At 38.6% G+C, this 132,237-nt stretch overlaps 12 protein-coding genes and 1 pseudogene across 16 annotated transcripts; 11 read left to right on the forward strand and 2 right to left on the reverse strand.

The window, feature by feature from the left end:
* Window positions 1–2,656: 2,656 nt before the first annotated feature.
* Window positions 2,657–3,187, reverse strand: LOC148918618 (uncharacterized). Its single transcript, XM_089049171.1, has one exon. The coding sequence runs from the start codon at window positions 3,185–3,187 to the stop codon at window positions 2,855–2,857; it is 333 nt and encodes a 110-aa protein (XP_088905297.1). The 3' UTR covers window positions 2,657–2,854.
* Window positions 3,188–4,855: 1,668 nt separating this feature from the next.
* LOC148918619 (uncharacterized) lies at window positions 4,856–9,939 on the forward strand (annotated as a pseudogene).
* Window positions 9,940–30,314: 20,375 nt separating this feature from the next.
* LOC103343260 (uncharacterized) lies at window positions 30,315–31,655 on the forward strand. Its single transcript, XM_008246926.2, has one exon. The coding sequence runs from the start codon at window positions 30,511–30,513 to the stop codon at window positions 31,471–31,473; it is 963 nt and encodes a 320-aa protein (XP_008245148.1). The 5' UTR covers window positions 30,315–30,510; the 3' UTR covers window positions 31,474–31,655.
* Window positions 31,656–45,492: 13,837 nt separating this feature from the next.
* On the forward strand, window positions 45,493–46,240 carry LOC148918620 (uncharacterized). The gene has a single exon (XM_089049256.1). The coding sequence runs from the start codon at window positions 45,728–45,730 to the stop codon at window positions 46,058–46,060; it is 333 nt and encodes a 110-aa protein (XP_088905382.1). The 5' UTR covers window positions 45,493–45,727; the 3' UTR covers window positions 46,061–46,240.
* An 8,170-nt stretch (window positions 46,241–54,410) lies between these two features.
* On the forward strand, window positions 54,411–55,019 carry LOC148918621 (uncharacterized). The gene has a single exon (XM_089049253.1). It carries the CDS (start codon window positions 54,507–54,509, stop codon window positions 54,837–54,839), a length of 333 nt encoding a protein of 110 aa, XP_088905379.1. The 5' UTR covers window positions 54,411–54,506; the 3' UTR covers window positions 54,840–55,019.
* Window positions 55,020–58,071: 3,052 nt separating this feature from the next.
* LOC148918622 (uncharacterized) lies at window positions 58,072–58,839 on the forward strand. The gene has a single exon (XM_089049257.1). The coding sequence runs from the start codon at window positions 58,306–58,308 to the stop codon at window positions 58,636–58,638; it is 333 nt and encodes a 110-aa protein (XP_088905383.1). The 5' UTR covers window positions 58,072–58,305; the 3' UTR covers window positions 58,639–58,839.
* Window positions 58,840–61,269: 2,430 nt separating this feature from the next.
* On the forward strand, window positions 61,270–61,905 carry LOC148918623 (uncharacterized). The gene has a single exon (XM_089049255.1). It carries the CDS (start codon window positions 61,375–61,377, stop codon window positions 61,705–61,707), a length of 333 nt encoding a protein of 110 aa, XP_088905381.1. The 5' UTR covers window positions 61,270–61,374; the 3' UTR covers window positions 61,708–61,905.
* Window positions 61,906–68,165: 6,260 nt separating this feature from the next.
* LOC148918624 (uncharacterized) lies at window positions 68,166–68,792 on the forward strand. The gene has a single exon (XM_089047778.1). It carries the CDS (start codon window positions 68,262–68,264, stop codon window positions 68,592–68,594), a length of 333 nt encoding a protein of 110 aa, XP_088903904.1. The 5' UTR covers window positions 68,166–68,261; the 3' UTR covers window positions 68,595–68,792.
* A 12,571-nt stretch (window positions 68,793–81,363) lies between these two features.
* LOC148918625 (uncharacterized) lies at window positions 81,364–81,990 on the forward strand. The gene has a single exon (XM_089047741.1). The coding sequence runs from the start codon at window positions 81,461–81,463 to the stop codon at window positions 81,791–81,793; it is 333 nt and encodes a 110-aa protein (XP_088903867.1). The 5' UTR covers window positions 81,364–81,460; the 3' UTR covers window positions 81,794–81,990.
* Window positions 81,991–88,577: 6,587 nt separating this feature from the next.
* On the forward strand, window positions 88,578–89,195 carry LOC148918626 (uncharacterized). The gene has a single exon (XM_089047730.1). It carries the CDS (start codon window positions 88,663–88,665, stop codon window positions 88,993–88,995), a length of 333 nt encoding a protein of 110 aa, XP_088903856.1. The 5' UTR covers window positions 88,578–88,662; the 3' UTR covers window positions 88,996–89,195.
* Window positions 89,196–101,010: 11,815 nt separating this feature from the next.
* Window positions 101,011–103,791, reverse strand: LOC103325473 (peroxisomal 2,4-dienoyl-CoA reductase [(3E)-enoyl-CoA-producing]-like). Its single transcript, XM_008227638.3, has 5 exons — window positions 103,534–103,791; window positions 102,694–102,853; window positions 102,363–102,532; window positions 101,927–102,149; window positions 101,011–101,401 (listed from the first exon to the last, which is right to left on the reverse strand). The coding sequence occupies exons 1-5, from the start codon at window positions 103,717–103,719 to the stop codon at window positions 101,247–101,249; spliced, it is 894 nt and encodes a 297-aa protein (XP_008225860.2). The 5' UTR covers window positions 103,720–103,791; the 3' UTR covers window positions 101,011–101,246.
* A 9,353-nt stretch (window positions 103,792–113,144) lies between these two features.
* LOC103325474 (potassium transporter 11-like) lies at window positions 113,145–119,535 on the forward strand. Of its 3 annotated transcripts, none has more exons than XM_016793157.2 (9): window positions 113,145–113,668; window positions 113,827–114,121; window positions 114,529–114,754; window positions 115,469–115,714; window positions 116,189–116,239; window positions 116,365–116,625; window positions 116,732–116,905; window positions 117,507–117,761; window positions 118,279–119,535. In XM_016793157.2, exons 2-9 carry the CDS (start codon window positions 113,993–113,995, stop codon window positions 119,319–119,321), a joined length of 2,385 nt encoding a protein of 794 aa, XP_016648643.1. In that variant the 5' UTR covers window positions 113,145–113,668; window positions 113,827–113,992; the 3' UTR covers window positions 119,322–119,535. The 3 variants fall into 3 exon arrangements, with proteins under 3 accessions (XP_016648643.1, XP_008225861.1, XP_008225862.1); XM_008227639.3 differs by having other exon boundaries at window positions 113,145–113,475; XM_008227640.3 differs by having other exon boundaries at window positions 113,145–113,475; window positions 114,532–114,754.
* Window positions 119,536–119,865: 330 nt separating this feature from the next.
* On the forward strand, window positions 119,866–124,698 carry LOC103325475 (uncharacterized). 3 transcript variants are annotated; one of them, XM_089048043.1, is made up of 7 exons: window positions 119,866–120,026; window positions 120,101–120,253; window positions 121,011–121,154; window positions 121,370–121,500; window positions 123,484–123,706; window positions 123,921–124,015; window positions 124,490–124,698. In XM_089048043.1, the coding sequence occupies exons 2-5, from the start codon at window positions 120,116–120,118 to the stop codon at window positions 123,506–123,508; spliced, it is 438 nt and encodes a 145-aa protein (XP_088904169.1). In that variant the 5' UTR covers window positions 119,866–120,026; window positions 120,101–120,115; the 3' UTR covers window positions 123,509–123,706; window positions 123,921–124,015; window positions 124,490–124,698. The 3 variants fall into 3 exon arrangements, with proteins under 3 accessions (XP_088904169.1, XP_088904168.1, XP_088904170.1); XM_089048042.1 differs by having other exon boundaries at window positions 123,484–124,015; XM_089048044.1 differs by having other exon boundaries at window positions 120,132–120,253; window positions 123,484–124,015.
* Window positions 124,699–132,237: the final 7,539 nt, after the last annotated feature.

Genomic DNA, 132,237 nt, shown 5'->3' on the forward strand with positions numbered 1-132,237 from the left:
AAGTATAAATAGAGAAGAAGAATGTGAAGGCGGTCTAAAATTCGTAAAATCTTTTAGCGCGGCTTAGGAGAGATTAGCGGTCGTAAGCTGAGAACATGGGAGTCTCAGTGAATCCCTCATCACTTTGTTAATTTGCTGTATCGTTTGGAGACTTTTGGCCCCATTGTCAAACAAAAACTCCACACTTGTAACACTAGCCGTCGTTTTTTATTTGACAATCGATATAAGCCACGCTTCAAGGCACTCGTCGAGGCATAGCAGTGGCAAATCTCCTCAGGTGTTTCGCAGTTATCACGCTTTGCGCATGCTATGGTTTGTAAGATGCTTATTCCTCACGAAGAAGAAGACCTGGCAGATTTGACGAAGCCCATCAAATGCACACACGCAAAATCATACCTTTCTATTTTTCCGAAAACTGGCCCAAATATGCGATGGGTTGATAATAACAAAATTACCTCTCAACTTAAGATACAATTAAAGAAGGAATTCATCCAAATTCCTCCCATCCATAAGTTGAAAATTCATCATGTGATTTACGTATCTTACAAGCATTGCACCAAATTGGAGCTTATATGACTTGTTATTTACGACATGCTTTCTATTCGTGTTGTTAATAATTCATGTTTATGGCATATGACAAAGCACGCCTTAAAAGAGAGTAATGTGTGTCGTTCATAACTGATATTTACGGTATATGAAAACACGCCTTAAAAAGGTAATTTGTGTCTTCTAACGCCGTGATTGTATATACACCGTGATATATATATATATATATATTACGGACTGAGTATGTCGTAATATATAAATTAATTTTTTTCTTCCCGAAACCCTCCAAAATATTTGCAATCTGCTAAAAATATAAGATTTTTTTTAATTTCCTATAATATCCCAGATCGCCAACAGAGATGGGGTGATGTGTCTTATATATACATGCCCACCTCTGTCTAGCACGATGCCTTTTGGAAGCTCAGGCTTCAGAGTCATAGGAACTCAAGTTAAGCGAGTTGAGGCTAGAGCTATCCCAGGACGGGTGACCCACTGGGAAGTTGGTTGTGAGTTCCTAGAAACAAAACCATGAGGGCAGAGAGGGGAGCCCAAAGCGGATAATATTGTGCTACGACAGACCCGATCCCGGGGTGTGACATTTCCTCTTTTGTTTTTCATTCAGACCTGAACGTTCTCATCACTTCTCTCTCTCCATCTCTTTCTCTCACAATTTCTGGATTCTCTCTCACAGTTAATCAAGAACTTCAACTCCTCGTTCGCTAGAAGACTACTATTGCTTGAGCCGTATTGCTTTGAAGCTGAATTCTCTATGACATTACAAAGGTGCGATTCTCTAATGCCCTAACTCCTAACGCTTGATTATGAATTTTCTTATAGTTTAGAATCATGTTCCCTACTGCATTCATGTGGTTAGGAGGCCTCGTTGTCTTTAATTCTTGATTTATACCACTTCGCACATTATTTTCATTTTTCGATTTATTTAAATATTCATCGTTTCAACCTCGATCTATGTACGTCTTCAATTCAGTGTTCAAAAAACGTGCGAAGTGGCACTCGACTATAGCTGCTCCACTCCGCCCACGCTAACATGCGACCGATAACTTTTTCTCCACTAACCGTCAAAGTTATTAATCAAGATGCCTAAAGATCTTGAGGACCAAATAACCATGAGGACAACCAAGAGACATACAAGCCACGGGGGCTAGAGAACGCGAGAAGCCATGGAGCCGAGAGTGAAATGAGATCAAAGCGAGACTTGACACAGAGTGTGATGCTAGCTTGGTCTAGGCATCGTGTCATACTCCTTGCTACCAACATGAGAACTGTACTTGGACCAGTAGGAGTGAGGCATGAGCCTAAATGACACGATGACCTACCGGTTGGGTGAGTGTCTTGGCTAATAACCTCAACACAATAAAGTGATCAGATAGTTGCTAAAGGCGAGACTCATAAGGAGTAGTCTCTACTAGAGAAAAGTGGAAGCGTTCAATGCGTATAACAAGTAAACTTGAGCGATTGCATGTTGTCCAATGTGTCATTATACATAATAAAAGCACTTTTGATAAAAATTTACCAAACACTTTGACTACTCAAACAACTTTTTCAAATACCATTTACCAAAACCTTAGCAGCTTTATTTTACAGCTGATTATTCTCACAGCACATCAGAAGCAGCTGTTTTTTTTTAAGCACATCAATGCCAAACTAGCCCTTAAAACTTAGAAGCCATATTTTCTTTGCATTGTCATGGCCCAAATGTTAATAAAAAAAAGTATGGCCTCTTTGCAGCAAGAACCACAGTTGGATATGTCAACTCCACACATTTTTTTGCGGCAGCAATCTGTCCTAGGTGATAGAGGAATATTATTGCATGTGATTTTTCTATGAATAATAATATTGCATGGCCTAAATTCATTCCAAGGGGTACAAAACGTTAACTCAGCAGCAAACAAAGTTGGGTTTCCGAAGAATATATATATATATATATATATATATATTAATTATACTCGAATTAGGTGAATATGAACAAGAGACATGCATAAAACAATTTAGAGAGAATGATTATTTTTGATGAAGAAACATGCAGGTTAGGCAAGCTGCTTATTTGCTTGGGCTCATGCATAATATGCTGCTAATTAACACAAAGTCATGACTCTGGAATTCGTGTTGCTCTCATTAGTGAAAATAAATATAAAATTACAGATCACAATCCCATATTCTTATTTCAAGGGTCCTTATAAATTATTTTCATGTATAAAAGTATAGCTGCGCAATTAATATTGCAATATCCTTATTCCTTCTCGATCCAGTAGCAGTGATCTATCTGGTGCGTCATGATAATTAGTGTTCATGCATAGCTGCACATTCCATACGCACATGAAGTGCCTTTCTTGCACGCGTTGTTGCAGCTGCCGCAGTTTTCATTGTCCGAGTTCGGATTCACACACTTACCTTCGCAGCAAATCTCTGAGTAATTGCATTTCGTCCCACACTTGCCGTAGGCAAGGAAGCGGCTTCTTAGAGAAGTGCCTTTTCCGAACTGGTTTTTGGTTTCGTCCTTTGCATCAGCATTGTTTTCCTCGTTGAAGAATGATTCTTTTTCGTCTGGTATTGCAGAGAGAGTAGTGATGGCTGAAGCTACTAGCATGGCAAGCATTAGAAAAACCATGAAGCTTTTCATGATGTTTGTTTGGAGTGTATAAAAACAGAGAGAGAGAGTGAGACCGAGAGAGATTTCTAAAGGTGCTTAGAAGATTTTGGGATGGAGAAGCATGTAGGCTTGGAAAAGTATAAATAGAGAAGAAGAATGTGAAGGCGGTCTAAAATTCGTAAAATCTTTTAGCACGGCTTAGGAGAGATTAGAGGTCGTAAGCTAAGAACATGGGAGTCTCAGTGAATCATGTAGACAATGAAATTTTGGTGTAATAAATTTCATTGGACAAGAAAATAATTAGGGTTTGGTGGATTAAATTGTGGGCCCCATAATTCGCCCATGTGGCGTGTAACTCATCAAAATTGGATTAGGTGTCAAAAAGTGACACGTGGCTACATCCGACGGAGTGCATCAAGCGGTTCAAGATGAAGACAAAATTAAGGGAAAGAATCTTCTGTGATTGACTTTGATTTAAATCAAATATTAATTAGGTCAATCAATTGAAGATAATTTGGTTAAATTGCTAGATTATGGGAATTGATTTAAATCAAATCAAAATCCCACAAAACAAGGTTTTAAATGGGGAAAGTTATCTAGGTTAAGCATCCTACAAGGGCCTATAAATAGGAGGCCTCAAGATGAAAGAAGAGTCCAGAAAAAACCTAGCATTGAGAAGAAGCAGAAAACTCCCTGCATTCTTCACCTACACTTTGGAAGAGCCACCAAGCACAACAAATACGTGCCGGTTCCTCCAACCTAGAAAATCCCAAACACCAAACAAGTCTTGTGCTACCCATTTGATCAAGATCAAGTCTCTACGACCCTTGCATGAAACACAAATTTTCTTTATACAGAGGATTCAATACAGAGATTGTAATCCTAAATTTCATAAACACAAATATTGTTTTGTACACGCGTTCTTGTCTCATTTGTCGCAGGAAATTCGTGTTTACAAATTTGGCACGCCCAGTGGGACCATCTCTACCTCTCATCTCTTTTTCCAGTTCCAAAATCAACCAACACGCCAAACACGATGGCCTCTAAGAAGATTCAAACCGTTCCTGTGGCGAAAGTGAAAAGCGTGAGCGCCTCCTTCTCAAGCGGAGATTCTGCTGGGGTCGTCACCCGGAGCAAGGCCAAGGCGATATTCGCAACTCTACAGTCACTTCCATACTGACTCAAGCCAAGGCGAAAGACGTGAACCAAATGCATGAATCGGTTATCAATCTGGCCTCCTTGGGAGCAAAGAAGAATACCTCCCAGGCGGATGAGACAAACTCTCGGAATCAAGAAAGGAGTTTTTAGGGCTCGAAGAATTCAAGAGAACGTTCCCTCTCACCTGCTTCAGACGACTCGAGCACAGCTCATACCATGGATCCCCGCTGACGACCAACGAAGAAGATTGCCTCGACGTCCATAGGTGAGTCTTATTCCGTGGCCATACAGGTTATGGTGACGGGAGCAATGTCAACGAAGAATAGCTGGCCCATATGAGCGAAGCGGTCCAGCGAAGATGGTCGAAGAGAAGGATGCGCAGATTGCTTCTCACATCAACAAGTGGGAAGCACATTTGGATAAGGAGCTTGGTCAAGACGCAAACAAGAAAGGACCACATCATGAGGCTGAATCTAGCGAGAAAGGATTGAGTATGAAACAGAGTCGGGTGAGAAGTCGCACGGAAAAATTGACGCCGCCTCGGTGGGTTCTTTATCGGTCCAACAACTTCAGGACATGATCGCGAACACCATCAGAGTTCAATACGGAGCACCTTCCCGAGACACGCTTATGTATTCTAAGCTATACACCAGGAGGATAGACAACTTGCGGATGCCGACGGGATATCAACCTCCCAAGTTCCAACAATTCGATGGAAAGGGCAATCCAAAACAACACATTTCACACTTTGTCGAAACATGCAACAATGCTGGAACGGAGGGCGACCACCTGGTGAAACAATTTGTTCGGTCTCTGAAGGGAAATGCATTTGATTGGTATGTAGACTTGGAGTCCGAGTCCCTTGACAGTTGGGACCAAATGGAGCGAGAATTCTTGAACAGATTCTATAGCATTCGTCGCACCGTGAGTATGATGGAACTCACGAATACCAAGCAATGGAAAGATGAACCTGTCGTTGATTACATCAATCGATGGCGTTCATTAAGCTTGGATTGCAAAGATAGGCTTTTGGAGATATCGGCAGTCGAGATGTGCATTCAAGGGATGTTGGGGGTTACTCTATATTCTACAAGGGATTAAACCCCGCACGTTTAAGGAGCTAGCCACTCGTGCCCATGATATAGAGTTAAGCATCGCCAGCCACGGAGGAAAGCATGAGCCCGTCATCGAGCATAAAAAGGAGAGTCTTTGGACAAAAGACAGATAAGCCGGTCAAGAAGCCTACCAAGGAAGCAATGACAATCAACACTGTCCCGGTCAAAATCTCCACCCGAGATAAGAAGAGGGAAGTCAAAAGGATGGAGTCATTCCTAGAGGTAGATAGACGTCGGCGCACCTTGAAGGAATTGGAGGAGAAAACATACCCTTTTCCTGAGTCCGATGTCGCAGGTATGCTTGAGGATTTGCTGGAAAAGAAGGTGATCGAATTGCCGGAATGTAAGCGGCCTGAGGAGATGAACCGGGTCAACGACCCTAAATTTTGCAAATACCACAGAATTGTCAGCCATCCAGTAGAAAAGTGCTTCGTGTTGAATGAGCTAATTATGAACTTAGCTAGGCAAGGAAGGATCGAGTTGGGTGTTGACGAAATTGCAGAGGCGAACGTTGCCACAATTGTGTTCGGATCCTTTGATCCGGTGCCGTTGCCCGTATTGTCAAAAAGATTGGAGTTTCAATCTACAAGGGGCATACTCTGGAAGACTAGTCTATGTACAAAAGAAGTGATAGGCGAACCAAACAATCAATGTGGTGATGGCTTTGTTGGCGACTCGTCTTTTGATGACAATGAAGGATGGACGCTCGTTACTCGGCAGAAGTCTCGTACGAAGCGCATTCCTCAACGACAAAATGCTCAATCAAAGAAGGAGCGGCAAAAGAGAGGCTCGCACCAACATTCTAAGAACAAAACCAGACAGATGGTGAGGAGAGACTCCAAACAAGAAGATTGACCATTAATCCAAGGGCCACGAACTCCAGTTATGCTAGGAGAATACTTTCCCAAAGTGTTCTTCGTAAAAGGGTCAACGGAGATAGTCCATATGACAACTTGCTATCAGGTAGATGATGAAGATGCCTCGGAAGGAAGATATGAAACTCATGAAGAGCGAAAGGTTTTCAACACAGGCAGAAAATCCACCAGCGCATTCAAATATTGAAGAAGCGGTGGAACTCCCTGAAGTCATACGTATAGCATTGGTAAAGGCATTAATGGATCTCGATATCCAACCAAATAAGATAAGAAAGACCGGAGAATTAGAGCCTAAGTCTCAAGACCATGCTATTTGCTGCGCAACGTGCGCTTCCATCACATTCACCGATGAAGACCTCTTATTAGGATCTAAACCACATAATCGTTCGCTTTTCGTGTCGTATGTGCGAGAACAAAACTTAGTCGCATGCTTGTGGACAGAGGTTCAGCAGTGAACATCATGCCTAAATCCACGATGATGAAGTTAGGCATCAACATGGACGAACTGTCTCGCAGTTGTCTCATGATTCAAAGCTTCAATCAATGAGGACAAAGAGCTATGGGCATGATCAGAATTGAGCTCGTGATAGGCGATTTAAAGTCAAACACCCTATTTCACGTGATTGATGCTAAGACCTCCTATAATCTCCTATTAGGAAGGCCATAGGTGCATGAAAATGGGATAGTGTCTTCAACCTTACATCAATGTTTCAAATTTTACAGAGGAGGAGTAAAGAAAATCTTGGGTGACGTCAAACCATTTACTAAAGCCGAGTCTTACTTCGCGGACGCTAAATTTTACATGGTTGAAGACGTGGTATCTGAAGTTATTCCCGTTGAGGTTCACTTGACAGGAAAAGCCATGCCAAGAAGAGAAGAGCATTCAAAGTGCCCTCCCGCAACAGAGAATGTTTCGAACAAGTCAAAAAGCAACTTGTTCGGACAAATGGGATCATCACTGACAGATTCACGGAAGGTGTCTACTCCCGTCCTCCGCTATATCTCATCATCCCGACGGAAGGAAGGACAATCCCTATTTGGAGAAGAAGTAAAGCCAAGGAAATGGGGAGAAAGCGACATGAAGTTCTTGAAGGAGTCGACAATCATACCTTTACTCAAGTTGAATAATTCAGACGTTTCGAAATCTTCGGTACCAGGGTTCGTCAGACCATCAAAAGAGGCAACAAGACACGAATCTCTTCCGGTCACAAGAACAAAAGAAGGTTTTGACCCTAATGCTTATAAGCTCTTGTCAAAGGCAGGTTATGACTTCGACTTATCTTCTTCGATGGGAGAGCTTAATCCAGATGTCACAGGAGAAAGGAAGCATGGCCTTAGCGAAATCAAAAGAAGTTGAAGAAGCAAGGTTGCACAATTGACTCAGCTAAAGCAGGCCTAGGTTTTACTCCTGTCACAAGATCTCTGCTAGAAGAAAAGAAAAGAAAGCAAAAGCTCAATATATTAGTGTCGAAGCGGTTAAGGAGGAAGAAGAACCAAAGGTTGTTAAGAGAGCCTCAGTGTTCGACCGTTTAGCCAAGCCTATTCAACGGACCTCGTTTTCAGCCGCATCAAAGAATCAACATCACAACCTTCTGTGTTCAAAAGAATAACTCGGCATGATAACCAAATGGGAATTCAATCAGCCCCATGCAGATCGGCGCTAGAAAGACTTGGAGTTCCAAGCAAGTCGTATGCAGAGAAAAATCAGCAAGAATTGAAAACTAGAGTTCATGTCGATTCAGCGGAAGACAATGAAATTCAAAGCTTAATCCTGTCACGTATGAAACGTCACTCTACATTAGACGTAACTTCAGGTGACCAACTTAAAGTGAAACGACAAACAATCATACAAACTCGGGAAACTTTGAGTCAGCAAAACCAAAGTGACGATGAAGAAACGGAGGTTCTAGCTGTTTATCACGTTACGATCAAAGAGCTCGACGAAGAGGAACCTTTTGAAAATGAGGTTCATGATGCTCCTGCCGCATTAGAAGATGGAGGCCAAGCGACTGTTGATGAACTAAAAGAACTCAATCTTGGCACAAATGAAGACCCAAGACCTATCTTCATTAGTGCACTTTTGAATCTTAGTGAAGAGGAGTTCCTATCATCAACTGCTACTTGAGTATAAAGATGTGTTTGCTTTACAGTCAAACCTGGAACACACCCAATCAAACAAACTCAACGTCGCTTCCGTCCGAGCTCCTAAATCAAATCGAAGCCGAAGTTGACAAGTTGATCACCGCCGGATTTATTAGGGAGGTGAAATACCCGACGTGGATAGCGAACATTGTTCCGGTGAAGAAGAAAGTCACTGGACAAATTCGTATTTGTGTTGACTTCTGAGACTTAAATGAGCCTTGCCCGAAGGATGACTTTCCATTGCCCATAATTGAGCTCATGGTTGATGCAACCACAGGTCATGAAACCTTATCTTTCATGGATGGTTCATCTGGATACAATCAAATAAGAATGTCGCCAGAGGACGAAGAACTCACAGCCTTCCGCACTCCAAAAGGAATTTACTGTTACAGGGTGATGCCATTTGGCCTCAAGAATGCAGGTGCGACCTATCAACGTGTAATGCAAAATATCTTTGGTGACATGCTTCACAAGAATGTCGAGTGCTACGTTGATGACCTGGTGATCAAATCAAAAAGAAGAGAAGATCACTTGAAAGACTTGAGAATGGTGTTTAACAGATTGTACCAACTCAAGATGAACCCATTGAAGTGTGCTTTCGACATCACTTCAGGTAAATTTCTTGGTTTCATCGTTAAACATTGAGGCATCGAAGTAGACCAGACTAAGATTAAAGCCATCCGAGGTATGCCCGAGCCAAGAAATTTACGTGAGTTGAAAAGTTTATAAGGGCGTCTCGCGTTCATTCGGCGATTCATCCCAAACTTAGCAGGAAGGTGCCAGCCGTTCACTCACCTTATGAAAAAAGATGTTCCATTTGTTTAGGATGAAGCTTGTCACAATGCATTTGAAAGCATAAAGAAGTACCTATCGAGTTCACCACTGTTAGGAGCTCCTATTCCAGGCAAACCACTCATATTGTACATTGCGGCTCAAGAAAGGTCAATTGGAGCCCTGTTTGCGCAAAAGAATGAGTCACATAAGGAGCAAGCACTCTATTATCTAAGCCGAACTCTTACCGGTCCCGAACTGAACTACACACCTATAGAAAAGACGTGTCTTGCACTTGTCTTTGTTATTCAAAAGTTAAGGCACTACATGCAAGTGTTCACGGTTCATCTAATTGCATGAGCTGACTCGGTGAGGTACGTTATGTCAAAACCAGTCTTGGCGGGGCGTTTAGCCAAGTGGGCGTTACATTCTCAATCAATATGAAATCATCTACACTCCAGCAAGGGCGGTAAAGGGGCAAGTTGTTGCAGATTTCCTAGCCGATCATCCAATTCCAGCAGATTGGGAAATTTCAGATGACTTACCGGACGAACGAGTCTTCTTCACTGACGTTTCTCCTACTTGGATGATGTTTTTTGATGGATCAGCTCGTAAAGATGGGGCGGGGGCTGGCGTAGTCTTCGTGTCACCCGAGAGACACATATTGCCCTATTCATTCTCTTTAAGTGAACTTTGCTCGAACAACGTTGCAGAATACTAGGCTTTGATCATGGGCTTACAAATGACCTTAGAGATGAAGATATCGAGCTTAGAAGTATATGGTGACTCCATGTTAGTGATCAACCAATTGTTGACCCACTACGAAGTTAGGAAGGATGATCTAATTCCATATCACCAAATGGCCACGCAATTACAGGAAAGGTTTGACTTTGTGACGCTGGAGCATGTGCCAAGAAATGACAACCAAATGGCAGATGCCTTAGCCAATCTTGCCGCTATGTTGGCGTTGACAAAAGATGAAGCGGTGAATCTTCCAGTTTGCCAACGTTGGGTCGTTCCATTAACACTTGGGGCATCGCAAGAAGGAGCCAATGTTATCTCGGTATTATCCATTAACATTGAAGATTAGAGGCAACCTTTAATTGATTATCTTGAGCATGGGAAACTGCCAGATGATTCGAGACATCGATCAGAGGTACGGCGTCGGGCACCTCGATTCGTTTATTATAAAGAGATTCTATACCGTCGTTTATTCGAAGGCCTGTTTCTAAGATGCTTGGGGGAAGAAGATGCATCCAAAGCAATATAGGAGGCTCACTCAGGTATTTGCGGAGCTCATTAATTAGGGCCAAAGCTACATTTCCAAATAAAGAGGATGGGCTACTATTGGCCGACTATGGTCAAGGATTGCATGGATTATGTGAAGAAATGCCAAGCATGTCAATTCCATGCCAACTTTATACATCAGCCGCCGGAGCCGCTACATCCTACAATTGCTTCATGGCCATTTAATGCGTGGGGCCTTGATGTGGTGGGACCAATAGCACCCAAATCTTCTGATGGTCATTCTTACATTCTTGCAGCCACAGACTACTTTTCAAAATAGGCAGAAGCTGTACCTTTAAAGGAAGTGAAGAAAGAAAATGTAGTGAACTTTATCAAAGTGAATATCATTTATCGGTATGGTGTGCTGCGGTACATCATCACAGATAATGGAAAGCCATTCTCGAACCGGTTGATGGATAAATTGTGTGAAGACTTCGGTTTCAAACAACGCAACTCTTCAATGTACAATGCCCCAGCCAACGGTCTTGCGGAGGCGTTCAACAAAATCTTTGCAACCTGTTGAAGAAAGTTGTTGGAAGAACCAAGAAAGATTAGCATGAAAGGATAAATGAAGCATTGTGGGCTTATCGGACGACATACCGGATGCCTACTCAAGCTACACCATACTCACTCGTGTATGGCGTGGAAGCAGTCTTGCCTCTAGAAAGTCAAATTCCATCATTGAGGATGGCCGTACAAGAGGGATTGACTGATGAAGAGAATGCAAAGCTACGTCTCTAAGAGTTAGAAGCACTAGACGAAAAGAGACTCGAAGCACAACACGCTTAGAGTGTTATCAAGCTCGGCTTTCGAATGCTTTTAACAAGAAGGTTTGCCCCAGGTCTTTTCAAGTAGGAGATCTTGTCCTCGCATTACGTAGATGATAAGTGTATTATTTCCTATATTTTTATACCTTTTATATGTAGGTTTTGTAGGAAAAGTTAATTAAAAAGAGTATTATTACTTTACTTTCCTTATTTTCAGCTATTCTACGCTCTTGGAAGGATTTCAACAGAAAATTGACTTTTCGAATGCATTTTAGTGCAAGGCCAATTGTAGAAGAAAGCTAAGACATTGAAGATCATTGTATCAAAGTTTCATAATTTTCTACCAAGCCAAATGCTCCAGACCTGCAAGTCAAGACAGCCTAAGTTGAAATCCCGTCAGAACTGCATTGCTGTAGAAGATTGAAGATTTGAATATCTTTCCAATTTTTCCTAGTGGCGTGTAATATATGCTTGGAAAGCTTAGAGATAAAGCTATGTTTCTCATATTTTTTCAGAATTGTCTAGGAAGTGGAACGACCCCAAAACGTGCGTGCAAGTTGGCTGACGTGTTTCAAAGTCAAAGAAGGATTCTTTCCTAGTTTGTTTCCTTAATTGTTTGAGATTTTGTTTTGCTTTAGGAAAGTTTTTCTAGACCTTTTTGAAGTAGGGTTTAGTTGTTTTATACTATATAAGGTCACCCTAGGATCTCTTCATACGATCATCTTTTTCCACCATCAGCTTCCCATATACAACTTTCATACAGCCACAAATATATCAGAAAGAGAGCCAAGAATTTGTTTTGTTGCTGTGGAGAATCCAGAGATCAAATCCATTGGCCAAATCGGTTTTATGACAACAATTCTCTTATTTATCTTTTCTTTTGTCATGAACTAATTTTCCTTGCTAGGGCTACGATGTAGCCTAACCATGAATACTTAATTTTTATAGTTATATTAATTTTTGATTACTATTCCATGTTGAGTATTTGTTATTGTTCTTAATGCTTTGAATATCTGGCCAATATTTAATTGTTTAATTGAATAACTGCATGTTTGGTGTTTGCTTCTTATAACAGATATCATGTCTTGAATGAGTGTCCGAGAGGGACTAACATGACACATGCAGTTTTCTTGTAGGTTCTCATAGAACTTAATGGGTTCTGGATTTTCTAAATCCGTTGCTCGAGAGAGAATGGGTTGTTAATTAAGAATACTTTTGGTTGAGCCCGAGAGGGGTATCGAATGAATTAGGAGAAACCAACTGTCAACATGGGTAGTAATTAGGGTTAATTGGCTATAAGAATTAAGTGGAATTGGTTATGGTGAAATCGGATGCTCTAGTGTCTCATCATCTTGATTTTCTATCATTAATTAAATTGCTATTTTTCATAATTGTTTTAGTTTACTTAAATCAATTAATCTTCTTAATCATCTATTCAAATAAACTTCTGAATTAATCATAATTGGTAGTTAATAGGAAATTACAGTCTTCGTGGGAACGACATTCTACTTATTTCTATATTACTTGTACGGATTGTGCGCTTGCAATAATTTCACAACAGTAGACCTATCATCACAACACACAAAATCAGAAGCAAGTTTACTTCGAAATGGGATGGGCCCTACGTAGTTCAAGAAGTGTACACAAGTGGAGCTTACAAGATCGTAGCCGAGGACGGTTTAAGAGTCGGTCCTATCAACGGAAAGTTCTTGAAACGATACTACGCATGAAATGATACCAAGCTCCTAGCCCGCATGAGCCTACGGCATCCAAAAAGAAAAGGCTCGTTGGATTGAAAACCCGAAAGGGCGGTCCAAGCAAAAGTTAGAGCACAAGAAAGTCCGTTGAACTGAAAACCGAAAGGGCGGTTCAAGCAAAAGTTAGGACACAAAAAAAAAGTCCCTTGAACTACATGATGACTTGATCCCTTTAGACCAAGGGTACATAGGCAGCTTGGATAAATAATTCCAAGTTCAGTCACATCAAAATAAAAACAAAGGGTTTCCTCATCAATCCGAACCATTCAAAAAAAAAATAATGAAACAAGAAAGTGCTTTTATTTCATTATGAAAGTTAACTAGTAAACATCAACACTTTGACAAGTTCAAAGAGAAATATAAATAAAGCAAAGAAAGTTTACAACAACAAAAGTTTGCGATTTCCAAGACAAGTCCTTGAAGCCGTTACGCAATCTCTCCAAAGAAACTCGTAACGGATCTAAAGTCTCAGCATCGGCAGTGGATAATACAGGAGCTTCTTCAACTGCAATCTTATCCTTTCTCAAATGGGCAATCTCACCATAATGATAAGAAAGTTGTGCATCACTCTTTGAAAGCGATTCGTTTAATTGACGCAATCTTGACTCCAATTGCTCTTGTTCTCTCTTCAACTCCTCCATACGCATGTTGGCAGATTTAATAGACTTAAGTATCGAAAATTGATGAACCTCTTCAGCTTATTGCAGAGCCAAGGCAACAGAAAGTGAAGAGTCGACAGAAGCTGAACGATCACTTTGAACCTCGAGAGACAGCTTTTGGGAGTAAGCGAGTGTGCAGAACAAAAGTCGATTGCGGTCACCATAAGTGCATTAATCATAGCTCGTAGGGATAAGACGTCTGCCCCTACATTGTCAAGGGTAGTCAACAACTTGCCAATCTCATCTTTGAATGAAGGAAGCCTTTCCAATGAAGCCTTCAAGATTATGCTTTGTATTTGGTTGCCCAGAACGGAAACTACTTTGCGAACGGTTTTGTCTGCAACACCTAATTTCGGTTCCCCACATGACATTTCGGAGGTTGATGCATGAGTAGCCGGTTTAACAAATGTTGATGTACAAGCGAACCTACATTGATGAGTAATGGTTAAGCAAGTAGAATCAAAGATTTCTAAACACGGAGCATGATAAAGATTGGAATCATACCTCTTAGGCTAACACTTGAACCACTTATCGGGCGCAAAGCATCATTTTCCTCTTCAATAGGAAAATGATTAAATGGTACAAGCTCGGACACAGTAGGGACATGATGCACTACTTCTCCCTAATATATATATATATATATATATATAATATATATATATATATATGTATAAAAAATGGAGGCTCAAGGTGAAATAAAATACATACCTCGTTCATTAGAACCGGTTGTGAAACAACGGGCACATCACAAAAGAATGTGTCATCAAGTGGGTATGCCGTGTCCAAATCACAATAAAGAGGTCCAACGTTTGTTTTCTTATGCCTAAAGTTGACTTCATTGTCTTCATTGCTGCTTATATGCCCTCGCTTCAAATTGCGAATTCGTTGACCAAGGGGAATGAAATCTTCCTGGGAATCTGCCACACTTTCTGTTTCTCCTTTATCATTAGGGACTTGAGTTGAAGGAACATCCACCGGAGATGGGTGTTGAACTCGAGGAACAGGAGTCGTAGAACTACCTTCAACTTCTGGATGAACTTGGAGCGCTCTACTGCGGGTGAGTTTATCATGAACTGAAACTTCGTGGCCTTGAAATTTAAGAGATTTTGGTTGAGAAAGCGATGACGACTTATCTGCAGTTGAGATTGTCTTTAATTTCGTAGATTCAAAGCGATGCACATTCGACCACCAAATAACATAGTCGGATATGACCTCAAACTCCCGGATATTGTCCTTAGTGGGTAGGGTTATTGTAGATGCACTGCCACTCTTCAAGCATGATTTCCAATGTGAGTACACTGATAGCACAGTACCATTTCGGACGTCATCTTTAAGTTCTCCTGGCACATGTTGTACATAACAAAATTGTCTACTAAACCAGTGCGGGCTATAAGGTTGGATGACTCGGTAGTTTTCCTGTCGTAGAGAAACGAATCCCGAATGAAGGCATATCAAATACTCAAATTCTTCTTTAGAAATATGATCTCCATCAGTCAGTTGTTTGCATTCCGAAAATACTCTTGCCAGACGACTTATTTTCACTTTACCACAAGTCCGGAACAAAGCTCGAGCTGTCGAATCTTCAAAAAATTTCGATGAAAGTCTTCCTGAGAACCTTGCCATGATAGGAATGGACTTCTCGGAAGATGATGTAAAATGTGTGTCGAAGTATTCGCCCAACCATCCATACACATAATGGAAAGGTAGAACAGTTGTGCAATTTTCTGGATCATCTGCACTAGAAATATCGTTCAGCCCATTGTAAATGCTGGCCAATATCTGGAACTGCTAGGCCAAATGATACATCGTGCGGCATTCGTGGCAACTTTAAAACCCCTGGTCGATCAAAGTTACGTCGTCTTTGGGAAATACAAATTTGGACAACCAGCAAGCAAGGAATGCAGCCAAGTAGGATTTTTCCATGTCTTCATCAGCTATACCCAAATCTTCAAAAACCCCTTCCTCTTCCTTAGTGCGCTTCAGTGCTGTCGGAATGATACCAGATGGATCAGAGTCCTCATTTGGCTTTTGTGACTTGTTCCGTATGGTTTTCCTTGAAGGCTTTTCATACTTGAATGGCCCTCAATACCAGTACTTTATCCAAGCAGTCATTCTCACTCCAGATTTTCCTTTAGAATCCTGTAAAATCTTGTGATACTCTAAGAATATGTAGCGACAAATGTGTGGGATATAAGACACGCCTTTATGATCCTTCCTATTGAGACTCTCAATGGTTGGAATAACTTCATCATAAAATCGACCTGTAATAGGGAGACCACTAATTTCATGAAGATCCCAAAGGAAAATAGACATCTCTCCTTGCGACGTATAAAGAGTATTTGTTGCAGGACACCAGATACTCGCAAAAGGTTCGAATGATCTGGAGCATGTCGATCATAGCTAAATAATGAGGCAAATACTGCATTATATAGACCAGTGCTCTTAAGAACCTGAGTACTTCTACTTACCACATCTTCAAGCCACTCCCAGTAATACTCAGTAAATGTAGATTCACCAGCTGTCGGGAGAGTAAAACTTCAATTCACTGCCCCATTATGGATTTGATCGCTAAGAAGCTCGAACGCCTTTGGTGAACCGGTATTCAGTATGATGGGAGGACTTTAACTGTCAAAACAGTGAAGTGAAGGTCCTTATCTGCAGACTTGGATTTTTGAAGCTGCTGAGTTGACAAAACACCTCTTAAGACCAAGACAGAATATGAAGAGAATTGTCCACCTCAGATACTTCCGAAGCTAGGAGAGGCGCACCTATAAGCAATGTGGTACCTTCGTCCCGGTTATCACTTTCATCCTCAAGAATAGTAACGGTGCCTTTCTTAAAACACTTGAAGAAGGCCATCTGTATAAGATGAGCGACATGAAACAATATTTAGTATCAGGCTGGTGATTTCATACTTCTTAAAAAAAAACAAAAAGAAAAGAAAAGAAAAAAAAAAGGAGCTTACTCGTACAAGTTTGAAAAGCTGGATAAAGGTGGAATGTCTCAAGAAACAATTGTCATTCGTCTTCCCCTACGTAAAGCCTAAGCGCTTGAGCGGGTTTTCACCAAGTCAGAGAGATGGATCAAACCCAAGGGGTATAGGACGTCTACGTTCTTTACTTATCCTCTACTTACATAAAGCCTAAGCGCTTGAGTGGGTTATTACCAAGTCGGAGAGATGGATCAAACCCAAGCGGTATAGGACGTCTATGTTCTTCACTTGTCCTCCACTTACGTAAAACCTAAGCGCTTGAGCGGGTTATCACCAAGTCAGAGAGATGGTTCAAACTCAAGCGGTATAGGACGTCTACGTTCTTCACTTGTCCTCCACTTACGTAAAGTCTAAGCGCATGAGCGGGTTATCACCAAGTCGAGAGATGGTTCAAACCCAAGCAGTATAGGACGTCTACATTCTTCACTCGTCCTCCACTTACGTAAAGCCTAAGCGCTTGAGCGGGTTATCACCAAGTCGGAGAGATGGATCAAACCCAAGCGGTATAGGACGTCTACGTTTTTTTTACTTTCTTTCAAAGTACCTATCGTAAAAAATATATACATATGTATATGTATAAATATCATCATATAAAATAAAATAAAAATGATTGAAAGAGTAATAGATGTGCAGCAGCGAAAAAAAAAAAGAGGGGGTTATTTCGTGTTTGGACTGCCCAAGTGAATGGGGCAGCCGGTTTGCCCACTTCTCCCACCAAAGATGAAGGTCCGCAGATGCTCTGCGCAGCCCACACAACCAAGGCCCATCGTTGCCTGCCCAAGCTCCAGCAGATAGCCCATTTTGCGCCAGGCCCACCACGTCTCAATCTACGCAGCCCACTTTTCCTCTGCAGTAGCCCACCTCGCGCACCAAGCCCGACGCCTCCTTGCTTCCACTTCGAGCCCAGCACCTTCTTGCCTCAACTTCAAGCTCAACACACACAAGCCTGAGCCTGCCTACCCTTCCACCTTCCAATCTTCCTTCCACAACAGCAACCAAAAAAAGAATGGGTTCAAGCTTACCAACAAGTTGCTTGATAGACCAACAGATGAGTTCTTGCGGCTGTAGAAAAATATCAACGTCAGTTTTTTTTTCAATCAACTGGCGGCTGTATGCATATATATATATATATATATATATGAGAATCAAACACGAAAAAAAAAAGGCCCATTCTCACCACTTTGACGGCTGAAAATTCAAGGATGCAAACTTCAAAGTTGTAGACCTTCTTGCCGACAAGAAGAGTTTTTTTGCTGTTCTATTTGGTTGATCTCAATATTCATGAACATAGTGCAATTTAAAGAAGCCAAAGACCATCAAAGCTCCTAGTGGTGCTAGGGTTTCTTGTTCCAAGTTTACCAAACACTTTGACTACTCAAACAACTTTTTCAAATACCATTTACCAAAACCTTAGCAGCTTTATTTTACAACTGATTATTCTCACAGCACAGCAGAAGCAGCTGTTTTTTTTAAGCACATCAATGCCAAACTAGCCCTTAGAACTTAGAAGCCATATTTTCTTTGCATTGTCATGGCCCAAACGTTAATAAAAAAAAAGTATGGCCTCTTTGCATTGCCAATGCCATTGTGATTAAAAGTCCAGTTAATAATGTATACGTGGACTCTCTCTCTCTCAATTATACAATAGTACTGTACTAAATATAGATGGGTTGGGAAAAGAAAAAAAAAAGAATTTTTAAATTAAAGATTAAAGGCCTTTTCAAAAAGCAAATAAATGCTTCTTATATCTAAAAGTTCAAATATTATAGTTTAGACGATCACTTATATTAAAAACAACATACAATTAAATACTTAAATGACTAAAATAATAAATATAGATGGATCAATATGTATATATATTTATATGCACATGCATACATATGTCATTTGATCGTTATTGAGAATAAGTAGATCTAGGGGTTCATGAGATATATATTAATATATATATATATATAATATTTCTATGCATAGTCGCACATTCCATTGTCACAAGAAGCGCCTTTCTTGCAGTGGTTGGAGCACTTGCCACAGTTTTGATTGTGAGACATTGGATTCATACAATGAGTGTTGCAGGATATATATCTCTGAGCTGATGCATATCTTCCCACAAGAACCACAGTTGGATATGTCAACTCCACACATTTTTTTGCTGCAGCAATCTGTCCTAGGTGACAGAGGAATATTATTGCATGTGTTTTTTCTATGAATAATAATATTGCCTGGCCTAAATTCATTCCAAGGGGCACAAAACGTTAACTCAGCAGCAAACAAAGTTGGGTTTCCGAAGATATATATATATATATATATATATATATTAATTATACAAATAATACCCAATGACTAGGATCCAACTAAGTAAGTTATCTAATATAACTTAAAATCTGATTTATTGTATTTTTCGGATTTCAAAACTACTCTTGTTTATAAGTTAATGTGTTATGGGGGGTGTAACTAATGACACCTGTTGAATTTAGAAAGATCTTCAAATAGTTGTAATGGATGTAGGAACTAATTTAGAAACTTATTTGAAATTAAATATTAAATTCCACATTAAAGTATCAGTAATCTATTTTACAACTAGTAATCTATTTTTGAATTAATGGTGTTTTCCTTCTATGAATTACAACTAGTAATTTATTTAAAGTATTAGTAATTTAAATTCAATATTAAATTTAGGAATTAATGTTGTTGTCTTTTATGAATTATACGACCAGTATTATTTTTTATTATATTTTTATGAACAATAGTGTACATTCTAATTATGTTGAAAAATAATTTGATAATCTATTTATTGTTTTGTTTTTAAAACATTTTTTTTAATGAACCTATTTTTTCTCCAGATATTGTACCTATTTTTTTCTTTATTACTTGTTTTATGAAAAATAATTTGATCATCTTTTTATTGTTTGTTTTATTAAAACAATTTTTTTTTTAAATGAGCCTATTTTTTCTCTCAAAGTAATGTACCTATTTTTTTTTCCTCTAATGTACCTAGTATAATGAACCTATTTTTTTCTTCTCTAATAATGTACCTATTTTTTTCTCTAATAATGTATACCTAGTAAAACAATTTACCTATTATAATGAACTTATTTTTTTTCTTCTAAATAATGTACCTATTTTTAATTTATATAAAAAAATGTGCATAAATTTCAATTATACAACGTACCTATTTTCTATAAATTATTGTGTACCTATTTTTAATTTATGAAAAATGTACGAAAATTTCAATTACAAAGTAATTGACCTATTTTTTTTGGGGGGGTAAATAATATACCTATATTTTTATACGTATATATTTATATTTATATTTTCCATATGTACATTATTGGATATGTAATTTACATATTATTTTTAATTTTAAGGGGCCATATGTTAGAGGGAATGGCAACCAAAAGAAATGGGGTGATTGATATGCTATTAATAGAGAGTTTTAATTACAATTATGGCAGTTAATGAAATGCTTGGAATAAATTATAAATAAAATATGAAGTTTGATGGCAAAGATGTAAAAATATAGGAATACTACAACCTCTTATATCCTACTAGTCATTTAAGTTTGAAATTGGGTTTTACATATAGATTTATAGAATGATGGGTATATGTCTAAGAAATAGAAATTGTAGAGACCTATATTGGACAAGCCCTACTCTAAATACCATCCCTCCAATTTATAGGATTTTTCTAATTATTATACTCCATGGTTTTTCACCAAATAAACTTATTCCTTGCACATGTTTTGTATGGTTTAGCGTGGAGGAGCTTATTCAAAGGTACCAGGTTGCTAGAGGGACTAGAATATCACAACGCAATGACACGGAATAAGTTTACAATCTCAGTCCATCTGGTGGTGAAAACAACTAAGCAGTGTTCTTAAGCTTGCCACTCTGGCCTCATCCTCTTGGTTCAACCCCTACTCTCTCCAGCTTCCTCATCAACCCAGCCTTCTGGATTTCAATCTCAGCGGCCGCTCTATATGGTACATACATATATAGCAATTCGATTATTCGAGCCTCCTCAATTACAATCTCAGCCGCCCCGATTACAATTCAGCCGCCTCCTAATACGTCCACAAACACAAAACATCGAAACCTTTGTTTTTTGGTCAAATTCAGCCCCACACTGGTCCTAACCCCGCGAGTATGTTGTCGTATAGGAGATGCACACACAAGAACCTATACACAACAAGAGCTGCTATAACACCATTAATTAACACAAATGTTAGTCATACCACCTTGCGTACCACTTTTCTAATAGAGGTGGACTCCATTATATTGGTGGGCACCCACCTCTATTAGAGAGGTGGTACGTACACTAGTGGTATGCAAATATGGTATGACTAGCATATCCTATAATTTTAGTTTGTGCCATTATCATCCTACTTACCAATTTGAGCTTTCGTTGGTACCTCAAAATCATGCTCTTACATTTCTCAGCATAGTGACCACAAATCCTCTCTTTGCAGCAATGTTTGAATGTACAAAAAATTGCAACTTTGTATTGTCAATTACCTGTCATATTGTAACTTATGTTTTTAATTTTATGCCGTGATTGAAACTTATGTAACACAACACTTTGTACTCATAATGATAATGTCTAACGTAGCCACTGCTCAGCTAGTGTATGAATTCGGATCTATTTCACATTCAAATGTCAAAATAATACTGCCCATTGAAGCCAAAAAATTTGAGTACAAGCGCTAGTTTATATTATATGAGAGGGGATTTTTCACACACATGCACACAACTAACATGCCACGAGGGTTTCAAACTCGGGACCTCTGATATGCAAGTCAAGTCTCTTTCCCATTCGACTAGACCGCGTTGACCATTGAAGCACAGTTATGATGTGTGAATGTGAGAGAGGGAGAGACAGAGATGAGGGTACGTGGCTGTTGGGCTTTTAAAAACATGTTTTTAAAAGAATTTGACTAATCTACCCCTACATGGTTTTCTTCTCTTAATTAAATTTCTTTTTTGGCTTTTTATCACAAAACGTCCCTGACGTTTGCAAAACTATCATATTACATCCTTAAAGTTTTTTTTTGTATAACTCATGGTCCCTAACGTTAATATAGGTGCTCTTAAATAGTCATTCTGTCAAAAAAGCTGTATGAGTTCCTTAAGGTACAGAAGTGTCATGGGATTCCCTAACCTTTGACAGTTCCACAGCTGTGCTAGTTCCTTCGATGGACTCACCACCACTTCACACCAAATGGCATTTGAATATTCAGTTGAAGAAAACTCAAGTCCCTTAACTTCAATTGTGCTCCTACCTCCTCATCGCTAAGTAGGCCTAGTCAATGGGCCAAGCCGAGTTAGCCCGATCTAAACTTAAGGCCTTAGGATGTGCTAGGCCGGGCTTCAAGGAAAAGAGAGAAAACAATGGGATTGGCCTGAAAATGCACATCGGGCCGGTCGAGGATGAAATAAGCCTACTTCATTTTTTTAGTTCTTACAATGATAGTAAATAAAGATTTTTTCCATCTTTCACTTAACTTGGGTTTTTTTATATATATTTATTTATATGTATATGGGCGGGTCAAGTCGAGTTTTTTTGCTCTCAAAAGGGCCGAGCCAGGCTTTCTTGCATGCAACGCTCTAGTGGTCTACACACACACACACACACACACACACATATATATATATATATGACACTATTGTTTTTGCTCTCATAGTGTTGTAATAGGATTTCCTAGTTGTCTCTCTCCCTCTCCCTTCCCCTTCTTCCTCCTCCTCAAAAATCAAATCATGATGGCATGTAACTACAATATCGTAAGAGGCGGCCCACAAGATGTCTTGGTGTGCGACGCACAGGCCCCCTAAATTTTAGGGGCCTCCAAATGTTTTTAAAAGCCCATCAAGATATTATATATATTTTTTATTCCAAAAATATTATTATGATTTCCTAACCTTTGGGGGCCTCCAAATGTTTTTAAAAGCCCAGCCCAGCAATATATTATATATTTTTTTATTCCAAAAATATTATTATTATTTCCTAACGGGCAGATATTTGTTCCTTCTTGATTCTTCAATCTTCCATCCAAAACACGCAATCTTCTGTACTCTTTGGCAAGTTAGAAGGCGTGCTGTGTGCATCTCTGCTCTCTCCAGTCTCCACCACACTCTCTCTCTCTCTCTCTCTCTCTCTCTCTCTCTCTCTCTCTCATATTAGAATTTAGAAATTATATTGCATTTGGAATTAGCCATCATATCATTGCAAGAAGAAACCTAAAAAATCAGGTGAATCTCTATCCCTAATTTTTCAATGCTTTTCATATATTGTTTTTGTAATTATTTTAACAGACTTTTTGTTTTGTGAACATCATCTGAAGTGAAACAGTCAAAATCGATGAAAGCTGCAAAAATCAGGTTCTATTGTCTTCTTTTTCTGCTATGATGTGTGTCATTTTGCTATATTAGAAAAATGTTTAAAAGAAAACACTCATCTGGATATAGAAAGCGCCAAGAAAAGAGAAGAGTTGAAGAATTAACTCAATCTCAGAGAGGTGCTCTTGATAAATTCATTATTAAAGAACCACAAGGTTTAGTTGAAAATCTTGAAACTGTAGGTCATGATGAACAGGCTAATGAAAATGTGGAAAACTTAGGTCATGCTCATGTTGAAAATGATAATGTAATCAATGAGGAGGAACAACCAAGTCAATCTATTCCTTTAGATATTTATAATCCTAGGACTTGGGATGGTCTAGATTCAAAATCAAGAGATGAATTATTGGCAAATGGTCCAAGAAGAGATCTATCAATTGAGAAGGGACCTAGTGATAAATTTTCTAGACATTTCTCCTCAACGTTTTACACTCATTATTTATCAAATGGAGATAAGTATGATAAGGAATGGCTGGTGTATTCCAAGCATTTGGATAAGGTGTTTTGCTTTTGTTGCAAGTTTTTTAATAAGAGCCCAAAAATAAACTCATTAGCTAATGAGGGGTTTAATGATTGGGTACACCTTAGTGTGAGACTTAAAGAACATGAAACAAGTGGTGAGCACATGATTAACATGAACACTTGGATTGATTTGCAAATGAGAATGCAAAAAAATGTTACAATTGATAAACATGTTCATCAGCTTATTAATAAAGAGAAAGAACATTGGAAGGGTGTATTAATAAGAATAATAGCTGCTGTAACATATATTGGCAAGTATAACTTGGCATTTCGTGGAAAGAATGAGAGGATTCATGAAGATAGCAATGGAAATTTTTTGGGTTTAATTGAAATGATAGCGAAATGGGATCCAATCATGAAAGAACACTTGAGACAGATTGATGATAAAGAAATTTATCATCATTATCTTAGTCCAAGGATCCAAAATGAGCTGATTGCAAGGTTAGCACATGAAATCAAAAGTGCAATCATTCAAAAAATTAAAAAAGCAAAGTATTTTTCTGTTATTCTTAACTGTACACCTGATATAAGTCATCAAGAACAAATGACCTTGATATTTAGATGTGTGGATGTTACTACACATCCAATAAAAGTAGAAGAATTCTTTTTGGAATTCTTACAAGTTCATGATACATCAGGAGAAGGACTCTTTGAAGAATTACAAAATGTGTTCAAAGATCTTAAACTTAATATTGATCATGTGAGAGGACAAGGATATGATAACGGATCCAATATGAAAGGGAAAAACCAAGGTGTACAAAGAAGACTATTAGATATAAATCCTAGAGCTTTGTACACACCATGTGCTTGTCATTGTCTTAACTTGACACTTTGTGATATTGCGGACTCTTGTAGGAAAGCACATGATTTTTTTGGTGTGATACAATGTATTTATAACTTGTTTTCTCATTCCACAAAGCGCTGGAAAATTTTAAAAGATAATGTAAAGGGTTTAACTCTTAAACCATTGTCAACCACACGGTGGGAGAGTCGAATTGAAAGTGTTAAAGCTATACGATTTCAAGTTGTAGAAATAAGAGATGCTTTACTCCAATTAGGTGAACAAGATAATGATTCTAAAATTAGGACTCAAGCAAATCATTTAGCAAAACTTGGACTTGGAAACTTTGAGTTGTGATTATTTGGTATGATATTTTGCATGCTGTCAATTTGGTTAGTAAAAAATTGCAAGAAAAAGACATGCTTATTGATGTTGCTATAGATCAAATAAAAGGATTGATTGTTTTTTTTGAAAAGTATAGAGAATATTTGGATTTTCTCAAGCCATGTTTGTTGCTAAAAAAATTGCTACTAACATGGAGATTGATCCAAAGTTTGTGGAAAAACGTCAAATTCATAGAAAGAGGCATTTTGATGAGAATCTTAATGATGAGTCTACACAATCAAATCATGAATTAGCTGAAGACAGTTTTAGAATTGATTACTTCTTATATATTGTAGATGAATCAATTGGTTCTTTGAAAAGAAGGTTTGAACAATACCAAACATTTGAGGATATATTTGGCTTCTTATTTACTTTAAATAAATTAAACTCATTCGATGCGAATAATTTAGAATCATGTTGTGATCATTTGGAAAAAAATTTAAAACATGGCATGTCTTCTGATCTTGATGGGAAAGATTTGTTTGAAGAGTTAAAAATCATACGAGAGATTCTACCAAAAGAGGCAAAACCAGCCACTGAAATTTTGAGTTCTTTAACAAGACTTGTTTTCCAAATGCAATTACTGCTTATAGAATATTATTAACTTGCCTGTTACAGTTGCATCTGCTGAGAGAAGTTTTTCAAAATTGAAGTTATTGAAATCTTACTTGCGGTCAACCATGTCACAAGAAAGATTAAATGGTTTAACTTTGATATCTGTTGAAAGTGATTTCTTGGAAGAACTTTATTGTACTCGTTTTATTAATGATTTTGCAGCTCAAAATGCAAGGAGGACAATTTTTAGATGATTCTGTAGCTGGTTTGGTTGCTGGTTGATGATTGTACTTGCTTGGGTTCTTGAGTGTTGCTGGTTTTGTAGTATTTTGCTTCATTTTGCTGGGTGTAGTTTTTTTGTATGTAAAAGAAAATTGAATAGATGTAAGTATGTGAAAATAGACGAAGGATGATCTTGATTTTTGTAACACCCCGACCCCAAATTTATCCCATGTTTAATTAATTTAAGTGGAATTGTGAAATTACCCGTGGGATAGGGGTATTTTAGTCACTTTCTTACCCGGGAGGAATTTGGGAATTAGTTGTACCGTTGCGTAGAGCACGGTGAGATGAGTTCGTAGACACGTAGTGGGCTCGAATCGGAGTTGTAACGAGAGAGATATGGTCAAATGAAGCTCAGTGGCATAATTGTAAATATTTGGAAAATGGATTTTTGGTTAAAAGACGGAATTGCCCCCGTCTCTCTCTCTCTCGCAAGGCCCTCTCTCCCTCCTCCGGTTCGCGACAAGAACGGTGGCCGCCACGTTTTGGCGGCCGTGCTCTCGTCCGCCACCAAAGTTGACGGGCGGTACCAAAATGACCGGCCGCCATCCTCTTCCTACCCCAATGGGTCTCGCCTCCACGGGATTTCACCGAAAATCAAGAAAACCGCCGGCTTTGCCAAACTTCGCCGGCGTTCTCCGTCGTCCGCCGCCATTTTTGGCAATCAAGGTATGGAAATTCATCCCTTCTGCATGCTCTAGCTGATGGTTGGGTAGGATTTCATAAATTTTGAGGCTAAGTAGCTCGATCTACGGATTGAAATTCGGCCGGTTTTGCGATCGCGATTCCGGCCACTTGCGGTCAGTTTTTGGGGTATGTCCAAGAACAAAAGTGACTCCAAATTAGGTGTATTACCTAGGGTAGGAGTCTTGGCTCACGATTTGGAAGTTTTCCGGCGATGCGATATCGCTTTAGACACCCACGCGCTGCGGTGGCGGCGCGTGGGCACTGTAGCTGAGGGGCATTTTTATCCCACTGTGATCCTCTCGATGTCACGAGCCGTAGGTATGCTCGGATCTTATTTTGGATACCGTTAGAGTTCCGAACGGATATCGCATATCGCGTATTTTCCGGGTTCGCTAGGTTTGGACCGTTGGATGGTCCTGAAATTATAATATGTTGATCTGGGTATCTCCAGGATCATGTAGGATTTGACGGATCGTAAAACGGAGTCCCGGATACTCCGGAAATGCCAACCCTAGGGTGAGGGTTTTAGCGACCGTTCGATCGTGCGATCGTGAGCGATCCGACCGTCCGATCTGGACCAAACTTGCAGGACGTGTGTCCTAGACCTTGTAGAACCTATAGGAACTGTCGGATCATGATTTGGAGGTCGTGGGCCCCGCGGGCCTGTTTGACCAAGTTGGGTAGTGTGACCCCGGGTTGACCTCTAGACTTTCGTTGTGTAGTTCTATCATCCCAGGAGGGTTAGAATGATCTTAGTGACAGGTCTTGGGCGTTGTTGAGTTAAATGGTTTATGCGTGATTTTAGGATATTACTATATAATTTAAATTGCAGAATTATCAGATGCTTTGCCAGGGTTGAGGCTTGTATAGAAGTAGAATTTATATTTTAGATATTTAATTGTGTGGTTGTATAAAAGTAATTAAAGCGATCGAATGTAAGCTTACAGTGCTATACGACCGCCCCACTTCCATATTGTGATCATGTTGAGGGTGGTGAGAATGTAGCCGGCCCGGTGAGGTCGCACGCCTTTGGATTAGCCGGCGTGTTGATGCGGACCTCATACGTGGCGGTGCGCCCCGACGATGAGGAGATGTGATTGTGTGAGGGTGGTGAGAATGTAGCGAGCCCAGTGAGGTCGCACGCGCCTTTGGATTAGCCGGCGTGTTGCACCCCATACGTGGCCGGGTGCGTCCCGACGTATGAGGAGATATGATTGTGTGATGGTGGTGAGAATGTAGCTGTGCCGAGGTGGTGAGAATGTAGCCAGCCGCAGGAGGTCGCACGCGTCTTTGGATTAGCCGGCGTGTTGCACTCCCACGTGGCGGGTGCGGCCCCGACGATGAGGGGAGATATGATTGTGTGATGGTGGTGAGAATTTAGCGGCTGGTGAGAATGTAGCGTGCCCGGTGAGGTCGCACGCGCGTCTTTGGATTAGCCAACGTGTTGATGCACTCCCATACGTGGCCGGCAAGTGCCCCGGCGTATGAGGGAGATATGATTGTGTGATGGCTGGTGAGAATGTAGCCGTGCGGTGAGAATGTAGCGAGCCCGGTGAGGTCGCACGCGCCTTTGGATTAGCCGCTTGTTGAGCCCCATACGAGGCCGGTGCGTCCCGTCGTATGAGGGGTATACTGTGATTGTGTTTGATGGGTTGTGATGGATAAATATTAGAATGTATGTAATTGTGTGGTGGTAATGGTTTATTTGATATTAGGAGCCAGGATAGATACGAAAGAGCTACGTGTGGCTTGATCCCTTAGTAGGGTACGTAGGCACCTGAAGTTACTAGGTGCAGCCACAGATTAGACCCCACTTAGGTGGTCTTATTGAGATTGGTTTGGACCTCGTTGATGGTCCCGAAACTTGGTTGAATTGAGACTCGTCCTGTGGACTGAGCAAGTGAAGGTGTGCATAATTAGATTTTGAATTTGTTATATGCATGTTTGATGCTTTAAGTTAGTTTAAAAGCATTATGGGCAGTGTGGCTAGAATCATTTGAAGGCCGGAGGCCATTTATGTAAATTGCATGAGATTATATTGTGCGTGCTGCCGGTTGGGTTATAAAATGCGTTCTATGCAGGTGGAAATTTTGGGAAATGTTCAATTTATGGGGAGACTACAAATTTGTGAGAAAGTCTCGTGCTCTTAATCCTCTCTGGTAAAAGAGGACATAGATTTAAGGAGTGAACTCGGCGTGGGTGTGATGCCGGGGTCTCCGCAGGTTTCTCGGGTTCCGGAAATTGGACGGGTCCTGTCAATTTTATTTGTGGGTTCTAATGTAATTGATTCCACATAATGATTTCAGTTTAATTTATGATTTATGAATTTTAAAATTTGAAAAATTATTATTTTACTTATACATATAGGGCCTCATCAGCTTTTTTCGCACAGGACCTCCATATCCAATAGACCGGCTCTGATCGTGGTTGTAGCAATGGGCCTGCTTTGCCTGTTTGTGTGCATGATCACGATATGGGCGTGTGAAGTATGCAAAGATTGTGGTTGCAGAATGGCTGTTCTAGTTGGAGCTAATATTTAACTCTTGTGTGGTAGGATTCTTCATTGGGCTCGTATGCTATTATGGCATGAAGACGCAACAAGCCAATCAAAAAAACCAGAGTGGGATTTTTTCAACGTATGAGTTCCTTAAGGAACATAACTGTCATGGGATTCCCCAACCCTTGACAGTTCCACACTAGTTGTATCATGACTTTCGTGTGGCTGTTTCAGGCCAACCACCACCGCCCATTTCATCACTGAGTTTTTCATTGCCAGCACTCGCAAACCTTTTTTCCACCTCAGCTAGTACCTTTGACAGACTCCCCACCACATTACACCAATTGGCATTTGAATATTCATTCAAAGAGAACTCAAGTCCCTTAGCTTCAACTTTGCTCCTACCTCCTCATCGTCGAGTAAGCCTTATCAATGGGCCAAGTCTGGCTAGCCTAGCCTAAACATGATAGGCTTAGGTCGGGCCGAGCCGGGCTTCAAGAAAGAAAGAGAAAATAATGGGCTGGGCTAGCCGGGCTTTTCAGAAAATTCAAAGCCCATGTCGGCCAATGGCTAGGCCTTAGAAAATCCATCGAGCCTGGTCGAGCCGAAATGAGCCTTTTTGTCTTCTTTTATTTATTTATATGGATTGTTTTTGTCAATTCTTTTTTTTTTCTTCTATGTTTTTATGTTTCCCTTTTTTTCAGAGTTTTTTTTTAAACATTTGTCTATATATTTATGTCTTCCATAAATATAAAGATATAGTTATACAACCACCATAGTAACAAAAAAGAGAACTATAAAGTTATGAGCACAGAAAAAAAATGGAGACATAAATAAATAGTTATGAGTGTTTGAACGGGTCCTAACGTTTTCGGAAAATGTTTTCTAAGAATATTTTATGCGAATGAAAATGAGAAAATGAATTTGCATTTTCAAGATTCGAAAATACGTTTGGTAGATTAATTGGAAAACATATTCAAAAAAATAAAAATAGTGAAAACGTGTCTGGTATGACAATTTGAGATAATAATTTGTGAGTTATTTTTCAAGTATATTTTTTTGCTAATTTTTGTCCTAAATTTTTTTAAAAAAATATTCTGATATTTTAAAGACCAATATCATTACAAACAATGAAAAATGTATACTTTGAGAATAATAATGTATAATTTTTTTAAAAATCTAATTTTAGAAAAACTTAGATTATAAAATAATATTATCTTTAGTTTAAAATAAATATGAAAAAAAGGCAATTAAATCAATACATTGGGTAGAAAATGAAAACGATAATTTGGTGTTTTTAATTTTTGTACATGAGTTTAAATTTGTTTTTAAAAAACAATTCTAATGAAAATGAAAACGACAAACCGAAAGTATTTTCGGTAGAAAATGAAAACCACCAAATGGCTCTAAGGACTGAACGGGCCCTTATTTTTGTCGGTAAATAACACATGTGTTAAAGCTCTTTGCATTACAGGTAGGCATCATAATTTATAAAATAAAATAAAAATAAAAAATCAATGCTTTTTTGCCACCTTCTTCTTCGTTCATTCCTTTCTTCCCCAATCCCCTCATCCCTTCTCTCTCTCTCTCTCTCTCTCTCTCTCCATCTCCTAAAAATAAGATCTTGATACCTCCCAGCTCACCATCTCTTTCAAACTCAAACAACCCATTTACCAAATCTTCACAATTTCAATTTAATTTTTGTTATCTTTTCTTTTCCTCCAACCAGACCCATGGATCTGGCCCCAGAGGAGCTTCAATTTCTCACCATCCCAGACATCCTCAGAGAATCAACCTCCATCCCCAAACAGTCCCCTAAGACCTTCTACCTCATAACCCTAACCCTAATTTTCCCCCTCTCCTTCGCAATCCTAGCCCATTCCCTCTTCACCCACCCTCTCCTCAACCAGCTTCAAGGCCCGTCCACCGACCCGGCCCAGCTCCACCACAAATGGACTGTCCTCCTCCTCTTCCAGTTCTGCTACCTCATCTTCCTCTTCGCCTTCTCTCTCCTTTCCACAGCCGCAGTGGTCTTCACTGTCGCTTCACTCTACACCTCAAAGCCCGTCTCTTTCTCCTCAACCCTCTCCGCCATCCCCAAAGTCTTCAAGCGCCTCTTCATCACTTTCCTCTGGGTCTCTCTCCTAATGGTCTGTTACAATTTCGTCTTTGTGGCTTTTTTGATCCTTCTCATTCTCGCCATTGATACCCAGAACCCACTTTTGCTTCTTTTCTCAGGCGTTGTACTATTTCTTCTATTCTTGGTTGTACATGTTTATATAACCGTGGTCTGGCATTTGGCCAGCGTTGTTTCTGTGCTTGAGCCCGTTTACGGGTTCGCTGCGATGAAGAAGAGCTATGAGCTGCTGAAGGGGAAGATTGGGATGGCTTTTTTGCTGGTGTTCGGGTACTTGTCCATTTGTGGGGTTATCGGAGGCGTTTTTGGGACGGTGGTGGTCCATGGCGGGGAAGATTATGGGGTTTTTGTGAGGATTGTGGTGGGTGGGTTCTTGGTGGGTGTTTTGGTGATTGTGAATTTGGTTGGGTTGTTGTTGCAGAGTGTGTTTTACTATGTTTGCAAGAGTTACCATCATCAGGGGATTGACAAGAGTGCATTGCATGATCACCTTGGCGGATATCTTGGAGAATACGTGCCTCTCAAAAGCAGCGTTCAGATGGAAAACTTGGATGTCTGAGGAAGGAAGAAGATACTTGGATTTATGTGTAAGTTTCTGTGTATTGTAAAAAAGAAAGAGAAAAAAAAAGAAAATCAAAACTTTGGGAAAGGCTTGTGGAATTTGAGTTTAGTTTTTGGTTGTACCTATACATGTTCCTTGTTTCTTTCCTAATAAACATTTAAGCTAGCTGTTGCTTCTAATTGATTTACGTTGCTGGGAATTACTGTTAACTGTCAACCGAAGAAATGTACATGTGTTTATCGTAATAACTCTACAACCTTCAATGATTCAAAGCAGTATGAACATCCATTAGTAAAATCAGTTTGTTAAAGCCAAGCCTGTTACTCGTCAATTTTTTCCCTGTTTAAAATTTTCATTTTTCAAGGTTGTCTCCAATTGTGAAATTTGCTTACAAAAGGATGCATATGGCTATAATATTGACTTTCTTTTGTCGTCCCTGGGATCAACATGTTGTGATGTTATTTATCTTGTATTTGGTCTTTGCCATATTCTAGCGGTCAGGTTGGTTTGCCTTATTGAAGAACCTTCTGTTGACAAAAAAATAAATAATATAAATAGAAGAATCCAGTTGTCTTAGTAGTTTGAATTCCTATTGTATCTCTTTGTTTGTTGTATGGACATAGACGGTTGTCTTAGTAGTTTATTGTCACTAGACTATACATTAGGCCCCATAAGAGAGTGCGACCACCCTGGTCAATTGGTGTGACTTCTAAATAAATAAACACGTACATATAGTACTGGAACAAACAGATTGACTAAAAGTAAAAATGGTATGCTTCATGACAAAGGTGACTTGTAACGTATTGAATATGGTCTAAAAATGATCAGGACGGCATGTTTGGAACATGTTCTGTACAGGGTGTGTCATGGACTGTTTCACAAAGCTAATGCCCCATGCGTATGTGCTTAAGAGTTTGTGTACATTTGGTTTTTCAGAAGTTTGTTTGTGCATAAATATCCTTCTATGTTAACGCAGGATGGATTGTTCATAAAACCTTGCATGTCTGAAGGGTTCATGTAAGAGTGTCTTACAGGCTTGCATGTAGTGAACCTCCAAATCTTTTAGAGTTAGAGGTATTCATCATGCACGCTTATGATGCATCAGTCTTGTTAACTTAAGCTTCTAGATGGAAGAAACTCATTCTGTGCAAGTGATTCTGAATGGCCTATGTTTTGTGATTATTTGCCAAAAGGTAGTGGGCTTAGGGAAGTAATATTCTTCAGGTATGTGTATTCTCTTGGTATAGACAGTTAAACTGCAAACATCTCTATTGCCACTAGACTATGGATTACCCCCTATAAAAGAGTGCGACCGCATTGACTATTATCTATTACACCAATATGAAATGAAAGACATTGTATTTTTGGGGTTCTGAGTGAAGGAAGTCTAAAATAGGATTAAAATGATATGCTGCATTTTGACAAAAATGACTTGTAACAATTGGATATGGTCTCGAAATGATCAGGACCACATGTTTAAAGAATATTCTATACAGGGTGTGTTATGGACTGTTTCATAAAGCTAATGCCCCATGCACATGTGCTTACTGAGTTTGAGTACATTTGGATTTTCAGAAGATGTTTTGTGCATAAATATTATTCTAGGTGAGCTCAAGATGGATTGCTCGTTCAGTTCATAAAACCTTGCATATCTGAAGGGTTGATGTAGATTTGTCTTACAGGCTTGCATGTAGTGAACCTCCAAATCTTTCAGAATTAGAAGTACTGATCATTATGCTTGTTATGCATTGGTCTTATTGCCATAACTTAAGCTTCTAAATGGAAGAAACTCATTGTGTGCAAGTGATTCTGAATATCCTATGTTATCTGATTATTTGCCAAAAGGTAGTTGTGGGCTCAGGGGAGGAGTATTGTCTAGGTAAAAAGCACATCTCCTGGAGATAAGACATTACTGTCCAAGCTTGGCCTTAAACCAGGGTGGTTAAAAACCATAGGATCATCAGATGGATTTTGATTTCATTTGAAAATTTTATAATGGCTTTCATAGTTTGTGTTTGAGATCTGCGATTTGGTCCATTTAGCTGTGTGATTATTTGGTTTTGAACTGTTGCTGGCAGGTCAAAGTTTTGTATTTAAACTTATTTTCTTTGTAGTGGATGTTCTATATGCTTGAGAATCACATGCTGCCACTAAGAAAATCAATGTCAAATGCTTATCAAGTTTTAGTTGATAAGAATGCAAGGGAAGTGGAACCTTTTAAGCATAGAATTACAAAGTTGTGCTTAGTTTCTCTTAACTTGGTGTCTATGCAACTTGATGCAGTGCTTCCAAGCAATCCACATCAATCTGTAAAAAAATTATTGGCAACCAGATACTTTCCAATTAACCAATAATCCAGTTTGTCCAGTGGAAGTTGGACCGGTAATGTAAGCATCAACAATATGAACATGGCTTTCCTCGCTAATGAGACATCCTTCTATGAAATATGGATAAAACTAGCAATGCTTTAAGTTGGTAATTGTAAAGATAAACCTGTTCGAAATCCATTTGGGGATAGATGCTCAGATGTCTAAAGGAAATTGTCACCTACAGCTTTCACATGACGTCTTTTTTTTTTTTCTTTTTTTGGTTTTTTTTTTTTGGTTTTGTTTTGTTTATATTTTTTTTTTTGCCAAACTTAAGAAAGGGGAGGGGGAAACTCAATCATATGGGCATGCTGATCGAAGGTTGATCGAAGGTGGGAAATGATAATGTGGAAAGGAACCAGACACATATATGATGGCCGAAATTTATTTTCTTTTAGAGATTTTTATAAATATACCCAATTCTACTATCAATATTATAAAGATACCCTGATTAATTCAATCTAGAGTTCGACAAAAAAAAAAAAGGAGTTTCATTAAAACACAAAAATGGGGGCTGAAATTATAAAAAAACCCAACACCCAAAACACTTTATAAACACACCCAAAACCCATTATTACACACTCAAAACTCATTTATAAACACACCCAAAAAATATATAATTGTTGATTTTGGGGTTGATTTTGGGTGTGTTTCTATGTTTAAATAGTGTTTGGATTTTTTTATAAATACATGTCTGGAATTGGGTTTATTTATAAATTTGTAAAAAAAAAAATACAATCTAGAGAAGTGAAAAACTCAAAATCAGCCACTTGTTATGTATTTGTTAATATTTTATAGATGTAATTTCCTTTTTGTCATTGTGTCGTGAAATTTAGACAAAGAAACTCACATCTTGCCAGTTGGGTTAAATTTAGAAAAAAATGCCCACCAGCTGAGTTAGATTTAGAGAAAAAAGCCGACCAGCTGTCTTAATTGGGTTTATTTTGGGCTTCATATTGTGGGTTTTTCTTTTTCTTATGAAAAATTGGTTACAGTGTTGTAATTTATAGGTATTTGGAGTGTTTATTTGTTTTTGAAAATGGACTTTGGGTTTTTTTTAATAAAATTTTTATATGGGTTTTCTACTATTTTAACCCCTCTATTGGGCTTGAATCTCAAGCTGTCTTTATTTTTATTTTTTTCCATGTATTGGTCTTTCCCAACCGGTTTAATCATCTGCATAACTCAAACTGTCTTTATTGCCAAATTCTTTTTCTAATATAATGTATAAAGAGAAAATAATCTATTTTTTTTTTAAAAAGGAAAAAAAAAATCACATGAATTAGATAGCTGGGGTCCATTTAGACCAATTGCAATTGTTAAAATTTTAAATAAATGGGGGTTTCACTAAAACACCCAAAATAGGGGCTGAAATTATAAAAAAATCCAACACCAAAAACACTTTATAAACACACCAAAAACCCATCATTACACACACTCAAAACTCATTTATAAACACACCCAAAAAATATACAATTGTTGATTTTGGGGTTGATTTTGGGTGTGTTTCTATGTTTAAATAGTATTTGGGTTTTTTTTTATAAATACATATCTAGGATTGGGTTTATTTATAAATTTGTATTCTCTTTATTGGCTTATGTACTAGCCCGACCCATATTATGGAAGGACTTAACTCGGCTCATTGTCTAAAGGGTAGGAACTGGGCTTTAACTTTTAAGCCCACAAATAGCCTAGCCTAGTCCGATAATTAAGTTAATAAATTTAAAAAAAAATTATAAAATAAGCTAACATCCTTTTTATTTAACTAAAAGATTTAAATGAAACCTATGATTCATTTAATACTAATATTAATTATCAATTCCATTCAATATTCTTATAAAAGTGTGTTAGCTAGCTAAGTATATTGTATTCCAATATTTGTGTTAAAGTATTGGTGCCCTACTACTACTAGTGTAGCAGTAAGGAGTTTTGTCTCCACTCAGCTTGTCATGTGTTCAAGGCCTAACATTGTAAAGTGTATAAATTTGCACCCCCATCTCCCTTCTTAATTATTGGAGGGGAAAAAACCTTCTAAAAGTAAATTAATATTAATTATGGTTGCATTTAAATAATTATGACTACAATATTAGCTACTAGAGAGAGATGCAATTAACTTGCAAGCAATTCACCACAGTATTAGCTAGTCTTTATTCATGAATGACCACCCCACCCTCTCTTATATGTATGAGTGACAAATGAGATTATAATTCGAATTAAGGCTTCAGGCTAATCCTGCTTAGTGTTGCGATGGCCCAGCCTAGCCTATTTTACAGGCCTACTCCAGGCCATGGCCTAACATTCACTTTATAATATCTTGATTATAACAAAACATAAGGAAAACAAAACACTCGGTACTCTCAATCATGGATGGGGATTTACACGTTCCAAAATAGTGGTGTTGACAAAATAAGAAGTTCATTAATTTATCCTACATATTACATTATTTTGACTAAGTCTAAAATAAGGTTAGGGAGTGCATCAATTAAGTCTAAATTTTTTTTTACCTATCTATTAATCCTAACTGAATCATGTATGACATTTAGTGACCCTCCTCCTCACAAGATTCATCACTCCTCTGTAGGCAGCTTCCAACTCCTCGAGCGTATTTGATTTAGTCAGGTTTCGCAAGATACTACGACATTCAGGTTATATTTCCTCATAATCAATTCGAACATGAAGATGAGTACGAGGACTATTGTATTCAATGACATGTTGTAGTTCTTTAATAGTGGAGACTTTCTTACAACATGTAAAGGGAACATCGCTCGGTAACAGGCTGAAATCCCACATGGGTTGAGCAACATGATTATAGCGTACTTGAACAAATACACTATCATGTTTGTCTCCATCCTCTATTATTCTATGATAAATTTTTACCTATCTTTTGATCCTAACTGAATCCTATATGACATTTAGTGGCCCTCCTCCTCATTAGATTCTTCGTCACTACTCTGTAGGCAGCTTCCAACTCCTTCAAGCTCATTACTTTAGACAGGTTTCGCAAGACACTACGACGTTCAGATTATATTTCATCATAATCAATTTGAACATGAAGATGAGTACGAGGACCATTGTATTCAATGACATGTTGTAGTTCTTTAATCGTGAAGACTTTCTTACAACATGTAAAAGGAATATCACTCAGTATCAGGCTGAAATCCCACATCGGTTAGGCAACATGATTATAGCTCACTTAAACAAATACGTTATCATGTATGTCTCCCTCCACTATTATTATACGACAAATTTTTACCTATCTATTGATCATGACTAAATCATGTATGACATTTAGTGAACCTCATCCTCATAAGATTGTTCGTCACTCTTTTATAAGCAGCTTCCAACTCCTTTGAGTTCATTTACTTTAGCCAGGTTTCGCTAGACACTACAACGTACAGGTTATATTTCCTCATAATCAATTTGGACATGAGGATGAGTACGAGGACCATTGTATGCAATGACGTGTTGTAGTTCTTTAATTGTGGAAACTTTCTTACAACACGTAAAGGGAACATCACTCAGTAACTGGCTGAAATCCCACATGGGTTGGGCAACAAGATTATAGCGTACTTGAATGAACACACTATCATGTCTATCTCCCTCTTATATTATTCTAAGCAAGAGTAAGAACCATTTGTAATAACTAAGTATATCGCGTCTTTCATTAATCATATTTGAAAGATTACTCGGATCAGTTGAAGGGTGTAGATGCCGAACATGAGGCAGTCCACAATGAAGAAAGATAAATATTACAGATACCCGTCATCAATGCAACTGTAAGAGTAAGAACCATTAGTAATAACTAAGTACAGAACCATTAGTAATAACTAAGTACATCGTGTCTTTCATTAATCATATATGAGACTCGGATCAGTTGAAGGGTGCAGATGCCGAACACGAGGCGGCCCATAATGAAGAAAGGTAAAGATGACAGATACCTTATCATCAATGCAACTGCAAGAGTAAGAATCATTAGTAATAACTAAGTACATCGCGTCTTTCATTAATCATATATGAAAGATTACTCGAATTAGTTGAAGGGTGCAGATGTCGAACATGAAGCGACCTACCACGGCAAGGGGAACATCCTATGCATCCTTAAACTGTAACACACAGGACCTCAACATGTCTTCCAGAGTCTGGGTGGTCCTTTCCAATTGCCCATCGGTATGTGGGTGAAAAGCAGTACTGAACTACAACTTAGTACCTATAGCCTACTCTAAGTACCTCCAGAATCGAGAAGTAAACCTAGCGTCCCTATCCGATACAATGGACACAGGTGCTTCATGCAGTCTCACAATCTCATCCACAAAAAGTTTTGCCTCCTTCGTCAAAGAATAAGTTTCCTTGTTGGGTAGAAAATGAGCGGACTTGGTGAGTCTATCCACTATCACCCAAATTCCGTCACGACCCTTTGAAGTATGGGGAAGCTTGAAAACAAAATCCATGACAATACGTTCCCACTTCCATTCAGGAATCGGAAGTGGTTGCATAAGTCCCGATGGTTTCTGTCGCTCCACCTTCACTTGTTGACAAATCAAGCATCTATTCACATACTTGGCAATGTCTCTATTCATATGCGGCCAAGAATAATACTCCCATAGGGTCCAATACATCTTAGTATTCCTGGATGTATAGTGTAAGGGGAATAATGAACTTCCTTCATGATTTCTCTCTTCAATTCAGCATTCTTACTGGGTACACATAGACGAGTTCCTGTTACCAAAACTCCATCTCCCTTATGGCATAATCCGTCCGTGTACCATTCTCCACTTCTCCCTTTATTCTACAAAGTGTCGGATCCCCCAACTGGCCTGCAATTACCCATTCCACCATAATGGGACTCACATGCAAGCTAGCAAGGATTTCACCCCATTGAGTCATCTCCATTTCTACTCCATCCTTCCGTAGTTCCACTAACAACGGAAGATAGGCCGTCCTGATGTGAGCTAAGTTTTCAGTAGTCTTCCTACTCAGTGCATCTGCAACCACATTAGCTAGGCCTGAATAATACTCAATCGTGCAGTCATAGTCCTTGATCAATCACAGCCAACGCTGCTGTCTCATATTCAACTACCTCTGAGTGAAGAAATACTTGAGGTTCTTGTGATCAGTGAAAATTTGACACGTCTCACCGTATAAGTAATGTCACCAAATCTTCAAAGCAAACACCACCGCAGCAAGTTCCAAATCATGTACAGGATAATTCTCCTCATGCTTCTTGAGTTGCCTCGAGGCATAAGCAATCACCCGATCATGTTGCATCAGAACACATCCCAAACCTTGCAAAGATGCGTCACTGTAGATCACAAAGTTCCCCGAGTTATCGGAAGAGCCAAAACAAAGTGTGGTTAACCGCTTCTTCACTCCCGAAAACTCTGCTTGCACTCCTCCGTCCACTCATACTTAACATCTTTCTCGTCAATCTCGTGAAAGGCGCTGCTATCGAAGAGAACCCTTCCACAAATCGACGATAGTAGCCTGCTAACCCCTTGAAAACTCCGTACGTCACACTCGTGGGTTGTACCTAATTCACAATAGCCTCAACTTTCTGCAGATCCACATAAATCCCTTCAGTTGAAATTACATGTCTAAGGAATACCACTCTGTCCAGCCAAAATTGACACTTGCTGAATTTGGCATAAAGCTGCTTCCTCCTCAAAGTCCTCAATACCAACCTTAGATGCTTCTTATGCCCTTCCAAAGTTCTGGAGTAAACCAAGATATCGTCTATGAACACAATCACAAAGTGATCCAAATATGGTCGGAACACTCTGTTCATGAGATCCATAAACGTTGTTGGAGCGTTTGTCAGTCCGAACGACATCACCAGAAATTCATAATGACCATACCTCATTCTGAATGCGGTCTTGGAAACATCATTTTTCTAATCCTCAACTGATGGTATCCTGATCTTAGATCAATCTTAGAGAAATACTTAGCACCCTTTAATTGATCGAACAAATCATCAATCCATGGCAAAGAATACCGGTTACGTACTGTCACCTTATTCAACTACCGGTAATCAATACATAACCTCATGGTCCCATCCTTCTTTATCACAAACAACACCCGTGCACCCCACTGAGAAACACTAGGTCGGATAAATCCCATATCCACTAATTCCTGCAACTGAGTCTTCAACTCTTGGAGCTCAGCTGGTGCCATCCTATAGGGAGTTTGATAGATAGGGTCGGTGCCTGGAAGAAGTTCGATAGTGAACTCGATTTCCCTTTCAAGAGGTAAACCAGGGAGATCATCTAGAAAGACATCTGGGAAATCTCGAACAACGGGGATATCTTCCAGATTCAAGGTGATCTCTCGAGTATCAATAATATGTGCCAAATATCCTTCACCCCCCTTCTTGAGTAACCTCTTAGCTGTGATAGCAGAGATAAGACAAGTAGGGAGGACTCTACGCTCTCCCAGGAAGATGACCTTGGGTTGTCCGAGGCTCTGAAGTGTTCCTTCCTTTTGGAAACAATCCACTAATGCACGATACTTCTCCAGCAAATCCATCCCCAAGTAATGGCAGCCTAATTTGCATAACTTCTTTTTACTGCTTTCCACCAAGTGCATTTCCCTTCAGAGAAAAGTAGCTGCAAGCACTCTATCTCCATCTGGACACTCTAACACCTCAAGATTCTTTCCACATCTGAAATCCAGGACTCGGCTTCGCTGGGTCGGTGCTATCCATGAACTCCCTTGCTCCAAGTTCCTTGACTCTTTTAATTTCTGAACTTTCAGTACAACGCCTTCCCCGCAAAGCTGTGGTCATGGTGCGTGTGAATTGACTTAACACATGGCGCAAATCCAAGGCATTATCTCCGGCATGTAAAGATAGTGGAGGCAAAGGAACTGGTGGTGAAAGAGGTGGTGACGGAGATGGAGATGGAGATGGAGATGGAGGATTTGGCCCCTATCTCGGACTGCGACCTCTTGTTCTTTCTCTACGAGCTAACATGGTTCTACACAAAGAAACCATAGAATCATTAGTATCAACAATGCAACAAAAGTGCAAAAGTCGAAGGAAAATGAACCTAATGCTCTGATACCAAGTCGACAGACTCGCCCTGAATTCCTCGAACCCGGCGAATCCTGCCTTTGTTGCCAACATCTCCCGATGCCGGGCCCATTTAATAAAAACCAAGACTTTCTACCAAAATTTTGGTAGAGTTTCCCCTGTAAAATGCACAAACCCAACAAAAATTCAACATGCATAATTTGCATAATATAAATCTCAACCGCCAGCATGCTTTTAACATACAACAATCCAAATAAAGTGGCCTCCGGCCTCAGTAACAACCTAACATGGGCGATAACAGAGCATCTAACAGAATTAGTTTACAACAACAGTTGAGTAGAAGGAAATTACACAGAGCCTAACTATGTAGGAACGATTCAGCCAAATTTCGAACACCGCTATGAAGCTTCCAAAACGACTACTGTCTAGGGGGCGTAAAACAGAAAATATGTGAGTGGACAAAAATAAAATTTGCATTTAAAACAACATAACAACCCCACTATGTAAAAATAATGCTCAAGCATGCAGATTCACAATTCATAAACCAAATACTCAAAAACATTATTCTCAAAAACCCACTGAACCCAACTCACAAATCACAAATCCATTCCCAAAATTATGCAGCTCTTTCCAACCCATTACATACATATATATATATACATATATATATATAACATATACTTCTCTCCTTACTAATGTACCGGAGAAACAATCTAACCAGGGGATTGTTTGGTTAGTACGCAGGATTTCCATGTGCTAACCCGCGTCTAGGGATGAGGGGTCCAACCGGGGGACGAAACTCCATAACTCACACGCCGGCATTGCCAACGACACGTGTAGCTCACATATCCAATATGAAGTCCTACGCGCGCAGACGACATCATCACACACCGGCACTGCCAACGACATGTGTGATGAATCAAGCAATATACATACTCTTCCCATACGCCGGCACTGCCAACGACACGTATAAGAAGTGTTCTCACACGCGCATCGCCAATGACCCGCAGTGAGGCCCACAATCTCATGTTCTTCCCACACGCCGCACGCCAACGACACGTGTAGGAAGCCTAGTTACCAGGGGATGGTACTCACCTAGCATACTCATACATCTCTCAACCATCCCTCAAACTCAAACTTGTCACAATCTCACATCAACAACCCAAAACTCCATATCAACATACTAACGATACTCGAATATATCCATACCCAAAATATATTACAAATGCATATAAGAATATCAAAATCCATCAACCAAATATTTATTAAATCACATATACCATTTAAAACATATGCACAAATCCACTCACAGGTAATCCCAAGTTGCCCGAGCATGCGAGGGTCCCGTCACGAGTACGATCGAATCGAGCACCTATTTCGAAATACGAACCCTTGATTAATATAACGCACTTCGAAATGGAAATCACAAAAGAAAATACTAAAATCCCCAAGTTCCTGGTGCGTGTACGTCGAAAGAGATATCCTAGTCCGGTTACAGGTTTAGAAATCGCTTACAATCGAACGGTTATCGCTAACCCAGAAACTTTGAATTATTGAATCGGAGCATCCGGGGCTCTGATTCACGATCCGCGAATTCCTATAGGATTCTAAGAGTACCTAGATCAACATACTTCAATTTGGAAACGATCCGACGGTCAGAATCTATCGAACCTGGATAACACACAATATGTGAAATTCGTTCGATAGTCAAACGATGTCCGAATTGAGATCCGCGAAATCCTACGCACTCGTGACAACGTAAGGATCTCATCAAAATGTATTTCAGCTCTGCCACCCTTGCCCATGCACCGGCAGCGCGTAGGTGTGTAGGAAAATTTTCGGCGACATAAAAAATCCACACCACCACTCACCATTCCTATCCTAGATACTTCTCAAGGCAAGGATCACTTCATCCAACTACAAGAAGGTCCAATTTGTACGGGAACTTGCCGGAATTTTACTTTGAAAACCGGCCAAAACCTAGCTTTTCAAATTGGTTTCTAGACTACAAATTGATCCAAACCTATGCAACAGGTAGCTATAACTCAGAAAATGGATGAGAAACCGTACCTCACCCGTCGGAATTGGTGGCCAGAGGAGAGAGATCGAAAGGTGAGAAGTTTTGTCAAAACAGGCAGTTCTAGGGCTTATTCCGCGGTTTGCGAGGTTCCCGGTAGAGATCGGTCGGAAGTGGAAAGGAGAGTAGCCTTGTTCGCTTAGGACCGATCTGATCGTGGTGTTCGAGATGGTGGCGGTGAACAATAGCACCGGGAAGTGTGTTCTGCGTGCGGGGAGAATCGAGAGAGAGAGAGTGTAGGGTAGAAAGTGAAAATTTGATTTTTGATCGCCAAAACTTCGCATAACTCCAATTCAAGCCTACTGCATGTCTACGAATTCGTCTCAACACGACCTACCCAAAATACCCGTCACTGTCCCAAACTCTTTCCGGATAAGAAAATAACCAAATTACCCTTAACCCAAGGATAAATTCAAAATTTCTCTTAATTTAATTAAATTAAATTTGGAGTCAGGGTGTTACAATCGAAAAACGAAAATAATGTGCGAAATGGTATAAATCAAGAATTAAAGACAATGACGCCTCGTAACCACATGAATGCAGTAGGGAACATGATTCTAAATTATAAGAAAATTCATAATCAAGCATTAGGAGTTAGGGCATTAGAGAATCGCACCTTTGGAATGTCATAGAGAATTCAGCTTCAAAGCAATACGACTCAAGCAATAATAGCCTTCCAGTGAATGATGAGCTGAAGTTCTTGATTAACTGTGAGAGAGAATCCAGAAATTGTGAGAGAAAGAGATGGAGAGAGAGAAGTGATGAGAACGTTCAGGTCTGAATGAAAAATAAAAGAGGAAATGTCACACCCCATGATCGAGTCCGTCGTAGCACAATATTATTAGCTTTGGGCTCCCCTCTCTGCCCTCATGGTTTTGTTTCTGGGAACTCACGACCAACTTCCCAGTGGGTCATCCGTCCTGGGATTGCTCTAGCCTCAACTCGCTTAACTTCAGAGTTCCCATTACTCTGAAGCCAATGAGCTCCCAAAAGGCATCGTGCTAGATAGAGGTGGGCATGTACATATAAGGTCCATATAAGTCTCATGGTTTTTTTTTTTTTTTTTTATGACGCACCGGATAGATCACTGCTACTGGATCGATAAGGAATAAGGATATTGCAATATTAATTGCAAGGAATAAGGGCTAGCTAACCGTCACCATTCGATGGGCTTTGCCAATAAATTGTTTATTGTAAGGAATCATCAATATTATCATCCCGTAATTAAAAAAGTTCTTATTATTTGTTGATGTTAGTAACTTGTAAGATATAATATATCACAAGGATTCAACCTCTTCCTTTTTATTTTTTATTCTTCCAACTCGCGCACATATAGGTGGCAGGAATTTGGATGAATTTCTTTTTTAGTTGTATATTAACGACGAACTAATTTCATTAAACGGTTAAGAGATAAAGTCTCATTTAAGGGCCTTAGATAATACACTTATTGTGGAATCAGACAGTTGTAGAGAGAGGCTTGCTGGAGAAGAAGAAGAAGGGGTTAAGTTTTCCCGGAGCCGTTCCTTTAGAGTTTTTTTTTTTTTTTCTGAGCTTTAATTGGCATATATAGAGTGGAGAACTTGAAACTAAGTTGTCTTTTTTAAAGCACAATAAATAAGGGCACAAGACGGTTGTTGGGCTTGTAATACGCTAGCAAACCAGAACCAGAGCAGTGATGAATTGATTAGAATTTAGAACAATCAACCTAGTGATATTGGAAGACCTATTCTAATTTCTAAACACTTCTAGAACCAATTGTCATAGCGAAATATATATTCTTTTATCTAATTTGAAGCATATATCATCACATTGCGGTCGGTGTCTGATATTCTGTACCTGCATACGAAGCTTCCCTATATTTTAAAACAAGATAAAAACAATTACATTTATTTTATTATATATATATATATATATATATATATCACGGTGTATATACAATCACGGCGTTAGAAGACACAAATTACCTTTTTAAGGCGTGTTTTCATATGCCGTAAATATCAATTATGAACGACACACATTACTCTCTTTTAAGGCGTGCTTTGTCATATGCCATAAACATGAATTATTAACAACACGAATAGAAAGCATGTCCAAAATAACAAGTCATATAAGCTCCAATTTGGTGCAATGCTTGTATGATACGTAAATCACATGATGAATTTTCAACTTATGGATGGGAGGAATTTGGATGAATTTCTTGTTTAATTGTATCTTAAGTTGAGAGGTAATTTTGTTATTATCAACCCATCGCATATTTGGGCCAGTTTTCGGAAAAATAGAAAGGTATGATTTTGCGTGTGTGCATTTGATGGGCTTCGTCAAATCTGCCAGGTCTTCTTCTTCGTGAGGAATAAGCATCTTACAAACCATAGCATGCGCAAAGCGTGATAACTGCGAAACACCTGAGGAGATTTGCCACTGCTATGCCTCGACGAGTGCCTTGAAGCGTGGCTTATATCGATTGTCAAATAAAAAACGACGGCTAGTGTTACAAGTGTGGAGTTTTTGTTTGACAATGGGGCCAAAAGTCTCCAAACGATACAGCAAATTAACAAAGTGATGAGGGATTCACTGAGACTCCCATGTTCTCAGCTTACGACCGCTAATCTCTCCTAAGCCGCGCTAAAAGATTTTACGAATTTTAGACCGCCTTCACATTCTTCTTCTCTATTTATACTTTTCCGAGCCTACATGCTTCTCCATCCCAAAATCTTCTAAGCACCTTTAGAAATCTCTCTCGGTCTCACTCTCTCTCTCTGTTTTTATACACTCCAAACAAACATCATGAAAGGCTTCATGGTTTTTCTAATGCTTGCCATGCTAATAGCTTCAGCCATCACTACTCTCTCTGCAATACCAGACGAAGAAGAATCCTTCTTCAACGAGGAAAACAATACAGATGCAAAGGACGAAACCAAAAACCAGTTCGGAAAAAGCACTTCTCTAAGAAGCCGCTTCCTTGCCTACGGCAAGTGTGGGACGAAATGCAAGTACTCAGAGATTTGCTGCGAAGGTAAGTGTGTGAATCCGAACTCGGACAATGAAAACTGCGGCAGCTGCAACAACGCGTGCAAGAAAGGCACTTCATGTGCGTATGGACTGTGCAGCTATGCATGAACACTAATTATCATGACGCAGCAGATCGATAAGGAATAAGGATATTGCAATATTAATTGCGCAGCTATACTTTTATACATGAAAATAATTTATAAGGACCCTTGAAATAAGAATATGGGATTGTGATCTGTAATTTTATATTTATTTTCACTAATGAGAGCAACACGAATTCCAGAGTCATGACTTCATCAATAATAATCATTCTCTCTAAATTGTTTTATGCATGTCTCTTGTTCATATTCACCTAATTCGAGTATATATATATATATTCTTCGGAAACCCAACTTTGTTTGCTGCTGAGTTAACGTTTTGTGCCCCTTGGAATGAATTTAGGCCATGCAATATTATTATTCATAGAAAAAACACATGCAATAATATTCCTCTATCACCTAGGGCTTCAATATTGATTCTTCTCCCTCTCTCTATTTATTGCCCTTTCTAACCTGCATGCTTCTTCATCCAAGTTAAGCAGTCATATATACTTTGATCTCTTTTCTTCACACACACAAAGTGTACTTGCTAGCCTAGCCGTGTAAATTACATGATGATGAAATCTCTCCAAGTTTTCTTTATGATAGCCATGCTCATTATGGCGTTAGCCATTACTCTTTCTGCGACGGTACCAAACCAAAGAGAAGCATTCTTCAGGCCAGGATCGTCAACAAGCCAGTTCCTTGCCTCTCAGTCGTCTCCAGGTCGGGGTGGATGCGACCAAAACCCTCTTGCTTGTAAAGCCACTGAAGGCAGTGCGGGGACAGATTGGTGCAGCAAAAAAATGTGTGGAGTTGATATATCCAACTGTGGTTCTTGTGGGAAGAGATGCATCAGCTCAGAGATATATATCCTGCAACACTCATTGTATGAATCCAATGTCTCACAATCAAAACTGTGGCAAGTGCTCCAACCACTGCAAGAAAGGCGCTTCTTGTGACAATGGAATGTGCGACTATACATGGAAATATATATATATATATATATATCATGAACCCCCAGATCTACTTATTCTCAATAACGATCAAATAACATATATATGCATGTGCATATAAATATATATACATATTGATCCATCTATATTTATTATTTGACAAACTACAGTAACCCCCTAACCTATAGGGTCATTTATGAGTTCATACCCGATTTTCGGAACATTTGTGGGTACATACACAACGTCGCAAAAAATTACAGATCGCCCCCTTTCTTTAGCGATTCTGTCATAAAATCCGTTATGTGCCTACGTGCCTAGCTGGACAATTTTTTAAGGGCATTTTCGGCAGATCAGGTCCCTGATTTTCGCGCCAACACGTGGTTTAGTTTAATTCAAAAAAGAAAAATAGAAAACCCCCAAATCGTGTTCCATATCTAAGCCACCACTCAGACCTAGCCCCCAAAATCGATAGAAGTGGATGCCCAGGTTCCAATTCGAAGAAGACAAAGACGACGATGTCGACGAGGTCGACAATGTCTGCAAATCGAAGATGCAAAGCGGGCCAGCCCATTTGTCACTGCGGCAATCAATGTCATCTGACGACGTCATGGACTGACAACAACCCTGGGAGAAGATTTTGGGGCTACGCCGATTATGGGGTCAGAAGAGGTTGTGCATTCTTTGAATGGTATGATCCACAAGTAAAGGGCCAAGATTGTGATATCTGGACTATTGAAACGAATGCGTAAGGAAGCAGAGGAAAATTGAAAATTGAAAAAAAGGTTGGAGCTGCCTTGAAAGCACAAAGATTTCTACGAGCAAGTGTTCTGGGTTCTTGGATTTTTTTGATTGTGTTGTTGGGAATGCTAGTAGTGGAATGGAGAGACTCTGGATCTTCCAAGAATGTGAAATTAGCACTTACATTTTAGGGTCTATATCTTAGAAGAGTTGGGTGATGTATTTTGTGGCCATTTGTGGGACATTCTGGAAAATCAAAGTGCTTTGTGTATGAAAGGTCTGTTTCTTGTAATTTCCCATGTGAAGTTGTATGAAAGATGTTTATGTATGAACAATTGTGAGGCAAATTGGAAATGCAGAATGTTTATGTATGCACAATTGTTAGGGAATTTCCAATTGAACAATTGCTTGAAGGCAAATTCCATTATATTTTGAGTTCAAAACTGTTGCATACATTTCCAACATTTGCATCTCAATTTTACAAAATGAACATGAGCACCTAATCTGGAATACAATAAAACAGCTACCAAAACCAGAAGTTGGTCCCCACTTGGAGTTCAAAATACCAGAAAGTAAACTTCAAAAGGCCACATCACAAAACCAGACATAATACTAGTTCAAAATCAAATGGAATTTGCATAAACTAAGAACTAAGAACTAAGAACTAAGAGACTATTTTCTCTGTCTCTTGGATGCTCTCAATCCTATTCCAGCAGTTTCAGATGCATTTGGCTGGGAAGCATTTAGTGCAGCCTTCTTTGCAGCAGCAGCAGCCTTTGCCCTTACATATGCATTCTTTCTCCTAACTCTTGCAGCTGCTTTTGCTTCATCCTACAGACAAAATACACTCTCAGCTTCAAACAATAAAACAATGAAATTGCTTTTCCATTTTAAGGAAGAAACAACATAACATTTCATCAACACAACCTAGCAATAAAAACAGGCACTCACAGCAGCAATTGCAGGGTCTTGGTTAGATATCTTTCTTGGTCTTCCTTTACCCCTTGAAAGGGGTTTTTCCTTTTGAGGTAGATTCCGATGGTGGGTGGTTTTGTTATGGCCAGTTGAGCCACAAATACTACACCTCATTTGCATTCCTTGTCTTCCCAACCATTTTTTCCCACTCCTATCTATTCTCTCTTCAGCTCCTTTTATTCTCACCTTTCTAGGTCTTCCAGGTTGTCTAGTGTAGGCTGGGGGCTTTATTGCTGGCTGGTTGGTATTCTCCCATAGTTGTGATCCATTAATTGGCATAATGAGATTGTTATAGAGGGCCATGTAACTGTCCTTGCTGTAGTATGAATGCACATAATCCTCCACAGCTTTACCTCTTTTGTAATGTATGGCAGCAATTCCATGAGCACAAGGAATGCCTGACAAGTCCCACTTTCTGCAAGAACAAGTGTGATTATCCAAATCCACCACATATTAGTCACCTCTTCCTGCATCCACTTGATATTTAGGACTACCAGACCACTGCACAGTATAATTACATGCTTCTAGCTTTTTCTGTGCACATGGTCAAAAATGTTCTTGCATATTTGATGAGACCAACTGCTCATCTTGTCCCTCCTCCACTGGATCATTCTCATCAACAAGCACCTGATCATCTCTAGCATTGTGTAATTGGCTTGTCCCTTGCTGTCTTGATACTATTGTTGAAGCTTTCACACAAGTTATTCTGCAGCATATCACACTTAATATGTGTTCTGAAATGAGACTTACTCCATTGTGTTGGTGGTTTCTCAGCAAGCCACTCCCGTGCATTGCTATCTAAGGTCTTTATTACTTCCATTTGATAGTTAAAACAAGGCACATTGGTAGCTCTAGCACATGTCCATAACTGATCCCTCAATACTTTACCTTTATACGTTTTGTTGAAGTTATCCCAAAGGTGCCTCACACAGAATCTTGTCTCAAAGCATTAGGCACAATGTCTTTAAAGGCACCAGCAGTCTTTTTGCTTGTCAGCAGGCACCGGAGTGAGGGCATTTTTGTCCCATTGCGATCCTCTCGATGTCACGAGCGCGTAGGTGTGCTCGGATTTCATTTTGGGTACCGTTAGAGTTCCGAACGGATATCGATATCGCGTATTTTCCGGTTCGCTAGGTTTGGACCGCTGATGGTCCTCGGTTATAATATGTTGATCTCGTATTACTGGATCGTAGAATTCGACGGATCGTAAAATGGAGTCCCGGATACTCCAGAAATGTCAACCCTAGGTTAGGTTTTAGTGATCGTCCGATCGTGCGATCGTGAGCGATCCGACCGTCCGATCTGGACCAAACTTGCAGGACATGTGTCCTAGAGCCTGTAGAACCTATAGGAACTTTCGGATAGGAATTTGGAGGTCGTGGGCCCTGCGGGCCTGTGTGACCAAGTTTGGGTAGTTTGACCCTGGGTTGACCGCTAGACTTTTGTTGTAGTTCTATCATCCCAGGAGGGTTAGAATGACCTTAGTGACAGGTCTTGAGCGTTGTTGAGTTCAATGGTTATTATGCGAATTTAAAATATTATTATATGATTTAAATTGTGAAATTATCAGATGCTATACCAGGGTTGAGGTTTATTTAGTAGTAGAAATTATATGTTATATATTTAATTGTGTGGGTGTATAAAGGTAAATAAAGCGATCGAATGGTAGTTTACAGTGCTATACGACTACCCCACGCACTTCATATTATGATTGTGAGAGGGTCGGTGAGAATGTAGCTGCCCAGTGAGGTCGCACGCGCCTTTGGATTAGCCGGCAGTTGATGCACCCACACGTGGCGGGTGCGCCTCGACGATGAGGAGATATGATTGTGTGAGGGCTGGTGAGAATGTAGCCAGCCTGGGCAGGAGGTCGCACACGCCTTTGGATTAGCCGGCAGTTGATGCACTCCCATACGTGGCGCCCCGACGATGAGGAGATGTGATTGTGTGATGGTGGTGAGAATGTAGCCGTGCCGTGGCTGGTGAGAATGTAGCCTGTGCCCACAGGAGGTCGCACGCGCCTTTGGATTAGCCGGCAGTTGATTGCATACACGTGGCAAGGCGTCCCGACGATGAGGAGATGTGATTGTGTGATGGTGGTGAGAATGTAGCCAGCCTGGGCAGGAGATCGCACGCGCCTTGGATTAGCCGGCGAGTTGATGCACCTACATACGGGCCGGGTGCCCCGACGATGAGGGGAGATGTGATTGTGTGATGGCTGGTGAGAATGTAGCGGCTGGTGAGAATGTAGCCAGCCAGCAGGAGGTCGCACGCGCCTTTGGATTAGCCGGCAGTTGATTGACCCACACGCGGGCAAGCGCCCCACGATGAGGGAGATATGGCTGTGTGAGGTGGTGAGAATGTAGCCGTGCCCACAGGAGGTCGCACGCGCCTTTGGATTAGCCGGGCGTGTTGACAGGACCCCATAAGTGGCCGGGTGCGCCCCGACGATGAGGGGAGATATGGCTGTGTGAGGGCTGGTGAGAATGTAGCCAGGCCCAGGGAGGTCGCACGCGTCTTGGATTAGCCGGCGTGTTGACAGGCCCCATACGAGGCCGGGTGCGTCCCATCGTATGAAGGGTGATATTGTGATTGTGTTTGATGAGTTGTGATGGATAAATCCTAGAATATATGTATTTGTGTGGTGGTAATGGTTTATTTGATATTAGGAGCCAGGATAGATACGAAAGAGCTACGTGTGGCTTGATCCTCAAGAAGGGTGAGGCACTGAAGTTACTAGGTGCAGCCACAGATTAGACCCCACTTAGGTGGTCTTATTGGGATTGGTTTGGACCTCGTTGTTGGTCCCAAAACTTGGTTGAATTGAGGCTTGTCCTGGGGACTAAGTGAGTGAAGGTGCGCGTGAGTAGATTTTGAAATTGTTATATGCATGTTTGATGCATTAAATTATTGTAAAACTTTGTGGGCAGTTTTGCTAGAATCATTTGAAGGCCGGAGGCCATTTGTGTAAATTGCATGAGGTTATTTTGTGCGTGCTGCCGATTGGGTTATAAAATGCGTTCTATGCAGGTGGGAATTTTGGGGAAATGTTTAGTTTGTGGGAGACTCACAAATTTCTGTAGAAAGTCTCGTGCCCTTAATCCTCTATGGTAAATGAGGACGTAGAGATAAGGAGTGAACCCGACGTGGGTGTGATGTCGGGGTCTCCGCAGGTTCGCCCCAGTTCCAGGAAATTTGGGACGGGTCCTGTCATGATCGCTTTATTATGTTGAGGTTATTAGCCAAGACACTCACCCAACCATTAGGTCATCGTGTCATTTAGGCTCATGCCTCACTCTTACTGGTCCAAGTACTGTTCTCATGTTAGTAGCAAGGAGTATGACACGATGCCTAGACCAAGCTAGCATCACACTCTATGTCAAGTCTCGCTTTGATCCCATTTCGCTCTCGGCTCCATGGCTTCTCTCGTTCTCTAGCCCCCGTGGCTTGTATGTCTCTTGGTTGTCCTCATGGTTATTTGGTCCCCAAGACCTTTAGGCATCTTGATTAATAACTTTGACGGTTAATGGAGAAAAAGTTATCGGACGCACGTTAGCGTGGGCGGAGTGGAGCAGCTATAGTTGAGCGCCACTTCGCACGTTATTTGAACATTGAATCGAAGACGTACAGAGATCGAGCTTGAAACGATGAATATTTAAATAAATCGAAAACTAAAAATAATGTGCGAAGTGGTATAAATCAAGAATTAAAGACAACGAGGCCTCCTAACCACATGAATGCAGTAGGGAACATGATTCTAAACTATAAGAAAATTCATAATCAAGCATTAGGAGTTAGGGCATTCAAGAATCGCACCTTCGTAATGTCATAGAGAATTCAGCTTCAAAGCAATACGGCTCAAGCAATAGTAGTCTTCTAGCGAACGAGGAGCTAAAGTACTTAATTAACTGTGAGAGTGTAAGACCCGTGTCTTGGGGAAACAAGAACGGTGAGCAATCTCACATCGCTCGGGGAGGGAAAGGTGAAGTGCTTAAATGTGTGGACACTTCTCTTCCTAGCACGAGGCCTTTTGGGAGCTCACTGGCTTCGGATTCTTAGGAACTCCGAGTTAAGCGAGTTGGGGCTAGAGTAATCCCTGGATGGGTGACCCACTGGGAAGTTGCTCGTGAGCTCCCAGAAACAAAACCGTGAGGGCAGAGAGGGGGGCCCAAAGCGGACAATATCGTGCTAGGAGTCGGGTCGTGACAAATGGTATCAAAGCGACCGAAGTGTTCCATGAGGACGCTGGGCCCTAAGGGTGGATTGTACGACCCGTGTCTTGGGGAAACAAGAACGGTGAGCAATCCCACATCGCCGGGGAGGAAGGGTGAAGTGCTTAAATGTGTGGACACTTCTCTTCCTAGCACGAGGCCTTTTCACCGGCTTCGGATTCTTAGGAACCCAAGTTAAGCGAGTTGGGGCTAGAGTAATCCCGTGACGGTGACCCACTGGGAAGTTGCTCGTAAGCTCTCGAAACAAAACCATGATGGCAGAGAGGGGGGCCCAAAACGGACAATATCATGCTAGGGGAGTCGGGTCGTGACAGAGAGAGAATCCAGAAATTGTGAGAGAAAGAGATGGAGAGAGAGAAGTGATGAGAACGTTCAGGTCTGAATGAAAAACAAAAGAGGAAATGTCACACCCCGGGATCGGGTCCGTCGTAGCACAATATAATCCACTTTGGGCTCCTCTCGCCTCACGGTTTTGTTTCTGGAGCTCACTAGCAACTTCCCAGTGGGTCACCCATCCTGGGATTACTCTAGCCCCAACTCGCTTAACTTCGAGTTCCTAAGAAGCCTGAGCTCCCAAAAGGCATCGTGCTAGATAGAGGTGGGCATGTACATATAAGGCACATCACCCCCTCTCTGTTGGTCGATCTGGGATATTATAGGAAATTTAAAAAAATCTTACATTTTTAGAAGATTGCAAATATATATATATATATATATATATATGTACAATCACGCCGTTAGAAGACACAAATTACCTTTTTAAGGCGTGTTTTCATATACCGTAAATATCAGTTATGAACGACACACATTACTCTCTTTTAAGGCGTGCTTTGTCATATGCCATAAACATGAATTATTAACAACACGAATAGAAAGCATGCCGTAAATAACAAGTCATATAAGCTCCAATTTGGTGCAGTGCTTGTAAGATACGTAAATCACATGATGAATTTTCAACTTATGGATGGGAGGAATTTGGATGAATTTCTTCTTTAATTGTATCTTAAGTTGAGAGGTAATTTTGTTATTATCAACCCATCGCATATTTGGGCCAGTTTTCGGAAAAATAGAAAGGTATGATTTTGCGTGTGTGCATTTGATGGGCTTCGTCAAATCTGCCAGGTCTTCTTCTTCGTGAGGAATAAGCATCTTACAAACCATAGCATGCGCAAAGCGTGATAACTGCAAATCACCTGAGGAGATTTGCCACTGCTATGCCTCGACGAGTGCCTTGAAGCGTGGCTTATATCGATTGTCAAATAAAAAAAACGACGGCTAGTGTTACAAGTGTGGAGTTTTTGTTTGACAAAGGGGCCAAAAGTCTCCAAACGATACAGCAAATTAACAAAGTGATGAGGGATTCACTGAGACTCCCATGTTCTCAGCTTACGACCGCTAATCTCTCCTAAGCCGCGCTAAAAGATTTTACAATTTTAGACCGCCTTCACATTCTTCTTCTCTATTTATACTTTTCCGAGCCTACATGCTTCTCCATCCCAAAATCTTCTAAGCACCTTTAGAAATCTCTCTCGGTCTCACTCTCTCTCTCTGTTTTTATACACTCCAAACAAACATCATGAAAGGCTTCATGGTTTTTCTAATGCTTGCCATGCTAATAGCTTCAGCCATCACTACTCTCTCTGCAATACCAGAAGAAGAAGAATCATTCTTCAATGAGGAAAACAATACTGATGCAAAGGACGAAGCCAAAAACCAGTTTGGAAAAAGCACTTCTCTAAGAAGCCGCTTCCTTGCCTACGGCAAGTGTGGGACGAAATGCAAGTACTCAGAGATTTGCTGCGAAGGTAAGTGTGTGAATCCGAACTCGGACAATGAAAACTGCGGCAGCTGCAACAACGCGTGCAAGAAAGGCACTTCATGTGCGTATGGACTGTGCAGCTATGCATGAACACTAATTATCATGACGCAGCAGATCGATAAGGAATAAGGATATTGCAATATTAATTGCGCAGCTATACTTTTATACATGAAAATAATTTATAAGGACCCTTGAAATAAGAATATGGGATTGTGATCTGTAATTTTATATTTATTTTCACTAATGAGAGCAACACGAATTCCAGAGTCATGACTTTGTGTTAATTAGCAGCATATTATGCATGAGCCCAAGCAAATAAGCAGCTTGCCTAACCTGCATGTTTCTTCATCAAAATAATCATTCTCTCTAAATTGTTTTATGCATGTCTCTTGTTCATATTCACCTAATTCGAGTATAATTATATATATATATATATATATATTCTTCGGAAACCCAACTTTGTTTGCTGCTGAGTTAACGTTTTGTGCCCCTTGGAATGAATTTAGGCCATGCAATATTATTATTCATAGAAAAAACACATGCAATAATATTCCTCTATCACCTAGGACAGATTGCTGCAGCCAAAAAATGTGTGGAGTTCACATATCCAACTGTGGTTCTTGTGGGAAGAGATGCATCAGCTCAGAGATATATATCCTGCAGCACTCATTGTATGAATCCAATGTCCCACAATCAAAACTGTGGCAAGTGCTCCAACCACTGCAAGAAAGGCGCTTCTTGTGACAATGGAATGTGCGACTATGTATATATATATATATATTAATATATATCTCATGAACCCCCAGATCTACTTATTCTCAATAACGATCAAACGACATATATATGCATGTGCATATAAATATATATACATATTGATCCATCTATATTTATTATTTTAGTCATTTAAGTATTTAATTGTATGTTGTTTTTAATATAAGTGATCGTCTAAACTACAATATTTGAACTTTTAGATATAAGACGCATTTATTTGCTTCTTGAAAAGGCCTTTAATCTTTAATTTGAAAATTCTTTTTTTTTTTCTTTTCCCAATCCATCTATATTTAGTACACTACTATTGTATAATTGAGAGAGAGAGAGAGACGAAGAGAGTCCACGTACACATTATTAACTGGACTTTTAATCACAATGGCATTGGCAATGCAAAGAGGCCATACGTTTTTTTATTAACGTTTGGGCCATGACAATGCAAAGAAAATATGGCTTCTAAGTTCTAAGGGCGAGTTTGGCATTGATGTGCTTAAAAAAAACAGCCGTCATGTGAGAATAATCACTGTAAAATAAAGCTGCTAAGGTTTTGGTAAACGGTATTTGAAAAAGTTGTTTGAGTAGTCAAAGTGTTTGTAAATTTTTATCAAAAGTGCTTTTACTATGTATAATGACACATTGGACAACATGCAATCACTCATGTTTACTTGTTATACGCATTGAACGCTTCCACTTTTCTCTAGCAGAGACTACTCCTTATGAGTCTCGCCTTTAGCGACTATCTGATCGCTTTATTGTGTTGAGGTTATTAGCGAAGACACTCACCCAACCGGTAGGTCATCATGTCATTTAGGCTCATGCCTCACTCCTACTGGTCCAAGTACTGTTCTCATGCTGGTAGCAAGGAGTATGACACGATGCCTAGACCAAGCTAGCAAAGCACACTCTGTGTCAAGTCTCGCTTTGGTCCCATTTCGCTCTCGGCTCCATGGCTTCTCGCGTTCTCTAGCCCCCGTGGCTTGTATGTCTCTTGGTTGTCCTCATGGTTATTTGGTCCTCAAGACCTTTGGGCATCTTGATTAATAACTTTGACGGTTAGTGGAGAAAAAGTTATCAGTCGCACGTTAGCGTGGGCGGAGTGGAGCAGCTATAGTTGAGCACCACTTCGCACGTTATTTGAACATTGAATTGAAGACGTACAGAGATCGAGCTTGAAACGTTGAATATTTAAATAAATCGAAAAATGAAAATAATGTGCGAAGTGGTATAAATCAAGAATTAAAGACAACGAGGCCTCCTAACCACATGAATGCAGTAGGGAACATGATTCTAAACTATAAGAAAATTCATAATCAAGCATTAGGAGTTAGGGCATTAGAGAATCGCACCTTTGTAATGTCATAGAGAATTCAGCTTCAAAGCAATACGGCTCAAGCAATAGTAGTCTTCTAGTGAACGAGGAGCTGAAGTTCTTGATTAACTGTGAGAGAGAATCCAGAAATTGTTAGAGAAAGAGATGGAGAGAGAGAAGTGATGAGAACGTTCAGGTCTGAATGAAAAACAAAAGAGGAAATGTCACACCCCGGGATCGTGTCCGTCGTAGCACAATATTGTCCGCTTTGGGCTCCCCTCTCTGCCCTCATGGTTTTGTTTCTGGGAACTCACAACCAACTTCCCAGTGGGTCACCCGTCCTGGGATAGCTCTAGCCTCAACTCGCTTAATTTCAGAGTTCCCATGACTCTGAAGCCAGTGAGCTCCCAAAAGGCATCGTGCTAGATAGAGGTGGGCATGTATATATAAGGCACATCACCCCCTCTCGGTTGGTCGATCTGGGATATTATAGGAGATTTAAAAAAATCTTATATTTTTAGCAGATTGCAAATATTTTGGAGGGTTTCGGGAAGAAAAAAATGAATTTATATATTACGACATACTCAGTCCGTAATATATATACATATATATATATATATCACGGTGTATATACAATCACGGCGTTAGAAGACACAAATTACCTTTTTAAGGCATGTTTTCATATACCGTAAATATCAGTTATGAACGACACACATTACTCTCTTTTAAGGCGTGCTTTGTCATATGTCATAAACATGAATTAACAACACGAATAGAAAGCATGTCGTAAATAACAAGTCATATAAGCTCCAATTTGGTGCAATGCTTGTAAGATACGTAAATCACATGATGAATTTTCAACTTATGGATGGGAGGAATTTAGATGAATTTCTTCTTTAATTGTATCTTAAGTTGAGAGGTAACTTTGTTATTATCAACCCATCGCATATTTGGGCCAGTTTTCGGAAAAATAGAAAGGTATGATTTTGCGTGTGTGCATTTGATGGGCTTCGTCAAATCTGCCAGGTCTTCTTCTTCGTGAGGAATAAGCATCTTACAAACCATAGCATGCGCAAAGCGTGATAACTGCGAAACACCTGAGGAGATTTGCCACTGCTATGCCTCGACGAGTGCCTTGAAGCGTGGCTTATATCGATTGTCAAATAAAAAACGACGGCTAGTGTTACAAGTGTGGAGTTTTTGTTTGACAATGGGGCCAAAAGTCTACAAACGATACAGCAAATTAACAAAGTGATGAGGGATTCACTGAGACTCCCATGTTCTCAGCTTACGACCGCTAATCTCTCCTAAGCCGCGCTAAAAGATTTTACGAATTTTAGACCGCCTTCACATTCTTCTTCTCTATTTATACTTTTCCGAGCCTACATGCTTCTCCATCCCAAAATCTTCTAAGCACCTTTAGAAATCTCTCTCGGTCTCACTCTCTCTCTCTGTTTTTATACACTCCAAACAAACATCATGAAAGGCTTCATGGTTTTTCTAATGCTTGCCATGCTAATAGCTTCAGCCATCACTACTCTCTCTGCAATACCAGAAGAAGAAGAATCATTATTCAATGAGGAAAACAATACTGATGCAAAGGACGAAACCAAAAACCAGTTTGGAAAAAGCACTTCTCTAAGAAGCCGCTTCCTTGCCTACGGCAAGTGTGGGATGAAATGCAAGTACTCAGAGATTTGCTGCGAAGGTAAGTGTGTGAATCCGAACTCGGACAATGAAAACTGCGGCAGCTGCAACAACGCGTGCAAGAAAGGCACTTCATGTGCGTATGGACTGTGCAGCTATGCATGAACACTAATAATCATGACGCACCAGATAGGTCACTGCTACTGGATCGATAAGGAATAAGGATATTGCAATATTAATTGCAAGGAATAAGGGCTCGGTAACCGTCACCATTCGATGGGCTTTGCCAATAAATTGTTTATTGTAAGGAAATCATCAATATTATCATCCCTTAATTAAAAAAGTTCTTATTATTTGTTGATGTTAGTTACTTGTCAGATATAATATATCACCAGGATTCAACCTGTTCCTTTTTATTTTTTATTCTTCCAACTCGCACGCATATAGATGGCAGGAATTTGGATGAATTTCTTTTTTAGTTGTATATTAACGACGAACTAATTTGATTAAACAGTTAAGAGATATGGTCTCATTTAAGGTTCTTTGATAAGACACTTATTATGGAATCAAACAGTTGTAGAGAGAGGCTCGCTGGAGAAGAAGAAGAAGGGGTTAAGTGTTCCCGGAGCCGTTCCTTTAGTTTTTTTTTTTTTTTTAATTCTCTGAGCTTTATTTGGCATATATAGAGTGGAGAACTTGAAACTAAGTTGTCTTTTTTAAAGCACAATAAATAAGGGCACAAGACGGTTGTTGGGCATGTAATACGCTAGCAAACCAAAACCAGAGCAGTGATGAATTGATTAGAATTTAGAACAATCAACCTAGTGATATTGGAAGACCTATTCTAATTTCTAAACACTTCTAGAACCAATTATCATAGCGAAATATATATTCTTTTATCTAATTTGAAGCATATATCATCACATTAGGGTCGGTATTTGATATTCTGTACCTGCATACGAAGCTTCCCTATATTTTAAAACAAGATAAAAACAATTACATTTATTTTATTATATAATACATTTCAGTTTGGTACGTATAAGGAATTTAGTTGCAAGGCATTTTGGCATCTTAATTGTAATTTGTATGGTCAAGACTCACGTCTATATTGACTCCCGAGATAAAATCGAACAACGCGACAAGCGTAGCTAGCTATAGTTATTAGTTGTAAGGAAAACAGCATACGCCAAATATATATATATATATATATATATTCACATTAAAAGTTGGTCAAAATGATACTGAATTGATATTGATAACAACTTTTCTTTAGTCTGGAGTTTTTGTAATTGTAATTATACTGGCATGCGAGCCCAGTTAGGAAACAAGCCCAAGAATCTTCCCGTATAATTTGTGCAGGCTTTAATTTCTCTATTCTTATTCACCTAATTTCTAGAATACGTAATATATTCTTCGGAAGCATAAGTTTGTTTACTGATGAATTAACGTTTTGTACGGCCCCTTGAATTAGACCAACCATGCAAATATTCCCCACACGTTGATCACCTCTGTCAGCCCTCACGCCACTCTACATATACTTCTTCAGCCCCTGCATGCTTCTCCATCTATCCAATCTTTACACACATTCTAGCTCATTCCTTTTCTTCGATACATACACGACGTCGACCTACCAAATTAATTCAAATCAGTTGCAAAGAAATGGGAGAAGCTGAATAAAAAATAAAAAATGATTTAATTATACTTGCTAAAACAGCATATGCCAAATCTTTAAACTAAAGAAATGAGACATCCCTGCTAACAACATTCTTTAGCTAGTTAATTAATCATGGTTAGTTTGGTTTCTTGGACCCTTGAAATAAGAATATGGGATTGAAAATCAAATGATCCTGTCTGTAATTATATATTTATTTTCACTAATGAAAGCAAGGCGAATTCCAGAGTCATGACTTTGTGTAAATTAGCAGCATATTATGCATGACCCCAGGAAATAAGCAGCTTGCCTAACCTGCATGTTTCTTCATCAATAATAATCTTTCTCTCTCTAAGTTGTTTTATGCATGTTTCTTACTCATACTCACCTAATTCGAGTATAATTAATATATTGATTCTTCTCCCTCTCTCTATTTATAGCTCTTTCTAACCTGCATGCTTCCAAGTTAAGCAGCCATATATACTTAGCTGTATGTCTCTTTGGTTTGTCATATGCCATAAACATGAATTATTAACAACACGAATAAAAAGCATGCCGTAAATATCAAGTCATATAAGCTCCAATTTGGTGCAGTGCTTGTAAGTTACGTAAATCACAGGATGAATTTTCAACTTATGGATGGGAGGAATTTGGATGAATTTCTTCTTTAATTGTATCTTAAGTTGAGAGGTAATTTTGTTATTATCAACCCATCGCATATTTGGGCCAGTTTTCGGAAAAACAGAAAGGTATGATTTTGCGGGTGTGCATTTGATGGGCTTCGTCAAATCTGCCAGGTCTTCTTCTTCGTGAGGAATAAGCATCTTACAAACCATAGCATGCGCAAAGCGTGATAACTGCGAAACACCTGAGGAGATTTGCCACTGCTATGCCTCGACGAGTGCCTTGAAGCGTGGCTTATATCGATTGTCAAATAAAAAACGACGGCTAGTGTTACAAGTGTGGAGTTTTTGTTTGACAATGGGGCCAAAAGTCTCCAAACGATACAGCAAATTAACAAAGTGATGAGGGATTCACTGAGACTCCCATGTTCTCAGCTTACGACCGCTAATCTCTCCTAAGCCGCGCTAAAAGATTTTACGAATTTTAGACCGCCTTCACATTCTTCTTCTCTATTTATACTTTTCCGAGCCTACATGCTTCTCCATCCCAAAATCTTCTAAGCACCTTTAGAAATCTCTCTCGGTCTCACTCTCTCTCTCTGTTTTTATACACTCCAAACAAACATCATGAAAGGCTTCATGGTTTTTCTAATGCTTGCCATGCTAATAGCTTCAGCCATCACTACTCTCTCTGCAATACCAGAAGAAGAAGAATCATTCTTCAATGAGGAAAACAATACTGATGCAAAGGACGAAGCCAAAAACCAGTTTGGAAAAAGCACTTCTCTAAGAAGCCGCTTCCTTGCCTACGGCAAGTGTGGGAAGAAATGCAAGTACTCAGAGATTTGCTGCGAAGGTAAGTGTGTGAATCCGAACTCGGACAATGAAAACTGCGGCAGCTGCAACAACGCGTGCAAGAAAGGCACTTCATGTGCGTATGGACTGTGCAGCTATGCATGAACACTAATTATCATGACGCAGCAGATAGATCACTGCTACTGGATCGAGAAGGAATAAGGATATTGCAATATTAATTGCGCAGCTATACTTTTATACATGAAAATAATTTATAAGGACCCCTGAAATAAGAATATGGGATTGTGATCTGTAATTTTATATTTATTTTCACTAATGAGAGCAACACAAATTCCAGAGTCATGACTTTGTGTTAATTAGCAGCATATTATGCATGGGCCCAAGCAAATGTGCGGAGTTGACATATCCAACTGTGGTTCTTGTGGGAAGAGATGCATCAGCTCAGAGATATATATCCTGCAACACTCATTGTATGAATCCAATGTCTCACAATCAAAACTGTGGCAAGTGCTCCAACCACTGCAAGAAAGGCGCTTCTTGTGACAATGGAATGTGCGACTATGCATAGAAATATTATATATATATATATATATATATATTAATATATATGTCATGAACCCCCAGATCTACTTATTCTCAATAACGATCAAATGACATATATATATGCATGTGCATATAAATATATATACATATTGATCCATCTATATTATTATTTTAGTCATTTAAGTATTTAATTGTATGTTGTTTTTAATATAAGTGATCGTCTAAACTACAATATTTGAACTTTTAAATATAAGACGCATTTATTTGCTTCTTGAAAAGGCCTTTAATCTTTAATTTGAAAATTCTTTTTTTTTTTCTTTTCCCAATCCATCTATATTTAGTACAGTACTATTGTATAATTGAGAGAGAGAGAGAGAGAGAGAGAGAGAGAGAGAGAGTCCACGTATACATTATTAACTGGACTTTTAATCACAATGGCATTGGCAATGCAAAGAGGCCATACTTTTTTTTTATTAACGTTTGGGCCATGACAATGCAAAGAAAATATGGCTTCTAAGTTCTAGGGGCTAGTTTGGCATTGATGTGCTTAAAAAAGCAGTTGTTTCTGCATGAGAATAATCAGCTGTAAAATAAAGCTGCTAAGGTTTTGGTAAACGGTATTTGAAAAAGTTGTTTGAGTAGTCAAAGTGTTTGGTAAATTTTTATCAAAAGTGCTTTTATTATGTATAATGACACATTAGACAACATGCAATCACTCATGTTTACTTGTTATACGCATTGAACGCTTCCACTTTTTCTCTAGCAGAGACTACTCCTTATGAGTCTCGCCATTAGCAACTATCTGATCGCTTTATTGTAAGGGTGGCATTTTAAACCTAAAAACCGCAAAAACCAACCGACAATTTACCGCAATGAAACCGCAATCGCATTAAACCGAACCGCATTTGCGGTATTAAGAACCGAACCGTATTTGCGGTTGCGGTTGCGGTATTTGATTTTCAAAACTTGCGATTACCGCAAACCGCAAAGTATAGCTGCACGGATGATGAGGTTCTATAAGGAAATAGAACATATGACAACTTGTAAGTAATTAGTTTATTTACGCTAATGTTATTTATGCTTCTTCTTATAATAAAATGTATTAAACTATGTTGTTTTATTTGTAGATAACATTGGTGCTCAAACAAGACAACGGGATTCTTCAAATCCACTCACCACCAACACTTGAGTTTGTAACTTTAGTTTGTAACATTGGTGCATTGCATTTTCCTTTTAGTTTGTAACTTTAATTAACTTTGAATTGGATTTTTCTTTTTGGTTGTAACTTTAATTCATTTTGCTTTACATTTTCCTTTTGGTTTGTAACTTTAAAGGATTTGGAATTGGAATGCTTGAGAAGTTTAACTTTAATTGGAATGCTTGTAATTGTAACTTTAATTTTCTCAGGTTGTAAATGCTTGAGAAGTTGAGGAGATTGTGAATTTCTATATGCTTGAGAAATTGAGGTTGTATATTTATTTATTTAGGTTGTGAATTTATATTTTTGTGAATGCTTGAGAACTTGCGGTTTTAAAAATCACCAAACCGCAAATAGTCGGTCGGTTTGCCGTTTGAGTAAAAATTAGCGGTTACCGAACTGCAACCACCCCTACTTTATTGTGTTGAGGTTATTAGCCAAGACACTCACCCAACCGGTAGGTCATCGTGTCATCTAGGCTCATGCCTCACTCTTATTGGTCCAAATACTATTCTCATGTTGGTAGCAAGGAGTATGACACGATGCCTAGACCAAGCTAGCATCACACTCTGTGTCAAGCCTCGCTTTGATACCATTTCGCTCTCGACTCCATGGCTTCTTGCGTTCTCTAGCCCCCGTGGCTTGTATGTCTCTTGGTTGTCCTCATGGTTATTTGGTCCTCAAGACCTTTAGGCATCTTGATTAATAACTTTGACGGTTAGTGGAGAAAAAGTTATCGGTCACACGTTAGCGTGGGCGGAGTGGAGCAGCTATAGTTGAGCGCCACTTCGCACGCTTTTTTGAACACTGAATCGAAGACGTACAGAAACGATGAATATTTAAATAAATTGAAAAATGAAAATAATGTGCGAAGTGGCATAAATCAAGAATAAAAGACAACGAGGCCTCCTAACCACATGAATGCAGTAGGGAACATGATTCTAAACTATAAGAAAATTCATAATCAAGCATTAGGAGTTAGGGCATTAGAGAATCGCACCTTTGTAATGTCATAGAGAATTCAGCTTCAAAGCAATACGGCTCAAGCAATAGTAGTCTTCTAGCAAACAAGGAGTTGAAGTTCTTGATTAACTGTGAGAGAGAATCCAGAAATTGTTAGAGAAAGAGATGGAGAGAGAGAAGTGATGAGAACGTTCAGGTCTGAATGAAAAACAAAAGAGGAAATGTCACACCAGGATCGTGTCCGCCGTAGCACAATATTGTCCGCTTTGGGCTCCTCTCTGCCCTCATGGTTTTGTTTCGGGAACTCACAACCAACTTCTCAGTGGGTCACCCGTCCTGGGATAGCTCTAGCCTCAACTCGCTTAATTTCGTGGTTCCCATGACTCTGCGTGAGCTCCCAAAAGGCATCGTGCTAGACAGAGGTGGGCATGTATATATAAGGCACATCACCCTCTCTGTTGGTCGATCTGGGATATTATAGGAGATTAAAAAAAATCTTATATTTTTAGCAGATTGCAAATATTTTGGAGGGTTTGGAAGAAAAAATGAATTTATATATTACGACATACTCAGTCCGTAATATATATACATATATATATATATCACGTGTATATACTGTAACACTCCGATTTCAAATTTATCCTATGTTTTAATTTATTTCAATGGAATTGAGAATTTATCCGTGAGATAGGGTATTTTAGTCATTTTATTATCCGGAAGGAATTTGGGAATTTCGGTTGTACCGTTGCGTAGAGCCCGGTGAGATGAGTCCGTAGACACGTAGTGGGCTCGAATCGGAGTTGTAACGAGAGAGATATGATCAAATGCAGCTCAGTGGCATAATCGTAAAAATTTTGAAATAGATTTTTGGTTAAAAGACGGAATTGCCCCCTCTCTCTCTCTCTCTCTCCGCGCGTCTCCTTCTCTCTCCTCGGGTTCGCGATGGCGGAAACCGCCACGTTTGGCCGGCCGTGCTCTCGCCCGGCTACTAAACTTGACGGGCCGGAAAATGACCGGCGTCGCCTCTTCCTACCCCACCAGTCTCACCACCACCACGGATTTCGCCGAAAATCAAGAAACAACTCGTTTCGCGAAACTTCGCCGGCTTCGTTCTCCGTCGTCCGCCACCGATTCCGCAAGTGAGGTATGGTTTCTCACCTATTTTCCGAGCTCTAGCTGATGGTTGAGTAGGTTTGCATCGATTTTGAGTGTACATCATCCGATTTTCCATTTAGGGTTCGGCCGGTTTTGCGATCGCGATTCCGCCACCTCCGATCAATTTTTGGGGTATGCCCAAGAACAAAAGTGACTCCAAATTAGGTGTATTACCTAGGTAGGAGTCTTGGCTCACGATTTGGAAGTTTTCCAGAATGCGATATTGCTTTAGACACCCACGCTGCGCGCGGTGGCTGCGCGTGGCACCGTGGTGAGGGCATTTTGTCCCACTATGATCCTCTCGATGTCACGAGCGCGAGGTGTGCTCGGATCTCATTTTGGATATCGTTAGAGTTCCGAACGGATATCGCATATCGCGTATTTTCCGGGTTCGCTAGGTTTGGACCGTTGGATGGTCCTAAAATTATAATATGTTGATCTAGGTATTACCAGGATCGTATAGGACTCGACGGATCGTAAAATGGAGTCCCGGATTCTCCGAAAATGCCAACCCTAGGGTTAGGTTTTAGTGACCGTCCGATCGACGATCGTGAACGATCCGACCGTCGATCTGGACCAAACTTGCGTGGACGTGTGCCCTAGACTTTGTAGAACCTATAGGAACTTTCGGATTATAATTTGGAGGTCGTGGGCCCCGCGAGCCTGTTTGACCAAGTTTGGGTAGTTTGACCCTGGGTTGACCGCTAGACTTTTGTTGTAGTTCTACCATCCCAGGAGGGTTAGAATGACCTTAGTGACAGGTCTTGAGCATTGTTGAGTTAAATGGTTTATACGTGAATTTAGGATATTATTATATGATTTAAATTGCGGAATTATCAGATGCTATACCAGGGTTGAGGTTTGTATAGGAGTAGAAATTATATTTTATATATTTAATTGTGTGGATGTATAAAGGTAAATAAAGCGATCGAATGTTAGTTTACAGTGCTATACGCACTACCCCACGTACCCCTCATATCGTGATCATGTTGAGGCCTTTAAACCCGTGTGGCTGGTGAGAATGTAGCCAGGCCAACAGAGGTCGCACGCCTTTGGATTAGCCGGCGTGTTGATGCACTCCCATACGTGGCCGGGTGCGCCCCGGACGTATGAGGGGAGATATGATTGTGTGAGGGGGTGAGAATGTAGCCGGCCCGGTGAGGTCGCACGCGCAGATCTTTGGATTAGCCGGCGTGTTGATGACCATACACGTGGCCGGGTGCGTCCCGTCATATGAGGGGATTATGTGATATGTTGATGGGTTCTCACGTGTCATAGGTTTATCCGGCGTGCGGATAGGTCCCATACGAGGCCGGGTGCGTCCCGTCGTATGCGGGGTGATATTGTGATTGTGTTTGGTGAGTTGTGATGAATAGATCCTAGAATGTATGTATTTGTGTGGCGGTAATGGTTTATTTGATATTAGGAGCCATGATAGATGCGTAAGAGCTACGTGTGGCTTGATCCCTTAGTAGGGTACGTAGGCAGCCTGAAGTTACTAGGTGCAGCCACAGCTTAGACTCCACTTAGGTGGTCTTATTGAGATTGGTTCGGACCTTGTTGTTGGTCCCGAAACTTGGTTGAATTGAGGCTTGTCCTGTGGACTGAGTGAGTGAAGGTGGGCATGAATAGATTTTGAATTTGTTATATGCATGTTTGATGTATTAAGTTATTTTAAAAACATGGTGGGCAGTTCTGCTAGAATCATTTGAAGGCCGGAGGCCATTTGTGTAAATTGCATGAGATTATATTGTGCGTGCTGCCGGTTGGGTTATAAAATGTGTTTTATGCAGGTGGAAATTTTGGGGAAACGTTCAATTTACAGGGGAGACTCTGCAAATTTGGCAGAAAGTCTCGTGCCCTTAATCCTCTCTCGGTAAATGAGGACATAGATTTAAGGAGTGAACCCGGCGTGGGTGTGATGCCGGGGTCTCCGCAGGTTCGTCGCCTCGGGTTCCGGAAATTCGGGACGGGTCCTGTCATATACAATCACGGCGTTAGAAGACACAAATTACCTTTTTAAGGCGTGTTTTCATATACCGTAAATATCAGTTATGAACGACACACATTACTCTCTTTTAAGGCGTGCTTTGTCATATGCCATAAACATGAATTATTAACAACACGAATAGAAAGTATGCCATAAATAACAAGTCATATAAGCTCCAATTTGGTGCAATGCTTGTAAGATACGTAAATCACATGATGAATTTTGAACTTATGGATGGGAGGAATTTGGATGAATTTCTTCTTTAATTGTATCTTAAGTTGAGAGGTAATTTTGATATTATGAACCCATCGCATATTTGGGCCAGTTTTCGGAAAAATAGAAAGGTATGATTTTGCGTGTGTGCATTTGATGGGCTTCGTCAAATCTGCCAGGTCTTCTTCTTCGTGAGGAATAAGCATCTTACAAACCATAGCATGCGCAAAGCGTGATAACTGCGAAACACCTGAGGAGATTTGCCACTGCTATGCCTCGACGAGTGCCTTGAAGCGTGGCTTATATCGATTGTCAAATAAAAAACGACGGCTAGTGTTACAAGTGTGGAGTTTTTGTTTGACAATGGGGCCAAAAGTCTCCAAACGATACAGCAAATTAACAAAGTGATGAGGGATTCACTGAGACTCCCATGTTCTCAGCTTACGACCGCTAATCTCTCCTAAGCCGCGCTAAAAGATTTTACTAATTTTAGACCGCCTTCACATTCTTCTTCTCTATTTATACTTTTCCGAGCCTACATGCTTCTCCATCCCAAAATCTTCTAAGCACCTTTAGAAATCTCTCTCGGTCTCACTCTCTCTCTCTCTCTGTTTTTATACACTCCAAACAAACAGCATGAAAGGCTTCATGGTTTTTCTAATGCTTGCCATGCTAATAGCTTCAGCCATCACTAGTCTCTCTGCAATACCAGACGAAGAAGAATCATTCTTCAACGAGGAAAACAATACTGATGCAAAGGACGAAACCAAAAACCAGTTCGGAAAAAGCACTTCTCTAAGAAGCCGCTTCCTTGCCTACGGCAAGTGTGGGAAGAAATGCAAGTACTCAGAGATTTGCTGCGAAGGTAAGTGTGTGAATCCGAACTCGGACAATGAAAACTGCGGCAGCTGCAACAACGCGTGCAAGAAAGGCACTTCATGTGCGTACGGACTGTGCAGCTATGCATGAACACTAATTATCATGACGCACCAGATAGATCACTGCTACTGGATCGAGAAGTAATAAGGATATTGCAATATTAATTGCGCAGCTATACTTTTATACATGAAAATAATTTATAAGGACCCTTGAAATAAGAATATGGGATTGTGATCTGTAATTTTATATTTATTTTCACTAATGAGAGCAACACGAATTCCAGAGTCATGACTTTGTGTTAATTAGCAGCATATTATGCATGAGCCCAAGCAAAAGCAGCTTGCCTAACCTGCATGTTTCTTCATCAATAATAATCATTCTCTCTAAATTGTTTTATGCATGTCTCTTGTTCATATATATATATATATATATATTCTTCGGAAACCCAACTTTTGTTTGCTGCTGAGTTAACGTTTTGTGCCCCTTGGAATGAATTTAGGCCATGCAATATTATTATTCATAGAAAAAACACATGCAATAATATTCTCTATCACCTAGGACAGATTGCTGCAGCAAAAAAAATGTGTGGAGTTGACATATCCAACTGTGGTTCTTGTGGGAAGAGATGCATCAGCTCAGAGATATATATCCTGCAGCACTCATTGTATGAATCCAATGTCCCACAATCAAAACTGTGGCAAGTGCTCCAACCACTGCAAGAAAGGCGCTTCTTGTGACAATGGAATGTGCGACTATGCACAGAAATATTATATAATATATATCTCGTGAACCCCCAGATCTACTTATTCTCAATAACGATCAAATGACATATATATGCATGTGCATATAAATATATATACATATTGATCCATCTGTATTTATTATTCTAGTCATTTAAGTATTTAATTGTACGTTGTTTTTAATATAAGTGATCGTCTAAACTACAATATTTGAACTTTTAGATATAAGACACATTTATTTGCTTCTTGAAAAGGCCTTTAATCTTTAATTTGAAATTTCTTTTTCTTTTTTTTCCCAATCCATCTATATTTAGTACAGTACTATTGTACAATTGAGAGAGAGAGAGAGAGAGAGAGAGAGAGAGAGTCCACGTTTACATTATTAACTGGACTTTTAATCACAATGGCTTTGGCAATGCAAAGAGGCCATACTTTTTTTTATTAACGTTTGGGCCATGACAATGCAAAGAAAATATGGCTTCTAAGTTCTAAGGGCTAGTTTGGCATTGATGTGCTTAAAAAAAAACAGCTGCTTCTGCTATGCTGTGAGAATAATTAGCTGTAAAATAAAGCTACTAAGGTTTTGGTAAATGGTATTTGAAAAAGTTGTTTGAGTAGTCAAAGTGTTTGGTAAACTTGGAACAAGAAACCCTAGCACCACTAGGAGCTTTGATGGTCTTTGGCTTCTTTAAATTGCACTACGTTCATGAATATTGAGATCAACCAAATAGAACAGCAGAAAAACTCCTATTGTCGGCAAGAAGGTCTACAACTTTGAAGTTTGCATCCTTGAATTTTCAGCCGTCAAAGTGGTGAGAATGGGCCCCCTTTTTTTTCGTGTTTGATTTTCATATATATATGCCTACAGCCGCCAGTTGAAAAAAAAAAACTGACGTTGATATTTTTCTACAGCCGCATGAACTCGTCTGTTGGTCTATCAAGCAACTTGTTGGTAAGCTTGAACCCATTCTTTTTTTGGTTGCTGTTGTGGAAGCAAGATTGGAAGGTGGAAGGGTAGGCAGGCTCAGGCTTGCGTGTGTTGAGCTTGAATTTGAGGCAACAAGGTGCTGGGCTCGAAGTGGAAGCAAGGAGGCGTCAGGCTTGGTGCGCGAGGTGGGCTGCGCAGGAGGAGAAGCTGGGCTGCGAGATTGAGACATGAGCTGGGCCTGGTGCAACATGGGCTGTGCGCTGGAGCTTGGGCAGGCGACGATGGGCCTTGGTGGTTGACGCTAGGCTGCGCAGGAGCATCTGCCGGATCTTCATGCCGGGCTGAGAAGTGGGCAAAGCTGCCCATTCATTCGACAAATTGGGCTGGTCCAAACAGCTCGAAATAACCCCTCTTTATTTTTCTTTTTTTTTTCGCTACTGCACATCTATTACTCTTTCAATCATTTTTATTTTATTTTATATGATGATATTTATACATATATATATATATATATTTTACAATAGGTACTTTGAAAGAAAGTGAAAAAAACGTAGATGTCCTATACCGCTTGGGTTTGATTCATCTCTCCGACTTGGTGATAACCCGCTCAAGCGCTTAGGCTTTACGTAAGTGGAGGACGAGTGAAGAACGTAGACGTCCTATACAGCTTGGGTTTGAACTATCTCTCCGACTTGGTGATAACTCGCTCAAGCGCTTAGGCTTTACGTAAGTGGAGGACAAGTGAAGAACGTAGACGTCCTATACCGCTTGGGTTTGAACCATCTCTCCGACTTGGTGATAACTCGCTCAAGCGCTTAGGCTTTACATAAGTGGGGGGCAAGTGAAAAACGTAGACGTCCTATACCGCTTGGGTTTGATCCATCTCTCCGACTTGGTGATAACCTACTTAAGTGCTTAGGCTTTACGTAAGTGGAGGATAAGTGAAGAACGTAGACGTCCTATACCGCTTGGGTTTGATCCATCTCTCCGACTTGGTGAAAACCCGCTCAAGCGCTTAGGCTTTACGTGGGGAAAAACGAGTGACAATTGTTTCTCGAGACATTCCACCTTTATCCGACTTTTCAAACTTGTACGAGTAAGCTCCTTTTTTTTTTCTTTTCTTTTCTTTTCTTCTTCTTTTTTTTTTTTTTTTTTTTTTTTTTAAGAAGTATGAAATCACCAGCTTGATACTAAATATTGTTTCATGTCGCTCATCTTATACAGATGGCCTTCTTCAAGTGTTTCAAGAAGGCACCGTTAGTATTCTTAAGGATGAAAGTAATAACCGGGACGAAGGTACCACATTGCTTGTAGGTGTGTCTCTCCTAGCTTCCGAAGTATCTGAGGTGGACAATTCTCTTCATATTCTGTCTTGGTCTCAAGAGGTGTTTTGTCAACTCAGCAACTTCAAAAATCAAAGTCTACAGATAAGGACCTTCACTCCACTGTTTTACAGTTAAAGTCCTCCCATCATACGGATACTAGTTCACCAAAGACGTTCGAGCTTCTTAGCGATCAAATCCATAATGGAGTAGTGAATTGGAGTTCTGCTCTCCCGACACGGTGAATCTACATTTACCGAGTATTACTGGGAGTGGCTTGAAGATGTGGTAAGTAGAAGTACTCAGGTTCTTAAGAGCACGGGTCTATATAATGCAGTATTTGCCTCATTATTTAGCTATGATCGACATGCTCCAGTCATTCGAGCCTTTTGCGAGTACTGGTGTCCTACAACGAATACTCTTCATACGTCGCAAGGAGAAATGTCTATTTTCCTTTGGGATCTTCATGAAATTGGTGGTCTCCCTATTACAGGTCGATTTTATGATGAAGTTATTCCAACCACTGAGAGTCTCAACAGGAAGGATCATAAAGGCGTGTCTTATATCCCACACATTTGTCGCTACTTATTCTTAGCGTATCACAAGATTTTACAGGATTCTAAAGGAAAATCTGGAGTGAGAATGACTGCTTGGATAAAGTACTGGTATCGATGGCCATTCAAGTATAAAAAGCCTTCAAGGAAAACCATGCGGAACAAGTCACAAAAGCCAAAGGAGGACTTTGATCCATCTGGTATCATTCTGACAACACCGAAGCGCACTGAGGAAGAGGAAGGGGTTTTTGAAGATTTGGGTATAGCTAATGAAGACATGGAAAAATCCTACTTGGCTGCATTCCTTGCTTGCTGGTTGTGCAAATTTGTATTTTCCAAAGACGACGTAACTTTGATCAGACCAAGGGTTTTCAAAGTTGCCAATCGAATGGCGCACGGTGTATCATTTGGCCTAGTAGTTCCAGTATTGGCCAGCATTTACAAGGGGCTGAACGATATTTCTAGTGCAGATCATCCAGGAAATTGCACAACTGTTCTACCTTTCCATTATGTGTATGGATGGTTGGGCGAATACTTCGACACACATTTTACATCATCTTCCGAGAAGTCCATTCCTATCATGGCAAGGTTTTCCGGAAGACTTTCGGCGAAATTTTTTGAAGATTCGACAGCTCGAGCCGTTTGGCAAGAGTATTTTCGAAATGCAAACAACTGACTGATGAAGATCATATTTCTAAAGAAGACTTTGAGTATTTGATATGCCTTCGTTCGGGATTTGTTTCTCTACGACAAGAAAACAATTGAGTCATCCAATCTTATAGCCCGCATTGGTTTAGTAGACAATAATATGTACAACATGTGCCAGGAGAACTTAAAGATGACGTCCGGAATGGTACTATGCTATCAGTGTACTCACATTGGAAATCATGCTTGAAGAGTGGCAGTGCATCTGCAATAACCCTACCCACTAAGGACAATATCCGAGAGTTTGAGGTCACATCCGACTATGTTATTTGGTGGTCAAATGTGCATCGCTTTGAATCTACAAAATTAAAGACAATCTCAACTGTAGGTAAGTCATCATCACTTTCTTAGCTAAAATCTCTTAAGTCTCAAGGCCACGAAGTTTCAGTTCATGATAAACTCACCCGCGGTAGAGCGCTCCAAGTTCATCCAGAAGTTGAAGGTAGTTCTACGACTCCTGTTCCTCAAGTTCAACACCCATCTCCGGTGGATGTTCCTTCAACTCAAGTCCCTAATGATAAAGGAGAAACAGAAAGTGTGGCAGATTTCCAGGAAGATTTCATTCCCCTTGGTCAACGAATTCGCAATTTGAAGCTAGGGCATATAAGCAGCAATGAAGATAGTGAAGTCAACTTTAGGCATAAGAAGACAAACGTCGGACCTCTTTATTGTGATTTGGACACGGCATACCCACTTGATGACACATTCTTTTGTGATGTGCCCGCTGTTTCACAACCGGTTCTAATGAACGAGGTATGTATTTTATTTCACCTTGAGCCTCCCTTTTTTATACATATATATATTAATTAATTAATTATATATATATATATTTTAGGGAGAAGTAGTGCATCATGTCCCTACTGTGTCCGAGCTTGTGCCACTTAATCATTTTCCTATCGAAGAGGAAAATGATGCTTTGCGCCCAATAAATGGTTCAGGTGTTAGCCTAAGAGGTATGATTCCAATCTTTATCATGCTCCGTATTTAGAAATCTTTGATTCTACTTGCTTAACCATTACTCATCAATGTAGGTTCGCTTGTGCATCAACATTTGTTAAAGCCGGCTACTCATGCATCAACCTCCGAAATGACATGTGGGGAACCGAAATTAGGTGTTGCAAACAAAACCCTTCGCAAAGTAGTTTCCGTTCTGGGCAACCAAATAAAAAGCATAATCTTGAAGGCTTTATTGGAAAGGCTTCCTTTATTCAAAGATGAGATTGGCAAGTTGTTGACTACCCTTGACAATGTAGGGGTGGACGTCTTATCCCTACGAGCTATGATTGATGCACTTATGGTGACCGCATCGACTTTTGTTCTGCACACTCTGCTTACTCCCAAAAGCTGTCTCCCGAGGTTCAAAGTGATCGTTTAGCTGCTGTCGACTTGTCACTTTCTGTTGCCTTGGCTCTGCAACAAGCTGAAGAGGTTCATCAATTTTCGATACTTGAGTCTGTTAAATCTGCCAACATGCATATGGAGGAGTTGAAGAGAGAACAAGAGCAATTGGAGTCAAGACTGCGTCAATTAAACGAATCGCTTTCAAAGAGTGATGCACAACTTTCTTATCATCATGGTGAGGTTGCCCATTTGAGAGAGGATAAGATTGCAGTTGAAGAAGCTCCTGTATTATCCACTGCTGATGCTAAGACTTTAGATGCGTTACGAGTTTCTTTTGAGAGATTGCATAACGGCTTTAAGGACTTGTCTTGGAAATAGCAAACTTTTGTTGTTGTAAACTTTCTTTGCTTTATTTATATTTCTCTTTGAACTTGTCAAAGTGTTGATGTTTACTAGTTAACTTTCATAATGAAATAAAAGCACTTTCTTATTTCATTATTTTTTTTGAATGGTTCGGATTGATGAGGAAACCCTTTGTTTTTATTTTGATGTGACTGAACTTGGAATTATTTATCCAAGCTGCCTACGTACCCTCGGTGAAAAGGGATCAAGTCATCATGTAGTTCAAGGGACTTTTTTTTTGTGTCCTAACTTTTGCTTGAGCTGCCCTTTCGGGTTTTCAGTTCAACGGACTTTCTTGTGCTCTAACTTTTGCTTGGACCGCCCTTTCGGGTTTTCAATCCAACAAGCCTTTTTTTTTTGGATGCCGTACGCAGTTTAGGCTCATGCGGGCTAGGAGCTTGGTATCATTTCATGCGTAGTATCGTTTCAAGAACTTTCTGTTGATAGGACCGACTCTTAAACCATCCTCGGCTATGATCTTGAAAGATCCACTTGTGTACACTTCTTGAACTAAGTAGGGCCTATCCCATTTCGAAGTAAACTTGCTTCCGATTTTGTGTGTTGTGATGATAGGTCTACGTAATGCGAGGACAAGATCTCCTACTTGATAACACTCTAAGCATTGTTGCGCTTCGAGTCTCTTTTCGTCTAGTGCTTCTAACTCTTGGAGACGTAGCTTTGCATTCTCTTCATTTGTTAATCCCTCTTGCACGGCCATCCTCAATGATGGAATTTGACTTTCTAGAGGCAAGACTGCTTCCACGCCATACACGAGTGAGTATGATGTAGCTTGAGTAGGCGTCCGGTATGTCGTCCGATAAGCCCACAATGCTTCATTTATCCTTTCATGCCAATCTTTCTTGGTTCTTCCAACAACTTTCTTCAACATGTTGCAAAGAGTTTGTTGAACGCCTCCGCAAGACCGTTGGCTAGGGCATTGTACATTGAAAAGTTGCGTTGTTTGAAACTGAAGTCTTCACACAATTTATCCATCAACCGGTTCGAGAATGGCTTTCCATTATCTGTGATGATGTAGCGCGGCACACCATACCGATGAATGATATTCACTTTGATAAAGTTTACTACGTTTTCTTTCTTCACTTCCTTTAAAGGTACAGCTTCTGCCCATTTTGAAAAGTAGTATGTGACTGTAAGGATGTAAGAATCACCATCAGAAGATTTGGGTGCTATTGGTCCCACCACATCAATGCCCCACGCATCAAATGGCCATGAAGCAATTGTAGGAGGTAGCGGCTCCGGCGGCTGATGTATAAAGTTGGCATGGAATTGACATGCTTGGCATTTCTTCACATAATCCATGCAATCTTTAACCATAGTCGGCCAATAGTAGCCCATCCTCTTTATTTGAAAATGTAGTTTTGGCCCTGATTGATGAGCTTTGCAAATACCTGAGTGAGCCTCCTTTATTGCTTTGGATGCATCTTCTTCCCCCAAGCATCTTAGAAACAGGCCTTCGAATGAACGACAGTATAGAATCTCTTTATAATAAACGAATCGAGGTGTCTCGAATCATCTGGCAGTTTCTCATGCTCAAGATAATCAATTAAAGGTTGCCTCCAATCGTCAATGTTAATGAATAATACCGAGATAACATTGGCTCCTTCTTGCGATGCCCCAAGTGTTAATGGAAACGTTGGCAAACTGGAAGATTCACCGCTTCATCTTTTGTCAACGCCAACGTAGCGGCAAGATTGGCTAAGGCATCTGCCATTTGGTTGTCTTTTCTTGGCACATGCTCCAGCGTCACAAAGTCAAACCTTTCCAGTAATTGCGTGGCCATTTGATGATATGGAATTAGATCATCCTTCCTAACTTCGTAGTGGGTCAACAATTGGTTGATCACTAACATGGAGTCACCATATACTTCTAAGCTCGATATCTTCATCTCTACGGCCATTTGTAAGCCCATGATCAAAGCCTGGTATTCTGCAACGTTGTTCGAGTAAAGTTCACTTAAAGAAAATGAATAGGGCAATACGTGTCTCTCGGGTGACACGAAGACTACGCCAGCCCCTACCCCATCTTTACGAGCTGATCTGTTAAAAAACATCATCCAAGCAGGAGAAACGTCGAAGAAGACTTGTTCGCTCGGTAAGTCATCTAAAATTTCCCATCTGCTGGAATTGGATGATCGACTAGGAAATCTGCAACAGCTTGCCCCTTTACTGCCCTTGCTAGAGTGTAGATGATTTCATATTGATTGAGAAGTAACGCCCACTTGGCTAAACGCGCCCGTCAAGACTGGTTTTGACATAACGTACCTCACCGGGTCAGCTCGTGCAATTAGATGAACCGTGAACGCTTGCATGTAGTGCCTTAACTTTTGAATAGCAAAGACAAGTGCAAGACACGTCTTTTATATAGGTGTGTAGTTCAGTTCGGGACCAGTAAGAGTTCGGCTTAGATAATAGAGTGTTGCTCCTTATGTGACTCATTCTCTTACGCCAACAGGGCTCCAATTGACCTCTCTTGAGCCGCAATGTACAATATGAGTGGTTTGCCTGGAATGGGAGCTCCTAACAGTGGTGAACTCGATAGGTACTTCTTTATGCTTTCAAATGCATTGTGACAAGCTTCATCCCAAACAAATGGAACATCTTTTTTCATAAGGCGACTGAACGGCTGGCACCTTCCTGCTAAGTTTGAAACGCCCTTGTAAACTTTTCAACTCACGTAAATTTCTTGGCTCGGGCATACCTCGGATGGCTTTAATCTTAGTCTAGTCTACTTCAATGTCTCGATGTTTAACGATGAAACCAAGAAATTTACCTGACGTGACACCGAAAGCACACTTCAATAGGTTCATCTTGAGTTGGTACTTCCACAATCTGTTAAACATCATTCTCAAGTCTTTCAAGTGATCTTCTCTTCTTTTTGACTTGATCACCAGGTCATCAACGTAGCACTCGACATTCTTGTGAAGCATGTCACCAAAGATCTTTTGCATTGCACGTTGATAGGTCGCACCTGCATTCTTGAGGCCAAATGGCATCACCTTGTAACAGTAAATTCCTTTAGAGTGCGGAAGGCTGTAAGTTCTTCGTCCTCTGGCGACATTCTTATTTGATTGTATCCAGATGAACCATCCATGAAAGATAAGACTTCATGACCTGTGGTTGCATCAACCATGAGCTCAATTATGGGCAATGGAAAGTCATCCTTCGGGCAAGCCTCGTTTAAGTCTCGGAAGTCAACACAATTACGAATTTGTCCAGTGATTTTCTTCTTCACCGGAACGATGTTCGCTATCCACGTCGGGTATTTCACCTCCCTAATAAATCCGGCGGTGATCAACTTGTCAACTTCGGCTTCGATTTGAATTAAGAGCTCTGAACGGAAGTGACGTTGAGTTTGTTTGATTGGGCGTGTTCCAAGTTTGACTGTAAAGCAAACACATCTTTATACTCAAGTAGCAGTTGATGATAGGACTCCTCTTCACTATGATTCAAAAGTGCACTAACGAAGATAGGTCTTGGGTGACAGGACCGGCCCAGAATTTCTCTCAAACCGGCGGACCCGTCTTGGTGCCGACATCACACCGATGTGGGCCCACTTACTAAAAACCCAAGACATCCTACCAAAATTTTGGTAGAGTCTCCCCTGTAAAATGCTCAAACCCAACAATATTTAACCTGCATAATTTACATACTATAAATCCCAACTGCCAACATGCTTTTAACATACAACAATCCAAGATAAAGTGGCCTCCGGCCTCAAGTAACCGCCTAACATGGGCGATAACAGAGCATCTAACAGAATTTGTTTACAACAAATAGTTGAGTAGAAGGAATTTACACAAGTCCTATCTACGGATGAAAAATTTGGAGCTCGCAACCTGCTCCAATGCTTCCAAAAGCAACTACTGCCTGGGGGGCGCAAAACAGAAATATGTTAGTGGACAAAAATAAAGTTCACATTTTAAATCAACATAATAACCCCACCATGTAAAAATAATGCTCTAGCATGCAGTTTCACAATTCATAATCCAAATACTTAAAACACATTATCCCAAAGTCCAATAAATCTCTAAATCTCAAATCACAAGTCCATTCCCAAAGATATGCAACTCTCATCAACCCATAAACACTATATATATATATATATATATATATATCTATATCTATATCTATAACTATAATATAATATATACTTCTCTCCATACTAATGTACCGGGGAAACAATCCAACCGGGGGATTGTTAGCTGGTACGCAGGATTTCCGAACACTAACCCGGCCCAGAATGAGTAGTCCAACCGAGGGACGGAACTCCATAGCTCACACGTCGGCACTGCCAACGACACGTAATATTAATTGCAAGGAATAAGGGCTAGCTAACCGTCACCATTCGATGGGCTTTGCCAATAAATTGTTTATTGTAAGGAATCATCAATGTTATCATCCCTTAATTAAAAAAGTTCTTATTATTTGTTGATGTTAGTTACTTGTCAGATATAATATATCACCAGGATTCAACCTCTTCCTTTTTATTTTTTATTCTTCCAACTCGCGCGCATATTGATGGCAGGAATTTGGATGAATTTCTTTTTTAGTTGTATATTAACGACGAACTAATTTGATTAAACGGTTAAGAGATAGGGTCTCATTTAAGGGCCTTCGATAAGACACTTCTTATGGAGAAGAAGAAGAAGGGGTTAAGTGTTCCCGGAGCCTTTCCTTTAGAGTTTTTGTTTTTATTTTTTTTTCTCTGAGCTTTATTTGGCATATATAGAGTGGAGAACTTGAAACTAAGTTGTCTTTTTTAAAGCACAATAAATAAGGGCACAAGACGGTTGTTGGGCTTGTAATACCCTAGCAAACCAGAACCAGAGCAGTGATGAATTGATTAGAATTTAGAACAATCAACCTAGTGATATTGGAAGACCTATTCTAATTTCTAAACACTTCTAGAACCAATTATCATAGCGAAATATATATTCTTTTATTTAATTTGAAGCATATATCATCACATTGCGGTCGGTGTCTGATATTCTGTACATGCATACAAAGCTTCCCTATATTTTAAAACAAGATAAAAACAATTACATTTATTTTATTATATAATACATTTCAGTTTGGTACATATAAGGAATTTAGTTGCAAGGCATTTTGGCATCTTAATTGTAATTTGTATGGTCAAGACTCACGTCTATATTGGTGCCCGAGATAAAATCGAACAACGCGACAAGCGTAGCTAGCTATAGTTATTAGTTGTAAGGAAAACAGCATACGCCAAATATATATATATATATATATATATTCACTTTAAAAGTTGGTCAAAATGATACTGAATTGATATTGATAACAACTTTTCTTTAGTCTGGAGTTTTTGTAATTGTAATTATACTGGCATGCGAGCCCAGTTAGGAAACAAGCCCAAGAATCTTCCCGTATAATTTGTGCAGGCTTTAATTTCTCTATTCTTATTCACCTAATTTCTAGAATACGTAATATATTCTTCGGAAGCATAAGTTTGTTTACTGATGAATTAACGTTTTGTACGGCCCCTTGAATTAGACCAACCATGCAAATATTCCCCACACGTTGATCACCTCTGTCAGCCCTCACGCCACTCTACATATACTTCTTCAGCCCCTGCATGCTTCTCCATCTATCCAATCTTTACACACATTCTAGCTCATTCCTTTTCTTCGATACATACACGACGTCGACCTACCAAATTAATTCAAATCAGTTGCAAAGAAATGGGAGAAGCTGAATAAAAAATAAAAAATGATTTAATTATACTTGCTAAAACAGCATATGCCAAATCTTTAAACTAAAGAAATGAGACATCCCTGCTAACAACATTCTTTAGCTAGTTAATTAATCATGGTTAGTTTGGTTTCTTGGACCCTTGAAATAAGAATATGGGATTGAAAATCAAATGATCCTGTCTGTAATTATATATTTATTTTCACTAATGAAAGCAAGGCGAATTCCAGAGTCATGACGTTGTGTAAATTAGCAGCATATTATGCATGACCCCAGGAAATAAGCAGCTTGCCTAACCTGCATGTTTCTTCATCAATAATAATCTTTCTCTCTCTAAGTTGTTTTATGCATGTTTCTTACTCATACTCACCTAATTCGAGTATAATTAATATATTGATTCTTCTCCCTCTCTCTATTTATAGCTCTTTCTAACCTGCATGCTTCCAAGTTAAGCAGCCATATATACTTAGCTGTATGTCTCTTTGGTTTGTCATATGCCATAAACATGAATTATTAACAACACGAATAAAAAGCATGCCGTAAATATCAAGTCATATAAGCTCCAATTTGGTGCAGTGCTTGTAAGTTACGTAAATCACAGGATGAATTTTCAACTTATGGATGGGAGGAATTTGGATGAATTTCTTCTTTAATTGTATCTTAAGTTGAGAGGTAATTTTGTTATTATCAACCCATCGCATATTTGGGCCAGTTTTCGGAAAAACAGAAAGGTATGATTTTGCGGGTGTGCATTTGATGGGCTTCGTCAAATCTGCCAGGTCTTCTTCTTCGTGAGGAATAAGCATCTTACAAACCATAGCATGCGCAAAGCGTGATAACTGCGAAACACCTGAGGAGATTTGCCACTGCTATGCCTCGACGAGTGCCTTGAAGCGTGGCTTATATCGATTGTCAAATAAAAAACGACGGCTAGTGTTACAAGTGTGGAGTTTTTGTTTGACAATGGGGCCAAAAGTCTCCAAACGACACAGCAAATTAACAAACTGATGAGGGATTCACTGAGACTCCCATGTTCTCAGCTTACGACCGCTAATCTCTCCTAAGCCGCGCTAAAAGATTTTACGAATTTTAGACCGCCTTCACATTCTTCTTCTCTATTTATACTTTTCCGAGCCTACATGCTTCTCCATCCCAAAATCTTCTAAGCACCTTTAGAAATCTCTCTCGGTCTCACTCTCTCTCTCTGTTTTTATACACTCCAAACAAACATCATGAAAGGCTTCATGGTTTTTCTATTGCTTGCCATGCTAATAGCTTCAGCCATCACTACTCTCTCTGCAATACCAGAAGAAGAAGAATCATTCTTCAATGAGGAAAACAATACTGATGCAAAGGACGAAACCAAAAACCAGTTTGGAAAAAGCACTTCTCTAAGAAGCCGCTTCCTTGCCTACGGCAAGTGTGGGAAGAAATGCAAGTACTCAGAGATTTGCTGCGAAGGTAAGTGTGTGAATCCGAACTCGGACAATGAAAACTGCGGCAGCTGCAACAACGCGTGCAAGAAAGGCACTTCATGTGCGTATGGACTGTGCAGCTATGCATGAACACTAATTATCATGACGCAGCAGATAGATCACTGCTACTGGATCGAGAAGGAATAAGGATATTGCAATATTAATTGCGCAGCTATACTTTTATACATGAAAATAATTTATAAGGACCCTGAAATAAGAATATGGGATTGTGATCTGTAATTTTATATTTATTTTCACTAATGAGAGCAACACAAATTCCAGAGTCATGACTTTGTGTTAATTAGCAGCATATTATGCATGGGCCCAAGCAAATGTGCGGAGTTGACATATCCAACTGTGGTTCTTGTGGGAAGAGATGCATCAGCTCAGAGATATATATCCTGCAACACTCATTGTATGAATCCAATGTCTCACAATCAAAACTGTGGCAAGTGCTCCAACCACTGCAAGAAAGGCGCTTCTTGTGACAATGGAATGTGCGACTATGCATAGAAATATTATATATATATATATATATATATATTAATATATATGTCATGAACCCCCAGATCTACTTATTCTCAATAACGATCAAATGACATATATATATGCATGTGCATATAAATATATATACATATTGATCCATCTATATTATTATTTTAGTCATTTAAGTATTTAATTGTATGTTGTTTTTAATATAAGTGATCGTCTAAACTACAATATTTGAACTTTTAAATATAAGACGCATTTATTTGCTTCTTGAAAAGGCCTTTAATCTTTAATTTGAAAATTCTTTTTTTTTTCTTTTCCCAATCCATCTATATTTAGTACAGTACTATTGTATAATTGAGAGAGAGAGAGAGAGAGAGAGAGAGAGAGAGAGAGAGAGTCCACGTATACATTATTAACTGGACTTTTAATCACAATGGCATTGGCAATGCAAAGAGGCCATACTTTTTTTTTATTAACGTTTGGGCCATGACAATGCAAAGAAAATATGGCTTCTAAGTTCTAGGGGCTAGTTTGGCATTGATGTGCTTAAAAAAACAGTTGTTTCTGCTGTGCTGTGAGAATAATCAGCTGTAAAATAAAGCTGCTAAGGTTTTGGTAAACGGTATTTGAAAAAGTTGTTTGAGTAGTCAAAGTGTTTGGTAAATTTTTATCAAAAGTGCTTTTATTATGTATAATGACACATTAGACAACATGCAATCACTCATGTTTACTTGTTATACGCATTGAACGCTTCCACTTTTTCTCTAGCAGAGACTACTCCTTATGAGTCTCGCCATTAGCAACTATCTGATCGCTTTATTGTAAGGGTGGCATTTTAAACCTAAAAACCGCAAAAACCAACCGACAATTTACCGCAATGAAACCGCAATCGCTCGGTAAACCGAACCGCATTTGCGGTATTAAGAACCGAACCAGATTTGCGGTTGCGGTTGCGGTATTTGATTTTCAAAACTTGCAGTTACCGCAAACCGCAAAGTATAGCTGCACGGATGATGAGGTTCTATAAGGAAATAGAACATATGACAACTTGTAAGTAATTAGTTTATTTACGCTAATGTTATTTATGCTTCTTCTTATAATAAAATGTATTAAACTATGTTGTTTTATTTGTAGATAACATTGGTGCTCAAACAACACAACGGGATTCTTCAAATCCACTCACCACCAACACTTGAGTTTGTAACTTTAGTTTGTAACATTGAGCATTGCATTTTCCTTTTAGTTTGTAACTTTAATTAACTTTGAATTGGATTTTTCTTTTTGATTGTAACTTTAATTCATTTTGCTTTACATTTTCCTTTTGGTTTGTAACTTTAAAGGATTTGGAATTGGAATGCTTGAGAAGTTTAACTTTAATTGGAATGCTTGTAATTGTAACTTTAATTTTCTCAGGTTGTAAATGCTTGAGAAGTTGAGGAGATTGTGAATTTATATATGCTTGAGAAATTGAGGTTGTGTATTTATTTATTTAGGTTGTGAATTTATATTTTTGTGAATGCTTGAGAACTTGCGGTTTTAAAAATCACCAAACCGCAAATAGTCGGTCGGTTTGTCGTTTGAGTAAAAATTAGCGGTTACCGAACTGCAACCACCCCTACTTTATTGTGTTGAGGTTATTAGCCAAGACACTCACCCAACCGGTAGGTCATCGTGTCATTTAGGCTCATGCCTCACTCCTATTGGTCCAAGTACTATTCTCATGTTGGTAGCAAGGAGTATGACACGATGCCTAGACCAAGCTAGCATCACACTCTGTGTCAAGCCTCGCTTTGATACCATTTCGCTCTCGACTCCGTGGCTTCTCGCGTTCTCTAGCCCCCGTGGCTTGTATGTCTCTTGGTTGTCCTCATGGTTATTTGGTCCTCAAGACCTTTAGGCATCTTGATTAATAACTTTGACGGTTAGTGGAGAAAAAGTTATCGGTCGCACGTTAGCGTGGGCGGAGTGGAGCAGCTATAGTTGAGCGCCACCGCGTTTTTGAACACTGAATCGAAGACGTACAGAAACGATGAATATTTAAATAAATTGAAAAATGAAAATAATGTGCGAAGTGGCATAAATCAAGAATAAAAGACAACGAGGCCTCCTAACCACATGAATGCAGTAGGGAACATGATTCTAAACTATAAGAAAATTCATAATCAAGCATTAGGAGTTAGGGCATTAGAGAATCGCACCTTTGTAATGTCATAGAGAATTCAGCTTCAAAGCAATACGGCTCAAGCAATAGTAGTCTTCTAGCAAACAAGGAGTTGAAGTTCTTGATTAACTGTGAGAGAGAATCCAGAAATTGTTAGAGAAAGAGATGGAGAGAGAGAAGTGATGAGAACGTTCAGGTCTGAATGAAAAACAAAAGAGGAAATGTCACACCCCGGGATCGTGTCCGTCGTAGCACAATATTGTCCGCTTTGGGCTTCTCTGCCCTCATGGTTTTGTTTCTGGGAACTCACAACCAACTTCTCAGTGGGTCACCCGTCCGGATAGCTCTAGCCTCAACTCGCTTAATTTCAGGTTCCCATGACTCTGAAGCCAGTGAGCTCCCAAAAGGCATCGTGCTAGACAGAGGTGGGCATGTATATATAAGGCACATCACCCCCTCTCTGTTGGTCGATCTGGGATATTATAGGAGATTAAAAAAAATCTTATATTTTTAGCAGATTGCAAATATTTTGGAGGGTTTCGGGAAGAAAAAAATGAATTTATATATTACGACATACTCAGTCCGTAATATATATACATATATATATATATCACGGTGTATATATCTGTAACACCCCGACCCCAAATTTATCCCATGTTTTAATTTATTTCAGTGGAATTGAGAATTTATCCGTGGGATAGGGGTATTTTAGTCATTTTCTTATCCGGAAGGAATTTGGGAATTTCGGTTATACCGTTGCGTAGAGCCTGGTGAGATGAGTCCGTAGACACGAGTGGGCTCAAATCGGAGTTGTAAGAGAGATATGATCAAATGCAGCTGGCATAATCGTAAATATTTTGAAATGGATTTTTGGTTAAAAGACGGAATTGCCCCCTCTCTCTCTCTCTCCCGCGTCTCCTTCTCTCTCCTTGGGTTCGCGATGGTCGAACACCGCCACGTTTGGCCGGCCGTGCTCTCGTCCGGCTACCAAACTTGACGGGCGGTACTAAATGACCGGGCCGTCGCCCTCTTCCTACCCCAGTCTCACCGCCAGCGGGATTTCGCGGAAAATCGAAGAAAACAGCTCGGTTTCGCCCGAAACCGACGGCTTCGTTCTCCGTCGTCCGCCACCGATTCCGGCAAGTGAGGTATGGTTTCTCACCTATTTTCCGAGCTCTAGCTGATGCTTGGGTAGGTTTGCATCGATTTTGAGTGTAGATCATCCGATTTTCGATTTAGGGTTCGGCCGGTTTTGCGATCGCGATTCCGGCCACCTCCGATCAATTTTTGGGGTATGCCCAAGAACAAAAGTGACTACAAATTAGGTGTATTACCTAGGATAGGAGTTTTGGCTCACGATTTGGAAGTTTTCCAGCAATGCGATATTGCTTTAGACACCCACGCTGCCCGCGTGTGGCTGCGTGGCAAGTAGTGAGGGCATTTTGTCCCACTATGATCCTCTCGATGTCACGAGCGTGTAGGTGTGCTCAGATCTCATTTTGGATACGTTAGAGTTCGAACGGATATCGCATATCGCGTATTTTTCGGGTTCGCTAGGTTTGGACCGTTGGATGGTCCTAAAGTTATAATATGTTGATCTAGGTATTACCAGGATCGAATAGGATTCGACGGATCGTAAAATGGAGTCCCAGATTCTCCGAAAATGCCAACCCTAGGGTTAGGGTTTTAGTGACCGTCCGATCGTGCGATCGTGAACGATCCGACCGTCCGATCTGGACCAAACTTGCAGGACGTGTGTCCTAGACTTTGTAGAACCTATAGGAACTTTCGGATCATAATTTGGAGGTCGTGGGCCCCGCGGGCCTGTTTGACCAAGTTTGGGTAGTTTGACCCTGGGTTGACCGCTAGACTTTTGTTGTAGTTCTACCATCCCAGGAGGGTTAGAATGACCTTAGTGACAGGTCTTGAGCATTGTTGAGTTAAATGGTTTATACGTGAATTTAGGATATTATTATATGATTTAAATTGCGGAATTATCAGATGCTATACCAGGGTTGAGGTTTGTATAGGAGTAGAAATTATATTTTATATATTTAATTGTGTGGATGTATAAAGGTAAATAAAGCGATCGAATGTTAGTTTACAGTGCTATACGCACTACCCCACGCCTCATATCGTGATCATGTTGAGGCCTTTAAACCTGTGTGGTGGTGAGAATGTAGCCAGCCCGGAGGTCGCACGCGTCTTGGATTAGCGGCGTGTTGACCCCATACGTGGCGGTGCGTCCCAACGTATGAGGAGATATGATTGTGTGAGGTGGTGAGAATGTAGCCGTGCCCGGTGTGAGGTCGCACGCGCGTCTTTGAATTAGCGGCGTGTTGCGGACCTACACGTGGCGGTGCGGCGATGAGGAGATATGATTGTGTGAGGCTGGTGAGAATGTAGCGAGCCCGGTGTGGTCGCACGCGTCTTTGGATTAGCCGGCGTGTTGATCCATACGTGGCGGTGCGTCCCGGCGTATGAGGAGATATGATTGTGTGAGGGCTGGTGAGAATGTAGCCAGCCCGGTGTAGGTCGCACGCGTCTTTGGATTAGCCGGCGTGTTGACAGACCCCACGTGGCGGGTGCGTCCGGCGTATGAGGAGATATGATTGTGTGAAGGTGGTGAGAATGTAGCGGGCCCGGTGTGAGGTCGCACGCGTCTTTGGATTAGCCGGCGTGTTGACGGACCCCATACGTGGCCGGGTGCGTCCGTCGTATGAGGAGATTATGTGATATGTTGATGGGTTCTCACGTGTCGTAGGTTTATCCAACGTGCGGATACGTCCCATACGAGGCCGGGTGCGTCCCGTCGTATGCGGGGTGATATTGTGATTGTGTTTGGTGAGTTGTGATGAATAGATCTTAGAATGTATGTATTTGTGTGGCGGTAATGGTTTATTTGATATTAGGAGCCATGATAGATACGTAAGAGTTACGTGTGGCTTGATCCCTTAGTAGTGTACGTAGGCAGCCTGGTTACTAGGTGCAGCCACAGCTTAGACCCCACTTAGGTGGTCTTATTGAGATTGGTTCGGACCTTGTTGTTGGTCCCAAACTTGGTTGAATTGAGGCTTGTCCTGTGGACTGAGTGAGTGAAGGTGGGCATGAATAGATTTTGAATTTGTTATATGCATGTTTGATGTAAGTTATTTTAAAAACATGGTGGGCAGTTCTGCTAGAATCATTTGAAGGCCGAAGGCCATTTGTGTAAATTGCATGAGATTATATTATGCGTGCTGCCGGTTGGGTTATAAAATGTGTTTTATGCAGGTGGAAATTTTTAGGGAAGCGTTCAATTTACGGGGAGACTCTGAAATTTCGCGAAAGTCTCGTGCCCTTAATCCTCTCGGTAAATGAGGACATAGATTTAAGGAGTGAACCAGCGTGGGTGTGATGCGGGTCTCCGAGGTAAATCTCGAGTTCCAGGAAATTCGGGACGGGTCCTGTCATATACAATCACGGCAAGTAGAAGACACAAATTACCTTTTAAGGCGTGTTTTCATATACCGTAAATATCAGTTATGAACGACACACATTACTCTCTTTTAAGGCGTGCTTTGTCATATGCCATAAACATGAATTATTAACAACACGAATAGAAAGCATGCCGTAAATAACAAGTCATATAAGCTCCAATTTGGTGCAATGCTTGTAAGATACGTAAATCACATGATGAATTTTGAACTTATGGATGGGAGGAATTTGGATGAATTTCTTCTTTAATTGTATCTTAAGTTGAGAGGTAATTTTGTTATTATCAACCCATCGCATATTTGGGCCAGTTTTCGGAAAAATAGAAAGGTATGATTTTGCGTGTGTGCATTTGATGGGCTTCGTCAAATCTGCCAGGTCTTCTTCTTCGTGAGGAATAAGCATCTTACAAACCATAGCATGCGCAAAGCGTGATAACTGCGAAACACCTGAGGAGATTTGCCACTGCTATGCCTCGACGAGTGCCTTGAAGCGTGGCTTATATCGATTGTCAAATAAAAAACGACGGCTAGTGTTACAAGTGTGGAGTTTTTGTTTGACAATGGGGCCAAAAGTCTCCAAACGATACAGCAAATTAACAAAGTGATGAGGGATTCACTGAGACTCCCATGTTCTCAGCTTACGACCGCTAATCTCTCCTAAGCCGCGCTAAAAGATTTTACGAATTTTAGACCGCCTTCACATTCTTCTTCTCTATTTATACTTTTCCGAGCCTACATGCTTCTCCATCCCAAAATCTCCTAAGCACCTTTAGAAATCTCTCTCGGTCTCACTCTCTCTCTCTGTTTTTATTACACTCCAAACAAACATCATGAAAGGCTTCATGGTTTTTCTAATGCTTGCCATGCTAATAGCTTCAGCCATCACTACTCTCTCTGCAATACCAGAAGAAGAAGAATCATTCTTCAATGAGGAAAACAATACTGATGCAAAGGACGAAACCAAAAACCAGTTTGGAAAAAGCACTTCTCTAAGAAGCCGCTTCCTTGCCTACGGCAAGTGTGGGACGAAATGCAAGTACTCAGAGATTTGCTGCGAAGGTAAGTGTGTGAATCCGAACTCGGACAATGAAAACTGCGGCAGCTGCAACAACGCGTGCAAGAAAGGCACTTCATGTGCGTATGGACTGTGCAGCTATGCATGAACACTAATTATCACGACGCACCAGATAGATCACTGCTACTGGATCGATAAGGAATAAGGATATTGCAATATTAATTGCAAGGAATAAGGACTAGCTAACCGTCACCATTCGATGGGCTTTGCCAATAAATTGTTTTTTGTAAGGAATCATCAATATTATCATCCCTTAATTAAAAAAGTTCTTATTATTTGTTGATGTTAGTTACGTGTCAGAATATAATATATCACCAGGATTCAACCTCTTCCTTTTTATTTTTTATTCTTCCAACTCGAGCGCATATAGATGGCAGGAATTTGGATGAATTTCTTTTTTAGTTGTATATTAACGACGAACTAATTTGATTAAACAGTTAAGAGATAGGGTCTCATTTAAGGGTCTTCGATAAGACACTTATTATGGAATCAAACAGTTGTAGAGAGAGGCTCGCTGGAGAAGAAAAAGAAGGGATTAAGTTTTCCCGGAGCCGTTCCTTTAGAGTTTTTTTTTTTTCTCTGAGCTTTATTTGGCATATATTGAGTGGAGAACTTGAAACTAAGTTGTCTTTTTTAAAGCACAATAAATAAGGGCACAAGACGGTTGTTGGGCTTGTAATACGCTAGCAAACCAAAACCAAAGCAGTGATGAATTGATTAGAATTTAGAACAATCAACCTAGTGATATTGGAAGACCTATTCTAATTTCTAAACACTTCTAGAACCAATTATCATAGCGAAATATATATTCTTTTATCTAATTTGAAGCATATATCATCATATTGCGGTCGGTGTTTGATATTCTGTACCTGCATACGAAGCTTCCCTATATTTTAAAACAAGATAAAAACAATTACATTTATTTTATTATATAATACATTTCAGTTTGGTACGTATAAGGAATTTAGTTGCAAGGCATTTTGACATCTTAATTGTAATTTGTATAATCAAGACTCACGTCTATATTGGCGCCCGAGATAAAATCTAACAACGCGACAAGCGTAGCTAGCTATTGTTATTAGTTGTAAGGAAAACAGCATACGCCAAATATATATATATATATATATATATATATATATATATATTCACATTAAAAGTTGGTCAAAATGATACTGAATTGATATTGATAACAACTTTTCTTTAGTCCGGAGTTTTTGTAATTGTAATTATACTGGCATGCGAGCCCAGTTAGGAAACAAGCCCAAGAATCTTCCCGTATAATTTGTGCAGGCTTTAATTTCTCTATTCTTATTCACCTAATTTCTAGAATACGTAATATATTCTTCGGAAGCATAAGTTTGTTTACTGATGAATTAACGTTTTGTACGGCCCCTTGAATTAGACCAACCATGCAATTATTCCCCACACGTTGATCACCTCTGTCAGCCCTCACGCCTCTCTACATATACTTCTTCAGCCCCTGCATGCTTCTCCATCTATCCAATCTTTACACACATTCTAGCTCATTCCTTTTCTTCGATACATACACGACCTACCAAATTAATTCAAATCAGTTAGACGAATATGAAATCGCTCAAGTTTTTCTTTGTGCTAGCGATGTGTGGAGTACTTGTAAATAACATGTTTTGTTATCATGATAACATTCAATCATATAACTTAAAACTAAATGATAATGGGTAGAGGGGCCAAGAGATATATTGATATGCAAAACTTAAGATAAAAATCTCTAACAACCAAAACATGGAAACAAACTTATGCCAATGCCAAATGACCTCCTATTTGTACTATTACATACAAGTTGGACAGTAAAAACTCAATCAAGAAGTCGAGACCGTTTATGTGGCTTACAACATGAACAAAATTACCTCTTCTCTGGTAGACCAAATTAACAGATCTAGTATGATCCTTTGTCATCAATGCAACAGCAAGAGTAAGAACCATTAGTAACCACTAAGTGCATCGCGTCTTTCATTAATCATATATAAAAGATTACTCAGATTAGTTGAAAGGTGCAGATGCCGAACACGAGGCGACCCACAATGAAGAAAGGTAAATATGACATATACCATATCATCAATGCAACTGCAAGAGTAAGAACCATTAGTAATAACTAAGTACATCGCGTCTTTCATTAATCGTATATGAAAGATTATTCCGATCAATTGAAGGGTGAAGATTCCGAACACGAGGCGGCCCACAATGAAGAAAGGTAAATATGACAGATACCCTATCATCAATGCAATTGCAAGAGTAAGAACCATTAGTAATATCTTTCATTAATCATATATGAAAGATTACTCGGATCAATTGAAGGGTGCAGATGCCGAACACGAGGCAGCCCACAATGAAGAAAGGTACATATGACAAATACCCTATCATCAATGCAACTGCAAGAGTAAGAGCCATTAGTAATAACAAAGTATATCGCTAAGAGCCATTAGTAATAACAAAGTATATCGCGTCTTTCATTAATCATATATGAAAGATTACTCGGATCAGTTGAAGGGTGCAGATGTCGAACACGAGGCGGCCCACAACGAAGAAAGGTAAATATGATGATACTCTTTCATCAATGCAACAAAGAGTAAGAACCATTAGTAATAACTAAGCACATCGCGTCCATTAATAACAACTAAGTACATCGCGTCTTTCATTAATCATATATGAAAGATTACTCGGATCAGTTGAAATGTGCAGATGTCGAACACGAGGCAGCCAACAATGAAGAAAGGTAAATATGCCAGATACTCTATCATCAATGCAACTGCAAGAGTAAGAACCATTAGTAATAACTAAGTACATCGCGTCTTTCATTAATCATATATGAAAGATTACTCAGATTAGTTGAAGGGTGCAGATATCGAACACGAAGTGGCCCACAATGAAGAAATGTAAATATGCGGATACTCTCTCATCAATGTAACTGCAAGAGTAAGAACCATTAGTAATAACTAAGTACATCGCGTCTTTCATTAATCATATATGAAATATTACTCGGATCAGTTGAAGGGTGCGGATGTCGAACACGGCGGCCCACAATAAAGAAAGGTAAATATGCAGATCGATATCATCAATGCAACTGCAAGAGTAAGAACCATTAGTAATATCTTTCATTAATCATATATGAAAGATTACTCGGATCGATTGAAGGGTGCAGATGCGAACACGAGGCGGCCCACAATGAAGAAAGGTCAATATGACAGATACCCTATCATCAATGCAACTGCAAGAGTAAGAACCATTAGTAATATCTTTCATTAATCATATATAAAAGATTACTCGGATGTTGAAGGTGCAGATGCCGAAACGAGGTGGCCCATAATGAAGAAAGGTAAATATGATAGAAACCCTATTATCAATGCAACTGCAAGAGTAATAACCATTAGTAATAATTAAGTACATCGCGTCTTTCATTAATCATATATGAAAGATTACGGATCAGTTCAAGGGTGCAGATGCGAACACGGCGAAGAAAGGTAAATATGATACTCTTTCATCAATGCAACTGAAAGAGTAAGAACCATTAGTAATAACTAAGCACATCGCGTCCATTAATAACAACTAAGTACATCGCGTCTTTCATTAATCATATATGAAAGATTACTCGGATCAGTTGAAATGTGCAGATGTCGAACACGAGGCAGCCAACAATGAAGCAAGGTAAATATGCCAGATACTCTATCATCAATGCAACTGCAAGAGTAAGAACCATTAGTAATAACTAAGTACATCCCGTCTTTCATTAATCATATATGAAAGATTACTCAGATTAGTTGAAGGGTGCAGATATCGAACACGAAGTCGCCCACAATGAAGAAATGTAAATATGACAGATACCCTCTCATCAATGTAACTGCAAGAGTAAGAACCATTAGTAATAACTAAGTACATCGCGTCTTTCATTAATCATATGTGAAATATTACTCAGATCAGTTGAAGGGTGCAGATGTCGAACACGAAGCGGCCCACAATGAAGAAAGGTAAATATGACAGATACTCTATCATCAATGCAACTGCAAGAGTAAGAACCATTAGTAATATCTTTCATTAATCATATATGAAAGATTACTCGGATCAGTTGAAGGGTGCAGATGACGAACACGAGGCGGTCCACAATGAAGAAAGGTAAATATGACAGATACCCTATCATCAATGCAACTGCAAGAGTAAGAACCATTAGTAATATCTTTCATTAATCATATATGAAAGATTACTCGGATCTGTTGAAGGGTGCAGATGCCGAACACGAGGTGGCCCATAATGAAGAAAGGTAAATATGATAGAAACCCTATTATCAATGCAACTGCAAGAGTAATAACCATTAGTAATAATTAAGTACATCGCGTCTTTCATTAATCATATATGAAAGATTACTCGGATCAGTTCAAGGGTGCGGATGCCGAACACGAGGCGGCTCACAATGAAGAAAGGTAAATATAACAGATACTTTATCATCAATGCAACTGCAAGAGTAAGAACCAGTAGTAATAACTAAGTACAACGCGTCTTTCATTAGTCATATATGAAAGATTACTCGGATCAGTTGAAGGGTGCAGATGTCGAACACATGGTGGCCCACAATGAAGAAAGGTAAATATGATGGATACCTTATCATCAATGCAACTGCAAAAGTAAGAATCATTAGTAATAACTAAGTACATCGCGTCTTTCATTAATCATATATGAAAGATTACTTGGATCAATTGAAGGGTGCAGATGTCGAACACGACACAGCCCACATTGAAGAAAGGTAAATATGATGATACCCTATCATCAATGCAACTGCAAGACTGAGAATCATTAGTAATAACTAAGTACATCGCGTCTTTCAATAATCATATATGAAAGATTACTTGGATCAGTTGAAAGGTGCAAATGTCGAACACGAGGCAGCCCACAATGATGAAAGGTAAATATGACAAATACTTTATCATCAATGCAACTGCAAGAGTAAGAACCATTAGTAATAACTAAGTACATCGCGTCTTTCATTAATCATATATGAAAGATTACTCGGATCAGTTGAAGGGTGCAGATGTCGAACACGAGATGGCCCACAATGAAGAAAGGTAAATATGACAAATACCCTTTCATCAATGCAACTGAAAAAGTAAGAACCATTAGTAATAACTAAGTACATTGCGTCCATTAGTAATAACTAAGTACATCGCATCTTTCATTAATTATATATGAAAGATTACTCGGATCAGTTGAAATATGCAGATGTCGAACACGAGGCAACCCACAATGAAGAATGGTAAATATGACGGATACTCTATCATCAATACAACTGCAAGAGTAAGAACCATTAGTAATAACTAAGTACATCGCGTCTTTCATTAATCATATATGAAATATTACTCGGATTAGTTGAAGGGTGCAGATGTTGAACATGAGGTGGCCGATAATGAAGAAAGGTAAATATGACAGATACCCTCTCATCAATGCAACTGCAAGAGTAAGAACCATTAGTATAACTAAGTACATCGCGTCTTTCATTAATCATATATGAAAGATTACTCGGATCAGTTGAAAGGTGCAGATGCCGAACACGAGGTGGCCCATAATGAAGAAAGGTAAATATGATAGAAACCCTATTATCAATGCAACTGCAAGAGTAAGAACCATTAGTAATAACTTAGTACATCGCGTCTTTCATTAATCATATATGAAAGATTACTCGGATCAGTTGAAATGTGCAGATGTCGAACACGAGGCAGCCCACTATGAAGAAAGGTAAATATGACAGATATTTTATCATCAATGCAACTGCAAGAGTAAGAACCATTGGTAATAACTAAGTACATCGCGTCTTTCATTAATCATATATGAAAGATTACTCGGATTAGTTAAAGGGTGCAGATGTCGAACACGAGGCAGCCCACAATGAAGAAAGGTAAATATGACAGATACTCTATCATTAATGCAACTGCAAGAGTAAGAACCATTAGTAATAACTAAGTACATCGCGTCTTTCATTAGTCATATATGAAAGATTACTCGGATCAGTTGAAGGGTGCAAATTTCGAACACGAGGCAGCCCACAATGAAGAAAGGTAAATATGACAGATACGATATCATCAATGCAACTGCAAGAGTAAGAACCATTAGTAATATCTTTCATTAATCATATATGAAAGATTACTCGGATCAGTTGAAGGGTGCATATGCCGAACACGAGGCGGCCCACAATGAAGAAAGGTAAATATGATAGATACCCTATCATCAATGCAACTGCAAGAGTAATAACCATTAGTAATAATTAAGTACATCGCGTCTTTCATTAATCATATATGAAAGATTACTCGGATCAGTTGAAGAGTGCAAATGTCGAACACGATGCGGCCCACAATGAAGAGAGTTAAATATGATAGATACCCTCTTATCAATGCAACTGTAAGAGTAAGAACCATTACGGCTTCCACGATTCATGATTATGTTGTCTTTGTAAGAGAACTGGATTATGGCCAATGAAGCCAGATGACAAGGAAATTGAAGGCTACTAAATTAATAAATTATAGTTAATCATACTAGGCAGATATGGCATGGGAGTCAATGGGCAAACTAGGAATAACCCGCATTGTTCGATCGCAAGGGTTCTAATTTTTTTTGCGATCAAGCATTACGGGTTAACTTTATATCCACTTGTCGTGTTTTCTTGTATTCATTATTGTGGATACGGTCATATTAGGGTATATATATCTTACACTTTAAATCTGAATATACACATATAACGTTGCTAATTGGATTATTGGTTGATATATGTGTCTTTGTAAGAGAACTGGATTATGGTCATTAAGCCTTCAAATTTCAGCTAAACATATTACTATATTCATGATTATGTTGTCTTTGAAAAAGAACTGGATTATGGCCAATGAAGCCAACTGACAGGGAAATTAAAGGCTACTAAATTAATAAATTATAGTTAATCATACTAGGCAGATATGGCATGGGAGTAAAGGGGAAAACTTGGAATAACCCGACATGTTCAATCGCAAGGTTTCTAATTTTTTTTTTCTGGCACATGCTTGGGGATTATATGAGTAACTTAAGGAGATACTTTCATGCATGAGCTATTATAAATACATCCAGTCATCCTCAGAGCTGCAGTAGCCCTAGTCATCAAAGGTTTCAAGATCCTTGCACAACCATTGCCCAAAAGTAGTATGTGTACTAGGAGACCGAGACCAAGTGAAAAGTAGGTAGAATTAGTAGGATCCATAGCAACAACATATAATTAAACAAGTAGTTAGGTTATCACATTATATTAGTTTAGGCCCGCCTCGCCTAAGCCCGTTTAGGTCCATCCCGTCTAGACTCATTTTAATGTCATACATGATTCAGTTAGGATCAATAGATAGGTAAAAATTTGTCGTAGAATAATAAAGGAGGGAGACAAACATAATAGCATATTTGTTCAAGTGTGATATAATCATGTTGCCTAGGGCCGGCCCTGGTCCAGGGCTAATAGAGCAAAAGCCCAGGGCCCAAGAAGCCAGGGGCACAAATATTTTTAAAAGCCCATATACCTATAAAAAGAAAATATCCTTTTTTTTTTCAACAAATGAAATAAGCATGTTAGGTATTGATCACACTGAAACTGATGTCATATATTTTGGACTTGGTCTCGTTCTCCTCCTAACCCATATTATACTTTGGGGAATTAACCGTCCAGGAAGGAAATTGTTGGAAATGTTGATGACTATGATTCTTGCAGCTATGTTGATGATGAGATATCTGTCGTTTTTGCCTTTCGCTTTCGTGTACTGCCTTGTGGGCATCATCATCTTCTTGAAAGCAATGTGAATACTAATGGAAGACCCATAACATATTCTATAATGAAAGATGCATGTATTTATATGTACTTAGTAATTACTAATTAATGATGATCTTGTCTATGTAATTATACTAAGTACATGTACTTTGTGGATGTGAATACTGAATGATGATCTTGTCCTTGCACGATCTTTGTCTAAAAGTGGTATGTGTACTAGGAGACCGAGACCAAGTGAAAAATAGGAGGAATTAGTAGGATCCATTCCTACAACATATAATTAAACAAGTAGTTAGGTTATAACATTACATTAGTTTAGGCCCGCCCCGGCTAGGCCCGTTTAGTTCCATCCCATCTAGGCTCATTTTAATGTCATACATGATTCAGTTATGATCAATAGATAGGTAAAAATTTGTCATAGAATAATAGAGCATGGAAACATACATAATAGCCTATTTGTTCAAGTGCGCTATAATCATGTTGCCTAGGGCCGGCCTTGGCCCAACGCTAACAGGGCAAGAGCCCGGGGCCTAAGAAGCCAAGGGGCACAAATATTTTAAAAAGCCCATATACCTATAAAAAGAAAATGTAATTTTTTCCTTCCTCCAATTTTTTTCCAACAAGTGAAATAAACCTTTTAGGTATGGATCCCACTGAAAGTGATGCCATATATTTTGGACTTGGTCTCGTTCTCGTCATGACCCATATTATACTTTGGGGAATTAACCGTCCAGGGAGGAACTTCTTGGAAACATTGATGATTGTGATTCTTGCAGCTATGTTGATCAAGGGATACCTGTCATTTTTGCCTTTCGCTCTCGTGTACCGCCTCGTTGGCATCATCAACTTCTTAGAAGAAATGTGAATACTATTGGAAAACCCATAACATATTCTATAATGAAAGACGCATGTATTTATATGTACTTAGTAATTACTAATTAATGATGATCTTGTCTTTGTAATTATACTAAGTACATATACTTTATGGATGTGAATACTGAATGATGATCTTGTCCTTGTACGGCCTTTATCCAAAAGCAGAATGTGTACTAGGAGCCTGGCCTAGCCCGTTTCAATGCGGACATGGGCTTTGGGCCGGGCCGGGATCAATGATTTTACTAAATGGGCCGGCACGACACGACCCGATATATTAAATGGGTCGGCCCGGCACAACATGAAAACGTTAAAAGTATGAGTTTAAATGGGATGGGCCTGCCCGACACGGCCCATTTGACACATCTAATCCTCATTAGTGGTCCACCACAACACCTAGGGTTCGTCCCTAAAGTTTTGGGCTTGGGTCGGACCTCACGAGTTTTTTTTATTTTTCGGGTCGGGCTGAAGTTTTAATGTCATTGCTCAAGCCCGTTCATTAAGCCGGGCCTAGACTCACTTGGAGGGTCGAGCCTTTTTTTCTTTCTTTTTTTCCTTTTTTATTTCAAATTGTTAGACAACATTAAAAATATTAACTTAATTCATAACATGTGTAAAACAAATACGAAGTTTATTAATTTATCCTGCATATTACCTTATTTTGATTAAATCTAAAATAAGGTTAGGGAGTGCATTAATTAAGTATTTAAAAAAAGGCCTAAATGGGCCGTGTGCCCGGGACTAGATGGGGAGAGCCAAGGGTTTCAAATCCTTCCAAGTCCAACCCCATTTAGGAGCGGACCGAGCCAAGTGGGCCAAAAGAACTTGTCAGGCTTTGGCCCATCAAACCTCAAGCTACCCACTTCGACCCATGAATTTAGGGCCAAATGATGATCTCTAATCATATATAATTAAATATCTTCCATTAGGCATCGAAGATCCAACATGACCTCAATGTCGACCACTAAATCGGCCTGTTTAGTGGCCCTCCTTCTCAGATGCTTCGTCACTGCTCTGATCCCATATGGGTTAGGGTCGTGGACTGCACTTGATGATTTTCATGTGCTCGACCCATCCCATTTTTTAAATTGGCAATTCAAAATGGGCCATGCCAACCCAACACGTCCATTGCCAAGAACAATAGCCATCCAATCATTAGTAGAACTCCAAAAGCTCCAATCTCCAATGTTCCCAAATTTCCCGTACGGCCATTGCCAAGAAGTGCTATGTATAGGACAATAATATTGAGTGAAAAGTAGGCAGCATCATTCAGATCCATGGCTACAATATGTAATTAAACAAGTAGTTATTAGTTTATTACAGACACATTAGCGATTTTATAAAGGAATTAATGGATCTCACCTCAAGTACTTGGAGGAGAAGAGGACCTATGCTTGGTGGTGATTTGTGCATACTAGAATAGTGCTCTGCTAGTTATGAAGTGCTTAGAAAATATGGTAGAAGAAAAGAAGAAACACACCTATATTCATAACAGCCCATGCATTCAACTTTCTCATTAAATTACATATATAACCCCTAGGTATGTGCGAGAAAAAAAAAAATTTGAACCCTAAGGGTCAAACATTGCAGGTTATGCCTAGTTTGTGCATTGACATAAGAGGGTTTAATTACATCATTATTAGTAGCTCGCCATAACACCTAAGGTTCATTCCTAAAGTTTTATGTTTGGGTCGGGCCTCATGGACTTTTTTATTTTTCGGGTCAAGTTGGGTCTAGACTGGCTTTACAGGCTGGGTCTAGGCTTTACAGGCTGCTAATGGGCCTATAGAGGCCGGACTCTTTTTGCCCTTTTTTTTTTCCCCTTTTTTTTTCAAATGTTTAGACAACATTAAAAATATTAACTTAATTCATAACATGTGTAAAACATAAAAAGAAGTTTGTTAATTAATCATACATATTATATTGTTTCAATTAAGTATAAAATAAGGTTAGGGAGTGCACTTGGATATGGAGTTTTAACTTCTAGTTCAATGTATTAATAAGTTTTTTTTACAAATTTTCTGACACATTGAACAAATTAACTTAATTCATAACATGTGTTAACAAAATAAGAAGTTTATTAATTTATCCTACATATTACATTAATTAAGTCTTAAAAAGGTTAAAAACTGCATCAATATCATAATTAAGTGTTGTCTGATGAGTTTGTATTACAATTAAGTTTGCATAAATTATAGAATAAGTGATTAGCTCTAATTTTTCTAATTTTTTTTCTTTTCTTTATTTGCATTTTCGGGACTTATATTGAATTTTAATGTGTCTCATCGCTAACGCTAAACTACTACGTACACTAGGCCTAGCTAGACCTAGAACCAATCACCACAACCTTAACCAACAGTTGAAGGACCCAAGCAAGAGCAAACGACGTCTCTTGCTGTGACCCTCACCTTTATCCTTGCGACCCATGCCTCAAACATCCTCCTGTCATAGTCTATGCCACAGTATAGCACCAAGGAGCCAGCTAGGCGAGCCAAGCCATGGGTGGGACTAGACGCGCCGTGCTGAGGGTTTCAAATCCTAGGCCCAAGCCACACCCAATTCAAGAGCGGGCCGAGCCAAGCAGGCCTAAAGAATAGGTGGGGTAGAGCTTTGGCCCATCGAGCATCAGACTACCCACTTCGGCCCATGGGCTTAGGGCAAATGCTGATCTCTAAGCATATATAACTAAATATCTTCCATTCGGCATCTAAGATCATCAGCATAACCTTGATACCGACCATGGGAATGAAGGTAAAGGTGTTAAACGGACTAGGCCGTTCTAAGCCATATCTTTGTGTAGGTCAGGATTAGGTAATTAGACCCAATGGGCCAGATTTATTAAATTATATTTGTTTTAGGGATTAAAAAAAATACATAATATTATTATATTTATATCTTAATCCATTTTATTTCTCTAATAATATATATTAAGAATTAAAAACAATTATAACTAAAATAATAATTTTGTTTCTCAAGTTTCAATTTTTAAAATTTGAACAATAATCTAGTCCTTTTCTATTCAAACGTACTTGAAATATATTTAGTGGCCTCTTTTCCCAACAAATAATAATAAATCTTGTATATAAATCATTGTAAAAAATATCGAAATGAAGTTGTTAAAAAAATTACAAAAACAAAAAACAAAAAACAAAAAAACATAATACATAAGTCAAGCTTAGCATGAGCCTATATCAGCTCATTTAGTGGCCTGGCAAAAAATCGCATTTAGTGGCCCATAAAAAATTAACTTACTTGTGCCGGAAGCAAAGAAACATATTGCAAATAGAAAACTATACCAACCTTCCCTCCTATATATGATCCATCTCCTTGAAAGTTAGTGTGGAAGAGAGGGTTCATTAAATTATGATTGATCCATCAACTTCAAAGGCAATTAACCGACTCAAAATTAAACATAATCATAACCAAATTGAGTGATTGAAGTAATTAATACTAATTGATTTATTTGTCAAGATGGATATTACATATCCAATATCATCTCTTTGATCAGTTCGACTGGTTCTGGTAATCAATAATTTTACATTTAGAAGTTGAAGCTATGGATCTTTCCCAAAGTGGTCCGGAAGGAATTTACACTGGCAATGCATTCACTTTGATGTGGAACGAAAGAAAATACTTGAGTAGGTGATGATCATGATCATCAAATGGAATTATTAAAGCTTGCTCTTAGGAATCCCAACTGGTTTATCTCTAGACCTTCGCTCTACGGCTCGGGACAGTTTCTTCACCGCCTCTTTCGGAAGATGGGAGGGTTTGCTCAGCCAGTCTCCCCCGTCAACAACCAATGTTGTTCCGTTGATGTATTTTCCTAAAAGCACAATACGGATGAGAAATGATGTATGGAAATCTTTAAAGCAATGTGGAAGTTTTAAGTTGCATAGTGTTATCAATACTGTACTATCTTTCAAGTAGTAGTTGCAATTTGCGAGAAATCAGAAATCCATAAGATATTACATAATTTGCATACAATAAGAAAGCAGACATGAACCATTTCAACTACTAATATCATAAGAGAAAATTAATGGACTCGTCTACAACTACTAGCAAATATAGTCAGTTGGTGACATTGCAATGACTGGTCAAAGAACATGTCGCCTCACTGTATTTATAACATGAAAAAGAAAAAATGATGAAGAAAAAGGCTGCTAGGGAATATTTCATTAGTGTTTTTATCAAAACTTAAGTAAGGTAATAAGGTGTTTACTAATAAACATGAATAAAACAGAAACTTTCTTGCATGTCAAGGGACTGTCAAAACTATTTTGCAAATAGAAGGTAAGATGGTGGGCAATTTGGAATTCTCAAACTTCAAGGAGTGAATTAGATTGATAACCTGCATTGGATGCAAGATATAGTGCAGCCATAGCAATATCCCATTTCTGACCCACTTTAGATACAAGAGTCTGCTCTTTAAGTTTGCTCAAAATCTCCTGAGGTAAAAGTTTACTGAAGCCAGCAGTGTCTTCAATAGGTCCTGGTGCAATACCATTGACTCTAATATCATAGTCCGTGCCCCACTCCAATGCCAAGCTTCTTGTAAGGCTATCAACGGCAGCCTGGTATAAAGGACAGAATATAGATGAATTCGGTTCAGCCAATATCATCAGTCCTTGTAGTCAAGTGCTACTTGCTACCTCTCCCAGTTCAGGAGAGACTAGGCTGCATTTCGTACATTGTCCATAATTTTTTTTTTTAAAGGAAAAACAAAGAAAATAATGCATAATCGCACGAGCAAAGTCATTTCAAAAGTTTCTACGAATTTAACAAACCTTTGCTGCAGATACATGAATTTGATACCAAGTAGCTGTATAATGCAAAGTTGCACTTATGTTTATGATTGTTCCACCAACAGACGAGTCTTTTCCTGACGCTCCTTTCTTGAGATACTTGAGTGCTTCATGACACATTGTAAAAGTGCCAACAGCGTCTATATCTATAACTGCAGGAACCAATTACTTCAAAGAATTAGAAGTCATTTTAAGAGTCTAAGAGCAATTTATCAAATTAACTGCAATATTAAGAGATTAATAATGTGGAAGATCCTTCTATGAAATATGGATAAAACTGGCTATGCTTAGGTTGATACTTGTAAAGATAAACCTGTTCGAAATCCGTTGGGGGATAGATCCTCAGATGGCACAAGGAAGTTGCCAGCTGCAGCATTCACAAGGATGTCAAGCCTCCCAAAATGCTTCACAGTTGATTCCAAAACTCTAGCAGCATCATCTCTTTTTCTAACATCACCCTCAAGTCCAATAGCCTGCAACAAATACAACAATCTAATTTCCATGATTTTTATTTTTCTTATGGACATTAAACTGGAGTTCAATGCTCACACTTAAACCATCAAACCAAATACTTCAACAATTGCATACACCAGTCTAATGTAAGAATGTTAAATTCAGCACTGACAGATAATATAAAAAAGGCAAATAGTTAGAACTTTTGAAGTAGAACAAATAAATTCAGCATTTTGGAAAACTCTCTGACAAGAGATTCCTGAAAATTTGGATAGGTACATACAAGTTCTTTTAACTTGAAATTTGATAGCCATAATCATCAAACATTCATTTATACGTCAAATTTCTTGTTTAATGATGCATGTTTTCCCACAATGATGCATTTTTTTGGTCAGACTGGCAAAATAACTCGCAGCTGAACTTAATTCTGCTTTTTTCATAAATTTCTCAGGAACCAAACAGAAAACGAGCATAATTGAAAACCCATAAAATGAAATCAACTATAAAGAAAACAACACAAAGATACTGAAAGATATCCAGATGATCATATGACAATTAGAGAGCATAGAAATGACATTGAACATAAAAGAATGAAAAACACAAACAAAAGAGAGGCACCCAGGTAACAATTTGACTAGAAAAGACCCGTAAACAACACAGAACACATCAACAAGATGGAATTAAAGCTTGAGAGAAGTACATGAATGCCTTGGGACTGCAGGGTTTCAACAGCAGAGTCAATGACATGTTTGCGACGACCCATAACAGCAATGCAGGCTCCATGTTTGCCCAACTGAAGCGATATTTCATACCCGATTCCTGAGGCTCCTCCTGTCAACAGAGCCACCTTCCCCTTCAGTACATCCGCCTTGAATGGAGACTCCATTGCTCTCTCTCTCTCTCTCTCTCTCTCTCTCTCAGAGTTTCTAACTCTCCTAGTTTGGAGTTTAACGGACAACGCCAGGATCGCATTCGACAAAAGAGACGTACCAAATTACCACTCAGCCGTTCGTGTTTGACTCTTCAACAGGCTGAGTAAGGTCGGCCCATAACCTGATGTACTAATGTACCTTTTATTTTCAGCCCAATAGACGTTGAGAAATAAATAGTTGGGAGAAATAGTTTCGCTAGAAAGCCTTTTCCATTACATCTTACTCATCTTTATAGTATGAGGCAAATTACAATTAGCCACGTGTTTATGTTACATAGATAAAAATAAAAACAAAAACAAAAGGTTTAATTGACAAAAATATATCAATGTTGTGAGTTGTGAATGTTTCACACAAAACAAATGCTGCATGTCAACTCCAAGCCTACGTCAAATTACAGTTTGATTAAGTTAACCTCAGGATTACATTAGTTTATTAGTTCACTAAAACCTACTCATGCATAGTATAATATTGTATTGGTTCCCAAATAGTTAACGATGTATTGACAATGATCTTGCTCCAACTTTGGTTGAAATGAAATCTCATTATTCTGATTATTAAAATAATTACAAATTCTAAATTGCAAAATTCAGTAGCCGTCAAATGTTTTTTCCCTTAGAATAATGTTACTCTTATCAAATCTGTATACTATATTCTCGCACATCTTATGTAGTAGATGAGGTGGACAGCCACATTAATTAAAATTAATTTAATATTTTCTTTTCTTTTATAATTTATTGACATTTTTTAATCAATGCGGATGTGCACCTCATGGTAAGAGTCTACTCTTTCCGTAATCCTATATGGTTAAATTTAATAAATAAATAAAAACATTTATTTAGAGAATGGAGGATGAATGGAACACTTTGATAAAGTCAAAGCCATCCAATAATTAGAAATATTTGTGAAAAAGTGTTTTTTATCGGATCATTAGATCTAAGATTCATAATTATGTCTAAATTAATTGTCACGGTTTTTAGCCCCACTTAATTATTAATCTCTTGTAATATATTATAAAATATATGATATAGTAATACAAAAACTGCAATTAGATTAGTGATGGCCCTCCCAGATGAAGATTAAAAACCTAGTAGAAGTGATTTTGAAATTTTGGCCCCTCCATACTAAGAATCCTAGCTCCGCCACTGACGGTTTTCCCTCTATTATTAATTAAAAATATCTTAGTCTTCAAGCTCACAATTCTCATATGAGAAATGAGGTCAGCCCACCACATAAATCTGAAATCCAATGTGCTCATGGCATATTCGAACGTGTATTGGTCAACCTCCACCAGCGACCATGGAGGTTTTTATTTTATTTTATGTATTTTGTTTTTTATGACGACCAAAAAGAGTGTTAACCCACCACGGAATCGTTGATAAAATCCAGTGGGAGAAGAAAATTGTGGTTTTTTTTTCTTCAGATGAATTCATCGTACCCTGGCTTAAGTATAATAAATCATGTCATCATGCGTGATTATTTTAATCACCAGTGTGCATCTTGTTTGCAACATTAATAATAGTGTTAAACATATTTTAAAGCATTTATTACTATACTAATCGCCATTCTTAAAATATTTTCATTGTACTAACATCTTTTCAAGTCGCGCATATGTGTATAACTTTAGAGAGCATTCCAATCCAAGGTTTCGTAGAAGGTGTGTTTGTATTTCTAATTATGTATGGCCGTACGTATTTCTTTTTCTTCGAGAATCGTACATAAGAATGTATATCCAAGCATGGATGAAAAGGATATGTGCAAATATATGGTCCCCGTATCTCCCGTGAAGAATGAGTTGATGATGGACCACAAAAATTCTCAAAACCCAGATGGCCATGGCTTTCTAGTCTTTGGTTTTGAATTGGTGACATCTATATCTCATCATCCAACTCACAAGAATTGACCACAAAACAGCAGAAGGTACTACTAGACAACAACAAAACGAAGGCGAAGGCAACTTTGCTATCTGAATGTTTTGATAAATGTAGCAATATTATTAGTTTATTTATTTATGGCAATGTTAATTTAGTACCTAAATTAGTTTGTATAAATTTAAAGCAAAATATGGTTTTTCATCCATTATGACTTGTTAATCTTTTGGCATATCCAATATCTATCCAACTGACATTGCAAATTACACATATATTATAAGACATTTAAGACATGAAGAACATATATACATATATATATATATATATTTCTTTTCTATTGAGGAATTTTTCAAATAATTTTATTTGAGGGACACCTTTAGGTATCTTACGAATTGTTTTTCAACAATATAAACGTCTATTTTTCAAGTCTTCATTTATAAATCATTCTTGAAAAATTGAAAATTATTAAGGCATCAAATTGATTCAACAAAATAGATAAACACGATACTTCAAGAAAAAACTAAAATAACAATAATCTAATTGAGTTTACAAATAGTTTCGGATTCAAGTGATTTTTTGCAAATATGATCTTGGAGGGAATATCTAAAAATTAGACGGTTCAAATCATTGAAAAATAATATCCCTCAAATAAGCTTATATATTTGTGTTATTTAACTTTTAAAATGTTCACTGATTTCTTACTAAATGAGTCCTAAACGTGGAAGCAAATAATTGTAGTTCAGATCAAGGATTGAAATATCGGCCGATACACCGATATGTCTGCCGATATATCGGTATTTTCAACTATCGACACCGATACTTTGGGGGGTAAGGCCATATTTTCCCCTGTATCGACGATATATCCCTCGATAAGTGATATTTTCGATATTTTCGATATCCCGATATTTCCCGATATCCCCGATATTTCCCGATACCCATAACAGAACCCAAAAAAAATTCAGAAGTTTTGAAGGCAATTGAAGCAAATTGAAACCCAAAAATTGCTAATCCTTGCCCAGACCCTATAATTTATTAATATGAAGAATCTATGCACAGTCCACTGGCCACATACCTTCAATCCATCTGAAGAGGACATGGGGAATAGTTTTGGATTTATGAGCATAGAAACTAGACCTAGTACTAACTCAAATGAATCTTATGATGGCTATGGTTATGTCATGTCTGATTATAGTGGAACTAGTTATGGAGCTCAAGATGATGAAACAGATTATGGATCTACTAGTTGTGTTAATCCTAACTATCCCATATATGGGAGGACAGTAGGGAGCTCGAGAGAGACTTATGTGCCCCATGTTCTAACATGGCTTACAAAGTGCTCGGGTTACATGACTTGGTATGACTATTGTATGAATCTGGATGGTTGTTCCTCATTGTTTGAACCTCATAGGAGCTCTTCATTTATGTAGGTGGACACTTATCTAAATTGTAATCTAATGTTTAAACAAACTATGGATTTATGCATGGTTTATTCATTCTAATCAAAATTTTATTTTCAAATTTTTCATTAATTCGCATTACATACCACTTATATTTCATCAATGTATGTCTTATTATTAGTAAATTTTCAGTTTTATTTGTTCAATACATTCATTGATAATGTATATAACATCTATGAAAGTTTTACACCAAGATTATGTGTTTCAATGCCTATATCTGTCTTTTTTGTTGATTTTTTCCCGATACCTAAAACGATAACGATATATCCCCCGAAATATCTGTAAATTGGAGGCCCGATATTATCTGCACGGCCGATATTTTAATCCTTGGTTCAGATTAAGACTGTTTGACTTTAAACTCGATGGAGTGTTATGTGAAGTTACCTAAGCCCAAATAATACAACCAATTATATTGAAACCAAAAATATAAATCCGCATAGGCAAAAAAATATCCAATAAAAACATGATACAAAGAATAAACACTTAAAATTAGTAACACCATAAACTGCTTAACTAGACTACTCGTGCATGGCAAATAAATGAGTTTTGTGAATGAGAATGAATGTATACTAATTAACTAGAATTTGGTCTAATGCTATTTGTATCTAGTACTAGTTAGAGGAGGTGTTAAGTTCGATTTATATGAATAATGAGAACGATATATATATATATATATATATTTATGATGAGTTCAACACCTAGTTGTGGTGTAGCTTTGTTGTGGATGTATTAACCCGTTATAAAAATATCTTGTACATATCATATGGTTAATTAAGACAGCATATTTTAGTCACTAACATGTCAATCCTCAGTGATCTGACCCAACAATGCCAACCGCCCTAACAATTAAAATTGATTGACTTGTGACCTAAAACTAATATAGCATAAACCGCTATTGATTACACTTGGAAAAGAAAATCAGTCCCATTAGCAAAAGCGTGGGAGTTTTTCTAGTTACCAAAAAGGATCTTAAAATTCCAGATATGGCATGAGTAATGAATCTTAAATAGCGGCTTGCATGGTGAAATGTGAAGCATGTCAACGAACTTTATTTAACTCTATAAAGTAGGAACGTGAAAGATATGTAAGTATTAGTATATTTCATGCGTATATGACCGGGAAGAAAGCGTTATGCATATTTTATTGAGTTGATTTTTGTCTGAAGCGTACGTTGGTTCAATTTTCATATGTACACATGACACACAGGTAAATATGTATAAAGTATTACTAGTTTTTTATGAAACAAATCACAAAAATTACTAGCTTATATTTTAAAATAATTCATTTCCAAACACACAGACAAAAACAGCCAAGAGAAAAGATGGAGTTTATCCCTGGTTTATTGTGGGACCAGGGCAATTAATGCATAATTTTTAAAATATTAGTAGTTGGATAAACATATAGTTCTGGCAAAAAAAAAAAACAAGAAGATAAACATATAGTTAATAATAATGAGATAATTTCAATAGAAAATAATAATAATGAAATAATATATATATATATATATATATATAAAGTGCAATCGTAATATTGTGGTAATGATGAAGACACGCAGATGTAGGGACATGATTCATGATTGGAGTATGTATTGTGTATATATGCCAAAAACATGATAATTAGATTAGGCTTTATATTCCTTTGATTAGATTGATGGTGGGTCTACATGCATGCCAATATTGTATTTAGTTTCCATTCAAATGCACATTTTAGTTTTATTTATTCTAATACATATAGGTTGATCAAAGACCAACTACCAGTTGTTTATAATCGGATATATATATATATATATGTGGGATGGATGAGTAGCCTAACTTTTTTATAAGTTTCATACGAAATTCCTTCATTTTTCAATGTGTTATAAGTACCACGAACAACTTTATTATGAGGAAATTGAAATTCGGGGGACAACCTATAATTTGTCTCATGTAATTCATCATATAGTTCAATCAATCAAACGAAAATGGAAGAGCTAGAAAACCCATAATGAAGTTGTGAGGCCATGTTCATTTAATATATGATGAAAACACCTTACAAAATAATATAACTCCAAACATAAAAACATAATCAACACATAATTGGTTTTAGAGTGTGCTATTCATTTGGAAGGCTTAGTAGTCTCATGTGCTTTCATATCACTTAATACGAATTATACACGTGTTAGGCAAAAAAAGATGTCACACATGAGAAGGCATGTTAAAATATCTTAAAACTCTCCATTCATTATCTATTATTTTTAAATATAAAAAAATCGGCCTTGCGTTGCATCTCAATGATCACAATGAGACTCGATTGATATTGAAATTGAAACATCAAATTCCTCCGTAATATTTACACACCAAAGAAGAATTGATTGAAATATCTTGATTCAACAATTACCTTATGACAACAAAATAGTAATTCCAATTTGATTGTTAGTGCTCTATCACTTCCTTTGTCCAAACACGTCATTACAAACCATGTAAGAATACAACAGATATACATAAGTTTAGTGATCTTATGTTACATGCATGTTTAGTATAATTTTGTTTAAGGAATTTTAACCATTTACTTCATTTGAGAAACCAAATATATGATAGCGATTGATAGATGGCTGTGCTTATGTTAGGTATGAAGCCATAACTCCACAACATTTGGCATGTGTAAAGTGCCAAAAGCTGACGCGGACCGCACTCCAGTCCAGATACAAGTAACTGAAATAAATAGCAATCCCCACGTATTAAAAAAAAAAATCAACAGAATACATTCTTCTTGCACTCATAATTAAGGAAGGTAAAACAAGAAGAATTTTTCGTATGCGCCATCATTACATCCTTTGATAACATGCATCTTCATTTCACCACTTTTGAGTGGTTTTGCTTTTTGTTTGTACTTTTTTTTTATCATTTCATAAATTTTTTCTCGTAAAGTTGAGATTCATTAACGAAGCGATTAACGAAGTTTGCTTTGTTAGTGTGTGAAATAGCATTTTCTTTTTAAACCAAAATGCATCCATGGAAGAATCCCAGAATGATGCAGAAACAAAATTGACTTATCCAGTGTAATTTGTTACATTCTGAAATATCAAGTTCCAAATTTGGTTGAACGTAAAAGGCCTAATGACATGAAAGTTTCCCAAATAGTACGGTTTGGATAAGTAACGGGGCGTTTGGTATCTTATTCAAATAGGGAACTCAAAAATTTTGATTTTTCTTAAAGATAATGAGTTCTTAAATTTATTTTTAAGGTTCAAAAACTTGTTTGGTATGCAACTATAAAACTGTTTTTAAATAGTAAAAATTTGAGAACTTGCTGCGGGTTGTTAGAAAAAAACTGAAAAAATATATATTTTTTATTTTTAATAATTGGGGTGTTTTTCAATTGTTCTTAAGTTTGAATTTTTAAAAATAGAGTTATCAAATAGGTTTTCTTTGTTTTGGACTCAAATTCTATTTTTAAGTTCAAAAAGTTGGATTCAAGTTGAATACCAAACAGAAGTTTGCCACTACAAAAAATGAAGAGACAATCAAAAGAAGTGAGAGGGTCTACACACAAGGATTGTGGAACCTTCAAAGAGATTTTAAATGGGTAACAAAACACCATGCTTAATTATATTATGCATCTGTGGGCATCTATCCTAATTACATATAATAAATAATTTCTTCTAAAAATTGGAGACCAGGTGTTGTAGGAATTTGTGCTTATCTCCAAAGTTGGAGGCTGCTTGGATCTGTCAACCCTTTAGTCTAACACGTTTCCTTTTCTTCTTGGAATTTTTCGGAGGAAACACTCGAGTCATGTCATTCGTGTCAAATAATTTTAATTCAATTTATTTATTAAAATTGTAAAATTAATAAAATCTCTACCAAATGTATCACATATATGCTTCTCATAAAATAAAATAATTTATTGTGATAACATCTAAAAAACCCAACTTATAAATAAATAAATAAATAAAAACACTTAGGACTTGTAATTTCTAAGTTAATCTTTTGTTTTAGCTAGAACAAGACATGGAGAGAAAGAAAAAGAAAGTTAACCTCCTGTTCATGAGCTAAACATTGTTGGCACTTGGTACTACTTTCAGAGCTACCGTTAGGGTTCGCACACACACTTTGAACTCTGGAAAGTCTAGGGTTTCACTATAAAGTCGAGTCACGGTGAGTTTAGTACGTAGGCAAACAGTGTTACCATGCAAAGACGCCAAACCTCCAAGTAATCACAAGACAAACTCAAACGCTTATTTTTCGCAACGTATTAATGAATTTTGTATAATTTTAGGAATAAATCCATGACACTAACACATAAGAATTCGCATTAATTTGATCGACAGTCAAGTGATACGCTTTGTACTTATAATAAATGCCAAGGCTACCAACTGGCCAAAGGCACACCTTTAAACTAGTTGATTATTAAGTTAATTGGTAGATTTAGATTATATATAATATAATGGTCATAATTTAAATATACATGTGAGGGAGATATATGTGTGTGTTACCATGGTAAACATGACTTTCTATAGTAGTAGCTGATTTGAAATGCTGCCCAAAATTCAAAGAGCAGTTTGATTCATATTATACTTGTATGACTGTTTAGCACTAGTTGTGGTTTACCAAAATTAAGGGCCTTTTGATAACCATTTTATTTTTTATTTTTTTGTTTTCGGCTTTTGTGCTAGAGTATATATAGGAAAATGAGAGGGGAGGGTCGGTGGACTGAGAGAGGAAGATTGGAGGGATGAGTAACAAAAGTGAAAACAATTTCAAATAGATTTCAGTTTTTAGTTTTTGTTTTCACTTCTCTTACTCATCCCTTCTCATCTTCCCTCTCAATCACATCTCCACTCACTTCCATCCTCCCTTTTTTCCCTCTATACTCGAACACAAAAAATAAAAAATAAAAACTAAAACTGAAATGTTTATCAAACGGACCCTAACTAAATGTATTACGTAATTTCATTCAAAGTTTATGAAAAGAGAATGTGAGGTATGTGAGATGAAAATGCTAAAATGATAGGTTTGGAAGAAAGTAAATTGTAAACCCTAGCAATCTTTAGTTTCAAATTTAGTAATTAAACTAAGGCTTTGACCTTCCGTATGTACATGATTGACAACAAAAGATTCTTAATAATTTTATAAGACGATTAACACTCCTACCAAAGAAAAAAGAGAGAAGACAATTAGCAAAGAATCTTACCAATTTTGTTCTATTATTAATAATTCAAATTGGTACCTAAATTTCAACTCTAGGTTTCAGTAACTAAAAACTTTCAGTTTTAAAAAATTTACATGCATGCATTAATCAAATAAAATAAACAGCCTTGAATGCAACTAATTCTTCATAAGTTAGAAAGAAATAAAACACTCAACTGATAATAAAGGAAATACCACCATATCAAATAAACAACTTTTTCTTACGACGAAGAAACATTTTACGATTCATTCTTTCATCGAGTACAAAATATTAAAATAAATATTGGATACATATACTATAACATTTCCAAGCACATTTAGATGTTTTTGCTTTTGTATTGTGACATCTGAATATTCACAGTCCGTCATTCCATGTTCATTATTTTCTTCACTGGACCATTTATTTTCTTTTCCGTTTTTATGATGATACAGTAATTGGCTATAAATATATTGCTGGAAGAAAGGTGGCTCAAATTATTGCATATAAATAGTACTAATATTAGTACAGCCACACAAAGATAGAAGAGGTTCCACCAGATTTGACACTCCCAATCTACCAGTCAGTTTTGTGGGCCCACTGCTAACATTAAAAAAAACTTTACACAATCGAATTTTACTGACAAGTGACAACCTGCCCACATCAGAAATTCATATTTGCATTGCATCTGAAAATAAATTCATATTATTAATTTTGTTTCACCCTTCTTAATATTTTCTTAAATTCTTTGTTATTTTGCATTTTATTTAATGGCAGAAGATTATATACAAATTAACTGCTTAAGTCTCAGACATCAGCTGATTAATTACCAAATGTCTTTGTCTCTCTTGGAAATGAATAACAAAATATATACATAAAAACCAAACAACTTCTCCTCTCTCTCTTCCTCCCGTGTCTGTCTCTTTCTATATTCTCTCTCATTGATTGGCAGAAAGATGCTTTATGTGTAAACTCTTTCATTAAAGCAGCTGAGAAAGGCCTTGTGTTTTTTTCTGTTATTTGTCTTAAACTTTGTGATTTGAACAGATAAACAGCCAAAACGGCCTGTGAACCTGCACACAACTCTCTCTTTCTGTTACAGCCTTCGTTTTTTTTCCCGGAAAACCGACTTGGGCTTCTGCTCATCTCTCTGCTTTAGTACAAAGGGATGCTTATTGATCATGTGGCTGAGCCTCAGCCTCTTCTCCAGCTGACCCCACTTGGGAATTCCAGTGACAAAGTAATAATTATCACTTGTTTGTCTGTTCTGTCATTTCATTTTCTGTGTGAGGTGCTATTGAGCTCTTCCGCCCTCAATTGGGTCTCTGAGTTTTAATGCTTTTTGTTCAATTCCTGTAATTGCTGGCACTGAGTTGAAGTATCAAGTTTTTAGCTTTAATTCGTTTTCAGCTTGTACCAAGATTGAACTTTAGGTGGGTGTCAATTTTTGAGCTCTGCCTGGCTACAGGACTGATGTCAATTTCTTGTTACTGTCTATTAATTGTCCCTTGTTGCTTTAAAAAGAGTTGTTTTTGAACTGGACATATCATCCTAATCACGGGTTTGTGTTCTTTCCTTATTTGGTCTTCAGATTGTATTGCTGGGTTTCAATTCATAGTTCTATTGGGAAAGGATTTCAAGTGAAGATCAAATTTTGAAGATCTGGTTCCAATCACTTTTAGTGATATTTCATATTGGTTTTCTTTGAGTTTTTCTATTATAGCTTTATAAAAGCTGCAGAATCATTTGAAATTTCAATGGCTTCAAGAGTGGAGATTGATGAAGATAGTGATAACAACAAAGGCAGTATGTGGGTTTTGGATCAGAAGCTTGACCAACCCATGGATGAGGAGGCTGGCAGGCTTAGAAATATGTACAGGGAAAAGGTACCTCTCTCACTCTCTCTCTCTCTCTCTCTCTCTCTCTCTCTCTCTCTCTCAGTTCAGATGTAATTCAATGAAGTGAAACGGTATTTACTCTTTGTCAATGAATTTAAACCTTCTGGGGTTTAACTGTTTTTAAGTCACCAAGTTCCAATTTATATTTCCAATTCCCAAAGATTTTCAACTGGTAAAATGACTTCAGCCTGATAATAATGTTGTGCATATTTTAGGATGTTGGAAATGAATATGTGGATTTCTTGTGTGGTTTTTGTTGGACATATTTCAATTGCTATGAAAACGACTGAAAAAGTGATATGCTATATGGTTTAAGTAATTGCCTGATATTAGTGGATTCTGAGAATAATGTATATTCTTGATTGTGTTTGCTGATCCAATTTTCCAATCTCCAGAAGTTCTCTGCACTATTGCTTATGCGGCTTGCATTCCAAAGTCTTGGAGTGGTTTTTGGAGATTTGGGTACTTCTCCCTTGTATGTTTTCTACAACACGTTTCCTCATGGAATTTCAGACCCGGAGGATGTGGTTGGAGCTCTTTCATTGATTATATACTCTCTTACTCTTATTCCGCTCCTCAAGTATGTGTTCGTTGTTTGTAGGGCGAATGACAGTGGTCAAGGTAAACCAAACTCTATATGTAGATTTGCTTCATCAATTGTCTGGTGTTTTATGGGATCATGAAAGGGATAAAGTACATATGTTCACTGTTACAGCTTACCATATGCAATGGTGATTATTCACATATGTCTACCTGTAATGATAAACATAAATGCAGTATACTTGGTCAAATATGTGAATTGTTATGCATTTTTATTAGAACATTCTAGTCATACTTTCCCATCAATAATTGTTATGAAAAATGTTGAAGAACAAATTAGCTTGTGTTTCCTTTTTCTTGTTTATCTTTAAGAAAGTAGTCTCTGGCAGGAAAGTAGTTAGCTTGACAGAATTATTTTGTAAAAGAAGTAGCATATACAAGTGTCTAGTGTTCGGCTTACATGCCCATATTATTTTTACTTACCAATTTGACCCCGAACTCATGTCGTTGGTTATGATTTGACCGTATCACTTGTAGCAGTGTGAGTGAAGCCACATTTGCAAACAAACTGATTATTTAGGTAACACATTGGTACATATACTTCTTGATTTAGAATAGAGGAGGTGTTTAACAAATTTCCTTTATTAGTTATTTTCCTGAAATTAATTTAAACATGACATCGTATATCTTGTGCTCATTGTTCTCAAACTGCATGCGTCCAAGAGTTGTATGGTACTGTTTGTTGCTCATGAGTCACCATAAAGTTCTACGGAATAAGTGGTTTCTGCGTTGCAGGTGGAACATTTGCTCTTTATTCATTGCTCTGCCGACATGCAAATGTAAAAACTATTCCTAACCAACACCGGACTGATGAAGAGCTAACAACGTATAGTCGTTCTACTTTCCATGAACAATCATATGCTGCAAAAACCAAGAAGTGGTTGGAGGGGCATACATCAAGGAAGAATGCCCTTCTTCTTCTGGTCCTCGTTGGCACTTGTATGGTGATTGGTGATGGGATTCTTACTCCAGCTATATCTGGTACACATTTCTTGACACTAGAAGTCATATATCTTTTCCTGATAATCTATCTGTTTATCCTTTTTGTCTCTCTGCCATTATTTGTTCTTTCATAAGCAAAAGTTGTTTATTAGAAAGGGCCCAATGGGGGCACAACCCAGGTACACAAGAAGCGTAAGGAACTTTTTATTAAAAGGCCTAAATAGGTAAATAAACAAATATATATATATATATATATATATAGAAAAAGATAATGGGATGTGGGGGTGAGTGTGGTTATTGACATGGATAACAATCTCTTCCAACCTTACAATCCTAGAGTTTCTTTCCAAAAAAAAAAGAAATATACTTTAATAGGGGCTGTAGATTACTAAAGATTCTTCCAAGAAAGGAATTAAAATGGGAAAAAATCAACGCTTGAAATGAGTGCGGTTAAAATTGTTTTGTTTCTCTCCATATCATTAGAAGATATCAACTATGCTTTGCTTTTGGCAGTTTTATCAGCCGCTGGCGGGATCAAAGTAAGCAGCCCTGGCATGAAAAATGGTACCGTCATATTCCTTGGAACTAAATGTTTTTATTTTTTAAATGTGGTTCCTTGCCTCTGTACCTCTCTCAGTCACTACTGCTGAATTATATCTTTAACTGATACTTTGTTTGTTGTGGTGCAGATTATGTCATACTTGTTGCTGTTGTAATATTAGTAGGCTTGTTTAGCGTACAGCACTATGGTACAGATAAAGTTGGTTGGCTCTTTGCTCCCATTGTGCTCCTTTGGTTTCTCTTAATTGGAGGTATTGGCATTTTCAACATCTGGAAACATGACAGTAGTGTTTTGAGAGCTTTTTCGCCTGTCTATATATATCGGTATTTTAAAAGGAATGGGAGAGATGGTTGGACTTCCCTTGGAGGTATCATGCTTAGTATAACAGGTAAAGTTTCTGTATCCTAATTTCACTTTTCAGCTCTTTAAGTTTCTGTATCCTAACACCACATCCGCTATTTTGGATTCTGATGACAAATTATGAATTATTACAGGGACTGAAGCACTCTTTGCCGACCTTGCCCATTTTCCAGTTTCAGCTGTACAGATTGCTTTCACTACGGTTGTGTTTCCTTGCCTTCTTTTAGCCTATTCTGGACAAGCTGCGTACCTTATGAAAAATCATGACAACAAAACTGTGCTTCAAGCATTTTATCTTTCCATTCCAGGTTTGCCCTAATCTTTATTTTTGCATACATGGGAGAACACATAAACGGTTTTCTCATAATTAAGCACATTAAAAATTTTAGTAATAGTATTTGATAGAATTTAAAAAATATAAAAATATTTACTCAAGTCTTTTTATTCTTTTAAATCTTAACTAATGTAGATTACTGGGCCTTTTTTTGGGTACGAAGGAGGTCAAAGTGGGATGGGTAGCTTCAAACTTTGACTTTGGGTGTGAGGGTAAAACTCCCTACAAAAATCCAAAGTTGGCTGAACTTTAATTTACTAAACCAACCTGCATTCAAATTCATGTAGAAAGTTGAGAGATTATAAAGTATAAGTTCTAATTCACGGATTAAAATGATAAATTGTAAGATGAAACAGATACAAATTCCATAAAGTTCTTTTATGATATGAGAATTAAGAAATCTTTCATCTCTATGAGCCCATACAATTTGGATTCTCTCAAATTTTTTCACTGTGCCATTCTCTATTGAATCTCTAACGTAAACTAAGAATATATGGGAAACGAGTAACATAATCTCTTAAACAATAAGTAGCATATTGTTGTTCCAAAGATGCTTATTGCTTCTCATACTGCAGAGAAAATATATTGGCCAGTCTTCATTGTTGCGACTCTAGCTGCAGTAGTTGCAAGTCAAGCAACTATATCGGCGACTTTTTCAATAATTAAGCAGGCTCTTGCACTTGGCTGTTTTCCTAGGGTCAAAGTTGTACACACATCAAAGAAGTTCCTCGGCCAAATATATATTCCAGATATTAATTGGATTCTTATGATTCTTTGCATTGCTGTGACTGCTGGATTCAAAAATCAAAGCCAAATTGGAAATGCGTATGGTAAGTTCATCCTTTGCTAAATGTCCTGAAGCTTATGTAAGCCATATTCTCTACTTTGTTGACTAGGCTCAAATGCAATTGTGAAAAATTCTTGGAAAGAATGTTTGGAACTTCTTTAAATAAAGAAATATGAGAGGAAGAAGTATTTGAGATAAATTAGGAGGTGAAGATGTATATGGGATAAATTAGGAGGTGAAGAAGTAGGGAGGTGGTGAACTTTTTAAGGTGACAATACAGACCAATAGTTAACTGACTTGCTGCTGTGAGAAATCGTATAAAAACCTGTTCTGGTACCATGATAACAATCCAAAACAAAGAGAAGATAGAAGCTCTTACTTTATTGAATGATTAACAACCCAAACATTAATAAGAGATGCAAGAGTATGTGTATACCTTTAATAATATTCAATTAGAATTTTGGTCATTGATTTTAAATAAGTTAATATTTATGGTAGCTCAGGGTCTTTCTTCCAAATCATGCTTGCACTCAATTGCATTATGTTTTATGTTATAACAGGGACGGCAGTTGTCGTGGTCATGCTAGCAACCACACTGCTCATGACTCTAATCATGATATTAGTGTGGCGCTGTCATTGGATTCTCGTCCTGATATTCACTGGTTTGTCACTGGTTGTGGAATGCACTTACTTTTCTGCTGTCCTCTTCAAGGTTGATCAAGGTGGATGGGTTCCTCTTGTGATTGCGGCTGCCTTTCTTCTCATCATGTATGTTTGGCATTATGGTACATTGAAACGTTATGAGTTTGAGATGCACAGTAAGGTTTCAATGGCATGGCTTCTTGGACTAGGCCCCAGTTTAGGACTGGTACGGGTCCCTGGGATAGGACTTGTGTACACCGAGCTTGCAAGTGGAGTGCCTCACATCTTTTCCCACTTCATCACCAACCTGCCTGCGATCCATTCTGTTGTCGTCTTTGTTTGTGTGAAGTATCTTCCTGTATACACTGTCCCAGAAGAAGAAAGATTCCTTGTAAAGCGGATTGGCCCCAAGAGTTTCCACATGTTCCGTTGCGTTGCAAGATACGGTTACAAAGATCTCCACAAGAAAGATGATGACTTTGAGAAAAAACTCTTCGATAACCTTTTCATGTTTGTCCGGCTCGAGTCCATGATGGAGGGGTGTTCAGACTCGGATGAGTACAGTATATATGGCCAGCAAACTGAGAGGTCAAGGGAAGGCCTAATAAATAATAATGACAACACAATTGGATCGACTGCAGACCTTACTATCTCATCAGTGGACTCAATTGTGCCTGCTAAATCTCCATTGCATGCAAACAATACTATGAGTTCATCCAGTCAACTGAGCATGCAGAATGAGATTGATGAGCTAGAATTTTTGAATAATTGTAGAGATGCTGGGGTGGTGCATATACTTGGGAACACGGTTGTGAGAGCAAGGAGGGATTCCAGGTTCTACAAAAAGATAGCTGTTGATTACATTTATGCATTTCTTAGAAAAGTTTGCAGGGAGCACAGTGTGATCTTCAATGTTCCTCATGAGAGTCTTTTGAATGTTGGACAGATTTTCTATGTGTAAATTTTCTGTCTATCGTCAATGAAACTTATATCATACTGTAAATGCCGATTGTTTTTCACTCTTCTTGCATTTTAAATCATATTAGGAATGCAATTGTAAAGAAATGTTGAGAAAATCTTGACAAATGGGATATCTGTTTGGGCTACTCCTGTTGAACATGGGGAAATATATACGTTGTGGTAAATTTTCAATAATAATTTTGTTATTTACTTTATTATTATGAAATTTCCACCAAAACAAAAAAGAGACATTAATATAGTTTTCAATTATTCTCTAGCTACATGGGCTGCTAAAGCCTAAAGAACCCATCTAGTAATCATCATAATTTGAATTTGGACAACACAATGGGCTGGTTGACAGATCCGACCCATTTGGATTTGGGTGAACCTAAAAACCAACAATATGTGGTCGCAGCCCAACCTTGTCAGCCAAAAACCTAGGCTGGACAGAAGGCCCAAAACCTATTACAATGCAGCCCTAAGATTTTCAGGGCAATCCGGGCTCAACGTACATCTCTCTGCTTCCGCCACCTCAGCGCTGGGCAGCTACTGGCAGGTTATGGCTGGGCCTCGTGACCGTTTTGCATGAATCCCTCCACCGTTTCAACAGTCTTACTTCTACTCCCTTCTTCTCTGCACTAAACAACACAAACACAGAAGTTTTTCAACGTTTCTCTCTCTGTTTGTGCAAAAGCTATGGCAGGAGGTATATATATATATATATATATATATATCATCCCTTCAACTTTTGTAGGTTTAATTTTTGTGGGTTCTTTTCAGACTGCTGATAACAATATGAATTCGGGTGCAGAACTTCCTGGGTTTTACTATGATGCGGAAAAGAACAGGTACTTCCCCACCAAAGGTCCAATACCCGGCTCCCGTCGTGTGACTACTGCTGCTTCTTCTTCCAGCGCTCAAACACCGGCCCAGGTACACTAGTTGTCCTGCATTTGAACCCAAATTTTGTATATTTTCCCGGACTTTTGCCTATTTTAAAGTTTGTATCTTTGTTATTTTTTTATGCTTCTCAGCTTAAATGAGCTCAGAATTGTTTCTATGGTATATGGGTTCTGGTTGAATTTGTATTTTACTGCAACTTCTTTTTCGGTTTGGGGGTGGATTGGGAGTAAAATGTTGTGTTCCACTTGCTCTGGTGATGTTCGTCAGTTTCTTATTGTGAGTTTTTCATGTCACACTGACGGGATTTTCCTGACAATTGATCATTAGAATCGAGCTAATCTCATTCCTTGAAAAAAATTTGGCATGCTGAGAATTTTCTGTGTTACACATTAAAGTTGTTATCTTTTTAATGTATGGAGTGGTAAGCAGCGTAAAATCTCATGGTGATCAGGTACTCGTAGTGCAACTTTTTCTTTGGCCTTGGGTTAACATACTAATGACTTTCATCATAGATTTGCGTCCAGTGTTGTAAAGAAACTAGTGAATCCCTAAGCCTTTCTGTTGTATGTATTTTCGTATGGTATTACTTATTATTCACATAGATTTACAGCAGCTGTTTCTTCCTGTTAATCTGCATCTTAAATCCCTCCAGATTTATAGCTGCTGCTTATTCTTGGTTTTTATTTATTTATTTATTATTATTATTATTATTTTAATGCTTTTAGTTAGGCTGGTTACTATATTTTCTGAAGGACTTTAATGCTGGTTCTTATTCATCTTGTTATAGGTGAGCAATTCATGTAGGCGAACCAGAGTAAAAACTTCTAAGCTGCTTCATGACAGGGAGTTATGTGGTAATCTCATCGCTTCCAGTAAAGGAAGGTGTAACTTTTATGAGGAATTCCAAAAGGCGCAAGTATCCCATCCTGTGGTATGTTTGATTTACTATAAGGCTTCATTCTAGGATTTTAAGTTCAGTTTTCCAGTTATGTTCAAATTTAGCCCATTATGATTCCAGCAATTTTTTTTTTGGGTTTTACTTTCTGCTTGATTGTTTATTACCCATATCTGATATTGCAGGTTGTAATTTATATTCTGCAGGAAATTTATAATTTTATTTTTATCTCAGTGTTCTATGAATTGCAGGTTTGGAAGTATCAGGGAACAAATCAGTTAGGTGATGGTGCTTTGGAGCGGATTCGCATGGATGTACAGACAGGAGAGGAACTAACTGATACGGACTTTGTATTAGCAGGTGGCGCTGATGGCTCTTTAAGGTAGAATAAATTTGCAGTCTGATGTAATTTTGCATGCATATTTTCTTGTTTTAATAATGTTTGATATGTTAAAATTTGTGATAAATTGATAATAGTTTTGGAATAAGATATGGTAGCATGAATAAGTGGTTGTGTATAGGGTTTCGAGACTTTGAAAATGGATCTGTTCTGTCAGAATAGTATGAGAACTTGTGCCGTATTTAGTTTTTTAGTTCTAAATAAATAGCATTAATGCGCTAGGGCTACTGCATAATGGGGGTTGCTTTAAGACATGTATTCAGGTACTCATGTATTGAAGTAAAAAAGAACCATGCATGTACAAATATAAATTCTACTACTTTCCTACTGTAGAATAAAAACAGAAGGAAGTGGGTTTGTTTCATTTTGGAGACATATGAAACAACAGAACAAAGTAGAAACCCCTCCACCTTTTGTATAGGAGCGAACTGTAGGAAATTGTCAGATGTCATTATTTCTCTAAACAGCCTGCAATCCATTTATCATGTGATAAACACAAGGTGTTGATTGGGGCCTTTATTTAAGAAGATTTTCTAATACGTTTTGTTTGAGGTATTGAAGAATTAACATAGTGTGTCTTATTGTATACGGTATTTAAGCATGTCTGAGCATGCATGTTGGGTGACAGCATTGAACATTTTTTGGTTGATTTTTGAGATTCACATATCTAGTTTCGACACGACAGTTCACATGTCAATCTGGAATGGTTCCTTTGATGGAAAGGTTTAAGAGAGTTTCTCTCCTTTCCTTTCCCTCCCAGTTTTGCTTGGAAGTATTAGCTTCAGTTGGAATTTGGATTTGGATGTCTTACTTAAGTATCCTAGATCTCCCCAACTAGTGGCTGTTGTGGGACCTAGATATATGACAATCTCCTTTCCTTTATGCCATGGCATCCTCACTGAAAGAGGAATAAATGATGGCCCTTAGTAATGCAGAACACAAGCATTTACCTGCTCATAATACGTACTATCAGGTAGTGAGAAGGGCAGCTCCCTTTCCCTCACCATAAGGAGCAGTTGTGATAACCACGGTCTTTAAGGGATGGGAAATGAGCTGACTTGGATGGCTCTGATACTACTTTAAAGACTTCTTAAAAAGCTGCAAACCAAAGCTCGTAGTATTCCTTCAATTGGCCCCTTCTTTAGAGAATTTTTTTCTTTTGTGAGGATATGAATCCTCCCAAATTGTAACATGTGTACAATGCTAAATCCTAACCCTACACCCAGTGTCTTATAATTCAAGTGGATTCATAACACCACATGGCCGTCACAGACAATAATCTTTTCCTTCTCCACCTTTCAATCTATTAGCTTACTAATGCTAGTGTTACTATCAATATATGTTATTGTATTACTAGCATTGGTGTTAGCATTGACATAATTCTCTACTACAAACATCTTTTTCAGTGACATTTGGGCCTTTGGTTTCTGTTGATAACTAAGCTTTTCTGTTAGCGCTGACGTGGTCCTAAGTGATTTCATTCCACCATGGGCTTGTCAACAAGTACTTTCAACAATTTTCCATTGTGAGATGAGGCCCTGCTGAGTACTTTGACCCCACAAAATCAGTGCTTCTTACTTGCAGTGCTCTTGCTGATTTATGGCACTAATGTCTCCTAGACTCCGAGATTGGTCAATGATACTGTTTGTAGTACATATAGTGTGGAAATGCCACGCACTCTTAGTTATTCTTTTTGCTGTTTTGAAAAGCACCATCTCAAATTCTCTTTACGTGCATCATGTTTAAGAGTGGTTTATATATTTATTTCTAGTTTTTTGTTTTTTTTCCAATGATAGTTTCAATTTCTGTCTTAATCTGCTTGTTACTATGATATGAGTATCGGTGTTTATTTGTATTACACATGTGTCTTTTGGAATTCTTATCCTATGGTTCTTGGCATCTCTATTTCCAAATAAGTTATTACTAATCTCTCTGAAATATGATGCTTTTGCTGTATTTTTGAAGTTGGGAAAGTTGGGCAGGGTCTTGAGTATGGGCTGAAATGTAAGGCAGATCGTGTCTGGCCACTGTTGAACGAAAGTCAACTAGAGTGTAGTGAAGTGCCTGGGCACATATGGAGACCAGCTCAAGCTACACCACGAATGCCATCGAATATATCTCGTATAAAATTGTTTGGAAAGCAGTCTCCTGGCACAGAAGATGAAAGTTCATGCACCCAGCATATGTTGTATCCTTTCATACATGATCAGACTTCTTCTTACAGTTTAATATAGAATACAAGTTTGATGCTTGTGCATGCACACATGTAGTTGTTGGACTTAAAACTCTTACAATACTTTCTAGACCTTCTTAGCTTATCCAAAAAAGTGTCCAGTACGTATCTTATTGAAGAAAAAACTAATCTTTAACCTTGTTGAACTACTCAATTTTAATCCAAATAGGCTTGTCTTAAGGCGAAACATTTATGAGATTGTAACTTTCAACTGCACTATTTGGACCGCAGATTGTGAACCTGATGGGAGTCGTGCAGTGATTGGTAAGTACTATTTCCTTTTTATATCATTATATTTTAAACTGTGTTAGTCATGATTCATGGTAGCTTTAATGTTCTCTTATTTGCGGGTTAATACAATATGATCCTCTGGCTTGAAAAATTTAGTGCATGCACACACACAGAGTTCTTGGATATGATACCCAAAATTCAATATTAGCACACTCTGGTTTGAAAAATTCAGCACACACATCTCTCTCTCTCTCTCTCTCTGTCTTTATATATATATATATATATATATATATATATATGTTGGCATTTGATTTCTGATCATTGTGACATAAAGACATTTCGATAATCAACTGTTCCCCTTGCTGTTTTGAACTTATACTGGAGTAATTTGCTTTCTTTCCTGCTTTGGTGTTGCTAATGCTGCTAGTATGCATAATATGCTTGAAGGCAACAGTTTTTCAGAAGTGTAAATGCTATTGTTAAGAAAATTTATTTTGTTTGTTATAGGAACCAACCTGGGAGCTGCTTTGGTGGATTTGGAAACTGGGCGGGCATCATGGCTGTTACGTAGTAAAAGTGATCTTTTGGCACAAAAACTCGTTCACACAGTAATTTATTAGTCTTGTTTCTACTATTAATGATTAATATTAGGATTATTGTATTCGTGTTGTTCTTGGATAAATAATTATTGGTAAGTTATTATTCTTCTTTGATAATTCAGAAGTATCTAACTATTCTATACCACATTTCCCTATCTTTACTACTTTTAGAAGATATCTACATATTTGGCAAATGTGTTGCTGGAAGTCAGCTGGTCTGCTGTGGAACAGTAGTGAGATGCACATGCATCCAGTTAGCTTTTAGTTGCAGCTCGAAGCAATAATTCAAAATTGGTTGAAATCAATTGGCTTTTCATGAGCCAGTTCTAGTAGCAATGTCAGCTAATGGTCAAGGAATCAGATGCTACACTCTGGTCAAGTTTGTGGAAACTCGTAGAAATTTTACCTTAATGTCTAGGTTATTGAGGGAAAATTTTCAGGTCCATGTGGTATGTTGCCACTGCCCTCTATGGTCCTTCCTATAGTATTGAGGAGAAATAACTTTGTACTAAAAGTTCCTCTTATGTGCGTTGTTACGTATGAACAAAGCCCAAAAAAATTTCGACCAAAAAAAAGCCATAAAAATCCTCTGAGGACTCTTGAATATTGACATAAAATGTAGCATCTTTCCGGTAACGGAATCCAAGTGCCCTCTCAAGGGATGGAGTTGAACATTGCATTCACATGCTGTCTCAGTCAAAATTTACATACCAAAATCAGTTGATATAACTTGGCATATTTGGCAATGTCACGAATACACCATTACAATATCAAGTTTGAGGGGTCAAGGGAAAAAAACAGACAACATTTTTCATGCCTATATAAATGACCCGAAATATATTCGAACATTTAAATAGTATATCCGAGCGGCTATATTGTTTTTGGTTGTTGTTGGAAGTATAGCCATCCGGCTATCTTTTCCGGAAAGTTACTATTCATCACCGTATTCTACTACTCCTCACCGAGGTAAGCTCTATTTCTGAACTCGTATTCTATTTGTGTCGATTCAGTACGCATTATTCTTGCCAATTTAAATTTGTCAAAAAGCTCAATTCGCTTTATTTCCTAATTGGGTAATTTTTCCAGCAATTCCTAAAATTGGACTCTTATACCGTTACTTTGTTTGTTTGAATTTTGATCAAACATAATAATCTGATGACCCTATATTCACCTTTTTTCTTTGACCATAATTACCATTCCCAATTATACATATTCCTGTGGTCCAGATGTTTGCACAACAAAGAACTATTAGACTTCAACTTTACCGTATCATTAAACTTACCGTTTTTGGACCAGGATGGAACTATAAGGACTTTGGGACAATTTTGTAATTTTAAAAAAGTACAAGGACTATATTGCAATTACTTGATATTTCAAGGCCTTTTTAAAATTAATGGTAAGTGGAAGGATTGAAAAAGTAATTTGGATAAAGTTAAAGGACCAAACGACAATTTAAAAGAAATTTAAGGGCCAAAGTACGAATAAATGTTATATATATTAAATATATTTAATGCCCAAATCAAATTTAGAGCTCAATTGGCTTTTACTTAGCCCAACTTCCAATTACTAAGTATGTGACAACTACACTTATAAAGACTTCGCTTTTTCTTTTTTCTACCAATGTGGGACAAAAGTCCGTGAACTTCATTCAAACTTCCAATAAATCCTTTAAACATATACTTTAAATATAAGGAGTTATCAAATTCAATCCAATACTAGTCATTAAACGAGACCTAATAGCTAGTTTAAGCCTCAACTAATTAAATATAAAGTTCGGTTGGACTTTTTTTTTTCCACCATTCAAATTTTCTTGTCAACTTCTAGAATCAAATTGAAAGAGTATTTACATTTTATAAATTACTCTTAGTATTACTTAATGAGTAAAGCCACAACAATCCTTTAAACTATTACTTTTATGAAACAATCTTATTTTCCTTCATATATAACCAACTTCATCTCAAGAAAAGCTAAATGATGCAAGAATCGGGTTATACTATTTTTAGCTATAGTGGCGCAGCTAGGCATTTTATATATTCGAACATTAAAATAGTATAGCCGTGCAGCTATACTTGTTCCTGTACCATTGTTTCATTTTTAATTTTAATATAGTACAGCCGCACGGCTATACAATTTTTTATTATTTTTAAGTATAGTATAGCTGAGCAGCTATACTATTTTTCATTTTATTAATTTAATAAGAGTATTAATTTATTAAAACTTAATAAAAAATTTATGTGTGGTGATCAAGTAGTTATTTAATTTATAGGAATAAAAAAATATTATAAGAATGCGCTAATCCTAAGGATCCATAGGATTAATTGTGGATCCAACCAAACAATTTTAAGTATAGCCGCCCGACGATACGTTTTAAATGTATATGAATATTTAACTAGTATAGCCGAGTGTCAAATAAGCTTATTTGAGGGACACCCTTGTAGGGTCCACTCCGTATTGTATTTCACTAATCCAAACCATCGATTTTGTAGATACTCATTCAAAAATCATCTCTATAAAAAAAAATCACTTGAATCCGATATCATTTGACCACTCAATTGAATTGTTGAAATTTTAGTTCTTTCTTAAAGAACCGTGTTCATTGATTTTGCAGGACACAATTGGATATCAAAACAGTTTCCGATTTGTCTATTTTTTTTTATAAGGATGATCTATGAATGTAGACTTAAAAAATATATGATTTCGATTGTTGAAAAAATATTTGTAGGAGACCCTAAAAGGTGCCTCTTAAATAAAATTATCTAAAGTATCCATCAATAAAAGGGATATATATATATATATATATAGTCCCCTTCAGTTGAGGGATCCCTCAAATAGTGTTATTTGAGGAATGAGGTGCTCAACCATTAGATCTATTTTAATGAGCTTGTGTGGTTGAGATTGATTCAAACCTTTTATGGTTAAAACAGATTTGTTCACCTGTTTTACTATGGAAAGGAAACAGGTGCTATATATATTGGTCAGGATCAAGGGACACACAAAAAGCCATAAAATTTGACACACTTTTGAAACATTTAGGGGGATGTATTCAATTAGGATTCTAAAGTGTTTAAAAAGATTTTAAAAATCCGGGTAAAACCTATAGGAGTTATATAATTCCAGGAAATCAATCACTTAAAAAAATCTTTCAAAATCTTATACAATCCTAATTGAATGCACCCCCTTAGATCTGACCACTTTCAACAATTGAGATGAATGCTAACATAACTTTTTCACTTTAAGAAATATAAAACAAAATACTACTACTTTTTCGTGAAGATGAATTTATGTTCTCAAAACTTCTCTCTCTCCTCTTTTGATCTTCCGTTTCCCTCTCCTTCGTAGTTTTTTTGTTTGGCCAAGATCTATCTTCTTCATTGAAGCAAGTCATTTTTCTCCTCTGCAACTCTCCTTTCAATTCTCATAGAAAAGGAGTAAGTTGTCTTATTCTTTGAACCTTTATTTTGACTAAGGGAATATTTTTCACCTACTCAGACTTTTTGAGTTTGATACTTTTGGATCGAACCTGCTAAAAAAATGGAGTCGTTTTGGCAATTCATTGGCTTGGCTTCCAACTTTATAACCATCCAACCAAAATTCGATTTGAACCAACTCATATTGTAATTTGTAACAAGAGACCTGATGAGAGAAGAAATTTTGATACAGTAAATGGTAAAGTAATAAATCCTCTCAACAATTCGAACCCAAAGGATTCTCATTTTAATGGGTTCCATGTTGAGTGGGACGATCTCAAATTAAACTTGGTCTGGGATATATGCTAGAGACTAGGGGATGTATTGATAGCTTGTAAATCACAACAATAGTAATATTTCCCCTTCAACACCAAACGTCGGCTCTTACTGAGGAGAAAGTCGTAGGTGAGGCGGCTCGATCATGTCATCCGTGTGTCTACTCTCACACCTCTGCATCACACCCGACCCGATAAGTATAGCCTGTGAATTATGCATAAGATTGTTGGGAAATAGACATGAAATTAAATTAAAGAAGAGAGATAATTGGAAAAAAAAATTAAGAATGAGCGAGAGGGAGGAGTTTTAGAAGTCTCTGTTTATTGCTAAACTCTAAACCCTAAACCATCCTAGAATACTATCCTAATACAGAAAGGAAAGTAATTATTACAGCACATGGCGAAGGAAAGAATCTTAAAACTTGTACAACAAACAAACCCTTCTTTTGCTAGGTCAACAACTGTCTCTCCTAGAGAGGATGGGATGGATAGAATTCAAAGGAAGAAAGAAATTGCAAGTAATGAAATCTTCCGACAGATTCTCTTTAATAATTGTGACTCCATATAAAAATAGGATATCCCCACCCACACCCTATACAAATATCTTCCCCCCAACCCAAAACACCCACATCTCACAAAATTATTCATCATGAAGCCAGTGCCAGTACGAATCATCTCACCTCTTAAAGCATGCCGCGGCAGCCACTTGAATGTCATGGGCACCGGACTCACAAGATTAATGGCGTCTCCTCCTCCTCCAGAGCTACCACTGCTAGAATCACCAACCCCTCACCCTCAACAACAACAACAGACCACCACATTAACCACCCCTGCCTTGATCTGTGTTTCAACGTCTACCATCGGGACAACCCGGCCAAAGCAGAGGCCAACCACAGGTATCTGAAGCAACTCCTCCCGGTTGCCTGGTCCCACAATCCCTTAACCACCCTCAAGCTCATCTGCAACCTCTTAGACAGGCGTTCAGGTTCAATAACAGATGCCGAAGCCTTATACAAGGCAGCGTTTTGGCTCCACCACAACCACCCCAAGACCCTCGCCTCCAACCTCCTGCCTATTGCCGCCTGGTTCGGATATGGTGGTGGTATGAGAGACCTTGTGCGGATTCTCCACCGGATTCTTGCAGGCCAAGACGAGGTCGATGACGAGATGATGTTCGCCATGGCTGACAAGGTGGCTGTCGAGAGGTACGAGACTAACCCCGATTATCGCTTGTTACGAACTCGTTTGGATATTTTCGCCCACTGCCTCAACCGTGATTTTCAACTTCTGAAGAAGGGGATGCAAATGGATGATAGTATTAATGTTGATGATCATGATAATGATGAGTCCTCTTCTAATAAGTGCTTCGAGATCACTGATGCGGCCGATTGGCTCGACCATCGAGCCACTTTCCTGTTGGAGAGCGTTGCGAGGAAGGTTTTCCAGCATCGACACCCACAAAGAGATGTTAAGGAGGAGGAGGAGGAGGAGGAGCAGGCTGGTTATGCCTACAGACTCCGAGAGCGGTGATGAAGGAGGTTGTGGAGCCCCTGAGGAAGATGACTGCCTCGGACTATGACATTGCACTTAATAAACCTCCCGAGTGCAACAGGTGGGGTTATGATTGCAAGTTTGATGAAGACGACTGCGTGTCTCGGATATATTTGGAGGAATTGAAAGCTGCAGCTTCTAAGATTGAGAACCCTGCGGCTCTACTTCCACATCAGATCATATGCTATGTGAATGATGAGGATCTCGGGCAAGTGGCTGAGCTTCAGTGGAATGCAATGCTGGGGGACATGATCAAGGGCACAGGCACATGCAAAGCTAAGAAGAAGAAGAAGAAGAAGAAGAAGAATTTGAACAACAGCTTGGCTGTTTGTGATGTCTGCCCCTCAAGAATGAGTGGATTCCCCATTGATGTATCGATGGGCTTGGGACTGTAGTGTCGAGCTGAGTGAAGAGCAGGCATGGAAAGGAAAGGTGATCAACTTCAGCCGAAACCCTCGACTGCATTGCATACCACAAGGCGATAGCCTCAAGGCCAAGTGCGACTTTTTGAGGAGGATGGACTGCCCCGACCTGAAGGGAGAGGTTGATATTCAAAAGGTGTTTGATTTGATTCTACAAGTTGCTGTGCATGGGAATTTGAAGCCGGAACAGATGATCAACAAGGTATTTGTGATCACCACCTACCTACACTACGATGAGGCTTGGGCACATCCATGGCAGAGTGATTATGAGGCAATACAGAGCAAGTTCAAGGAAAAAGGGTACGGGGATGTGGTACCACAGATAGAGTTTTTGGATGTGATCGACTCCTCCTACTCCGAGAACCACAAGTTGGTCAAGTGGTTCTTGGACACTGATGGGGAAATCATGGAAAGGGATCCCGAACAGATCATGGAAGCAGAAATCTCCCCCCTAGCCTATCAATCTCTGGTTGTAGTGGACTGATCGACTCACTCATTCAAGCCAATGGCTAACCCTATCCAACTATAGATCATCATCATCTGTTCGTTTTAATTTTTTTTGGTCAAATGATAGCTAGCGAAGTTCATTCATTAAACTAGTAACCAATTTTAATTTAGTGCCTCTTATAGCAACAGGGAAAGAAAGAGGTAGCAAACAATTAGTGAGTGAGTGAGTCGATCTGTTGGTGTGTAATCCTTCAGCCGAGTCTTTGAAGCTAAAGGAATTGTGACTGCTCTGTTTTTTATTTCTTTTAGTTGTTTATTTTTTCTTCAGCTTCATTGTGCACCCTTGGATCACAGTCCAAGTGTTTTAATCTCTAGCATAGGTTTAAGTGACATGTGTAAGCATCTAATAGGATGCTAGAACTTGAGCTTATTGTAAATATGGTATAGGGAAGAATATCTCTTTTCTTCTCTTTGCCTAAAACGATTATACCCAAAACAGACTAACTGATATATGAATACACAGAAGTTTTATTCATTTTTTTCCTGTGAGCAACGTTCTCTCAATCCTTCTGTGCTTTTTCTTTCTTTGCTCCCAAAATATCCAAAACATGAAATGCTGAAACTAAGAATTCTAACATGGTATCGCGAGCCAGGTTCGATTGCTTGAGCTGGGAGTGAATCTGTGATTGAATCGGAGAAATTGGGTTTTGTTTGAGCTAGAACTTGAGCTCATCTGAAGATCGCGATTTCTCAAATCCAATGTCTAATATGGCAGGATCGAGTACCTCTGAGCTGCGAACTCCAATTTTCAATGGAGAAAATTATGAGTTCTGGAGTATCAGAATGAAAACTATTCTGAAATCTCATGGTTTATGGGATCTGGTTGAGAATGGGTTAAGTGACCTAGATCTGAAGAAGGAGAAAGAGGAGGTGTAGACACCTGAGAAGTCTATGATGGTGATGATGAAGGATGCTCGTGCACTTGGACTGATCCAAAGCGCTGTTTCGGATCAGCTATTTCCAAGGATTGTGAATGAGGAAACTTCGAAGGGAGCGTGGGATATTCTGAAGCTGGAATTCAGAGGAGATAAACAGTACGAAATGTCAAATTGCAAGGGCTACGTAGGGAATTTGAATATACCCGCATGAAGGATAGTGAATCTTTATATGTATATTTGGTTAGGTTGTTTGATATAATAAATCATATGAAGAGTTATGGTGAGGAACTATCTAGAGAGAGAATTGTCCAGAAACTATTGTTTAGTTTACCTAAATCTTATGATTCTATTTGCTATGTAATTGAACACTCTAAGGACCTTGAAACACTTGAGGTTCAAGAGGTTGTTGCTTCACTGAAGAGCTTTGAGCTCAGATTGGATAGACACACTGAGAATTCTACAGAAAAGGCCTTCACTAGTCTGAATGTTGGTAGGAAAAACCTTGACCCTAGTCTGAATGTTGGTAGGAAAAACCTTGAAAATGGAATTGCTTCTG

Source organism: Prunus mume, linkage group LG3 (assembly GCF_029339155.1).
Source record: "Prunus mume cultivar Tortuosa linkage group LG3, ASM2933915v1, whole genome shotgun sequence".
Classification (NCBI taxonomy): domain Eukaryota; kingdom Viridiplantae; phylum Streptophyta; class Magnoliopsida; order Rosales; family Rosaceae; genus Prunus; species Prunus mume.

Bases quoted from the DNA above. Each gene is read 5' to 3' on its own strand.
- LOC148918618 (XM_089049171.1), bottom strand. From the start codon at position 3,187: ATGAAAAGCTTCATGGTTTTTCTAATGCTTGCCATGCTAGTAGCTTCA.
- LOC103343260 (XM_008246926.2), top strand. From the start codon at position 30,511: ATGGATCTGGCCCCAGAGGAGCTTCAATTTCTCACCATCCCAGACATC.
- LOC148918620 (XM_089049256.1), top strand. From the start codon at position 45,728: ATGAAAGGCTTCATGGTTTTTCTAATGCTTGCCATGCTAATAGCTTCA.
- LOC148918621 (XM_089049253.1), top strand. From the start codon at position 54,507: ATGAAAGGCTTCATGGTTTTTCTAATGCTTGCCATGCTAATAGCTTCA.
- LOC148918622 (XM_089049257.1), top strand. From the start codon at position 58,306: ATGAAAGGCTTCATGGTTTTTCTAATGCTTGCCATGCTAATAGCTTCA.
- LOC148918623 (XM_089049255.1), top strand. From the start codon at position 61,375: ATGAAAGGCTTCATGGTTTTTCTAATGCTTGCCATGCTAATAGCTTCA.
- LOC148918624 (XM_089047778.1), top strand. From the start codon at position 68,262: ATGAAAGGCTTCATGGTTTTTCTAATGCTTGCCATGCTAATAGCTTCA.
- LOC148918625 (XM_089047741.1), top strand. From the start codon at position 81,461: ATGAAAGGCTTCATGGTTTTTCTATTGCTTGCCATGCTAATAGCTTCA.
- LOC148918626 (XM_089047730.1), top strand. From the start codon at position 88,663: ATGAAAGGCTTCATGGTTTTTCTAATGCTTGCCATGCTAATAGCTTCA.
- LOC103325473 (XM_008227638.3), bottom strand. From the start codon at position 103,719: ATGGAGTCTCCATTCAAGGCGGATGTACTGAAGGGGAAGGTGGCTCTG. The intron at 102,150-102,362 runs GTTTGTTAAATT...CCTTTATACCAG, and splicing joins TTCATGTATCTGCAGCAAAG to GCTGCCGTTGATAGCCTTAC. The intron at 101,402-101,926 runs GTTATCAATCTA...TTGTGCTTTTAG, and splicing joins ATATCTTGCATCCAATGCAG to GAAAATACATCAACGGAACA.
- LOC103325474 (XM_016793157.2), top strand. From the start codon at position 113,993: ATGGCTTCAAGAGTGGAGATTGATGAAGATAGTGATAACAACAAAGGC. The intron at 115,715-116,188 runs GTACACATTTCT...TGCTTTTGGCAG, and splicing joins TCTTACTCCAGCTATATCTG to TTTTATCAGCCGCTGGCGGG. The intron at 116,906-117,506 runs GTTTGCCCTAAT...CTCATACTGCAG, and splicing joins ATTTTATCTTTCCATTCCAG to AGAAAATATATTGGCCAGTC.
- LOC103325475 (XM_089048042.1), top strand. From the start codon at position 120,116: ATGAATTCGGGTGCAGAACTTCCTGGGTTTTACTATGATGCGGAAAAG. The intron at 120,254-121,010 runs GTACACTAGTTG...ATCTTGTTATAG, and splicing joins GCGCTCAAACACCGGCCCAG to GTGAGCAATTCATGTAGGCG. The intron at 121,501-123,483 runs GTAGAATAAATT...GTATTTTTGAAG, and splicing joins GGCGCTGATGGCTCTTTAAG to TTGGGAAAGTTGGGCAGGGT.